This window comes from Nelumbo nucifera, chromosome 4 (assembly GCF_055504915.1).
Source record: "Nelumbo nucifera cultivar China Antique chromosome 4, China Antique-T2T, whole genome shotgun sequence".
Taxonomy (NCBI): Eukaryota; Viridiplantae; Streptophyta; class Magnoliopsida; order Proteales; family Nelumbonaceae; genus Nelumbo; species Nelumbo nucifera.
In genome coordinates, this window is record NC_142652.1 from 54,992,959 (window position 1) to 55,137,137 (window position 144,179).

The 144,179-nt window shown below is 40.4% G+C and overlaps 2 protein-coding genes across 8 annotated transcripts; one reads left to right on the forward strand and one right to left on the reverse strand.

The window, feature by feature from the left end:
* Positions 1 to 8,167: 8,167 nt before the first annotated feature.
* On the reverse strand, positions 8,168 to 18,600 carry LOC104610122 (putative transporter C405.03c). Of its 3 annotated transcripts, none has more exons than XM_088903877.1 (5): positions 18,204 to 18,600; positions 17,894 to 18,104; positions 16,063 to 16,719; positions 15,447 to 15,867; positions 8,168 to 8,787 (listed from the first exon to the last, which is right to left on the reverse strand). In XM_088903877.1, the coding sequence occupies exons 3-5, from the start codon at positions 16,567 to 16,569 to the stop codon at positions 8,477 to 8,479; spliced, it is 1,239 nt and encodes a 412-aa protein (XP_088760003.1). In that variant the 5' UTR covers positions 16,570 to 16,719; positions 17,894 to 18,104; positions 18,204 to 18,600; the 3' UTR covers positions 8,168 to 8,476. The 3 variants fall into 3 exon arrangements, with proteins under 3 accessions (XP_088760003.1, XP_010274908.1, XP_010274907.1); XM_010276606.3 differs by having other exon boundaries at positions 15,985 to 16,719; positions 18,204 to 18,594; XM_010276605.3 differs by having other exon boundaries at positions 15,985 to 16,719; positions 17,894 to 18,594.
* Positions 18,601 to 28,548: 9,948 nt separating this feature from the next.
* LOC104610123 (uncharacterized) lies at positions 28,549 to 112,720 on the forward strand. Of its 5 annotated transcripts, none has more exons than XM_010276610.3 (14): positions 28,549 to 28,940; positions 29,069 to 29,122; positions 29,265 to 29,362; positions 30,029 to 30,104; positions 30,190 to 30,308; positions 35,959 to 36,060; positions 60,855 to 60,971; positions 61,070 to 61,135; positions 72,097 to 72,163; positions 82,742 to 82,795; positions 98,467 to 98,556; positions 111,989 to 112,030; positions 112,134 to 112,163; positions 112,335 to 112,720. In XM_010276610.3, exons 1-14 carry the CDS (start codon positions 28,842 to 28,844, stop codon positions 112,473 to 112,475), a joined length of 1,155 nt encoding a protein of 384 aa, XP_010274912.1. In that variant the 5' UTR covers positions 28,549 to 28,841; the 3' UTR covers positions 112,476 to 112,720. The 5 variants fall into 5 exon arrangements, with proteins under 5 accessions (XP_010274912.1, XP_088760424.1, XP_010274911.1 ...); XM_010276609.3 differs by having other exon boundaries at positions 28,564 to 28,940; positions 30,026 to 30,104; XM_088904299.1 differs by having other exon boundaries at positions 28,566 to 28,940; positions 29,265 to 29,369.
* Positions 112,721 to 144,179: the final 31,459 nt, after the last annotated feature.

The following is a 144,179-nucleotide window of genomic DNA, read 5'->3' on the forward strand; positions in this document are numbered from 1 at the left end:
CCCGACGATGGCAAGCTACCTACAAAAGGTGCAAGAGCTCGCTCAACGGCTCGTGGACCGACCTCAATGCAATAGTTAAGGTTGACGTCCTGGCTCAACTCAACATCGCTCCTATGGTGCTCCTCATCCTTCTAGTGTAGCAAGGCTCATCTTGGATGGATCCGATAGGGCAGTACCTTCAAGGCGGAAAGTTGCTCGAAGACCACACAGAAGCTAAGAAGCTCGTGCACAAATCGACCCAGTATTGCCTCATCCACGAAAAACTTTATCATCGGCCTCACATTCTCCCCTACCTGAAGTGTCTCCCCTCATCCGAGGCCAATTACGTCATCAAGGAGATACATAAAGGAATCTACGGAGATCACCTTGGCGTCCGAACCCTGGCTCACAAAGCGCTCTGACAGGGTTACTTCTGGCCGACAATGAAGCAGGATGCAATCCAACTCGTTAGGTAATGTGACCATTTCCATAGACATTTGAATCTCCATCACTAACCAGTAGTCCCCCTGAGGTCGATCACCAACCCGTGGCCCTTCGCATAGTGGGGAATGGACATCCTCAGACCTTTCCCTACTACGGTCGGGTAGAAGAAATTTCTCTTAGTTGTTGTGAACTACTTCACCAAGTGGGTGGAGGCTGAAGCCTTGGCACACATCACCGTGCACAATGCTCGGAACTTCTTTTGGCAATGTGTTGTCTGCTGCTTCGGCATTTCACAGATCCTCATCACCGACAATGGCACATAGTTCACTAATCGGAAGTTCGAAGTGCTTTACATTGATCTAAAAATCGACCACCGGACTATAGCTGTACACCGACCCAAAAGTAATGGGCAGACCAAAGTGACTAACCGAATCCTATTGGATGGTCTAAAAACTAAACTTGACCAGGCTAAGGGAAGGTGGGTCGTGGAGGTGCCAAGCATTCTTTGGTCATATAGGACCACACCGCGGACAACCACCGAAGAGACACCCTTCAGCCTAACCTACTAGGCCGAAGCCATGATACATGTAGAAATAGGCTCACCAACTCTCCAGGCTGAGTTCTATGTTGAAGAGCAAAACAATGAAGACCTTCGTGCAGAGCTCGACTTGGTGGAAGAAGCATGTGACCGAGCACATCTCAGGATGGCCACGCAGCAATAAAGAATGGCAAAGTACTACGATTCCAAAGTTCGAAGAAGAGAGTTCAAGATCGGCGATCTAGTCCTTCGAAAATTCATAGTACCCATGCCAGGAGAAGGGAAGCTCGGACCAAACTGGGAAGGACCCTACCGAGTCACTGGTGACTCGGACCTGGCACCTACAGGCTAGAAGACCTCGACATCATGCCTATATAGAGGAGCTGGAATACTAACAACCTTTGAATGTACTATCAGTAATTCTGCATAAATAAAGATACTGTTTTCCCTACAAAGTGGATTGTCCAGTGCATGGCGCACACCACACACACTGCATGGCATACCATGCAACATGCATCATCCAACCGAACCCTTGACGACTGGAACTCCAACGCACTGACTTGGATAATCCATAATGGCACGAGTAGCTAGCTCGGCAGCGTATAGCCGACCAGTAAACTCGACTAATAGATGGCCAGAGCCTAAAATGAAGAAGATCGTTCCCGCCTTCTAAGGCCAGAGGGTGGCCACCGAACTCTGTACACTACTAACGAAGCATCATGTTAGAGATAACTGAGGAACGGCTAGCCCACGAAGAGCCAAAAGCTCCTGAGACCTTCAAGTGAGCATCCCTCCAGGAGATGAGAAATCAGACAACACCTAGGCCAAAAATCGAGGACCAAAAATCTCGGCCACACTTAACCTTGGTTGTAAAAAGATTGAGGCCCACGACATCAAAAAAAAAGGAGAAAAAGGTGAAGGGGAGTAGCATGAGTATGTAATCTCTTCCATTAACTTACAAAAATTTGCAGTTTACACCAGATTCTATGCTCAACATACTGAGTTGTTTACATAAAAAAAAAGGAAATGACATCAATAGAGTAGAACAAAAACTTAGGTAGCAGTAGCATCAGGCAATAGATCAGCCCTCAATAGGGGAGTCCGTTGCCTCTTTGTTCTCTTCGGCCCCTACATTCTCTTTGGGCACGTCCACGATAGCATCATCCTCGATGGATGGAGTAGCAGCATTATAAGGGCCCCAGGTCTACGCAGCCTCGGCAATGCTTGGGTAATAGAGCAGCACCCTTCTTCGGAAAAGGTTTAACCCCATCTCGAAGGAGGTCACGGCGAAGTCATCTATCTCATGCTGGTACTCCTCTGAGCTCTTGAACCAAGAAACCGCCTGAACCTCCCTATCAGCAACCTCCTTCAGCCACTCACGCCCGGCCTTCAGCTCGCTGATGTGCTTCTTCAGATTGTGGATGGTGTCTGATTGCTCCTCAGTCCCATGCTTAAGCTCGGCTACCTCCTCCAGCATAGTTGTTCGTTCACCAGCCACCTTGAGCCAACCGAGCTCTCAAAACCACGAGCTCGGTGTGTTACTCGACATTGAGGCACCGCAATGCCTAGAGATGGTCAACCACCACAACCACCGAACAAGTGCTCTACAAGAGAAACCAAGTCAGTGCGGTCAACTTCAACCAAACGGGAGACCAAGAGTAAGCACCAACTTACTGAAGCAACTTGGCGAAGGAGTGAGCACTCCAGGGTGTCGCTCATTGTTTCTACAGCCTCCTACCGAATGGCTAGCATCATAATTCCACGGAGAAGCTGCTCAGGCACACCCTCCGTCTCGAGCCCATCCTCAGAATGAACGGTCCACTGCAGCATATGAAGAACTGAGTTGCTGCTCCCAGGCACGTCCATTCGTGGAGAAGGGGGAACAGTAGACCGAGAACCCTCCTCCGGGTCAACTACCATGACCTCCTCTTCATTGCCCTGCTGCCTATCCCTCTTCTGCTACTGGGATTCCCTCTCGACGGACCACGACAGAACTGCTTCAAAACAAGGTTGGGCCCTTGCAGCACCTCGGTTGCGCCTCTGTTGCCCAGCCATCATCCTACGAAGAATCTCCTTCTCACTCGTCATATCAACAACTACACCAAAGGTGAGGACTTAGTCGGGACAAGATGTAAGCTCGGAAAAGAGAATCAACAAATGAATTGAAGCGACAAAACAGACCAGCCTCCCCGCGCATTAGCTTGGCACGGATCAACATCGAGAAAGACGTGTACAACATTACGTTAATCTCTTCAATCATGTTCATGGCCGTCCTCTATTCCCAAGCAATCCGGGACCACTTGGGTCACAACACTTTAGTCCTCAGTTCCTAGAGCACGACTGGAAGGGGCGAGCCCCCGGGGCAACGCACGAAGAAGAACCCCTCCTTCAAGTGCTTCATCGAAGACGGGGCTCCAACCAGCACCTTGATGTGCTGCCTGGCTGAAAAGTAGTAGTATCCCTTTTGGTGATGCTTCAGTTGGAGGAAATAACTCACCATCCCCAGGGTAAGCTCGACACCATGAACGAAGCAATACGCCATAAGGTCGATTAGAAACCTAAAGGAGTTCGACATCAACTGCAATGGCAGAACCCGGTACCATTCAAACACTTTGACTACTCCTTCATGCAAAGGGAACCTTAGCCTAGACTCCAGACTCTTTTCGTACACATAGAGCTCGCTTGGCCAGGCATCTGTGGGCCTCTCACCATTCCGCGGGCACCTCAGCTCGTACTCCTCGGGAATGCAATATAGAGCTCGGATCCGAGCCATATTCCTAGGATTCAAACAACAGGGTGTGGTCCTGAATCGGCGACCAGTCTGCGCAGGAAGCTCTACCACCATGCTCGACAACCCAGCCTCAGCCTCCTCGGCCTTGGTGACTCTCCTAGAATATACCCCTTCAAAGTCCTCAGCCTCGGTCCCTTGACCCCCGGCCTCGGTGAAAGACCCTGGCTCAGATTCATAATGGAAAGCACTAAAACTAGAAGAAGAATCTAAGGAAGATGAGAACAGAAGGACAAAGAAGACATCTTACCGATCTTCGGACTGCAGAAATGAAGCAAGCACCGAGCACTGCAAACTACTCCTCACCGAGCTCTCTAAGCGATTTATCTCGCAAATGACGAAGGAGAAATGCTCTTCTCTCCCTATTTATAACTCCCAATAGGCTGGATCAAAGCAAGATCGATGGCGGAGATCAAGTGCCACTCTGACAAGCCCAGGAAGACCAATCGACATCTCCGCCCTTCGCACACGCATAACCTCGAGAAGCGAAATGACGCTTCTGACAACTTGTTTCGAAGACACTATGACCATCGATCCGACCGGGCCAGATCAGACGAATCATTCCAACCTTAGACCATGTGAATCAGACCAGAAGCTTAACAAAATTTCAACTTTGAGTTCCTCAGCCAAGGACTAAAGACCTCTCCCACGCTACACCTTGGCCGAGCACTTTACTCCTCGACTTCAAAACTGGGGGAGTGGTGTTCGAGTTATGGTTGAGCTAGAACCGAATGCCATGTGGCACCTATGTGGTCAGCTCATCTTCTTGGCCATGTCAGCACCACACCACGCCGCAGCCTACCTTATCTCCTCGGCCACGTCAGCACCGCGTCACCCTCAGTGGCCCCACACCGCCTTCCTAGCCACGATGACTCCACGTCATGTGGATAGACACGACCAATACAAGAGAATAGATGAGGACAACTCCGTTGGGGATTAAGTCTTATCCCAAAGACCTCAGCGGGTAGACATCCCGGTAACCCCGGAAGCCTCATCCAACCAAGACACGAACCTTTGGCTATAAGAAGGTACCTCCCACTCAAGGTAAAGGATCCAAATTTTGACTCCCGTACTGTCACTCTGCTTGGACCAGCACTATTCTCTAGTTGCTCGGCCCGATCGCCCATTACCCTCTACTGACTTGAGCGTGAGAGTGCCTACCCGGGGACAACTCCTTGGGCCTTTGACTTGTTTCTTGTTCCGTAGATCTTGATGTGCGGCTTCGTCCTTCCACCTCGGCTCTGCCCAGTTGGCAAGGATTATCTGACTGTGACCTCGGTTCTTGCACTACCTAGGATCGAGCAGCATCAGTATGTTTTACACTTCTATTACTAAATGTTTTTCTTTAATTTTAGACATCAATATTTTGTGTTAAATTATGTTATATGTGCTGAATTGAATTATTAAATATTGATGCAATTATAATTTTAATAAACATTGTTTAGATGTTCACATATGACATATGTTGAGTATGATGCGGTTCCTCATAAATTCTATTAAAATATATTAATTTAATGCATATATCTTATTAAAGCCTTATATTTAGTTATTGATGTATTTTTATGTCATATTGAAGTTTTTATAGTATTCCTATGTTTATACCTATGTGTATCTTAATTTATCTCCAATACGTATGCATATCTAAAGCATGTCTCGATATGTATCTTAAAATTGCCTTCCCGATACGCTAAATGTATCCAATACTTTGAACCTTGATCTCTTTCCCTCTTAAAGAGGTTTAGTGCAAACATATTCCTCCTCAAGTTGGGAGTTTTTATTGGGAAACTTTCTTGGAAAGAATCAACACACGTGATTTACTTCAAAGAAAAATACCTAAGATTGTTTATCCTCTAATAGGTGCACTCTCTACAAAGCTAATGGGGAAACTGGGTACCACCTATTAGTGTCTTGCCTTTTTGCTAAAACTTTATGGGAATGGGCTTTTTCCCTTATTGGGTGTAGTTGACCCCCCCCCCCCCCCCCCATGAATGAACAAAACTTGTTTTTCTCCATTTTTTTCAGTTGGCCAGTGAAAAGAGGGATCATGTGGAGGTGTATTAGGGTTGTTGTATTTTAGACTCTACGGGAAGAAATAAATTCAAGAATCATCTCAGAAAAGGAGAGAAGTATTGAGAACTTAATAAAGCTAAGGGTGACACAATGCTGAAATCCTTGGACCTATTCACAGATTTTACCTTAGATGAGTTACTGAGAAATTGGAAAGAGATAGAAAATTTTGCCTAGATTAAGAGGGTCATAGGTCCTTGGATCTCTCCCCCCTCCTTAGAGAAAGTAACTCTTTATTGGGGGGGGGGGGGGGGTTAGGAATGAGGAAGGGAATGTTTTAGCTTTGTTCTCAAGCCCAATTGGAAAAGGTGACTCTCTCATGGTTGAGATATTTGTGGCCTTGGAAGGAATCCAAAGAGAAAGAGATTTTAACATTAGGAGGTTGGTAATTGAATATGATTTGAAAGTGGTGGTAAGATGGTTAAACGAAGATATGACTGGAACATGGAACTAAGGTTCAAAATATTGATACGCCCGATACGCCGGTAGGGGCGTATCGGGCGTTTCGATACTCATTTGTTTACCTTTTTTTATTTTTTTTCAAAACTGGTTCAGGGGAGCTGGTCTAAGACCCCTCCATCCCCTGAACCGGTCAAACCCCCAATACACCCACTGTAGGGGCATATCGGAAGGGTCCCGGAACGATACATATCAGCTGATACGTAACGATACTTTGAACCTTGCATGGAACTACAACAATGAAAGGAAAAAGTTCAAATGGCTGACTATGGATATTGAGATAAAATGCAGCTTGTGAAGAGAACTGCTAATTCTTTTGTTTTTGGGCTATCCAAGCAAGGGGTGAATAGGGATTCTTTGTTTTGGGCTTATTTCTAATATTGTATTTTTGTTTTGCTTGTGGGGGAGTTGAGACAGTTTACCTCCCTCTATTTGTATGTAATCTCTTTTTAAATTAAGTTCAATGAAGTTACTTGTTATTGATAAAAAATGAGCTTTTAATTTGAATCACAAAACCAATAAAGTACCGATGATCCCCCACATGATTCAAATTAGAAGATGAATTAGGCATTCTTCGAAAAGCAAAATGAATTAGCAGCAATGTTTTGTGGATTTGAATCGACACATAGTGCCTATAAGGCATGTACTTCTGAAAAATGGTGAAACAGTCTTGAATCAAATCCTTTGAAAGACCCAAATGCATTTACAGCACACATTTCACAAAGAACCAAACTGGCCAAAAACCAAAATCAATCAACTAATTGATCCAGTTCAGTTTTGATTCAAGAAATAAAACTTTAGGCTGCGTTTGGAAATGATGCAAATGGAGTATAAATCCCGGTTCAGGGTAAATTTACACTCTTGTTTACTTTTGCCTGTATTTGGCAATATTACATTTTTGCATTGACAAATGACAGACCAATGCATATTTACATTGATAATAAGATGTAAAAGTACATCAATGAAAAAGAAGTAAATTTGCATTCAAGTGGGCTTTTGATTAAAAAAAACGTATGCTTTATTGGAATTCATGTTTGCATCCATTACAGCTAAAAGTCTGTTTGGTAAGAAGGTAAATTTATCGATGCAAAACTAACCCAACTTTGCAATTTATATGAACCATTTTACACTCTACATATTTGCATTCACACATATTTGCATCATTTCCAAACGCAGCCTTAGGACCAATTCAATTTCAGAATTTTGCCCATGGTTGCACCCCTAGTCCTATGTGGTTCAAAACACAACCACAACCATTCATTACAAAATGCTCATAATGGTTCGGAACTAATAATTTTATTTTCGAAGTGGAATGTTTCTAAAACAAAATCACCCTTTTTTCAAACCACGAACCAACCACCACACTATATATTATATATATATAATTTTTACAATATAAATATTCATATTTGACTATAATACCGAAAAGACATGATAAAAAAACAAACAAACAAACAAAACTTGTAACCAACCTAGCAGCCGAAGAACTTTGATGGTTACCACTTATATTACCAGTTGATTTGTTATTAGTTTTTAGGTATCATGCCGTTCAGATATCGTAGTCATAATCGTTTACCCTTATTGTTTTTTCTCTGGCTAATTTTTTTCGGCTTCAACTGTGAAAGAGGGAAGACAGGAAAAGCTCACAGAAAACCAACTGCTATGTTATATGGTGACCAATCAGGTGGTATCCATTAAAATGGAGTGCTTTGATTGGTGTACCATGTCTTTCCGGTACATAGATTTTCCCATTATTTCCTCTGCACTTCCCGCATACTTTTTTCCTTGAACCCATGGGGAAAAAGATTGGGTAACACACTTGCTCTCAAGATCTTTTGCCATCCTATTGTACATGCTAACAGAATTTATACTTGCATGATTTCACAAAGATATTATGATTGAGAGGGTTATTTCATACCACTGGAATGAAGAAATCATTAAGAAAAACCAGCAGCCGACACACTAAGAGATGGCAACTGGATCTTTACAAATTGGTAAGATATGGTTCTGATATTTGAAAGAGGTTGTCCTCTAAAAAACACATCCTTTATAAGAACTTTTGCTATCCTAACTCATTGTAAAATTGTACATGTGAACAAAATTAATACTTACAAGATTTCTCAAAGATGTTGTGAATGAGAAGGTTAATTAATATGGCGTTTGGAATGCAGAAATTATTAAGAGAAATCAGCAGCCACACACTAAGAGATGGCAACTGCATCTTTACTAATCGATAAGCTTTGGTTGTGATCAGGCATTTTAGCATTGTCCTCCTCTAAAAACACATCCTTTGTGCTGGAACAAGCATCAGAGGGAATGTTGATGCCAGCAAAGCCAACCATGACAGCTGCAGCACCAAGGTAATCCATGGGACGAGGGGCATTCCCTTTTAGAGTATCTATCAAAGCTGCCAAGGGAACTTGAATTGATAGGCCAGCCGTTGCTACTGTCGTTGTTGTCAGAAGAACAGCCTTTGCCCATAGGTAATCACTTATAACATTATCAAGTAGCCCTGAATATAAATCAGAGGAAAAAGGAAGAACATTAGCACAATTAGTGAGATGGTCTGGTCATGTACATAGAAAAACAATGACTGCGCCAATGAGTGAATTGGTGCATGTAGATGGCTCAGCATTATTACCCATGCAGTATTAAGCTTAGAATCTTTTCATTTTCATTAGTAGCTCAACCAAGGACCCTAACATCACTACCCTAAATATGCACTCTGTTTAGCAAACAAAGAAATAAAACCAGCATCAGATTCACACACATGAGCACATATATGTAAATCCTCAATGATGACATTTGACTTTCTAAAAACATAGATCTCCATAATATGCTGAATCAAGGCTGAATGCAGGTACAAAGATATCCACCATATAAACTCACTAGTTGAACTGTTTAGCAAAGACCAGGAGTTTTCCACATGATAAGACAGTTTATGGAAAGCCAATACAAAGTGGGAAATATGGTTGACATGGATTGGTCGATTGAACAAATGGCCAATGCAGAATGCTCCTATCTCAAGGATTGTTCAGGTTGACCATGTTTTTTTCACGTGGCCAAAATAGGGTAGTTTTTGTAGCAAAGTTGGCTTGTTGGGTAGTTCAAAGAATGTAATGTAGCAAAGTTGTATCTATAGTCAATAATCAATACTGTGTCTAAGGATATATCCTTTTTTATCAGAAACAGGAATAAATTTTATTAATTAATGAAAATAAAAGAACAATTACAACTCATGGGTAGCCTCAGCTACCCCCCACCCCCCGGCAGTAACTTAAACCTTACCAAACCCAGAAAACCTTTGGTTTTTTAATCTTACAACTGAGCCCAAAAGCACTATTCCCTATTAACCCCTTGCTTTGCTAACTGATCTGCAAGACCATTGGCCAACCTTGGAATCCACTGAATTAACAGTTGCATGTCCCTTGAGAGTCTTCTAAACAGTTTGATTTCATTTCTGCAGTACCAAGGAGTTTTTTCGTTCTGTTTCAACCAGCTTATGACTACTTTGGAAACTGTTTCAACTACCAACTTTCTCCCCCCCCCATTTCCAAAGCATTCTGCATCCCAAAAACCACTGCATTCAACTCAGCTGTTGTGGAACCTCCTGTGCCAATAGGGCCTGAATACAAGTCCACAATTACCCCATTTTTCATTTCTTATCACCCCTCCAATTCCAGAAGGACTCAGATTACCAAAGCTGCTTCCATCAAAGTTTAATTTAAGGAAGTCATTCTCGGAAGGATCCCAAGCCCTTGAGATTTTTTTCTTGGAAGAGGATGAAGCTGCAACTTTTCCCCAATTCCTGGTTACATCATCAAGAATAAAGTCTCAGAATAAACTCAAAAACTTTACCCAATGTGCCACTTTTACCATAATCCCTTCTATCAAAACTTCCTTATTTTCTTCTCCTCAAAGATTATCAGGTTTCCTTCCTCACAAATTGTATAAATCACTGCTGCCCTCATGCATCTCCAAAGTATTCTCCCCTTTCCTTTTGGCCACCTGAAAGTAGAATATCAAGCAACTTGTCCAAGCTGTCAGGGGTGTTACACCTGCATCCAAAGAGAGAAAAACCAATCCCAAATACAGCAAGCAACATATTTGTCAAGGCAACAAAGTGCCCTTCTACTTTTTCTTCCATATCTTCCATATCTTCCATATCTTCCATATCTTCCATATCTTCTACTTTTCTCTTTCCTTCTTTTCCTATAACAAAAATAATGGCTCAGCCCCTATATTTTTTCAATTTTCTTTTCTTTCTTCTTTTTCTTCTCATGAATATAGTTGATTTTCTATACTTTAACATGAACTTTATACCTTTCTTATGAAAATTATGAATAATATTAAGGAAATAAGGTTATGGTACCAAGGGATTAGACCTGTTCATGGGTCGGGCCAGGCTGGGTTTGGGCCGAGCTTTCTCTGTATTAACAGAATATACCCAGGATCGAGCCTGACTAGTGGGCCTAGGTCTTGAGCCCAAGCCCGGCCCTTATATAAAGCCTGAAGCCTGGGCCCGAGCTCAAAAAAAAAATGGAAAAGATTTTTTTCTTTTTTTATTCAATAAAAACTGTTTGATTTATATTAAAAGACCTAAAAACCTAAAAAATAATAAAAGATCTCACTATTACATGAAAAAAGGTAAGAATAATAAAGAAAAAATACATTATTATAAAATATATTTTTATTATATAAATACATTATCAAGTCAGGCTCGGGCTTAGGCCAGGCTTTTTTGAGAAAGCCCGAGCCCGTGGACCTGACATCTTGTCCAAGCCCGACTTAGATCGGGTTGGCCCATCAGGCTACCCGGCCCATGAACAGGTCTACTAGGGAACTACCCTAGGATCTATGTTTTTTACCTAAAAAATCCATTGCCCGACTAGGAGACAAGACACCCCCCTATTGCCTAGACTCGCCTTGGCACCTTGAAAACTATGGCAAGCAAAAGGGCAGGAAATGAGAATATGATAAGCAGTTTCACCATTAAACTTGTAAGAGATCTGAAACAAGGCCTAGTCATAAAAACCTCACATTTCTGCAAAAAGCCCAAATTCCACCCAAAACTAGAAAGAGAGAGGGAGAGGGGATTAAGAACTCAAAGATTGGTTTGCCTTTGAAGGAAGAAAGGGCAAACAGTGATGGAAACAAAGCCTTCGGAGAAGCTTCACCCGCCGATAAATCATCCCAAAAATTAATTTTGTTACCTGATATGATTGGAATATAGTGGAGAAACTTATGAATCGCTTTCCAAGGTGAAGCACTAGAAACCGCTCTGACGAGAAGGACAATGAGGATAAAAGATGGGTGAGCTGTGAACAGGCAGAAGATGAGGAGTCTGATTTAGAGTTGGACTATTTGGAAGACAGTGTAGGGAAGATGCAAGTCTCATGCAAGAAATCGAAGATCATCTGAATGCTTCCTTTCTTTTCACAGATGAAGAGAGAGGGCTACCAGAGGCCTCAACTCTGGATCTAACTGTGAAGTCTAGAGGATCAAACAAGGTGGAGTATCAGGAGGTAGTAGGGAAGGGAAGCCGAAGCTCTAATAAACAGATGCCAAAACCAAATTCTCCTCATAGGCAGGGTGTCTGTAAGGGATTTGATAGGATCAACCTGTGGACAAGTGGGGAACTTCCAGTTACGGATATGGAAGAGGGCCGCGAGAATGGTCACAAGTTGAATTTAAGTACAGAAGATTTCCAAGCAAAATCTCCAAATTTGGTGGCTAGTAAACTCCAGGTTTCTAGACAGGAAAAAATAACAAACCAGACCATTGTTGCTGAGATTCCTCCCTCGCCAAATCCAGGTACAAATGTCATTTCAGTTTTGGTTACTAATGTTTGCTCTGTGCCTGAAGTCTTTTCTCCAGTTTCCCAAGAAGCTCTAAGACCGCAATACTGTGATAGAATGGACAGTGAAAAGACTGTTGGGAGTGTTAGACAGTTTTGTATGCCCTTAGCTTCAATCATTTTGATGTACTTTTGTTATTTAGTGGAAATAAATAAAGTGCATGTTTGATTCATGTTGTTTGGTTTAATTCTGTGTAAAACCCTAAAACTGGACATTTGTAGAGACTCATGTTAGTTTTGAATGTTCACAGCCGTTGGATAAGTCTGGGGAGATTTATCCTGCCAAGGCTGATACTGGTGTGCCACCAAGTGTTGGGATGGCCTGTCTCAGCCATCAGGGTAAGACCCGAGGCACATACAGCATGGGATTACTTGAATCCTTGAACCGGACCAGATTTCCAGTCTTGCCCTGGACCTTGGAGATAGATGGGCAAAACTGGAAAGTTACACCTGACCCCTAGACTCGATTATGACACTTCACTAGGTGCTGGATCAGGCTGCCTTTGATATGCCAATCAGTGAGATCCTTAGTGGGGATCAAAACCTGGGTATGTTGGGGCAGTTTGAGAATTCATCTGAGTGGGTGGTCATAGTGACAGAATCGGCCACTTTGTCGGACAAAGGGTAATGATCGGGAATGCACTCTCTCTGATGGAAACCAAACTGCCGGCAGTTGATTTCAATCGTTGGAATTTTGTTTTTGCAAAATTAATATATTTACATATATATGTACGGTTTCAAAATGTTTGCAAATGGTTTTAATTCCCGGGATCCATGTGAGAGGAGAGTGCGGCACTGTTCCTTGCAGCCGAGGGAGAGGTCCTCTCTTGTCGGGCAGTGCTTGATCATTAAGGGCTGAGAGGTTAAGTGTAAGACCATTTAGGATAATACCTGATGGGCTAATCTTGCACCTGCCCACAGTCCCTGGGTTTTTATAAGATGGCTTGGCCCAGGGACCACTTAATGTAAGTGTTGGGCCCATAGGGTTCATACGATGGACTCAAGGGGTTCATTGAGATTTTCAGTGAATTTGGCTGGGCCTTGTATTAAAGGCTGGGCCGAACCCATGTGGCTGGTGTGTAGATCAATGCTTGGGTCCCACGCCATACAAAGAAGCCCAACTGGGCAGCAGACTGGAAACTAATTAAACACTGAATACTTAATGGGCCAAAAGCCCATTTCGAAGTGGGCTGATATGATCACCCATCAATGGGGCGAATTTGAGATTGAAGTTAGCAAAAAGGATTGGGCTCTTAGCCTTATCCACTCTTAGAGACCAAATTCAAATCAGATTTGAATCTGGTAACCTCCTGATAAGATCAGGAGTAAGCTAACTCTATCTGGGAAAGGGATTAAGATTATCCCCTATCCAAATACTGATTTGGATTGGGATAACTCCTAATTAGGAGATTTCTTAATCAAGAAGAAAAGAGAGGAGAATTTCGAATGAACCAAGAGAGGGAAATCAGATTTCGATCCAAGAGGTTCTGGTAAGCAAGAAAGGTTCCTGCGAATTGAGATTAGATCTCATTCTCTCCAGAAAAGAAAACAATTCAGCTTTTTCGTTTCTGGAAATCTCCTCCTGCCGCCGCCATCTGCATTGTTGCAAGATTTGATCTTTGCAGAAAAGAAAGTCAAGAAACCAGTTCTTGACATCAGTCTTGCAAGAAAGACTGAAAGAATTCAGTGTTCAGTACATCCAGGGGATTCTTGTGAAGGATCCAGTGTGTAGGACGCACCCTGCTGGTTCTGTTCCATCCACAGCTGTGTCATCTTCAGCAGGGACAGATCTTGGAGCATTCTTTGGGCGTGAACACCAACTTTGGGAGATACTGCTTCTCCGGATCAGGTATAATCCTCCCATTTATCTTTTGGTACAGATCTGGTTTGATTAAGGTTCAAGTAGATCCTTGAATATTGTATTCTAAATTCAGGGAATATGATTCCCAGTTGGGAGAAGGTAGGAAATTTTTGAAATTCGCCCCACCCATTCCGCAACCTTTATGGCGTCCATTAGATGGATCCTACCATTCTTTCAGGGAGTGTAAAGGAAGCTTGATTCAGAGGATGATAAAAGGGGAAGGAAAATCTAGGAGTTGATTGAGAATTAATTGGAGGACTTTAAGAAGCTTGAAGTTGAGAAGCAGACGTCTGAGAGTAGGGAGAGCAAAACTACACTAGGCAGGACTAACCCAAGTTCTGAGGAAGGTTGTAGTAGCTTTAACAAGAGAGAGAGGATGTATCTGGAGAATGATTTGGTGGCTGCATTTGTGGAAAAATTGGGGTGTAGAATTCAGAATCCAAATGATTTAAAGGATTTTTTTTAAAGGAAAATTTGGGAGACAAAGTGAGAAAGAGAAAGATGAGTGAAGTGGAAAAATTGAGGAGAGATGTGGAGGGGGATAAGGAATTCAGTGGGAGAAAGGGAAGTCCTAGGGGAAACAAGTAGGATTCTTAGTAAAATGAGGCTGAATTGACTTTGGTAAGAATGAAGATTGTGAGCTGGAACTAGAACTAGAACTGTTACAATCAGTTTGGTTGGTCTGGGTCTGTCAGGTAGACCCAATCATTGACAGCCCTATAGAAACCCCATTTGTTAGATCCAAAAACCAGCTTGCAAATCCATTTACCAAGGTGTTGCACCAGCCCCGGATTGACTTTAATAATTAACAAGTTGAGTCTATATAACATATATAGACTCCAACTTGAGGGAGAGTGTTAGAGAGTACTTGCTAGATTATATTACTCTTTTGTTTAGTTGTTGTAGCTGCTGTTTTATTTTATCTAGACTGGGGTACAAAACTTTTTATCTTTGTAACTTAAATAGGGTAGTTTAGTAAGTTCAGCTTATTTCTTAAACAAGGGCAGAAGTGTAATCTTGTTCTTAATGAGCCTTGGATTATAAATAGTAACCTGGCTGACTGAGAGAGTAGATTTTCTCCCCAGTCAACAAGTTTCTTCCTCTCTAAACTTGCCGCCTCCCTTCTCTCTTCTCCTTCTCTATTGTTTCTGAGTGCCAAGTACAGAACTTGCTCACAAGCTCAAAAAAAGATCAAGGGAAAAATCTTTGGTCTATGGATAAGATGATATTTTTATGCTTTTACTCATGCATGCTAAAAGAAAATTGGAACACTTGAATTTGCTTTTTAAGATGATTAAGAACTGGAACAAAGAGATTAAAAATCATTTTAGTCTGTGAAGTTTCTATAGCCACAGTATATGGTTAAAGAGTAGCTATAAACTTAGGCCACCTACAGGCAGTTAACATACATAAAATCAAAATAAATGGAACATTACAGGATCAGAAGACAGACCTTTACCAACAATAAGGCCAAACTGGTTCCAGGTGAGAGCATGGAAAGGCTCCAACTTTGTGAAGTTCAATACAAGAGCAACAGGTAGGAAAATAATGAGATTGAACAACCCAACAAATCCAAGGAACTCAGCCATACTCACATGATCACCATTATCATCATCATCAGGCATCATTTTACGAATAAGAGTGATATAAATCGCATAGAATCCTGCTGAAACAAGAGCAAGGGTGTCCCCAAGAAGTGGATTTGTAGCAACTGCACTTAACCCCATCTTTGAGTCACCCAAGCTGACTATTATTGTTCCCCCCATGCACAGAAGAACACTGATTAATTTCACCCATGTGAATTTCTCACCCAAGAATAACAGAGAAACTACAAAGGTGAAAAGACTGGAGGAACTGCTTAAGATGGTGTTTGACTGCAAGAAACAGAAGAGATTCTTACTACACCAAAATCCAAATGAGATTGAATGCAATCAAAACTAAAAGTAGTGCACAATAAATGGAAGGAAAGCATGAGATTCAAAAATTATTACCGTCACAGTAGTAAATTTGAGTGAGAGATTGAAACAGAGTTGCGCGAGGAACCAAAAAGGACAAATCAACAGGCTCACCTTTGCAACTCTTGTGCGTGTCCAACGTCCTCTCACATCTAATTGTTTATTAGCATCTTGAGCAACCTTAACTGTTCCTGATGAATCTGGCCCACTAGCTTGAAAAGGCATCCTTTCAGACTCGTACAGTTCCAGTCCTGGTTCAGACATAGTACTCTTCTCCAGCAGAGTAGTTTCTCTTAGTTCCATGGGCTCAGATGGGTTCAAATAATCCTGTTTCGTACTTAAATCATTCCCTCCAAGAAGAACAACTTCTTCAGAATCCTCCAGTCTTTGAAGATGCTTATTACTCTTATTACCATGCCACAACCATGAATTCTCCAAGAAGCGTGAAATCTCAACAATAGGGATGTATATCACAAACAAGGAATTGCAAATGTAAGTGATGAGAAATGGGGAAACACCAGAATCTACAACAGATTGAACAACAAAACTGGCAGCAATCCAGATTGTGGCAACAGCAAATATATATATCAGACCCAATATCCATCTCCGAACTGAACTCATATCTTTGGAGTTTAATGTTTGATAAAATTCGCCACCAATTTTCAATGAAACCCAGCAATATATAATATATTCTCCAATTCCCAAATGCCCATATAGACAAATCACTTCCAACACCCTACTTGCAGGTTATAACCAAAGACCATAGGTCACCTAGAACAATCAAACCATCAAAGAAAATCTTAGATTTCAGTAACTAAGCTAGGATTGCACCCACAACCATCAACTTGTGCAGAATGATCCATGGCCAAAGTGGGCTAGCGGGTAGACCACAGGATTACTAGAATCTACCAGAGTAAATTATAACATGCCTCCAACACATAATAATCAATAAGATATAAGACCCACAGATTCTCTGGTCAAATGCATGAATTATAACATCAAAAAGAAGATGGTAAATCAAAAACCAATCCTCCTAAACATGTTACTTAAATAGAGAGAGGATGAAATAGTAATAGAGAATTGACTTGGACAATCTAAAGAGTAGTTGAAATCTACAAAAGAGTTGGTTAATTTTTTTCATATCTTTTCAGATTTATCAGAATGAATACAAATTTGTGATTCTAAACTATAAAAGCTAACGAAATAACAAATGAAATAGAAGTGTTCAGAATGAGTTAAAATCTTCTATAGTTGATTTGAAAGACAATTTAATCCTAAGATGACAACATGACAGAAGTGTTCAGAATGAGAAAATGTTTAGGAAGGGAGTAAAAGAATTCAAATCTTTTAGAAGAAAAAACTATATTCGATAAATACTTTCATAATAAGAAAAGTAAAACATAAAAAAGGCAAACCTTTTAAAGCTCAATATCCCCAAACTCAACAAGGTATTATAGGCTTTGTTCTTGGGGCCAATTGGGAAGGGGACTCACTAAAAGCAGAAATCTTGGTAGTGATACAACGAGTACAGAAAGCAAAATACATGAACACTAAGAAGCTTGTGATTAAGGGTAACTCCAAAGTGGTGGTGGGTTGGCTGCAGAACATGGAGGAGGCTTTTCGGTCTATAGGAATGAACTTAAGAAGTTTAAATGGATAGTCACATGAAGTTCAATGGATTCCAAGACCAGCCAGTGCTATGGCAGATGTTTTGGGAAAAAAACAGGGGGTGGATAGAGATCATTTATTTTCGGCTGAATTGTAATGATATGGTTATTGAGAAGAGATAAACCATCTATCCGTTGCTGTATACTTCATTGTATATGTCTTAAGCTTGAACAAATTCAAGCTATTTATTAAAAAAAAATCAACTAAGAAAAAATAAAGTTTAACAAAAACTAGCAAACAGGATAAGCATTAAAATGAAAAGGGTAAAAAATTTTACCAATCAAACGCGGTGATGACCAGCCCAGAGCAGAAAAACTTCATGACTGAGAATTTTGATAGCAATCTGTAATCAGAGCCCACTCCAGCAACCATAAACCACAAGTACCCAGCCCAGGTCGGTTACAGGTTCCTTAAATCAGCTGTGTAACAACTAAATCAGAAGAAGCTCCATGACAGTGGCTGATGTCAAAAACTGTCAGAGCATGTGCCTGCAACCGCACCAAACAAAAGATTCCCTTGAGCCTTGAGGTGATGGAGAAAAAGCAATACTCATCAAGGACCTAGGACCCATAAAAATTGATTTCTACCACGAGAAGGGCAAAATTCCAGAGTAGTAGTTCTTGATTGTTATTATTGCCGATTGCCGACGATGGCGACTTTTATCGCTGAAAGCTCCAACAGGCTAACACTGATTCTTCCTTTGGCATGTCGTTTGGAAAGCTAGAGCGTTTCACACGAGTTCACATCCTCTGCATCGGGTTGCAGAAAAATCTCTGCAACCACCAATGCAAATTTAACACGTTATCGGTTAGTAATCGAGGTGTGGACGGCTGAAACTAACTGCCGTTCTTTTATTTTAGGAAGAAATACGGACAGTCCAACGCAGAATTCTAATCTCCGCCCTTCTCCTAATCTTTTTTTTAATTATTTTTACTATGTTTTGAAAAACCCTTCTCCACCCTTATTTTTACTATCTGTTGCCCCTTTCCTTCTCTCGCACTTCCTCCTCCTTAAAGAATTCACATGATATGCTCAGCACTCCTTTCTCTTGTTTCCTATTCAACATAGACCATCGGCGACGGCTATTCCTTCTCTCTCTCCTTATCTTTCTTGTTTCCTCTTCTTCCCTCTTCCTCCAGGTCGTCGTTGGACAAAGCATGAACAACATGTTAAAATGTTAACCTCTAATAATTTTGAACCCTAAAACCCTAACTACTATATATTGTTTATGGTGTAGTTATTTGTTGCAATAATTAAGGGATCGAGATTTTTGCTTTTTTTCTAATAGTTTTTGCTTCTCCATATTGAACCATTATACCTAAGCAATATCTATTGTTTTGCTTCACTATATGCATACCTGATTTTAGTTGTTCAGTGTTCATCTCAATCGTCTTCCCACTAATGTGTTACAACATCAAACCCTTATTCTTTCTCATCCCACTCTGTTATAGATACCAATAATATTTCTCTGTGATTTTTAAAAGAATTCCAATAAAAAAAGTTGGTTGAATGTTGGGATTTTGAAGGGTTGCTTTATGTTGGGGTTTGGGTTGAATGATGGTTGAATGCACCGCACCCATCATTGAATTTTGGTCTAGTCTAATACTAGTCTGATCATATTTCCTATTTAACCAGATTGTTTATGATATTGATACACATTCAGGGTAGTATTACTATTACTTGTCAAATGAAATACCTAATCTACAAAATTCCTTAATTATTCACCATTTCAGAAATGACCAAAATCTATTTACTTCTCAGCTTACCAACTTCCTAGATGACTATGTGTTGACTTGTTGCAAAGATATTTAAACTTGGCCAACCACCTAAATATTTCTTATTCTTTCTTTAGTTCCATACTTATAACATGTTATATTACTCCTCTAATCTCAATTTTAAATTCATTTTTGTTCAATTCTTTATAGAGGTAGTTGAATTCAACGAAAACAATAATCTTTAATTTGTTTTTTACTTAAGTTTTCCTTATCTTTTAATTTGTACCTGATTTTGGTGTACAGAATACAAAACAATGTATTAATATCTATGGAGAGGGATCTCAATATATATTGAAGCATCATGTTTGGTCTATGCATCCATGGGATTCTGGTCAATACACGTGGGAATGAAAGATTATTGAATATCTTCTTTGGGTTGTGTTTGGTCAATACACAACCTTGATGATTGTGGCAAGACGTTGAAGAACCTGTAATATACAAACCAATTCTAAAAGAAGAGCAGATTTTGAATTTTTTGGTACTTTGACCTATAAATATGAAAACATGATTACAATAGTATATATAGGAACTTCAAAATGTGTGTATATCCGGATATAGCATCTAAATTCCAAGCTGAAGCTCTAAAACCCACTTTTCTTTAACAAATGTTTATTCTTGTTGACTAGATTAGTTAGTTTTGTTGTTGTTGAATCATGTTTGTGTATGTGGGTTTGTGACTATATGGATCATTAATCATTATAAGTGAAAGATGAAAAGCATTCGAAAATAAGAGCATTTCGGTAATGCTTCTAAACAAATCGCTAACTGCTATCATCGAGTGTTGTCAATTACGTAATTAATTACTTATTTTATTAATCCACGTAATTATTTTTCTTAAGTAATAGTTTGTAATTGCTTGTTAATGTAAAAATAGCCATTTCTCAAAGGTTGCAGCATTCAGGTACTCGAACAATAACTTTACATTCAGAGATCCAAAAAAACAGAAAATCAAATTTCATGAATAAAGGAACAAAGTAGAGCTACAATTTGGGCTAGCTAGGGTTGAACATTTGTTAATGGGTGGAACTTAACAAAGGAAGGTAAAATAAGGGAATCGCTCATTTTTCTCATATCCATAGGTTATCACTTTTCAGGTTTTCAGCCTTGAGATTGGCATCTAATTCAAATGCCCCCTTCACTAGTAAATTGTTGCCCATCATGATCATCCGATTGCAACCCTTCATCATCTAATGAGGCCAATTAAATTAATTGGTGGAACTGAATACTCAGTAATCAAATAGAGTCCCACCCAGTATGTATAGACTTCACCAAAGTCGTTATCCAAATGCAGCCAGAAAAAAAAAAAAAGAAGTACAATACATTTTAACATGTTGTTCATGCTTTGTCTGATGCCTAGTGGTTGCAGCAACGGTGACCCGGATAGAGTGTTGGGTTGTTGATTTGAAAGGAGAGGGAAGAAGAGGAAACAAGAAAACTAGGGGGAGAGAGAGAGAGAGAAGGAATAACCGTCGTCGGCGGTCGATGTTCGGTAGCACAACCGTCACCGGTGGTAGGTGTGGAACAAGGAGGGCGAGAGAATGGAGTGCTGAGCAGACAATGTGAACTCTTGAGCAGGAGGGAGGGCAAGAGAGAGAAAGAGGAGGCAAGAGAAAGAAAGGAATACTGAACTACTGGTGGGTTTTTCAAAACATAGTAAAAATAATAAAATAAAAAACGGCCATTAGTTTCAACCTTCCACACCTCTATTTAAGAACCAATGACGTGTTAAATTTGCATTGGTGGTTGCATCTGCAACCTACAACCACGATGCAGAGGATGTGACCATGTTTCTCAAGTCTCCTTTGGTACGGTAGCAAACAATAAATTAGATCATCTCTCTAGTTCCAAATACTCATTTTCTCATTAGCCAGGATATCCATACTATTAGATGATAAGAAGTAGTTCACATCATCCCACTGCTCCCTATAACACATCCCTACCGTGTATTGAGAACATCTCCCATGAATGCACACTTATATGATCATACATGTGCCCTGTGGGGCGCTGATATAATCTTGTTTTTCCTATTACAAGAATCCTACTCACACATCACTATACCATATTCACAATCACTTTTGCATTTATTAATCAGATGTTTTTCGGATATCATATTTTTTCTATATCATATTCGAATCCTTCATCAAATAATTCAGTTGGACATCTTTTTCAGATTTTTTTTTACTCGAACCCCTCCCAAACAGGCACTAGATATATTGCTTCTGAAGCGGAGTCACCTACCAGCCCTTATCAAACATATTGTGATTTAGCGTATGATTGGCACCAATGTCGTTGCTCCAGAAAATGGTGACACATCAGTGCCACGTTGGTAAAAATGGTGCTCCAGGAAACACCTATTTGTTTGAAACCATTTTTCCATAAAAAATGGTGCTCCAATCCATGCCTTGGAAATTGAGAAGGCATGGTTTGGAGTAATGCTGAATTTGGCGTTTTCTCATATTGCAGCTTGCTGCTGCCAACGAGGACATGATGTGGCAGTGACATGGACTTCCTATAATGGGTACCAACGCTGAAAACAGACATGGAGCACTGGTACCAAATAGAAAGTGTTGTTGTTGCTCCAGGAAACGTCGTACCTAGCAGCAACATTTCCAAACAAAAAAAAAAGACACTGTTTTCTGAGAAAACAGTGCTTCCAACCCACACATCAGCAACACCGTGTATCTGCATCATTGATGCCAAACATATACTTAGTTTTCTATCATTCTTAATTATGCTTTACATAGGAATGCTAAAAGTTGTGTTTGGTAAAATTTTGAAAAGTCAATACGAGTTTTAGGACACCAAAACCATTGCTAATTTTTCCAAAATACTGGTGTTTAGACCTATTCATAGGCTGGGCTTTGGGCCAGGCCCATTAGAATTTTGACAAAAGTCAAGCCCGAGCCCGGCCCATGAACAAGTCTACTGGTGTTCAACCAATGTAATATAAAGTGTTGTTGCCTAGGATGGGTTGGGGGCAACAAGGTAATTTCTCTTCCGAGCAAAGGGCTGGTAGGTCAGACCTACGAAGAGAAAGAAGACATCAGAGGCCCCGGGTGCTAACCCGAGACGGGTACTCCGGCAGTCAAGTTAGTACGGGGGTAGTAGGAGGTGGATGAGACCTGAGTAATGAGTGCTCAGACAAGGTCACACAAGAAGTTGTAGATATCTAAGTAGTCCAAAGTCTAGATGTTTACCTTGAGAGGGTTTCCCCTTATTTATACTTGAGGTCGCCTAGAGGTAGGTGGACTTGGATGGTTAGGATGCAGTTTGGCCTTGAGGAGCACAACCATCCAAGGCCTTCACGTGTGGCCGCGCCATTGGCTCTGCGTTGCGCGCCGACCTCTGTTTTACGCATGCCCTTGATGAATCGATTTTTTGGGTGATGTATCAATTTTTTGTGCTAAGTACCTCGTCATTTGGTCTGCTTCCAAGTGGCTGATGACTCGGAGGCCGAAGTGAACTTTTGTTGGATGAGGACCTGGATGCCGAGTTGGGTGGTGGCGAGCTGGATTGATTGTTGAGCTTTGTAGTTCTTTAGAGACATGCAAGGAATCAATGTCAGAGGACCCGAGGTGGCTAACCCGGCGAGGTCGCTTCGATGCTTAAATCAGTACTCTCATAGTAGACTGCGAGCTAAAAATCACAAAGTATGAGAGCTAGAATATGCTTACTTGCCCCCCCCCCCTATGAGATTTCTGAGAAGTCACCTAAGAGGCCCGAGATTCCCTGAGGTAACCGCCATGCACGTTAGCCACCTTCCGGATCGTTCGGCACATGGGCCAACTTCCATGGATCATGGGAGTGTTTGGATATGCATGCCGAATTTTTCACCGAGCACGTCTCGCAGGTCGCTAGGTCGCGCCAGGGCCAGGCCGCCAGGTCGCACTAGTGCCAGGCTGCCGGGTTGCGTCTGTGCCAGGCTACCAGTTCACACCAGGGCCAGGCCGCTAGGTGGGACACCATCAACTTGGCTAAGGCAAGTTGTTGCCTAAGTGGTTCCAGGTGTCACCTAATTGTTCCGAGGTGCCATGTGTCACAATATCATTGGAGGGCCAAATCCGCCCTCATTGGTCCGCCCTGAGCACAGCCATCCGCCGCGTGTATGTGTGCTATTGGTCTTGGCCATGTGCGCCTACATTACAAATTATATAATGCACCCCAAATGCAAAAGCCCTCCCAAACGGGCTCTGGTTGGACTGATTTACTACTTGCACAGCTTTGTGCAACCAATAAGCTGTTAACTTGGAGTGAGGTAAAAATGCATTGAAAGCTGAAAGCTGCCGCCACACTTTGGAAAATCTTCTCAAAACCTAGTTCGGTAAATTTCTTGAGATTGTATTTGAAAAAAAAAAGAAAAACTTTTTAGACATCCAACCTCTAGGTCAAGGGGCGTTTGGGATCGTGTCTACTTCTGAAGTATAACACTAAAATAGGAAGACCTAATCACATGTTTTACCAAAATCAAACATTTCAAAGTTGATGAAATTGTGTTAATGCCTTCATTATTGTCGTTAGCCATCTATCGAATAATAGATAAGAATACTATATTCAAATAATATTGTTAAATATTATTTAATAATATAAAAAATATTATTATTGAACATTTATTATTAATTAAATAATATATAATAGTATTTTTATTAAAATAAATAATAATATTAATTAAATAGTAAATAATTATTTATTCCAACAAATTATAATATTTGTTTATTAATATAATAATATTTTTATTTAATATTCTTTTTATTACTTATAATATTATCAGACATTCTACTTAAAATAGTAAATTTCATAGTTTTAGGTGGAGAATTGCTACAAATCAAACAATCTAATTTTTCAGATCCTCTAAAAAGCAAAAAAAAAAAAAAAATCATTTCTACTTTTTCTTAGATTTCAAAACCGAACAATAACTTTTTGACTTTTTAGACATCAAACTTCAGATTTATTAAACTGACCACAACAAGAATACATAGTGCAAACTATGTTTGGTGGTGATGCGCAATGCAGAGCTAGCGTAGTATATTTTATTTTATTTTAGTGATAATGCTTTGGTTACAAGAAAGAGACTCAACAAAAAACACTAAACGACTCAAAAGGCACATCACTTAGATACAACTAGTAGACTTAACAACAACAATAAAGTAAAAGGAAAATAGTTAAGAACCCACTCGATGCAACAATTGATACTAAGTAAGCCGAGCACTAGAAGTGTCATCAAGCAAAACCTCTGCAAACCCAAACAACTTGACCAAAATTTTCCAAAAGAGGGTGGAAAGTCATATGCGAAGCGAAAGAAGATAGATAAAAGAGTCACTTCAGCAGTCCATAAAGATTCAACGATATTCGAAAATCTGATTTCGAATTCAAAATTTGACATAATCGAATCGAATTTAGATAATTTGAATATTTAATTGGTCGAATTCATATATGATTTGATTTGATTCGATAAATATCCAAATTCGACCGATTATTTAATTCTTATATATAATATATAAAATATTGAAATGTCTTATATAATTTATATATATATATAATAATTAAATTATATATTTATATACTTTATATAAATAGAATATTTATTAATTATGTAAAATAATTAATTAGTCAAATTTGAATCGAATTGAATATTCGAATATTTAATCGGATTTGAATTTGAATATTAATTTTTAATATCCGTCAAATATCGAATTCGGATATTGAATTTCTCTAATCGGATTTGAATTTGGATATTACTTGATCCTATTCAAATTTGATCCCTTTACACCCCTAATGACAGGATTTGTGATGACTACCATAAATTTGGGCATATTAAATGAAAAGTGTTGGGCTTTGCATCTAGAGAAGGCCAAAGAATTGGAATGGGAAAAAACTACTGTGGTATGGCAGGGACAAGAGGAAATAGTTGAATGTTCCATGGAATCGGATGAGAAACTTGCCTGCATGGTATCTAAAAATTTTGGGATTGGTGATTCGAGTGAGATACCAGTCAGCAAGGATGACGATGTTCCCACAAGTATTAAGGAGGAAATATGTTGGGTTTATATTCAAATTCACATGACTAAAGCTATTGCTTTGTATGACTCTGCATCACAAAAGGAACTTTATTTCTAACAAGCTAGTGAAGCAACTTAGGTTAAAGCCAAAGCCTCATCCTTAGCCATATACACTTGGGTGGTTAAACAAGAAAGCAGAATTACAGGTACAAAAACAAGGTACATTTAAATTTTCTATTAATGAATAATTTAAGGATGAGGTTACTTGCAGTGTTGTGTCATTAGATATTTGCCCGGTGGTTTTTGAAAGCCATTATTTGTGGGCTAGAGATGTTACTTTTCACAGAAGGGAGAATGTTTGGAGATTGGTTAAAGATGGAGTAGGTTTTCGTATTCATGTCTTGCAAATGACTTGAGAAATTTTCATTTGTGACTATTAGACCTGTTCATGGACCGGGTAGCCCGATGGGCTGGCCCGGCCTGACCTGTTATTAAGTCGGGTTTGGTCATAATTTTAGGCTCGCAGGTTCAGGCTCGGGCCTGGGCTTTTTCAAAAAAGCTTGAGCCCGATTTGATACTATATATTAAATAATAAAAATATATTTTATTTAATAATATATATATATATACAATATTTTTTCTTTGTTCTTTTTCTCTTTTTTCCAAGTAATAGTGAAATGTTTATTATTTTTGAGTTTTAAAGGTTTTTAATATAAATAAAACACTTTTTTATTGAATAGAAAAGAAAAAAAAATCTGTTTTAAAACTTCTGGCTGAGTTTGGGCTCGAGCCCCAGCTTCGAGCTTTATATGAGGGCCAAGCTCGGGCTCAAGACTTAGGCCTGATGGTCGGGTCTGAATGTATTATGTTGATACATATACAAAGCCCAGCCCAAACCCGGCCCAACCCGGCCCATGAACATGCCTAGTAACTGCACAAAAAGTGAAGCACATGGTTAACGTTGGAAAGTGTTTCTGTTTACTCATTGTGAGAGGGGTTGATGAAAAATTGCAAGGGATTGAAGTTGGTATTAATGCTTGTGATTGTACCATAACTCAGAAACAGGAGCTGAGAAAACTATTAGTTAATTTGTATGATGTGTTGGAAGAATCGAAAGCATTGCCGCCTAATAGAGATATGCAACATGAAATAGTTTTCTTGCCTGATGCTTCTATTCCAAATATTGGGATGTACCGGCAATTAGTTTTTGAGTCAGATGAGATTAAACACAAGTTCAAGACTTGTTCGATAGAGGCTTGGTATGTCCAAGTACATCATCCACTGCTTGGGAGATGGAACATGGTGTATGTGCATCAATTATCATTCCTTGAACAAGATTACTATAAAGAACAAGTATCCTCTTCCTCCAATTGATGACCTACTCCATCAATTAAAATATGCAATTTATTTAGTAAATTGAATTTAAAGTCAGGCTATCACCAAGTTCGAATGAAAGATGAAGACACTTGGAACCCGTTTGGCACATCTTTTCACACAGTTTTTTGGCTGTTTACAAGTTAGGTAGACCAATTTTGGGCTGGAGCGCTGAAAAGACGCGAGAAACCTATTTTGGGCTGATTTTGGGAAGCTTTAAATGAAACTTTTCGTATGAAAGCATTTTATTCTTGCCCGGAAAGACATGGAAAGACACATGGAAAGATGTGTATCTGCCAAACTAGCTTTGGGCTGCTCAGATCTTCATGCAAAAGTTCAATGTGTCTTTTGACTGTTAGAACTGGCAGAAGATCTTCCCAAAAAGACTTGTCAAACGGGCCTTTGAAAATTTTCTTTCAAGACAAAACATGGGTTGTACGAATGGTTAATAATGCCTTTTGGCTTAACTAATGCCCCCGCCACTTTTATAAGATTAATGAATGATATTTTGAGGCTTGTTTTGGATAAATTTGTGTTAGTTTTCTTGGATGACATTTTAGTTTACAATGCCACCTCGAGAAACATCTTGATCATTTGAAGGTTGTGTTAGAAATTTTGTAATATGCAAAACTAAAACTAAATGGAAAGAAATGTGAATTTGCAATAGTAAAAAAAAATATTGGTGTATTTAGGACATGTGATTAGTGGTGGAATCGTTCGGATTGCTATGCAGTTTCATTTGTGCTACACAATATCTTCGAAAATTTATCTAGGATTACTCTCAGATTGCTATGTAGCTACTGAGACAACTACAAAAAGGATAAAAACATCATTTGGGGGTGTTATTAGAAAATGAAGGCTTTGAATTATTGAAGCATATACATCTTTAGTGGCAGGGCACTTTGGTGTACATAAGACACTGGCAAATTTGCAAAGGTATGTCTACTAGCCAAATATGTTAAATGATATAAATCATTATATTCATGGGTGTATCATTTGCAGAATTAGTAAATCAAGTAATTGGAAATTTGGGATTTTTTTAGTTATATTCATGGGCGTATCACCCTGTGTCAGTGATTTTTTTATATAAGGCCCGATTATCCTCTGAACCAGTAGCTGACCTGATACAACTCCTGTAGGGGTGTATCGGGAAGTCAATGGCACGATACGTATCGACCAATACATGGTAATGATTACATTTTTGTGGTGGTGAATAGGTTTAGCAAGATGCCAATTATGATTTATTGTAGGAAGACTTTAGATGCCACTAGAACTGCTCATTTGTTCTTCTTGTATGTTTTTGTGCATTTTGGATTGCCTAGAAGTATTATTAGTGACTGGGATAAAAGGTTTTTGTAGAATTTGGAATGCTTGGTGGGGTAGCCTAACCCAAAAGGGGGTGAACAAGCTACAATTGATCTCATTCTAGATAGGAAGATAAGAATAACTAGAAATGGGGAGTAGAAATTTTTGTAGATATGTCCTAAGGGGCAATTTCCCAATTGAGAAAAGTGGTATTCTATTGAATTTCCTCATTTAACGGAGGGACCAAAAGCCTTGAATAGAGGGAAAATCTATAATGTGGAAAAGATATGGTATGGTAAGAGTTTTGACCTATCAAAATTCACCCATGTTTCAAATTTTTAAAGGAAAAACTAAAAAATCGTGGAGGAAGACACCTGTCTGAAGGAGAAATGCATTGCCACGTGTCAAATGGATATAGAGAAGAAAATTCACCTTGAAACCCGGTCGTACAACTATTCCTTTCGGTGGTTCATTGCTGAGAACCACCGGCACACTGTCCTACTATTCATATACGCGCAAACGCATGCACATGTTCCTTTTCCCTTCCATTCTGGGGAAAACCAAACAGAGCAAAGCGAGAGAAAGCCGGAGTAGCAGCAGCAGCAACGATCTCGGCTTTTGTCCAAGTTTCTTCTGTAACCAACCCACCTGCCCCAGTTGAAGGAAAAGCCTCATTCAGAAAGAAACTAAAAAAAGTTCTAAATACAATGCATACAGAGATGAAGTTCAGTTGAACTTGAATCCAGAAGTTACAGAAAGAGAAGAAGAAACAAAAATGACGAAGGTGAAATCAAGAACATCGTTGGGTCTCTTGACCACATTAATGTTTGTAGTCATCTTCGTCACGACAAAGCTCCAATACGAGCACGTGAAGGTAAACCCTCTCTCTCTCTCTCTCTCTCTCTCTGACTCTCTCCTCACATCTGCACAGTATTCTCCAATTCCAGGTATTCCTCCTGCCTGCATTGTTAATTTACCTATTTTCTTCTTTTTGAATTTTAGGTGGAGAATCGGTGGCACCCTTTTGTCTCAACCAGGGGGAGCTCAGGACTAGCAGTAATGATTAATTGATATTTGTGATTCTTTTGACGTCTCTATAAATTTGTTCTACTCGATTCTTTCATCTGTTAACTGCGCTTTGGATCTTCATCGAGGCATTGCATTTATTGGGCTGTTACTAATTTTTTATTTTAAGCAGTCAGGGGAGGATCGGTTCGAGTCATTAGACTCTCTACGTCAGGGCGTAGTTGAATGGGCATCGAACTTGGAACTGAAGCCTCTCTGGCAAAGCTCAAGGTTAAAAGTAACTGTTCCAGTTCCTTTCACCACATTGCCCCTTTCATTTTATTGTTCTTTTATTTATTTATCTATTATCTACTTTTCGGTGGTTGTCTTACAATTTGTGTTGCAAAGAGATGTTTCTACTCAAATGCTTATATGTTTAATTTTGTTCTTTCATTCCTTTCGCTTGCCATTGTTTCAGCTGCTCTTCTCAACTACTAGTACATGGGCAGCTCTGTGAACTTTTCGATTCAATTAGAAACTTATTTCATGAAAAGTAAACAACTTGCAGCTCCACATTTCTAAGCTTGTGCCATCAAAAGAAAAAAAAAAGCAATTTCACATTTTGGCTGCGTTTGGTGGATGTAAACTGAAGGAATATTGAATTGGCTTCCTTAGAAAATGATATTCAATAGGAAAATAAATGACATTCCTAATTTTCATGTGTCTTTCTTTACTTATTCCATGCATAAGTTTCTTCCCAGTGCATGCAAGTTATTTCATTCTGAGTCATTTTGGTTGTTATTGGCAATGCGACCACTGAATTAGGAATTAGTTTGCGGTGAGAGAATTTTCAGTATGATTTGTTCAAATGGTTGTTATGTATGTTTTGTGCAAACTGCCACTTTTGCATGGTTGTAAAAATTGTCATGTTGTACAATCTTTCTTGTCGGGCAGCAGTTTGAACTGCAATGCTCTCTTGGCAATTCCCGTTGGAATCAAGCAGAAGCAAAATGTTGACATTATGGTTCAGAAGGTACTTTCGTAATATTGCATTCCCAGTTCTTGTTTCCTTGAAATTAAGGGTTGATAAGTATTTAACCATTCCTTTTCTATTTCAGTTTCTCTCAGAGAATTGCTCCATATTACTGTTTCATTATGATGGGAGTGTTGATGGATGGAACGATCTTGAGTGGAGTAACAAGGCAGTTCACATACTTGCTCATAACCAAACAAAATGGTAATATTGAATTGATTGTAAATTTTGTTTCTGTATTATTTAGTTGCAAACTTACTTATTAGTACCATGAAATAATTCAAAATCTTTCTTAAGATTGTAATACAACATGGCTGAAATCATTATTAACATCAGTTTATGCAAAACATATTTGACATAGCTTGCTCCTTTATAACTAATGGATCTTGACATGGCTTTTGCACCCTAACATGTCCACCTAATCAAGGTTCAAAGTATCAATACACCCCGATATGATGGAAGGGGTAAAAAGGCAAAGGAAATAGTAGAGGATATCAGTTGTCAAATTTTCTGTTCATCCATAGATGTAGAAGGTTCACCCTTAGCAGAGGAATCACCCTTGGTAGAAGAGATTTCAGTGGTTTGTCCCTCAGCCACTTGATATGCACGTGGCTGGGTCTTTTTCTAAATACCCTTAGATGATAACCATGCATTCTAGAATGATGTGACTATGTTGTTTACAATAAGTGCAAATATTCCTCTTCTTGTAGTGAGAAGCAATGTGTCCAAATCCTTGCACTCGTAACACTGTGTTTTGGAGAAGTCCTTAGAACCAGATTTCTTACTTCCTTGAACAATAAAAGCAGTGTCAGCCCCTGAATCAATTGATTTCCCATTAATACTTGCAGTATCAGGAGTCTAGTCTCCTCCCTCAGAAGTTCACTCATCACTGAATCCAAAACCGGAAGATTTCCTCTACTCAGAATTTAGACTTGATTATCTCATATTGGGGTCTAAGTTTCATAAGAAATTGATTCACCTTCCTCTTCTCAAAGTGCTGCTGGAGATATTTGACACATTTTGCAGTGTCCAAAGGGTCTATATGAACAAGCTCATATTCTGCCCACACGTCAAGGAAGCGAACATAATATTCCTGAATCTTCCTATCTCCCTGGCAATAAGCAAAAATCTTAGACTCAATCTGATAATGTCTTGACATGTTGGATTGGTGGAATACTTTCTTCAAGTATGCATACATCTCATAGGCAGTATGCATTCTTCTCATAGGTACTGCAATATGAGATACCATCGAACCGAGTATCCAGGAAACTATTTTCTCATTATCCAGCTTCCGTTGTGAATAAGCCTTGGTATTAATTTAATCTGGTTTAGTAACCTTTCCATTCAAATATCCTTCCAGACCTTTTCCTTCGACAAAGAAGTCAAGGTGGAACTTCCTTCTCAGCCATTCTGGATAATAACCACAGTTCAAAACAGGTTAACAATGCTGAAATCGATGCTAAAAGGAAGAAGAACCAGTGATTCACCACCCAACTTAAATAAAAAACAGTTCAATTACAATGCTGAAGTAATACTTCACTAAGTAGAATGAGATTACACTGCATAAATCTCACTACAGTAGATTTAGATCGATGACAGTCCAAAAAAGGAATGTTCCAGGACTGTTGATCACAAGGTGGGATCAAAACCCTACCAAAATCGAACCAATCTTCAAATCAGATAAAACAAACAGTGAAAAGAGGCCAGGAAGAGACCAACTCTAGAGTCATAAGATGATTGGATCACCTGATTTGGAGAAATCAGGAAAATACTAACCTGCTGGGTGTCATTTTCAGAAAAAAAATCTATCACCTTCGGCTGATCAAAACAGGCCTCAAACAGCCTTCAAACAGAGCTCGATGGTAGTCAAAAAACTTCTTAAACAATCCTCTAACATCCAAGAAATAAACTGAATCAACAGCTGGTAGACATGACCTGCTCTGATACCATGTCAATCTACCAGTTTGAAAGAGAGAATACCAAAGTATTAGGGTGTCAAATGTAATAATCCCCACCCCTTGTATGTATATGTGTATATATACATATACATATGTATATGTGTATATCTATATATATATATATATTAATATGTATAATTACAAAGGCACCCTTAAAGGGCTGAAAGAGAAAAATAAAGAAATAGAAAGAATAAGACTATAGTACAACAGGGAATAGTACTACAGTACATCAAGTGTCTCCACACTAGCAACTCAGCTCTTAGGGAATCTCCAAGCCTGCTCTCCCTTGTCCTTATGATGGTCTTTTTGAGCTTGCTTTCTCTCCTATACCAACTATCATGTCCTTTCATATTTATTTCCCCTTCTTTTGACCCAAATTTTGCATTTTGTTGAGCTTTCCTTGCTTCAAAGTTTTGCAAATGTAGACTTCCAACAACTACTCTTGATGAAGATCAAAAGTGCTTGCGGGAGCTCAGAGGCAGCTTGGAGGTTGGCAGGATACCTGGAAGAAGGATGAGGTCAGAGGGGATGGATTGAGATCCCGGGCTAAGAGCTTCGACAAGCAAGTTAGTATTGGCCAAGCTGTCCAAGGTGCTAAAGCCAACAATTAATGAAGCCAAAAGTATGCAATGAATGCTAGTAGTGTAGGACACCTGGATCTTTGGGCAGGACACGTGCAGCTCGGGGCAGGACATGTGCAGTCTCTTTGGTGCCACATTACTCTCACATGGAGGAGGCTTGGGGCCTACTGATTGACAGGATGGGCATGCGCGATGATGACACTGCCAAATGTGACGGACAGTGATGATGGTCCTACCAGGTGGGGCTGCTAGATGGCCATCCGGTATACACGTGGTGGAGCTTGGGTGTGCTTTTCCTGGTGTAGTTTGTTCTGGCGGAGTGTGTTTCCTTATGCACACAGCTCGGCTTGCCTGCCGAGTTGCCCCTTATACTTCTGTAGTGACTCGTAGTGACCTGTCTGCCTGAGACGAGGGCAGGTCGCCCGAGGTGAGATCTCCCAAAGCCGAGGTTGGCCCGGGTATCCGAGGAGGATCTGTTGGTCCAAGGTGATATATTCATCCAAGGTGCAGCTCGTAAGTAGAGCTGTGGACATTCTTGAAGCTGCCATGTGGCTGCCCCTAATTGGAGGTCACTTCCACCCTCATCAACTCTCAATTTGAACTGCTCATACCCTACTTTGGGTCTCCATTTCTGATGGTATTAATCTGGCAAATGACTCGTGTCTAGTATCCAGATGAAATCGATTTTATTTCAGATCAAGTTTCTTTCATTTGTCCTTATGTGCTTTGCATATGAACTACTGATGCTTTTGACGACATCCACACCAAAATGAAGACTTACATAAAGCCACCTCTGTGATGTACCACCAGATATTCTTTCATCTCCATGTGGAAGTCATCAATCTAGATATTGTTCTGGACCCTTACACAATTGAAACCTACTTAAGGAGTCTCCCCAGCTACTGGATTTTGCTTCTGTTTGAACAGCCAGCGGCCACCATTCATGGGTCAAATACTAGCCAGTCTCCCCCATGCAGCATTTAATGTGCATACCTGACAACTTTTCTTAGAACTTCGTCAAAAACATTGCTCTGACTGACTTGTAACTTGCCTTTTATCTTGAGTTGCAAGACTTTCCTTGATCATTACTAGCTTACCACCAACCATCTTCCAAAAATGAAAAGAAACTTAAGTTCTTCTATCTCTTGGAATTTGCCTCCTTCACCAACATGGTTTTTTCATAGAATCAGAGCCTGATTCTCTGGACTGCACTTTGCATATTGCCAGATTCTAATATTTCTTGCATCCTTTGCTCAAAGGTGTGTCTGGTTGGCAGCCGACACTAAAACTTTTGCCAAACTCTCATGATATGAATCTTTTGCTTAGAGGTAAATGAGATAGTGGCATGTGGATACAACATCATGAAGGGATGGGAGATCCACCAGATGGATGGCCGAACCCTGTAGGAAGGTTGGGTGAAATTTCAAAAAATTTCTTTACTCCCATCCGGGAATCCTATTCCCAATTTAGAAAACTGCATTTTCAAGGTTCGTTCTTGTAACCAAACCGGACCAAATCTAAAACCAAATCAAGGGAGGGATATACTTGATATGAAATCCACGCAAGAATGCTCCTCCCAACATAGGTGTTCACGCCCAAATAGTGTACCAAATCCTCCCTCCACTGAAGATGACACAACTTAGGATGAGGTAGGATCAGTGGGTAGCTCTTCACCAAGAACTAGTGATTCTTCAGCAAGAATCGAATGGGACAGTGAGCACAACTTCTAAATTGTTTCTTCTGGCAAGAAACAATATCAAGATCGAATCTTGATCCAATCCAAGAACTGGAGATCGAACTGAGTGGGGCGGCAAGAGCAGGAAGAAAAAGAGCAGAGGGCAAGAGCAGTCTAACTGTGTTGTCTTCTCTCTGTATTTGGCGAATGTGTCTTTGGAAGTTCGCCCTGCTCTCTAATTTATAGCCTTAAAGAGACAATTTCCTAATCTCATTAGGAGTTTCCTGATCCAAATCTTTTATTTGGATCTGGACTCTTTAAGTGATAAGGATAATCCCTTATCTTATCTGCAGATAAAGATCAGCCTTCCTAATCAAATTAGGAGTTCCTTTGATCCAAATATTTATTTGGATCTGGACTTTTTAAGTGGATAAGGATAATCCCTTATCTTATTTGCTGATCCAAATCCCAGATCCGCCCCTATTTAATTAATCCAATTAACCCAGTTCGAAATGGGCTTTTAGGCCCATTAAGCTTTTAGGCTCACTTCCACTTTGATGTTGGCTAGCTTGGCTCTCTTTGTATGGCGTGGGACCCTATCATTGATCTACACATCAGCCACATGGGTTCAGCCTAGCCTCTGTTACAAGGCCTGACCGAATTCACTGCTGAATACAATGAACCCCTGAGTCCATCACTATGGGCTCTTAATGGGCCCAACATTTACACTAAATGGTCCTTGGGTCCAGCCATCTTATGAAGACCTAAGGACTGTGGGCAGATGCTAGATTAGCCCATCAGGTATAATCCTCAATGGTCTTACACTTAACCTCTCAGGCCATAATGATCAAACACTGCCCAACAAGAGAGGACCTCTCCCTCGGCTGCAAGGTGCAGTGCTGCACTCTCTACTCACATGGATCCCGGGAATTAAAACCTTTTGCAAACATTTTGAAATCATAATATATATATGTATATCTCTATATAAATATATTTTGCAAAACAAATTTCAACGATTGAAATCAACTGCCGGCAGTTTAGGTTTCCATCAGAGAGAGTGCATCCCCGAACATTCACTTTGTCTGACAAAGGGGCTGATCTTGTCACTATGATCACTCACTCAGATGAATTCTCGGACTGTCCCAACATCCCAGGTTTTGACCCCCTCTAAGGATCTCACTGATTGGCATATCAAAGACAACCCAATCCGACACCTAGTGAAATATCATAATCGAGTCTAGGGGTCAGGTGTAACATTCCAGTTTCGCCCATCTATCTCCAAGGTCCAGGGCAATATTGGAATTTTGGTCCAGTTCAGGGTTTCAAGAAAACCCACACTACATGTACCTCAGGTCTCACCCTGGCAGCTGAGACAAGCCACCCCAACCAACTTGGCGGTACATCAGTGTCAGCCTTGGCAGGATATTGGAGCTAAGGGCATACACTGTCTAACACATCATCTCTTGTTTTAGAATCTATATTTGTCATTTTAGATAGCTGATGCCTACACAGAAGAAGCCAATAGTTATCAGTGTGCCAATATAGATGCTAAAATAACATACAAGCACTATACTAACAAACATTTTGGTATTTGTCCATGTATTAGAAATAATCATAAAGCTTTATATTTGTGGATACAGGTGGTTTGCAAAACGCTTTCTACATCCAGATGTTGTATCTCCATATGATTTTATATTCCTTTGGGATGAAGACCTAGGGGTGGAAAATTTTCACCCTGGAAGGTATGCTTTGGTCCCTTGCTTATGATCTGGTTGCACATTTTTGGTAGACAAAATTATTATTTGCATAGATACTCAAATATTTTGGACAAATTATTTTTTAATTTTTCTCCTTTCCAACCTCAGCAGATCTGTTTGTATTGTTTCTATATTATGCATGCACCAATGTTTTTTTTTTTTTTTTTTTTTTTTTTTTTTTTTTTTCTTTTTGAGAAAAGTTGACAATTTTATTGAAACAAGAAACAGGAGTACATGAGAGGATGTACAGCCATTGAAGAGACTTCACCAAGGAGATTACAAGGGTAACATGAAATCACTAAACAAAAAGTCCCTGCGAATCCCTGATTTTACTAGATTGTCAGCCACAGTATTTAGGGCCCTAGGGATCCATCTAAGGCTTACATTTTTTTTTTGATCAATAACACTTTCATTAATTCATCAGTAGAAAATTTACAAGTGGAAGACAAACACACTTATCTTCCAAAAGCCACAAAGAACTTCAAGAAAGGAAAAAAATACAAGGATACAAAGATACAAAGACACTTATCTAAGGCTTACATTTAACTGAGCCATAATATCTCTTGCTTCGACCAGGTGGTGCATTAAGCGCCAAGGGCCACTATCCTTCTCCCCTAACCATTTAATGGTATTTGTAGAGTCTCTTTCAATGGTTAGGGATGAAACCTCTTAGCAATTTGCAGGCCTATTAAGGCAGCCAAAACCTCAGCTTTTGTAGAGTCTGCAATCTCTAAGGGTCCACTGAAAGCCCATTGTATATTCCCGTCTTCCAATCCCAACTTCCCCTGAATTGCTTACTGCACTACTGTCAAAGTTCATTCTTAGGTCCATCTCCTCCCTTGCCATGGAAATTCTAGAAGCTGAAGTAGTCAAGGGAGAGGAGAATAGTACTTCCACCAAACTCCTTTAAAGGTATGCCAGGGTGACACTATGAAAATCACTGAACCTGTCATCCTACTATTGCATAAAAAAGTTATGTAGGAAATGAGATCTTCTGTTCTTCTTTCTTCCCACACTCCTCACATTACTGCATGAATTAAAGTGCTCCAATACGCTTACCCTTTCTGACCCAATCCCCTTCAATGCCACTGTCTAATGAAATCCAGAACATGCTCAGGGGAAGCCCAACTATACCCTATCATATTCAGAAAGTGATTCCAAGTTTTCTTTGTCTCGGTGCAATGAATCAGGATGTGCTCTATAGACTCACCATCATTGAGGCACGAGATACAAACATGCAGGGAGATACATAGTCTTCTCTTGTACTTGGGTAAGTCTGAACACTCAGGGAAAGGTTTCAGGTAGGGATTGGTTTCCTCACCAGAGATCGGTCCAGAACTTAATCTTGTTTTCATCTCCCATCTCATATCTAATAATAGAGATAAAATTAGTGTAACAAGAAGAAATACCTTTCCAAGGGTTTCTCTCGGGTCAGGTAGACTTTGCTATCCCAACCATTGGCAATTAATCCATTTTTGCTTTTGATAAAATCTGTCCAAAGAGAGCTTGATTCTAGAGGGAACCTCCACAGCCATTTACCAAGAAGAGCTTGGTTTCTCCTTAAGATGCCCAAGGCCCAAACCCCCTTCCTCCCTTCGTTTGCAAGCTTGCTTCCAGCTTACGAGATGACACCTTATTTCTTTGCCACCATCCTACAGAAAATCTCGTTGGATCTTCTCAATTTGATCTGCTACCTTGAAGGGATAAGGAACACAGAAAGGTAGTAAATAGGCATATTTTCTAGGGATGCCTTAATTAGGGTGAGTCTCCCCCCTTTCAAGAGGTAGATCTTCTTCCAAGTGGCTAATCTCTTTCACAGTTCTCAATCACCGGGTCCCAAAATTGAATGTTCCTTGGGCTCCCTCCTAGAGGCGTCCCTAAATAATTTATGGGCAAATTCTCCACTTTACAACCCAACACTTCCTGGATTCTAGTCAATGAGTCTATCAGCAATGTTTATCTGGTTATCCCGACCTGCTTTTGGAGAAGTTCATGGAGACCGGACACCATTTCAAAACAACACCCTTTTCAAATGTGTAATATTCTGTAAATCAGCTTCTAGGAAGACAATTACATTGTCAGCAAAAAGAAGATGAGAGACTTGTGTGGCTTGTCTTCCTACTTCGAATCCTCTTATCAATCTTAAAGATTTGGTCTTCTCAAGGAATTGACTAAGAATATCTGCCACTAAGTTAAACAGAAAAGGGGAAAGAGGGCAGCCCTGTCTTAGACCTTGACTAGCTTTGAAATAACATTCGTGTTCTCTGTTTATTAACACCAAAAACCAAGCTGAACTAATACAGCCTTTTATCCAACACAGCCATTTGTCACCAAAACCTTTCAGCTTCAAGATACTCAGCAAGCAATCCCAATCAACATTGTCACAAGCTTTTTCGAGGTCAAATTTGATTACAACTCCCGGCTGACCTTTTTTTTCCTGTCCTCAACACTTTCATTCACCGCTAGAATGTTATCAACTATTTGGCTCCCTTTTATGAGAGCATATTGATTAGAGGTAACGATGTCCCCCACCACTTCCTTTAGTTTTCTTGCGTAGACTTTCGCCAAAATCTTATAGAAGCTTCCAATCAAACTGATGGGTCTGAAGTCCTTTGTTTCTAAAGTGCCATTTTTCTTGGTGATTAGGCAAAGGAAAGGTGAGTTATTACCTTTATTTTCAATGGCCAAGTGGTGAAAGTCCTTAAAAACCTCCAACAAATCCTCTTTAATTATTTCCCAACAGGTTTGATAGAAAAAAGGGGGAAACCATCTGGTTCTGGGGCCCGGTCTCTGTCCAAACCAAACACCACTTGTTTAATTTACTCCTCCTTAAAGTCTCTTTCCAACCAATCTCTCTTTTTTTTCGATAAATAAATTCATCTTCCATTAAATTAATGATTGGTTACAAGAAAATCCCTTTAGAGGCGCGAGGTGCCGCCTTCCTAACAGCAAATACAAGAACTTTTATAGAAATTACATGAATGTTGATGTTAAAACAAGAGTTACAGTTGTGCCCAGAACAATGTTTCCCTCTTTATCCCTTGTTTAGCCAAGACATCTGCAAATGCATTAGCTGATCTCCCAACCCACTGTACTGTTATAGACATATTTCTTGTCAGCCATTTGAATTTCTTTAACTCATTTTTGTAGCCCCAAGTGACATCCTCCGGATTATTTAACCAGTCCACCACTGTCTTAGAATTCCCTTTAATCAGAAGCTGCTCCACGCCCACTTCTTTTGCAAGAAGTATTCCTTGTATTGCAGTAAACAGTTCTGCCTGGATAGAGTTCCCAACACCTAAAGGGCCAGAGTGGAGTAAGACAACCTCTCCAGCCTCATTCCTTAGTACACCTCCCATCCCAGAGGGACCTGGGTTACCCTGGCTACTCCCATCAAAATTCAGCTTCAAAGAACCAAGAGGAGGGGGGACCCAGCTAGTCAATACCCTTACCTTGTAGGAGGAACAGCTTGCTACCAATTTTCAATCCTTCCAACAATCAGTAAAAGAGAGATGGTTAAATAATTCTAGAGTCTTTAACCAATGTATTGACCTGGACATAATGCAGTCCAATCTCTCTTCTCAATTGATAGAATGTAATTGCATCTATTTCACCCCTCCCTAGGCCCTGGATAGCTGGAGTGGACCAACATTGGGTAATGGCCTTTATATCCCTCTGTATATTTATTTATTTATAGACTTCTCTTGGGATCTTTAGGCCAAGGTAGAACTTTTTGATTGACTTTACTATCATGAATAAGTTATATGACTAACAGATTGCTTCAAGTTTATTAAGATTTAATTACAAATTTAAATACATTAAGTATAACATTTTTTGTTAATGATTTTTTTTTTGTATTAGTTGGTTCAGTAATAACTTAAAAGATAAGATATAAAAACATGCATATATACATATGCATGTATGTAGTGTTAATTCAAAGAGAAAATTTTAGTACATCTCATTAAGATATTACAACCACCCAAATACAAAAGATTTGCATTAGTGCCCAAAATAGCTGATGTCCATTTACCCCTTGTTTTGATAATGAATCCACCATTCTATTCACAGATCTTCTGACCCTTAAGTAAGAAGTGTTTAACTCCCTTGATAAGCAATCAATCTCGTTGAAGACATGCCTATAAATCCAATGTGCTTGTGGCATATGCCTTTTGCCCAAGTATGATTAACTTTGAGTCCCCCTCTACTTCCAGATTTCAAAAGTCTAATTACTTTGCTAGGCCTTGCAGTAAGGTCATCAACTTAGCTTTCAGGGAATCTCCACTTGCTGACCCTGGGTTATCCATAGAACTCCCATCAAAGTTCAACTTTGGTTTATTGTTTGGAGGAGATTGCCATTCTATAACCAACTTGTCTTTTTCCTTTGAGGATTGTGCTACTTCTGCCCATTTTCTTATTATATCATTCGTTGAAAAATCTTAGAAAATTTCCATAGTTTTTACCCAGTGTGCCACTTTGATTTTTATGGAATCTACTAATTCCTTGGGCCTACTTATTTCATTGAACATTCTCCCATTTCTTTCTTCCCAAATAGTCCACACTACTGCTGCTGCTCTAACTGCCTTAAACATTACTCTTCCTCTTTTCTTTGGCTGCCTTAGGAAAGTTGTGTGAAAGAGACAACATTTTGAGGAGGGAGTCACTTGCACCCAAAGAGAGAGCATACGTATACATAAAATACAAGCGGGAAGGAAAGTAGTAAGAAGGATCAAATTTCACCGCTTGCTTTTCATTGAGTCCCCCTCTTTGATGTTACATCATACAACGTGCAACTAACCACCCAAGGGACTAGGATTGATAGTCCAAAATGTGGAAAAAAAGGATTGGCAGTAAATATGGGAGAATAAAATTTTTAACAAATTAAAAACTCTTCTAGATCAGACAAGATAAAGTTTTTCTAATTAAGAAATATGCCATGGGTCAAATTCAACATGTCTTGGACAACTGAGCCACCTTGGGAAAAATCTAGGGCCAAATAACATTAAAGTTGATCTATTTTCACAGAAAGATCTCAAATTTGTTACTTATCTTCATCTTATAGGTATAAAATCTATATCAAAGACTCCTTGAATGAAGGGCTACCGACTGATAAATTTTTTGTGTTCCTAAGTGGGTGCCTTCGATTGTTGAGGTCACTTGTATGACAGGATGATGTCAGTAGGTCATTGATGTTCCAGGACCTCAGTTTGTAGATGTGATACTTTGAAACCAAGTTGAAGATTAGATGATGATTCTTGGTTGTATTTGAGTATTATTCAAGTGAGAAAGAAGAGAGACAAAGAAGACTGAAAAAAAAAAGAATGGAGAGAGATTGGGCTAATCAGCTAAATCCTAGTAGCCCCACTAAACATAGTACATAGTTTTCAAGGTGCCAAGGTGAGGCTAGATGACAAGGGGCATCTTGTTGCTTACACACCTAGGCCTTTTTTTTAAAGAAAAAACATGAATCCTATAGTAATTCCTCAGGTTCCATAGCAACCAACAACCATCTTTCACTAGTAATTCTATAATCTTCACAAAAAAGGTATAGACTATTGACCCTATGTGTTTTGATGATAGCAAACTCATTGAGAGTGCTAATGGTGTGTTAAGTATGCGGCTAACTTAAGTAAGCTTCTCAGAGCCTCAATTGTTTTAAAGAAAAATTGCTACAAAAGATGAAGAAGTCGAAGCTTTGCTTGATTCAACTGCCTTAGCTTCATTTTCTCAACATCATCTCCAAGTTTCTCCATTGAGGATGCTCCAAGCAAATTCAAGCATGATAAAGCTACTATAAGAACTCAAGGCTTTGGAGCTACTCAAGGGGTTGAATGCTACAACAACTCATCAAGGAGGAAGACTACGTCGAGCGATGTTTGAAATGTCATATCTTTAGGATCTTGATGTAATAAGTTGCATGAGATGCACTTGATGCTCAACAAGACTATTACTTTAGAGACCAACGGTTAGAATAGGCTTAGCTGATAAAAAAAAAAAAAGGTAGAATAGGCTTGATTCCTAGGCTCTCTTGGGCTTAAACAATTTTTCACAATCTTATAAATCTATTTTAAAAGCCCAAAAGAAGAGTTCCCAAACCTTTGGATGAATATTTCCAAGGTTTTTAAGTGTTGGAGATAAGGCAAGATTGCTCAAGCTTTATAGTAGAGTCGATTACCCAGAAATGTATAGTCGACTAACTGTGACAGTCGAGGCATGATATGCCTGATTGTGAGACATAGTTGACTACCCCAAAAGGCATAGTCGACTAACTTTGACAGCTATGGCATGAAGTGCCTGATTACGAGACATAATCGATTACCCTAAAAGGTGTGGTTGACTACTTGTGACGGCCAGGGCATAAAAAATGCACTATATGAGAAGAATAGTCAACTACCCAAAAATGCATTGTCAACTAACCCAGACAAACCAAGTTTAAACTAGTATCAATCAACTGATAGGAGGAACTAGTGGATTAGAAGAGGAAAAAAGATTCCTCCATCTAGTAGGCAACTACCAAATTTGGTAGTCAACTACTTTGAATTTAATTTTGACCGTTTGAAGGCTTAAACGACTATTGCTATCTTTGGTAAGCCTGCCATGTTGGAGCAAATTTGAATCATTACTAAGATTTGCAAGATCCCTTCAACAGCCAAAAAAAAAAACATTTGCTCTCCAGACCTCAATAAATAGAAGTCACCAGCTTGAATCAAACATGAAGAAGCATGCCAAGGGAAACAACCTGTGCTTTTAGTGTATGTAGTCTTTAGTTGTTTTAGTAGAGAGCACGGTAGCAAGAGCCTTTTATTTTTTGAAGAGATTTCTGAGCTTTAATTGTTTCAAGAGGTGAGAAAAGTTGAGAAACCTTATCTCAGTCTCACCCATCTATTGAGAGTATGCTCTTAGATCTAAGCATCTTGAGGCACTCTTGTAACTGAATAGTTTTAGTGTTGTATATTGTTTATATCTGCCTATTTTAGAGGCTTGTTGTATCCTAAGGGGGAGGGCGTGACATGGCTTTTGAAGAATGAATTTAGGAGATTTAAATGGCTACCAAAGGACATGTTAGTTCGAGTGAGACGGGTGAGGAGAACTGCCGACAGCTTTACAGATAGCTTATCTAAGCAAGGGGTACAAAGAACACATTTGTTTTGGGATCGAATGTAAATTTGGATTGGGTCAGCTTTCTAAAGCTAGTTTTTTCTTTTCACAACTTCTTGTTGTAACCTGTTTTCTTTTTTTTTTTTTATTTAATGAAATCTTTTCTGTGTTGCTGATAAAAAAAGGCTTGTTGTATCCTACTACTATGCTTCATTTGTAATATCTTGAGTGCAAGAGGTGTTTTTGGTTGAACACCATCAAGGTTCGATTGGCACCCGAAAGCCCAATTAAAGGTTTGGTAGGCACTTGCAATCTCTACCAGTTGGGTTTTGTTGGCACCCATAAGTCCAACTGTTAAGGTCGCGTTGGCACCCATGAGTCCAACTGGAAAGGTATTGTAGGCACCTGCAAGTCTTGGTTGTTGTAAGGCTTTTGTTGGCACCTGGAAGTTCAGTTGGTTAGTGGAAATCCTTAGAGCTGGTTTGAGGTAGAGGACGTAGGCAAGGGTTTCTACCAAACCTCTATAAAATTTTGTGTGGCTTGTCTCTGTGCTTTTATTGCTTTATCTTTTGTTTACTTTTCAAGTTTCTGCGATTATCCTGCTTCTAACATCAATTTATCTTTTAACTAATTGCTTAAATTTGCATATGTGAAGATCTTGCACTTTTTGCACAATATCTTGTCTATTTTCATTTGAATTGCAAGATACAGATATCTTGGTGCAGTTACTGTGAAACTAACTTCACTAACCCTACTAACTGCACTAACATCTTGGTTCAGCAGTTTGAGTGCTTCATTGCTTACTAGCCTTTACCATTACTAACCATTTACTTTTAACTGCTTTGCATTTACTTTATTACAATTGTTTACATTCAATGCTTTATCTATTATTTACTTTCAGCAGTTAACTTGTCCTTGAGATTCCGATAGCAGTCCTCCAACTGTTTGAATCTTAAGTTGATTATTCCAATATCTGGTCCTTCTCATAGTTATTGCTTTGTGGCTGGTCCTACATCTCCAGCTACACAAATTGGCACACACTTCATGTGTAGCTGCTAGTTACATTTTTGTCTATTTACTTTTATTCTTTACACTTAAATTTACTGTCTGTTTATTCTTTATATTAACTGCAACTCCACTAACACTTTATAGCAGCTCATTTACTTCATTGTTACATTTACTTTCAGCTGCTATTTACATTCAAACAGTTACTTGAGCTTATTGTTTTATATCTATTTAACTGCTAACCCTGTAGTCTCCGTGTTTATATTGCTTATTTGTTTGAAGTTGTAGTTCTTTGTTTAGCAGTAAAGTTAATCACATTGAGAGATCTTCTGATTAACTATTGAACACACTGACTAAGCCTTTATTCTCCTGCTACTTGAATATTGAATTGAATCTTCAAGAAGGCTTAGGTTCAGTTTTGAGGGAAGGTATTTGAGGTTAATCTACTCAGTTTTAATCTATACCTAATTCACCCCCCTCTTGGTTAAGGCCATCATTCCCAACATAGACATATGTTAAAATATAGAAAAATCAACATATTCATGAGAAGAAAAGGAAGAAAGAAAAGAAAATACAGAAAATATAGGGGCTGAAATGAGACGTCCCTCTATGGGTGCCTTTTTCCATTTGTGCCTGCTTGGGCATTGCCTTAAGAACTATGCCACTAAATATATTTTATTAGGTCTAACATAATTGGGTAGAAAGGCAAAAATACCCATCTGTGAAGAATATAATGACAAATCTGGATTTACATCATAAAATTGTCAATTCAGTTCAAATCAGAGAAGAAGAACTAGGAAATGAAAGGGTGTGTTCTCTTGAGTCACATGCCCAGGAATGATTATCTTATATATGAAAGTGTACAAGGTTATGGAAAGGACAGTTGTGTCCTTCTCTCACAAGAAAGAATAAAACAAAAGAATAGTATACACAAGTTACAACATAAAAGAGTGGTCCCAAGTGTTAGAATGTTAGAGTTATGTTCGGCTGATAAGAGTTCTTATTAGCCCATTCTTATGTTTAACTTATCTTGTAACTGGGCTTGTGTTAATGGGCCTAATCCTGTTTAATGATTTAAGTCATCTGGGTGTCCCATCACTAATCAGGGGCATCCCAGTAATTTCTTGTACCTTGTACTATATTCATCTATAAATAAAGAACTGGTCGACTGGCTAGTACAGCTCGACATTCTATTCTTTTCTGTCATTCTCTTTTCTTTCTTGCTACTTCGAGTATAGCACTTCAGATTACATGGTATCAGAGCATTAGCTCCTTCCTGGTTTCAGCAGGCGCACTCTCTTCTCTTGCTGTCTTTTCATCTTCTCTCTTCCTTTTCTGGGTTGTTGCAGTGAAGACCTAGGAGTGTAAGAGAGTAAAGAAAGTTCGAACCTAGGGTTTCTCTTGGTTGTAGGACTCAAGAGAAGTAAGACCCAGAAGTAGATGTCCTACTAGATTATCTCCAGCAAAGAGTAGCTATTGGGCTACTAAGAGAGGTCTGTATAGGACAGACCTAGTTGAGGACTGATTTCAGCAGTCCTAGCACTAGCCGAAAGAGGGAGAGCTTCCTCTACAGTTGCAGCTTCGTGCTCCAGCAAGACTTGCGCAGAACAAGTGGTAAAGACTTAGCCTTCTCTACAGTTGCAGCTTCGTGCCCCAGCAAGACTTGGGCAGAACTGTGGTAACTTCAGTTACAGATTCTCTTCAGGTTGGTTATCAGTCCTACTTTGTGAACTTCAGTTACTGCACTGCACAGTTACTTCAAGTTGCACAACAAGCCCTAACTGAAGTAACTTCAGTTACTAGCACTGTGAACTGGTTCAGTTACAGCCCTGTACTTGCTACTTTGGCCAGTCCTAAACAGCACTGTGAACTGGTTCAGTTAGCAGCCCTGTACTTGCTACTTCGGTTATCAGTACTGAACTGGTTCAGTACCCGAACTGTGAACACTTCTACCAGCACGGTGAACATTGTAACCACTTCGGCCAGTCCTAAACAGAATCAACTACAGCACTGTGAACAACTCCTGGACTGAAGTCAAGATGTCCTCACTATCCGATGAAGTTTCCTCTAGAGATAACAGACCTGTTACAAGGTCCTCAAACCTGGAAAACCCTAATCTGCACAGCTTGCAGATTACAAGTGTGCTGCTAGATGAGTATAACTTCAGAGAGTGGTCTGTCTCAGCAATGCTGTTCATTACCTCTCGTGACCTCACAGGCTATTTGGATGGAGACAAGAAACAACCAGAAATTGGCAGTCCTGAATACACCGTGTGGCGTAAGGAAAATGCCACAGTCATGTCTTGGTTGCTGGCCTCTATGACTCCTAGGGTGGCCAGAACTGTTCATCACTTCCCCACAGCTGCTAAAATTTGGGAGAAAGTATCTAAGACATATGGCCAGAAAAAGAACAATGCTAGAATTTACAGGCTGAACCAAGACATTGCAGCCCTAAGGCAAGGAGACATGTCCGTGGCAACCTACTTTGCAACACTGGAAGGCCTCTAGGAAGAGCTTGATCACCATTTGATTTTGGATTGGGAAAATGCTAATGATAAGGAGAGGCATGATAAGCAGATTGAGGAGGGCAGAGCCTTCAAGTTTCTGGCAGGTCTTGACCCTGTATATGAAGGTATAAGGTCACAGATTCTAGGGAGAGATGAATTACCTGAGCTTCACCATGTCTACTACCTGGTGATGAATGAAGAAGTAAGGAGAAAGGAGATGCAAGTTGACTCCCAGACACAGTCAACAGAACAACCTGGAGAACATTCAGCCTTAGTCTCCACTAAGGGGAATAGATTTTCAGACAAGAAGTCCCTCAAGTGTACACATTGTGGTGGTGAGAAACACACAAAGGAGAAATGTTGGGTCTTGTACCCTCATCTGAAGCCAGCTGCTCTGAGAAAGGACAAAAGGCAACAGAAGGGCCACACAGCAAGTGGGAATCTTGCCACCAACAACAGTAGTGACAACTCACAGAGTATTCAGACAGTGTCATCTTCCACCGCAAGGCAGGCTGCCGACTCCTCTGGACCAAGTACTTTGGGCTTCACAGCTAGTGAGGTAGAGGTTCTCAGTCGGGCATTAGCCCGTCTGAAGAACAATTCTTTAGCTTCCACCTCTCTTGCCAAATCAGGTACAGCCTCTGCATTTAGTGCATCTAGTTCCATTAATTCTACCTCTTGGGTGATTGATTCCGGAGCCACTGACCATATGACACATATGTCCTCCTTATTCTCCACATATCATTTGTTGTCTGGCCAGGATAAGATGAGAGTAGCTGATGGGTCCCTCTCCACCATCTCTGGAAAGGGGGTGGTTGACCTAAGCAAGGATCTCTCTCTTAAATCAGTCCTACATGTTCCTAGTCTTACCTCAAATCTGTTGTCTGTTTCAAAGCTTACAAAAAACTTGAACTGCAGTATAACTTTCTTTCCTTCTCATTGTGTCTTCCAGGACAGATTGACGAGGAAAACGATTGGGAGTGGTCATGAGTATGGGGGCCTCTACTACTTTGATGAAGATGTCAGCTCAGCCATGCAAGCTTCTACTACTAGTCCGGAGAGTGTGGAGTCAATAGCTAGGCTGCACTTGTGGCATGCTAGGCTAGGTCATTTGTCCTTTTCTTCCTTAGCAATGTTGTTTCCCGAATTATGTAAGGGCATTTCGAGTCAGAGTTTAATTTGTGATGTGTGTCAAATGTCAAAACAATGTAGATCAATGTATCCAATTTCTAGTAATGAAATTCAAGCCCCTTTTGACTTGGTTCATTCTGATGTTTGGGGTCCTTCACCCATTGTTTCCATTGATGGCTTCCGTTACTTCATCAGTTTTATTGACCATTATTCTCGGTGCACTTGGATTTATCTGTTGAAAGGACGTGAAGAAGTTCCCCGGATAACTATGATGTTTTGCAAGATGGTTGAAACACAATTTGATAAAAAGATCAAGCAATTCCGTTCAGACAATGCAGCTGAATACTTTGAAAGATCCCTAAACTCATTCATGGAAGATGCAGGCATGTTACATCAATCATCGTGTGCTTACACCCCTCAGCAAAATGGGGTCGCTGAGCGCAAGAACAGACATCTACTGGAGACAGCTCGAGCCCTTCTTTTCCAGCACAATGTCCCAAGCAATATTGGTCTCAAGCTGTTCTCACTGCATCATACCTGATAAATCGGATGCCATCTAAGGTACTGGGTATGAAGACCCCTTTCTCTGTTTTGTGTCCCACTCTTCCAGAATTTCCTCTTCCCCCGCGGGTTTTTGGTTGTACATGCTTCATACATGTGAAAGATCCAAAGAAGACCAAGCTGGATCCTAAGGCTACAAAGGGAATATTTTTGGGGTACTCTCCTACGCAGAAGGGGTATAAGTGTTATGATCCTGTTTCCAAGAAAAAATATGTCACTAGGGATGTAGCCTTTTTTGAGTCTCAATCCTATTTCAGGTCTTCTCAGAATCCTCTTTAGGGGGAGAGTAGTGGGTTGGAAGAGGATTCTCATTCTCCCTTCCTTTTTGTTCCCATTTCAGCACCTTCCACTACTACTAGCTATAACATTCCGGGTCAACCTAGTGAGACTTCCACTGTGCCAGTTGCTTCTCCAGATTCGGCTGATACTTCTGAAGGTTCCAGTAAACAAGAGAAAGAGATACTTACATACAGTAGAAGGATGAAGGCCCCTCAACCTCATGATTGCAACCGGTTGAACTCAGATCAATCTGTCTCTGCAATCCAAGGTAATTTTGATTCACTCAATTCAGATTTGGATCTTCCTATTGCTCTCCGTAAGCCTGTTCGTTCTTGTACCACTCGGCATCCCATAGCCGATTATGTTTTTTACTCACACTTATCCCCTGCCTATCATTCCTTTGTGTCTGCTCTTTCCTCTGTATGTGTCCCTTCCAGGTATTCAGAGGCGGCATCTGATCCAAGGTGGAAAGAAGCCATGAATGAGGAGATGAAAGCCCTAATGAAAGCAAGGACATGGGAATTGGTGGACCTGCCAGAAGGGAAAGGCACTGTTGGGTGCAAGTGGGTATTCACAGTAAAGCACAGGGAAGATGGGTCAGTTGAGAGGTACAAGGCCAGACTCGTGGCAAAGGGGTTTACACAAAAGGAAGGAATTGACTACAAGGAAACCTTTGCCCCAGTAGCAAAGCTCAACACAATCAGGGTTCTACTGTCACTAGCAGCAAAATTCTCTTGGGAACTTCATCAGCTGGATGTGAAGAATGCCTTCCTAAATGGTGATCTTCATGAAGAGGTGTTCATGGAACCCCCACCTGGATATGATGTTGGAAAGAAGGTATGTAAACTAAGGAAAGCATTATATGGTTTGAAGCAATCTCCCCGGGCATGGTTTGAGAGACTTTGTTTGGCCATGAAGAAAGTAGGGTACACTCAGAGCAGTGCAGATCATACATTGTTTACAAGGAGACAGGATGACAAACTTACAGCACTCATTGTGTATGTGGATGATATGGTGATTACTGGAAATGATGTGAGAGAGATGAAGAGGCTGAAGGAGTTCTTAGCTTCAGAATTTGAGATCAAAGACCTGGGAAATCTGAGATACTTTCTTGGAATTGAAGTTGCTAGATCAAGAGAAGGAATCTACATATGTCAAAGAAAGTATGTGCTACATCTCCTAGAGGAAACAGGCATGATGGGGTGCAGGCCAGCAGACACTCCAATAGAACCAAGCCATGGATTACAAGAATCAATGGGTGAGGAATACTGTGATAAGGAAAGGTACCAAAAGTTGGTAGGAAAACTGATATACTTATCCCTTACTCGGCCAGACATTGCCTATGCAGTACATGTTGTCAGTCAATTCATGCACTCACCAAAGACCCCTCATATGAGAGCAGTGGAAAGAATCCTCAGATACTTGAAGACTTGCCCAGGGAAAGGAATTTTATTCAGAAAAAACAGCAGACTTGAAATTGAAGCCTACACTGATGCTGATTGGGCTGGGTCTGTTGGAGACAGAAAATCAACCTCAGGTTACTGTACATTCTTGGGAGGAAACCTAGTCACATGGCGCAGTAAGAAGCAGAATGTTGTGGCTAGATCAAGTGCAGAAGCAGAATACCGAGCTATGGCACACGGGGTTGCTGAACTCTTATGGCTCAGGACTCTCCTTAATGAGCTTGGTATCAAGACAGATAGTCCTCTCAAGCTGTACTGTGATAATAAAGCTGCTATCAACATTGCCAACAATCCTGTGCAGCGTGACAGGACAAAACATATTGAAATTGATCGACACTTTGTCAGAGAGAGAATTATTTCAGGAGAACTCTGTGTGCCTTATACTCCATCAGAGATGCAGATTGCAGATGTATTAACTAAAGGGCTGGCATCAACGAAGTTCAGGGACATACTTGGCAAGCTAAACATGATTGATATCTATGCTTAGCTTGAGGGGGAGTGTTAGAATGTTAGAGTTATGTTCGGCTGATAAGAGTTCTTATTAGCCCATTCTTATGTTTAACTTATCTTGTAACTGGGCTTGTGTTAATGGGCCTAATCCTGTTTAATGATTTAAGTCATCTGGGTGTCCCATCACTAATCAGGGGCATCCCAGTAATTTCTTGTACCTTGTACTATATTCATCTATAAATAAAGAACTGGTCGACTGGCTAGTACAGCTCGACATTCTATTCTTTTCTGTCATTCTCTTTTCTTTCTTGCTACTTCGAGTATAGCACTTCAGATTACATGGTATCAGAGCATTAGCTCCTTCCTGGTTTCAGCAGGCGCACTCTCTTCTCTTGCTGTCTTTTCATCTTCTCTCTTCCTTTTCTGGGTTGTTGCAGTGAAGACCTAGGAGTGTAAGAGAGTAAAGAAAGTTCGAACCTAGGGTTTCTCTTGGTTGTAGGACTCAAGAGAAGTAAGACCCAGAAGTAGATGTCCTACTAGATTATCTCCAGCAAAGAGTAGCTATTGGGCTACTAAGAGAGGTCTGTATAGGACAGACCTAGTTGAGGACTGATTTCAGCAGTCCTAGCACTAGCCGAAAGAGGGAGAGCTTCCTCTACAGTTGCAGCTTCGTGCTCCAGCAAGACTTGCGCAGAACAAGTGGTAAAGACTTAGCCTTCTCTACAGTTGCAGCTTCGTGCCCCAGCAAGACTTGGGCAGAACTGTGGTAACTTCAGTTACAGATTCTCTTCAGGTTGGTTATCAGTCCTACTTTGTGAACTTCGGTTACTGCACTGCACAGTTACTTCAAACCTTTTCTTCTGTTCCATTGCTCCAAACCTTTTATTCTTCCTTCCTTTCTTCTTCTCTTCTCTCTTCTTCCCTTCTCTTCTCTACTTCCTCATATTTCAATCGGATTTATTGCCAAGATGGTATCAGAGCAAGGCTGTTGAATCTGGGCGACCAAGTTTTCTCTTCAAGTTGCTAAATCTGGGCGAAACAGAGGATTGAATCTGGGCTGATCAAATCAGATCTGCAATTGGTACAACCCTAAAGTTTTCTTTCTTCTTTTATTTCTTTCCTTGGTCGTGTACCAAGTTGAGAACAAATGAATCCAAACCACTGAATGTCGACAGACTTTTGTGAGGGTTATACCTCTTTTATTTGTTGGATCGTGTGATCCTGTACCTGTGAAAAGGTGACTGTAGGTCACAGGTGACCTGTTTTTCTCTGCTCGTTAGTCTGATTTCATGTGTGTTAGGATCTTTCTTATTGATTAATGCTGTGGTGGAACTTACTGGAAAACCAGTAGGCTGGGACTGTTCTTCATGCAGATCTGAAAATCGGTCTCGTCATAGTTCTTCTTTGGAAATTGGTGCTGTTTTTTGTGCTCAGATTAAGTCCAAAACTGAATTGCTGTGTGTGGAGCTTTTGTCGATATAAGGAGGGATCCTAAGTTGAGAGTTTAGATCAAACAAACTTTGTGTTTACCATGTCGTTTGAGAATTTTGCTACTTCAGAGATTTCAGGAAGATCCATGGCTGTTACCCTTTGATGGTTTGAACTACCTTGAGTGGTCTAGGGGAATAAAACTCTACATCATTGCTAGGGGGAAAATAGGATACATCAATGGGAGAGTGAAGGAACCGAAGAACGGAAGTGCTGAATATGATAGGTGGAACCAAGAGAATAGTATGGTGATGTCATGGCTCTTGGTTTCCATGCTGCCACAGGTAAGGAAGACTTTTATGTGGGCTGAAACTGCTTGTGAGATATGGGAACAAGCAAAGTCCACCTATTCAGAGCAGAGACACTATGCCAAGATATACCAACTGCAAGCTGAATCCTCTACTTGCAAGCAGGGGGAGAGGAGTCTCTCGATGTACTATTCTGATTTGACATCGATATGGAAAGAACTTGATCACTACTAGAATGTGAATTGGAAGTGTGATGAAGATGCAAAGGCGTATAAGTCACTTGTATCTCAGCAACGGGTCTTTGCCTTCCTCCTAGGGCTGAATCCTTCATATGAGTCCATCAGGGTGCAGATCTTGGGTAGTAAAGACTTGCCATCAGTTCAGGACGTGTATGCCTTAGTGCAGTCAGAAGAGAGTAGAAGTGTGATGAATTGTGTAGAGGGGGTGTCAGTTGCCCTAGCTGTCCGGGGAAATTCAGATACAAATGTCGGAGGTGCTTTTAAGAAAGGTGACTCTTAGAAGAGAACAGATGATAAGAGTAAACTTTGGTGCACTCACTGCCAGAAGACAAGACACACCAGAGATACATGTTGGGATCTCCATGGAAAACCTAAATGGGCACAGGATTTGGGTAAGAAGTCAACACCTGATCAGGGCAAGAAACCAAGTCAGCAGAATCAGAAAAAGTATAACTTAGCTAATATGGCATCTCCAGAGACTAGTCCATTGGTAACTCAGGAGGGGCATCCCAGTTCTGACCCTCAGGAAGAACTTATCAACTCCTTTCGTGACCATTTGGAATTGTATGGTAGGAATCTTCGCCATATGGATTCTGGTCCTACTCCCTCTACCTCTTTCGCGTCTACATCAGGTAACGCCGCCACTGCCTTCCATGTGTCATCTCATACCACTGATTCTCCTTGGGTTATTGACTCCAGAGCCTCAAACCACATGACCGGTAAGTCAAATTTATTTCAGACATATAACCTTCTCTCTGGGAGAGATAAGGTGAGACTAGCTGATGGTTCTTTCTCTACCATAGCTGGCCAAGGTACTATACCTCTCCCACTCGGCCTTACCCTTTCTAATGTACTGCATGTTCCGAAATTACCTATAAATTTGCTGTCCATTAGTAGTATAACTTACTCCTTGAACTGTTCAATCACTTTCTTTCCGTCTTCATGTGTGTTTCAGGATTTGGCCCTGGGGAAGACGATTGGTAGAGGAAGCATGGTGGATGGTCTCTACGTGTTGAAGAATAAAGCTGGTCTTGTGGCTACAGAGTCCATGAGTTTGTCTAGTGAGAGTCAAACTTATTTATGGCACAGTCGTCTTGGTCATCTCTCTTTTGAGTCATTAAAAGTTATGTTCCCAAAGTTGTTTGAGTCCTTGTCAGTGAGTCAGTTACAGTGTCAGACATGTCAATTGAGTAACATTGCAGAAGTTCTTTTCCTTTGAGAAATAAAAGATCTGAATTTCCATTTCATATTGTTTATTTTGATGTTTGGGGCCCTGTTACTCTACCTACAGAGGCTGGATATAAGTACTTCATTACCTTGATTGATGATTACTCTAGATACACTTGGGTTTACCCTATGCGATCTAGAGATGAAGTGCCAAAAATTGTGAAAGACTTTCAACATGGTGTTCACTCAGTTCCAAACTGAAATCCATATCTTCCAGTTGGACAATGCGAAGGAATACTTCCATAGTGATCTCAGGGAGTTTTTTGCTTCGAGTGGGTCACTTCAACGAAGCTCTTGTGCTAGGACACCCCAACAAAACGGTATTGTTGAACGAAAGAACCCTCACCTTCTCGAAGTAGCTCGTGGCTTATTAGTTCATATAAATGTGCCAAAACATTTTTGGATGGATGCAGTTTTGTGTGCTACATACATCATCAACCGTATGCTATCTCGGTTACTAGAGTATAAGGCCCCACATAAGCTTTTGTTTCCTACAGCTCCGTTGTCCACCATTCCAATGCATGTTTTTGGGTGTCGTTGCTTTGTCCATAACTTGTCCCCTACTCGAGGTAAGCTTGATCCTCGGGCTATTCCTTGTGTTTTCCTTTGTTACCCTTTATCTCAAAAGGGGTATCGTTGCTATGATCCTACCTCTCGCAAGTACTATGTCTCCATTGATGTATCCTTCTTTGAGAATCAACATTTCTTCTCGGTTTCTCCTCAGGGGGAGAGTAGGGTTGAGGAGAAACAGGCGGCTCAAACTCAACTACCTCCTTTACCCGATCCTCCTCCATTTTGTGTTTTTCATCGTCGCCATAAAATCCAGCAGAGTTCAAGAGCCGTGGAACCTGACACTATGCAACCAACATCATCGGATTCGCCAGAGGCAGATCCTTCTCATCAGCCAGGTACACTTGCTCCTATTGATATGCCTGTTCCTCTCAATGTTGATTCCCCTGTCATCAATGATCTTGATGTTCCTATTGCTAAGAGAAAGGGTGTTAGATCTTGTACCACTAATCATCCTATCTCTAATTTTGTGTCCTATGATCACATTTCACCTTCATTCCGTGCATTCCTCTCTTCTGTGGACAGTGTCCCCGTTCCTAAGAATGTGGCAGAAGAGAGGAAGAAATTGATGCAATGCAGGAAGAAATTGATGCATTACACAAAAATGGCACTTGGGAGTTGATCTTCCTGAAGGGAAGGAACCAGTGGGTTGCAAGTGGGTGTTCACAGTGAAACACAAGGCTGATGGAATTGTTGAAAGGTATAAGGCTAGACTGGTAGCAAGAGGTTTTACACAGGTATATGGAGTGGGCTATGCAGAGACTTTTGCTCCAGTAGCCAAGATGAACTCTATCAGGATTCTTCTCTCATTGGCAACAAATCTTGACTGGGAACTTCACCAATTGGACATAAAAAATGCTTTCTTGAATGGTGACTTGGAAGAGGAAGTGTACATGACCCAACCTCCAGGTTTTTGTGCCAAAGGCAGTGAACAAAAAGTGTGCAGGTTAAAAAATCTTTATATGGGTTAAAACAATCACCTCGGGCTTGGTTTAGTAAGTTCCACTTAGCAGTTCAACAGATGTGGTTCAAACAATGCCAGTCAGATCACACTTTATTTGTGAAAAAAGGTGAAGGGAAAATTGCAACTCTAATTGTTTATGTGGATGACATAGTGATCACAGGAGATTGGGAGGCTGAAATACGGAGACTAAAAAAATTCTTAGCCACTCAATTTGGGGTGAAAGATCTAGGCCCCTTATGTTATTTCCTTGGAATTGAAGTTGCTCGCTCTCACAAGGGAATCTTTATTTCCCAAGGGAAATATGTACTAGATCTACTAGAAGATACAAGCAAGTTGGGGGTAAAACCAATTGACTCACCAATTGAATCTAATCATCAACTGGGAGACAGTCAGGGAGAGTTTTTGAAAGATGTGAAGAAGTTCAGAGACTCGTTGGGAGACTCTTGTATTTGTCTATGACCAGGCCTGATATTGCTTATGCAGTGGGTGTCCTTAGTCAGTTCATGCACAATCCTAGGACAACTCACTTTGAAGCTGCAGAGAGGATCCTTATGTAAAGAGACTAGGCCAAATGGGCCCTAACAGCCTTTTGTGTGATATCCTTTATTTTATCTTTTATTTTATGTTGATAGGCCTCACTTAATGGGCCTGTTATTTGTTCTTATTTTCTTTTCTTTATGTAACTGCCAAGCTGGCCGCCCACTTAAGGGTATACTTGTCATCATCAATTTTTTAGAGATTAATAAAATAGGGTTAGAGGAGAAGGGTGATTAATTCGACTTCTTCTTCTCTTTCCTCTTCTCTTCGCCATCTTCCTCTCTTATACAGTTATTCAGATCTGTTCTATTCTGCTAATCACTAAGTTTAATCTTGATATTAGAGGACTAATTTACATCTTGGTATCAGAGCAGGTTCAGTTCCTCTTCCTTCTTTTTTCTATTCTTGTACACTCTAAAGTCAAGAGAGTGTATGGAGAGATAGGTTCTCTATAGTATAGAGAATCACTTGCCTAGTTGATAGAAGGGTTTGGAGAGTTTAGTTCTGGCTAGATTTTGCCAAGAAGTGATGCTGTCTTGTGACTGCTAAAGGAGGGCGGTTCAGGTTTGGAAGAGTTTGGGTTAGTCTGATAGGTGCGATAGTGTCTTCTCTCTTCCTCCCATCTGCTAGACGGAGCAAAACCCTAGTTTTTCAAGCACCCAAGTTCTGGTTTGACTTAAAGTAAGTTTACATGGTCAAAATTTTCTGTTCTTTGATTTCCGTTTGATTAATGGAGGCATACGAAAGTGAGTTCAAGCAGGTGCCAGTTTCTGGACCTGCTTCAGTAGATTCCGTTTTGACTGGTGTTACCACAATTAAGCTAGATGGGACGAACTATCTTGCTTGGGCACAATCTATAAAAATCTATGTTTGTAGTAGAGGAAAACTCGGGTATCTCACAGGCAGCAAGGTGAAACCCAAAGAGACAGACCCTGAATTTGAAAGATGGATGCAAGAGAACTATACTGTTATAGGATGGTTAGTCAACTCTATGCAACCCCATATAAGCCAGCACTATCTTTGGATGTCTTCGGCTAAGGAGATATGGGACAGTGTAACTGAGGCCTATTCACAGAAATTGAATGTAGCCAGAGCATACAAATTGAAAAGTGATGTGAAGAACCTGAGACAGGGGGAGAAGAGTGTGGCAATCTACTACTCTATACTAAAATCCCTATGACAGGAAATTGATGTTATGGAGACAGTGGTATGGGAGAGTAAAAAGGATGCTGAAATGTATAGAAAGCTAGTGGAGAGAAATAGGGTGTTTGAGTTTCTCACTGGACTCAACCCTGAGTTTGATATTATCAGACAGAACATTTTGGCCAGGGATGAGGTTACTCTTTCACAGGCATATGCTATGATAAGTAGTGAGGAGAGTAGGCGGCAGGTGCAGTTGCTGAGTCCATCTACAGAACATTTTGCACATGCGGGAAGGAAACGGAAGGGCCCTATTGAGAAAAGAGAGCAGATGTGTGAATATTGCAAGAAACCACGGCATACAAAGGACACCTGCTAGAAGCTTCATCCTGAACTTCTTCCTGATAGGTTTAAGAACAATAATAACCCTAAGAAGGGCAGTCAGGTGGGAAAATCCAAGATTGCTAATGCTGCTACAGTGCCTGAAGGGGGAAGTAAGGAAAGTGAAGAAAAATCAACTATTGAGCAGTTGGCTGCAATGAAGCTAGATTTTGAGAAGTATGGGAGGCTCCTAAATCACCTGGAAGCTACGGTTTCTTCAACTCACCCTTCCAACAGTACACCATCTTCATCGGCTTTTGCTCACTCAGGTACTCGTGCTTCTGCGAATCATGCTTTAGCTTCAGGTAATCATAAAATCCATTGGATTATTGATTCCGGTGCATCAGACCATATGACCAGCCTATCTAACCTGTTTTGCTCATATCACCTCCTCTCTGGGAAAGAGAAATATCCCTTGCCGATGGGTCCCTTGCCCTCATCTCTGGTAAAGGTGATATAAAGACCTCTGATACCCTGTTCTTATCTTTTGTTCTTCATGTCCCTAAGCTTAACACAAACCTCTTATCTGTTAGTAGCTTAACAAAGTCAATGAATTGCAGCATAACTTTCTTTCCCACTCATTGTGTTTTTTAGGACCTGTAGTCTCGGGGGATGATTGGGAGTGGCCATGAGGCGAACGAAATATACTTGCTGGACACACCTGATCAAGCTTTGGGACCACCTCATGGAGTTGCCTTAGAGTCAGTCGTGTCAGAGTCTGTTAACAAAATTTTATTATGTCATTTTCGGTTTGGTCACTTGTCCTTTTCTGCTTTGAGTCATCTATTCCCAGATATGTTTAAAGGAGTGTCTTTATCGAGTCTTCATTGTGAATCATGTGAGCTGGCAAAGCATTGTAGACATTCCTATTCAATTAGCAATAAAAGATCATTTTCTCCTTTCCATATTGTTCACTCTGATGTGTGGGGGCCATATCACATGCCAACCATGGGGGGTTACAGGTACTTTATCCTTTTTATTGATGATTATTCACGTTACACTTGGATTTATCTCATGAAATCCAGGGATGAAGTACCAGCTATTGTGAAAAATTTTCATGAACTCATCTTCACCCAGTTTAATACCCGTATCAAAATATTCCGCTCTGACAATGCTAAGGAGTATTTTGAGAGAACCCTCTCCACCTATCTTGAAACTTTTGGGGTTATTCATCAAAGTTCTTGTTCCTACACTCCACAACAAAACGGGGTGGCGGAAAGAAAGAACAGGCATGTGGTTGAGGTTGCCAGATCCCTCTTATTTGCATCCCATGTTCCTATAAAGTTTTGGGGAGATGCTGTTCTTACTGCTACCTTTCTGATCAACCGTATGCCCTCCCGGGTCCTTGGCTTTAAAACCCCTTTTAGTCTTTTCTTCCCGGATGAGGATCTCTTTTCTCTTCCTCTCCGTGTGTTTGGGTGTACTTGCTATGTGCATATTCATAGTCACCAAAGGCACAAGTTTGAACCTAAGACTCATAAGTGCGTGTTTCTGGGATATGCTTCCACACAGAAGGGTTATTGCTGTTTTGATCCAGTTCGTGGCACCTGCTTTGTATCTCGGGATGTCATCTTTGCAGAGTTGACTCCCTTCTTTAGTATTCCTCCTAAGGGGGAGAAATCTGATGATACTTTGCTATATCTCCAGCTGTTCCTCTTCCTATCCCTTGTGAGTCCGATCATGGGGTGTCCACCTCTTCCACTGGACCTACCCTTGATGTCCCTGCTCCCCCTCCTGCTTCTGCTTCTGCTTCTGCTCTCCAAAGGTGGTACCAAAGGCAGAGATTCAGATATGTGCAGGTTGTTTCCACTCCTTCAGAAGAGCATCTTGCCACTCCCATCATTCCTGAGGAAACAGGTCAGCCCTCTACTGACCCATCTCATACTGTTCCAGACCTTGACCTTCCTATTGCTCTTCGCAAGGGCAAGCGGAAGTGTACAGCCCATTGTATCTCCAAACACTTATCTTACAACCTTCTCTCCCCTTCCTACTACTCTTTTCTTGCCTCTGTTTCTTCCCATGTGATACCCAGGTTTGTACCGGAAGCTTTATCTCAAGCTGAATGGAGGGAAGCTATGATGACCGAACTTGATGCATTGCATAAGAATCATACCTGGGATATTGTGGACTTGTCGGAAGGGAAGAAACCAGTGGGTTGTAAATGGGTGTTTACTATTAAATATCACTCTGATGGCTCTGTTGAGAGGTTTAAGGCTCGGTTGGTTGCTAAGGGTTACACCCAAATGTATGGCATTGACTATCTTGAGACATTTGCTCCTGTAGCTAAGATGACTTAAGTCAGGGCTTTACTTTCTCTAGCAGCTACTTTTGACTGGCCCCTACACCAGTTTGATGTTAAAAATGCCTTTTTGAATGGAGAACTGCATGAAGAGGTCTATATGTCTCTACCTCCAGGAGTGTATGGGAAAGAAATGAAAGGTGTTGACAGTTGTTTTGTGTACTCAGGTTTAGTACCGCAAGGGTACTGTTGTAATTTCTCCCATTTTTATATTATATGACTGGGCCAGTATAAATAATATCTCTTACACTCGCCCCCTGTATTCTGGAGGGTTTTCAGTCCACTTGACTCTCCTCTCTTCTCTTGCTCTTGCTCAACATGGTATCAAAGCAAGTCGTCCAGGTCTGAAGGGTGGTGTCAAGCAAACCTACTATTCAATGTCGTGTAGATGGTCTCTCCATCTCCTAGAGCTGCATCCCTCGAAATGCTAAGCTGTTGTATTCAGTTCGATCCAGAAGTTATAGACTTTTCATCTTCCAGAGCTGTCTCCATCGAACTGCTAATCTGGTGTACTCAGTTCAACCCAGAAGTTACAGAGACTTTTCATCTTCCAGCCCAGAAGTTGCACCCCTTGTCTGCTCGACTGTAGAGAGGCTATCATTTGAGGTTCGTAGAGGGAGTTATGGTTTACAGAGAGACTATCATCTGAAGTTAAAAGAGGTTCTGGTCATCTACTGTTCGACTGCCCTACTGATTGGCTGTTTATTGATTAACTGTTCAGCCGATTGATGGACTGTTGATTGACTGTATTACAGGGGAGGTTTTTATATTTTACCCATTGTTTAATAAAAATTTTACTGTGGCAACCCCTCCACCTGGAGTGAAGTATGGGATAAAGAGAAGAAAAGAACTAAGGTGCATTCGGTTCAGTATCTCTACAATAACATTGTAATTCCCACTTATCTAGTGCAACATGTAAAGATGTGAAATTGAGTGAAGATGGATATGTTCTCAATTAGAAATATGATCTCTAATTTTTGTGATCTTGTTTCTACTTGCATTTTCAAAATACAAATATTGGAGGTTTCTGTGTTCCTGACTTCACTGTACAGTTGAAGACTTGAAATTTGTTTTTTCCAGTTATCCTTCCTTCTGATGATAGTATTACCTTGTTCATATTCTTGTAGTGTTTATTTTTTTCACCATAAATTTTTGCATCAATTTCTGCTAGAGTTCTCCATTGGTTAGCTTTTCAGGTTCTTGGAGATAATGATATCTGAAGGTTTGGAGATTTCACAGCCTGCATTGGATCCTGAACTATCTGAGGTGCATCATCGTATTACCCTGCGAAATAAAACAGTGAAGGTCCACCGGTAAAGGGTTATTTTGTGATGCTTTCCTTTTATGTACACCTAAAGCCTATTTTGATAATTCCATTTCAAATATCAATTTCATATCATTTGATTTCCAGGCAAGTTTATGTATCTCGGGGGAGTTTTAATTGTTCAGACAATAGCACTGGACCTCCATGCACTGGGTAAACTCACTAAACTGGGGAAATTATCATTAAGTCCTAGCTTATAGTTTATGTCAAGTTTAGTTGCGAGTCTTCCCTCGAAACAAGTTTTTACATGTTTTTATATGTTTAGATATGTTTCAGTTTTTACTTCACTTGAGGAAGAATCACAAAAACAAAAAAAGAGAATAAAAAAACCAGAGCTTGGGAATACTCATTAGTACTGTCATATTGTTTAAATTTTCATTGCAATTTGAATCCTAACTTTTGAATAACAAAATGGGTAACGTGAATCAAGGTTCATGGTAAGAGGTGGTAGCTCCAATCATGTGAAATGGCTTAGAAGCCCGATTTGTAACCTCAATTGTTTGGAATAAGAGGGTGAAATAAAACTGCTTCATCTAAACTAGGTCTGATTTAGATGAATAAAAAGAGAAAGTGGACTAGTGGAGACCCTGGAGAGAGAAGTACATACTTGGAGAATCTCAAACCTTGTATTTTCTCCTTTTGCCAATGGATAAACACTTTATAAGGGAAAGGGTGACATCCGGAGAAGTTTGCTTGCCATATGTTGAATCTGACTTGTAGCTTACTGATGTTCTTACAAAAGGAGCTGCAAGAAACAAGCTGGAGCATGATGTACGCAAGTTGGGAATGTGTAACATTTATTCCCAACTTGAGGGGGAGTGTTGAGTTTTGGGCTGATATAACATGCTTTTTATTTACATAGCATAGTTAGTGAGTTATTGGGCCTTAGGCCCATTAGTTTATGTTTTTATGTTAAGAGTGTTTTTAAGTTCTCACAAGTAGCCGACTTACTAAGGGCATACTTGTCTTTGTACTCTCTTTTATTTATGAATATATAGCTAGACCTTATTCTGAGCTTCTCCCATTCTCTTTTTTTTTTTTTTTTGATTAGTAAATATGTATTTTATTAAAATTCAGATTGTAAGCAGTTTATACAACTTGATGATGGGACTGCTGATCCCCTTTAATCACTCTATTCACCCCTCATTACAGTGTAGCCCAAAATAATTGCTGTCTCAATGCCTCTTGTTTTGCTAATCCATCAGCTATCCCATTTGCACTTCTTCGGACCTATTTAAATTCAGCCTCAACCTCCTTTTCAATCTTCTCCACTTCCCTAATCACATGTTTAAACGTCCATGGGGTGTGGCTGCTATTTGTTGCCCATGAAATTACTACTTTTGAGTCCCCTTCCACTTCAACATGTCTGCATCCTAGTTGTTTGTCTAGCTTTAACCCTTGTAGTAATGCCAATAGTTCAGCCTTCAGCGAGTTTCCATTGCCAATCGGTCCTGAGAACATACCCAATATCCTCTTGTCAGAGTTTCTTAATACTCCTCCTATTCCTGAGATGCCTGGATTTCCATTTGAGCACCCATCAAAATTCAGCTTTACTTTATTGCCTTCAGGTGGTTTCCACTCCAGCCTTACTTTATCTCTTACTCTTGAAGATTGTGCTACTTCGGACCATGTTCTTAGAATATCTGCGGCTGAAAAGACTTGAAAGCAGTCCAAGGGTTTTACCCAATGGGCTACTTTCACCTTTATACTATCAATCACTTCCTCTATTGTTCTACTTTTCTCCAAGAAGATTCTGTTGGTCCTCTCTTCCCATGTTACCCAGTAAATTGCTGCCTTTGTTGCTTTCCACATTACCATCCCTCTTTTCTTTCTTTGTCTCAAGAAATCATGGTTGAAGAGTCCTGCACATCTTGAGGGGGAACCCGCCTGCAGCCAAAGAGAGTACAAAAGAATTCCCAAATTCGATGCACAAAAGAACAGGATATCATTAAATGAGAAAGAGTCTCACCACTTTCCTTGCACAGTGAACACACATGAGGAGAAAGGCAAATATATAGCCTTCTTTTCTGCAGCATATCACAAGTGTTTACCTTACTAACGAATACTTCCCAGCAGAAAGCTTGGATCTTCGGGGGAATAGGCTTGTACCAAATTTCTTTCATAGGAAAAATGCCACCTAGAGGGTTGGGGGAAACAAGTACTTTGAAGAAAGAGGAGCAAGAAAAGAGGCCATCTAGAGAGCCTACCCAGATTCTAGAGTCTTGCAATGAAGGGTCCAAGTACCCTAAGAGGTCCAACAAACGGATTAAGGATTCACACTCATTCTCCCTTAGCCCCTTCTAAAGTCCAAATTCCAGTTCACACCAGTTGGACACGGTGATCCCAACATGGACATAGCTTCCTCCTTAAGGTTAGATAGCGCAAAGAGATAAGGGAATTGGTCTTTTAGTGGGGTTTCCCCTACCCATAGATCTTCCCAAAACAGAATTCTATTACCTTGTCCCACATCGAACCAGATGGAATTGAGGAAAGTATGGTAGATTTCATGAATTGCTTTCCAAGGAGAAGCTGAAGACTTGTGAGGGAAACTATTGCATCTCAGCCATTTCCAGCCACCCCATGAATGCTCTCAATCACTTTGTGCCACAATTTGTCGCCCTCAAAGGGAAACCTCCAAAGCCACTTACCAAGTAGAGCTGTGTTCCTTAAAAGGATGTTCCCAATTCCCAAACCCCCTTGTTCCTTGGGTTTACTAACTTGCTCTCACTTGATCAAGTGATCCTTCCCTTCCTCTCCTGGGCCCCATAGGAAATCTCTCATATACTTCTCTAAGCACTTTGCTACCTTGGAAGGGATTCTAAAAGTTGAAAGGAAATAGGTGGGGAGGTTTGGCAGAGTGGCTCTAATCAAGGTTATTCTTCCACCCAAAGAAATGTAACTCCTCTTCCAAAGGGCTAACTTCCTATCAAACCTTTCTAACACTGGTTTCCAGAAACCAGCTGATTTGGGATTTCCTCCCAAGGATAAACCTAGGTAACTAATAGGCCAGCTTCTGATCTCACACCCCAAAATGTCCGCAAATCTTATTAGTTCTCCTTCCTCCAAATTGACCCCTACAATTCCACTTTTGGTCCAATTTATCCTCAACCTTGTTACTCCCACAAAATTATTTTGTAGCAACCTCAAATTTTCCACCAAGTCCTCATTGTTTCCTTTACAAAAAAATATGGTGTCATCTGCAAATTGGAGATGGGTAACAATCACTCGGTTTCTACTTACCATCCACCCTCTGGTGAGGCCTTGAGCATCAACTTTTGCCACCTTTCTACTTAACACTTCTGCCACTAGGGTAAAAAAAATGGGGATAGGGGGTCACCTTGAATAATTCCTCTCCTGGCCAGGAAGAAATCATTTATTGTACCATTGATTAGGATTGAGTAGTGATCTGAACTTAAACATCCTTTGATCCAAGCCCTCCATCTATCTCCGAATCCGAGTCTTTCTAAAACTTTTAGGACTTCCCAATTAACCAAGTCATAGGCTTTTTCTATATCTACCTTACAAACCAGCCCATTTTCTCTACCCTTTCTTCTTTCCCCTACGCATTCATTAGCCACCAAGATTTGATCCACAATCTTCTTTCCTTCTACAAAAGCTCATTGAAAAGGAGAGATGATCGAGGGTAACACCTTTTTTAGTCTTTCTGCTAAAACCCTTGACAGAATTTTGTAAACACTCCCAATGAGACTTATTGGTCTAAAGTCTTTAGGAGTTTTGGCCTCCCTCTTCTTTGGAATCAAAGTGATAAATGTGGCATTTGCTCTTGGTGATACCTCCCTTTGGAGAAAAATTCATTAAAGACTTCCAGGATGTTTGATTTCACCATATCCCAACACTCTTGATAGAAGGCAATGGGGATGCCATCCGGCCCAGGGGCTTTAGATCTGTCCATTGAAAAAATAGCTTCCTTGATTTCTTGCAGAGAAAATCTCCTTTCTAAGGCATGAGATTGTTCTTCTGATAGAACAGCCCCTTCCATCTCTAGCAATTCTGGCAACACTCTGTGTGGGCTTGAGAAAATTTCTTTAAAATGATTTACAAAAATCCTTGTAATCCCTTGACTTTCTCTTACCACTTGTCCCTCTTCCTCCACACTCAGGATTAAGTTCTTTTTCCTTCCAATTGCAAGAGAGTGAAAAAACTTAGTGTTCCCATCCCCCTCTGCAAGCCACTAGCACCTTGATTTCTGTCTCCAACAAATCTCCTCCTTTTGTACTATCTCTTCTAGTTTTTACTTTTGATTCCATCTTTCCCCTCTTTCATCTTCTGAAATGATTTTGAGAGCCTCTTTCCTATCTAGCTCCTCAATCCTTTTCACCAAGTTATCTTTTATTTCCTCTACCCTTCCGAAATGGGCGTTATTCCATTCTTTTATTTTTTCTTTTAGCCTCTTCAGTTTTCTGGAGAAACCTACCATTTTTAACCTCCCCAAAGGTCTGAGTGCCTCCCACCACTCCTTTAGCCTGGTCTTCAAACCACATGTTCTCAAATCTAAAAAGAGAAGGGCCTCCCCCTGGGATTTCTTTCTCGATACAAATAGGGCAATGGTCTGAGGTAACTCTAGGTAAGCCTCTTGCTATCAAGGATCCCCACATTTCTTCCCACTCAGGAAATCTGTCTAGTTTGGGGCAGGTTGGGGGGGGGGGATTGAAAGTTTGACCAAGTATAATCCACCTGAAGCAAGGGGGGGGGTCTCTTAATTCCAGAGAATCTACTAGGCTATTGAATTTCCTCATACTAGTAGTAAATCCCTGGTTCGGGTTGTTTGATTCCCCCCGAATATCTGATGACATTAAAATCACCCCCCACACACCACGGGCCATCCCACAATTCCCTGATGGCACATAATTCCTCCCAGAAAGCTTCTCTTTCTTTGTAGGAATTAGGGTCATACACATTTGTTAAAGCCCATTCACTTCCGTCCGACTTTCTTTTAATTTTTAGGGAGATTGAATACTGGCCAATCAATTCTTCCACACATTCCATTTCCTCATTCCTCCATATGGTCAGAATTCCCCCTGAAGCTCCCAACGAGGGTGTATATGACCAGCTCAAATCCCTGGCTCCCCAAATGCTCCTTATCGACCTTCTATTCAGCTCTAATAATTTGGTTTCTTGAATCATGCTCAAGTCTTTTTTTTTTCTTTCCTGAAAACATTCCCGATTAACCTTCTCTTCTTGGCACTTCCTAATCCTCTTACGTTCCAACTTATTATTTTCATCTTAGTGATTTGTGACACCCCTGGGTTGGTCCTTCTCAACACTCCCCTCTTCTTTTCTTCTCATTCTCCTCCTCATAATTTATTCCACTCTTAAGCTTCTCAATCTCATTCATTTTCCTTTTCCTTTGCTTACTCTTTTTTCTCAGGTAAACTTTCTTTCCTTCTCTGCCTTTGTACCACCCATCCTATCTCCTTTTAACCCCTCCTTTCCTTCCTGCCCATCTTCCTTTGGCCCCTCCAGGGTCTTGTTCTGGGTTTGCTTTGTCTGGGTAAGGAGTGGGTTTAGGCTAGCATTAGCACCATCCATACCTAGGGTTGGGTCAGCTAGAACTTCCAGGATTAATGATACAAACCTAGCCCTCTCCTCCTCTACTCTGTCTCCCAGCAGATTCTTTGGCTCCAAAATTGTGGCACTTCGGATTGAGAGTTCCATAGTAGGTGGGGTTATGACAGGACCTGCACAGGTAGCCAAGAACAAATTAGAGACCTCTTTAGAAGGAAGCAAAGGAAAGGAAGATGGAACAGGAGATAAAGGTGTAGGGGTTCCCTGGTTCGACAAGTCCAAATCCTTCCTTCGATCGAAGCTGGCTGATTGAGAGTCCTTGGCAGGTAATGCTGGGATAGCATCTAAGCTCTGTTCCTCTTGTGTATTTGTGCTTCGGATAGTGCTGATTTCCGGTTCTCTATCTTGGATATCCTGAAGTTGTGTCTCCCTAAGTATTTCTCTTGGATCACTGTCGGCTACATCTAGGTCCACCTTAGGGGATGAGGCAAGTCTCACCTCTATTTCTTTTTCTGGAGACAACACAAAGGTTCTAGAGGGTTCTTCAAACAGTATTTGCGTCCCTATTATCTCATCATTCCACAGATTGTAAGTTTTAGTGGGTGAAACACTTCCAATGCTGCTTTCATCGTGCCAAACATCTTCTTGCCTTGGATCTTCCCAATCGTCTTCTTTCTTAGAGTCTTCACACCCGGACTGTTAAATTTCGGGTTCGGCTTGTCTGGGGTTGTGGAGTTTGTTTTCGCAATCGGCATCCATTTCCAGTTGCTCTCTGACCGGTCAGTTCCTACTCCAGCGTCGCCGGATGCTTTCAGAGGGGTTCTGAAAAAGTTTTTCACAACCGCTGCAATAGAGGAGGTTGCAGGATCGATTTGGACGATGATAGACCCCAGCAACCGTCTCCAAACCTTTGGGCCGGCCTGTGCACATGTGATTTTAAGTGGTCATGTGACCTACTTAAAATGTCTGGTTTGACTGGTTTAGACCCTGGGTCCAATTTTGGCGCCCTTTCAAAAAATTTTCCCTTATTTCTGCCCCCTCCAGCTGCCATGTCAGCATAAGACTTTTTCTTAACTCCTTGATCTGAATTCTAATCCTCCTTTAGAATTCTGACCGTCCTCTTTCGAATCTACAGTGCCCGTTTTCCTTCTCCTTGTAAAAACGGTCAGACTTCTCCTCCATGCTTCTCCCATTTTTGACGTTTGCCACGTCATCATCTTCTACCTCATGCAGGCTTCTACAGAGTCTCTCCTCCACCGACGACAGCAACCAGACTATACCACCGCATGTGTGTCGCCTACCTCCAATCTCACTGTTCTCGGTATTGAATCTACTTTAACTCCCCCCAGTTTCATCGAAGCTGCACTCATATTGGATACGTCCACTTCCTCCAGGACTCCGCTGCACAGAGCTGCGATTTTCTTGAAGTTTACAAGGAACCAAAGATGAAATGGGAGCCCTAGCACTTTGATGCGGAAGATTTCTGTCTGATCTACACGATTCGCATTCGGACACCACCGATTACTCCTTCAGAAGTCTGAATGGGAAGCGCATGTATTTCTTCCATCCAATTGTCTGCTCCTAGTTCTAGTAGTGCCTTACAGTCGAAGAGCGAAGCTTCCATCCACTTTCAGTTTTCTTTTAATCTTCTCTGCAACACATCCTCAACTGCCTACTCTTTTGTTTGCAAGTATCACATATTTTTTACGCCAGTTCTGGTATGTTTGATCTTCCTTCCCTTTAACTTCCTTTTCACCGACTAAATGTGATTGATTTTCTGGTGCTTAGTTGGGTTGGATGTTCCTTGGTTTGTTTTCATTTCTCTATAAGAACATCTGCAACTCCTTTACTAACGGCATCCACCCCTTACTCTGTTTTCCCATGGGGATACAAATCATTTGTCTTCTACCTTCGCTGAACCATTCATGAAACTGTTGCAAACCAGCCCTTCCTATTTAGTCGAAGTTCAGCTACAAACTCCTTTCCATTGATTTTGATTGAGTTCTTCCAGGCTTGCGTTTTCCTTGACACTAAAGCTACATCTTGGAAACCTTTCAGCCATGCTGCTACCTCCCTTTGGAGATACACTGTGGCTCTTTTTTCTTCTCTTATCTTCAGAAACACCTGAGACCTCATTTTCACTTCTTCTAGTTTGTATTGTTTTGCTTTGAACGAGACTTCCTTTCTCCACCTTCCCACTACTTCAAACTCTCCCTCCATATAATACCTTGTTATTCAGACAGGCGACGACCGGCCGGCGAATCTCTCTGCTGCTACTCTGTTACATGTTCTTAACCTTTAATCAGATTATAATAATGAAGAAACCTAACTGAGATTAAATAAAGTGGACTGTGACAAGAAAATTGTTGGAATATAAGAATAATCATCAAAGAGATTGGAAAATGATTTTGGTCATGTCATTGATAGACAGTCTTGTGGCATTATTAGTTGGGTTATGCTTATCATATGTTTGGTGAGAAAGGTATTGTATTAATGTAAAAAAAGAATAGACCATATACATCCATATGATACCATGACTATACGGCTTGATAGCAATATATCTCTCCCATTCTCTTCTATCTCTCTTCTCTCTCTTTCTTAGATGAAGCCTTTTCTTCTCTTTATTTCCTTTTTTCTTTTACAGTTTTTATATCAAAACAGGTTGTCCAAACATTTCTACTAAATCAACTATTTCCCCTTCATTTCCTCCTGCATAGATGCCTTCTACTCAAGTTTAGAGAGACTCACTAACATTCCTAGTAGGGGTGCAAATGGATTGGATCATGATCCAATCCAATTTGAAGTCTGATGCTATTTTGTCAGATTTGGATATCCCCATTTCGGATTTTCAGATCAGATCAGATCGGATCGGATCAGATAATAGGATCCAATTAAAAAATCGGATCGAATTTGGATCACCCTATCCGATCCGATAATATATATGTTATTCATTTATTTATAAATATGTTATTTATATTTCATTTTTGTAAATTTTATATTATTTATTTTTTATAAAAAACATGTATATATATGATGAAAATAGTTGAAAATCCTCACCTGAAGTAGGGAAACTAAAGTTTGATCAAACTTGGGTTCCTCCGGGTTCGATAAAAACTGGAGGAGCTAACGATCTCACCAGATGCACCAGAAACACCTCTTGATTGAATCACCCTCTATAAAAAACTCTAGGAAGCTGAAAAAAGACATAACTGCCCCACTCTCAAGGTGAAAAAAAGTTACCTATTGCAGTGGTATTCTTTCTTTCCTTCTCTAATCCTTCCTCTCTTTGGTCTTTTCTTCAAGAAACCTCCTTGGACAGAAGATCTGCCAAAAAATCTAAGTAGCTGGCTCATCTCAAGACTGCATCAAAGGCACTTCAAGAAACCTTAAGTGCCTTTGATACCAAGATGAAAAATCAAAGACCAAGAATTATCAGTGGGGGATAAAAGAAATAACTGTTCTTGTGAAGAGGAAAAAGAAAGAAGGGAATAAAATAGAAGAACGTTGAGGAGTGAGGCAAAAAGTTCTACAGCCGCCCCCCCTCTCTTATTATTGATACTTTATCATAAAGTGTACAAAGACATAAAATCCCTTAATAGGGCGGCTACTTCTAAAACAACTAACAACTATGGCCAAGGCCCAATAACTACTAAAAGAAAGAAAATAACAACTCACAAAGAAAAGAAACATAAAGCCCATAAAACCCAAGGCCCATTAAGGCCTATTTACACTGTTAACACATTGATATGAATTGTGTGGAGCAGTGGTACTAGAATGTTTTATATTGTGGGGTTATTGATGGTTAGAGCAAGTATTAACTGCAATGTTGCACCACTATCATTACCAGATCCTTGGCTAGGTATTTTACAGAATGATCTATGCCTACATGTTTCTAATTGTCAAGGAAAAAAATATTCAGGGACTAAATGCAGGTTTCGCTTCACTTGATTTCATTTTGTTCTAGTAGGTACTAGTACCAACCATGGATCATATTAATTGAATAGTAGGAATGCTCTTTCTTGGCTCTTCTCCTTTTCTGTCTTGATTTGTTTGCTTCATATATTTAGTTATTTTTCTGCTTTGACATATAAATTAGAGGTTATTTTATGTACCCAGTTCAGCCTTAATGTCAATTATTTGTGGTTGGCTACACATATCTTGTCCCTCCAATGTGCTCACTGACGTACCTTGAAACTTTTAGTTTCTGTAGAGAGACTGGGCCGAATGGGTCCTAGCCCATTACTATCTTATTGTTAGTTCTTCCTTGTTGTTTTGTTTGCTAATGGGCCTTTTTTCTATGGGCTTTTAATTCCTTTTTATGCTTCCTGTTATGTTGATGAGCTGGATGCCCACTTAACGGCAGACTTGTAATTTGTTCAATCTTAGTAAGATTAATAAAAGATAAGAGAGGTGGACTTACTCCTGTAGCCAACATTATTAGATCTATTTTCTTCCACCATCTTCTCAAATAAGTCAACCAAAGACCCTTCATATGGTTTAAAAACCCATCATCATTGGTTCTAGACCTGTAAGATTGTTCAGAAGATACCCTAGGCCTATAGAATCGGTCACATTGTGAGAACATAGTGAATAAACCGTTAGTTCTGATACCAACTGATGTAGGACCAGCTCAGTTCTAGTCCTTAGAGAATGTTGAATGGTATTCATGGATCAGAATTTTATGGCTGTTGATGGCTGTAATGGCTTCTTGAAGGAATAAGAGAGAAATAGGGAGAGAAAGAAGAGAGAAAATACCTGGAATCATTCACAGGGTGCCTAGAATCACTCTAGGGCATGGGAATCACTCACCATAGCTAGCATAAGCTGAAGAAAACTCAATATATTTCATTGCCTTTGTGTAAAACGTCCTTACATATTTATAGACTCTAAACTCATAATAATCCTAGGAGTCTAACTGTTAGACTCAATAATCCTAGTAGGACTCAAACTAAGTTGTCATATCCTATTTCAATTCAAAGAAGACTCAATAACTCTAATCCTACTTAACTGTGAAATTTTAAACATAAACAAACTATAACTAGACAAATTAAACCCTATCATTGGACCCCACAAAAAATTGCAAAATGACAAAAACACCCCTACTGTCTAACAAATACAGAAATACATAAAATTTCATAAAATTCCAATTTTGCCTCTTCAGCTCCTGCATCAGGTGGACTCCCTTCTTCATCTTCTTCTTCTTTTTCTTCTACTTGCTGTTTTCTTCTTCTCCTATTCTCTCCTTGTTATAATCTGAAAATATTTTACAGATTTTTATTGGACTGAACCACATCTGTTCCAAAGCATTTCTCCATTTTTCTACCTTTGCATTTAACCCATCTTTAGTTTAATCAATCAATATATTTCATTAGCCAATGACATACAATATTGAGATCTCTTGTAAATGTCTAATTAGTTCATTCATAACTAATGCAAAAAGATACAGATTAAGCACATATATTGGTGTTAACCCATTGCTATTAGGCTATATAAAGTAAATTCTATTAATTTTTGTACCATTTAAGTTATTAACTTATTTGTTATGAAGCGATTGTAAGCTGTACATTTCGCAACTCATTTTCTTACAGATGGGTGGAAGGCATGGCACCTGTATTTTCTCGAGCAGCGTGGCATTGTGTGTGGCATCTCATACAGGTTCACATAGATCATTGGCTTCACTACCTTTTATCTGCCAGTCTAATAACTAAGTATTAGCGTTTTATAGTTTTTACTTTGGAAATTGAGCCTATATTTTGTATATTTCTGTAGCTAATGTTGTATCATATTCTAGAAACTATTCTTTTCATGGATGGGTTTATGATGATGTCTTTTGAGCTACTGAATTGTCTTTTCTCAATTTCTCATTTGCTTGCTTTTCTAGGATTTATATGAAGATTTCTACTTACTAATTGATTAATATGATTATGGTCTTGTGAGATTAGAGTCAACAGTGGGCAATAATACGGTACTATTGCAGATTGATCTGATTAGGGCTTAAGAGATGATGTTCTCATTGTGATGTACTGATGTTAGGACATCTACAAGAAAGGAATTGAGATGGATTTTTTCCTGGCTTTTTTTTGTCTTCTTTAGTAAGAAAGAGAAGTCGTTATTTAAAAAAAATGACCTGGAAACGGAACCATTCCGGCAACCGGTTTCCGGGTCGACGGTTCAACTGCCCAGTTTGAACAGATGGCCTGTTCTGACAAAAAAAGTTAAAAATAAAAAACGGCCAAAAACTGTTGAATGGGTCGACGGGTCGATGGTTTGACCGCCCTGGTCAACGGGTCGTTAACTGATTCAACGGATTTTGGCCAGGGACCGAGTTTGGGGTAAAATGGAACTGGTTGCCTGGACGGTTTCCAGGCCAAACGATCTGATCGTCCGGGTCAACGGCAGTTCGAAAACCATGAGAAAAGTAAAAGATTGATTAAGCATGTATGGTATATCTCACCTTTTACGTACCTCTCAAGATAATTTACTTTGGGCATATTGATTTATCCTGAATAATATCAAACAGTATACCAATCTATCTATCTATTTATTATTAGATAGACAAGGACCATTATCCAGTGATAGTTCTGATTTCACTGAGCAATAGCCCCCATCTTCTATGAATAAATAAGCTGTCATAATAAGAAAATGGAATATAATCTTTTGTCCCTGAAACCTATCCATCTTAAGTTGCAAATACACGATTCTAGTAACTTGCTGTTGAGCCATCTTCACTAGGCTCCTTTTTCTTTCACCCCCGATTGTCCAGATGATAGAAAAATGGATGACATTCAAATTAGTAAAACATGTGGACAATGATTTTCTTTTAAGTTTAATTTTCCTCCATTAGGCCTGTTGATGGATGACATTCACTAGGCCATTTGAAGATTTGTCAATGACTCAATGGAACTAAAAAATCTACAGGAAAAATTTCACCCTTTAACTTGAGAATGACTGCTTATACTGTTTCCATAACATTAAGTCTAAGATAACAAAACCATTGTTAGTGTCGACTGTGTAGGGGTAATTTAGTCTTTTTATTTATGTTTATAGCTGATGTGTAATGTTTATGTTAAGTGATGTGTCCCATACTTAAGTAGGGACATAATATCAATTAAGCTCTCTAGTTCGAACCAGATTTCTCTTCTCTTGTCTTCTTCTATTCTCTCTAGTATCCCTTCTAATACCAGTCTAATACTAATACTAACAGAATTCTAGTGCAGATCAGAATTTTATCATGGTATCAGAGCCATTGTGACAAAATCAGATCTGCTCAGAATTCTGTTTTTCTCGCCATTCAGCCTTGGGTTTTTATTTTTTCTTCATCATCTATTGGAGATAGGGAAAAGGGCTGAAAAGGAGTGGTCGCCCTTTCCTCTTGGAGGTTTTTATGCCTCTGGTTAGTAGGTTGGTGGGTGTTTGCAGTGGTTTGTAGAAAGCCCCCCTAATCAATGGTGAGAAGAGGGCTGTTTCAGGTGGTGCAGTGGACAGTTGAGTGCAGGTCGGTTTTTGTGATTAGATAGGTGGATATTTCAGTGTGGATCGAGTTGTTGGTGAGTTGCAAGTGTTATGGTGTGTATTCAGGTAGTTGTGTGGTAGTGTTGTGGTGTGGAGAGTGAAGAATTCAGTGATGGGTATTGCTGAGTTTGTGACTATAGGTGTTTTCTTTACTAGTGTGCAGTGTGGTGAGAAGTGAATCAAAGAAAAAAATTTCAGATATGGGAGATAACAGCGAAAACAAAACTAGTGTGATGGTTCCCACTGACTACCTGAATGTTCAGATGACTTCTATCAAATTGAATGGGGAGAACTATGTGCCTTGGGCGAAATCCGTAGAGGTCTTTCTTAGAGCTAAGAAGAAAGTGAAGCATGTAAGTGAAGAAAAACCCTCCACTAAGTCTCATGAGTATAGTGATTGGGAACAAGATGATGCACAGATTATGACCTGGTTATGGAATAGTATGGAACCCATGATCAGTGTAAATTTCATGTTCCTAGATACAGCCAAGGAGATTTGGGACCATGCCAAGAAGCTGCATTCGGAACAAAACAACACCACTAGAGTGTATTAGCTTTATCAGGAGTACTTTAATCTGCAACAGGGTAATCGGAGTCTTGAGGAGTACTATGCTAGCATGAGGAATCTTCGTAGTGAGTTGAATGTGTACCATCCCCTCACTTTTGATGTTAAAATTCAGCAACAGTAGAGAAAACAACTAGATGTGACCAGATTTTTAGGACTGAAATCTGAATATGAACCAACGAGAGCACAAATACTAGGAGGGTCAGCTGTTCCGTCTCTAGAAGAGGTATTTTCCCATCTTCGGAGGATCTCTATTGGGCCCACAGAGAATTCTAATATCTTTGATAGGTTTGCCTTTGTAGTGTCAAGAGGGGGAGGTCGTGGTGTTAGAGGTGGAGCTCGGGGAGCTCAATCTGGCCATAGTGGTAGAAGTGGACCGGTGTAGTAATGGTACAAGAAGGTGTACACACTGTGGTATGGAAGGACATACCATCAACTTTTGTTATGATTTGCATGGCCCACCTTCAACTTGGGCAAATCATGCAGTGGCCAGTGATAGTGGTTCTAGACAGGAGGGTCAACAAGCTGATCAGATGCCCTTCTATATCTATAGATGTTTTCGGGAAGGAGATGATGAGTATTTCACATAATGAGTATAGGCGGTTTATTCAGGCTACATCTCAACTGAATACAACCACTCTTGCACATTCAGGTATGGCTTGTCTGGCATCCAAACCCAACCCCTGAATTATTGACTTTGGAGCCTTCGGTCACATGACTAGAACTACAGGTGTGTTTTCCTCCCTTTCTTAGTGCCCCACATCACACTCTGTTACCCTTGCTAATGGTTCCACATCTTCCATTTGTGGTGTTGGTAATGTTGACATAGACCCTTCATCCCTATCCTCAGTTTCGTATGTTCCCAAATTTCCTTTTAATCTTATGTCTATTAGTAAGTTGACCAAGTCCCTTAATTGCTCTATTACTTTTTACCCTTCTTCTTGTGTTTTTCAGGATCTCAAGACGGGGACAAAGATTGGTGGAGGGCATGAAGTTGGTGGATTGTATTATCTTGATGGTGGTGGTAGTTCGTCAACAACCCTTCAGACATCCCTTTCTCCTCTGTAGTAGCATTGTAGACTTGGCCATCCATCTTTTAAAGTATTGAAGTCTCTTGTTCCGCCATTGAGTCATCTTTCTGTTTTGGATTGTGAGTCATGTCAGTTGGGGAAACATCATCGTATTCCCTTTAGTCTTAGGGTTGATAATCGTATGTTGAGTCCTTTTTCTTTAGTTCATTAAGATATTTGGGGTCCAAATAAAATAATGCCATACAATGGTTACAAATACTTTGTTATTTTTGTTGATGATCATTCAAGGATGACGTGGCTTTACCTAATGAAAGAAAGGAGTGAATTGTTTGACATTTTCCAAAAATTTTATGCTGAAATTCGCAACCAATTTGGTGTACACTTTAAGATTCTTCGTTCTGATAATGGTCGAGAATACTTTTATACACCATTTCAGGAATATTTGGAACAACATGGCATTATCCATCAGACTTCATGTACCCACACCCCACAACAAAATGGGGTAGCTGAAGAAAGAACCGTCACCTTTTGGAAACTGCTCGATCCCTTCTGCACTATATGAATGTACCTAAACATTGTTGGAGTGATGCTGTACTTACATCTTGCTTCCTAATTAACCAGATGCCCATGCCCATCCTTGAAGGTCATTCCCCTTTCATTACTTTGTTTCCTACCTTGTCTCCGTTTCCCCTTACTCATCAGATTTTTGGGTGTGTATGTTTTGCTCATAATCTTGGATCGGGAAAGGACAAATTAGATGCACTATCCACTAAGTGTATCTTCCTTGGTTATTCCCTGACCTAGAAAGGGTATAAGTGTTATAATCCTAGTTCCTAACATTCCTTTGTGTGTGCTGATGATACTTTCTTTGAGTCTTTTCCGTTTTTCTCAGGTTCAGGTGATGTCTTCTTCTTCCTAACCTCCTCCTCCTCTTCCAGTTTCCCTTTGAGGACCCCATTCCACTTGTTCCAGTTGTGACTAAGTCTTTGCCTTTGGTGCAATTTCTTATTGAACAACTACCTATTTGTCAAGTGTATATACATCAACAACATGTACTAGCTCCTCTTCTAGCTTCGTCACCGTTGACAGATCCGGTAGCTGTTCCCACACCATCCACAACCCTAGTTTCTGACCTTGATCTTCCTATTGCCTTGCGGAAAGGTAAACGTAGTTGCACACTTCATCCCATTTCTAATTATGTTTCTGTCACTCACCTTTCCGCTTCCCATCGCCAGTTTATTTCTTTATTGTTTCTATTTTTGTTCCTACGGATGTCCAGGAAGCCCTTGCTTCTCTAGGGTGGCGCCATACAATGGAAGAAGAACTCTCTGCCTTAACTCATAATCATACGTGAGATCTCATGACGCTTCCTCCTGGTAAGCAGGTTGTCGGTTGTAAGTGGGTATACACTGTTAAGTATTTCCCTGATGATAGTGTAGAGCGGTAAAAGCGAGACTGGTCGCCAAAGGGTATTCCCAAACATATGGTAATGACTACATGGAGACCTTATCTCCTGTTGCTAAAATTGGTTCAGTCCCTGTTGTGATATCTCTAGCTGCTATGCATGATTGGCCTCTCTTTCAGCTTGACATCAAGAGTGCTTTTTTACATGGTGATCTCCTTGAGGAAATCTATATGGAGCAACCATTGGGGTTTGTTGCTCAGGGGGAGGATGGTAGGGTGTGCAGACTAAAGAAGTCCATTTATGGACATAAATGGTCTCCTCGTGCATGGTTTGGTAGATTTAGTGAAGTGATAAAGAAGTTTGGTATGAAACATTCGCATGCTGGGAAGATCTTATTGGTGGTATATTTAGATGATATTGTAATTACCGACAATGATAGATTGGGAATTGATAGGTTGAAGACCTTCCTGTAGGAGTACCTTCAAACAAAGGACCTTGGTAAATTAAAATACTTCTTGTGGATAGAAGTAGTAAGGTCTAAGCATGGTATTAATTTGTGTCAAAGGAAATATGTTCTTGATTTGTTGGAAGAGATAGGATTGTTAGGTGCCAAACTAGCTGGAACACCTATGGAATCAAATACCAAGTTGAACAATGATTTAGGTGAAGAGTTTGAAGATCCTAGAAGGTATAGGCGGTTGGTGGGTAAGCTAAACTACCTAACCATTACTTGGCCAGATATTTCATTTGCAGTTAGTGTGGTGAGTTAGTTTATGCAGAAACCTCGAGTTCCACATTGGGATGCAGTTCTAAGGATTGTAAGGTATTTGAAGGGAGCTCTTGGTTGTGGCTTGATATATAAGAGTGGAGGAAAAATGTGAAATAGAGGGATCGACCGATGCTGATTGGGCTAGTTCTGTATTTGACAGAAGATCCACTATAGGTTATTGTACTTTCCTTAGGGGTAGTCTGGTGACGTGGAAAAGTAAGAAACAAACAATTGTGGCAAGAAGCAGTGCAGAAGCTGAATATAGAGCCATGACACATACCACTTGTGAATTAGTGTGGCTGAGAAATCTTCTACAAGAGATGGGATATTCGATTGACACTCCAATGAAGCTTTATTTTACAACCAAGCTACAGTTTACATCTCTTCTAATCCAGTGTTTCATGAGAGAACAAAGCATATAGAAGTTGACTGTCACTTTGTGAGAGAGAAGGTGCTTAGTGGAGTGATAGATACTACATATGTTAACATAGGGAGTCAATGGGCAGACTTGTTCACCAAAGGGTTGAGTCGGGGAAGAGTGACTACATATGTAACAAGCTAGGACTATATGATATATACTCACCAGCTTGAGGGGGAGTGTATAGTCGACTGTATTGGGGTAATTTAGTCTTTCTATTTATGTTTAAAGCTGATGTGTAATGTTTATGTTATGTGATGTGTCCTATACTTAAGTAGGGAAATAATAGTCTTTTGTTTATTGAATAGAAACATATAAATATAACCTAGCCGACTAGAGAGATAGATTAAGCTCTCTAGTTCGAACCAGATTTCTCTTATCTTTTTTTCTTCTTCTATTCTCTCTAGTATCCCTAGCCGACTAGAGAGATAGATTAAGCTCTCTATGTCTGGTTTCTCTCTTCTTAGTAAGTCTTTAATTGCCCTTATCTTTCTTTCACTTCCCAATCCTCTCACATTCCAACTGATGATTTTCATTGAACACTTCTTTCAAAAAACTCTTCCCAAAAGACTCCACCTTATAGCAGAATCTTTCTTCTTTCCCCTCTCCCACTAAATTCAATGTCACCCTTAGTCTTCCTAGATAATGCATTAGCTTCAGCCACCTCTCACCCCAAATTGGAACTTCTGTACTAGTCCTTCTCTTGAGAAATTACTGCTCTCTGCATTTGATCTAATTCCTCCTTCTCTTTATACTCCTCCAACAATGCGCAGATCCTCTCCCATATTCTCTCTAATTCCTCCTCTTGTCTCTCTCTAGGTGCCACTTCTCCCTCTCTCAGTTCACTCTCAGAGTTGCCATTCTCTCTTCTCTTCCCTCCAACTGGAACTTCCGCTCGGGATGCTGGAGTATCTGTTTCAAGCATAGAAGGTACATTAGTAACCAAAACCGAATAGATAGTCATACCTGTGTTGTTGGGGATCGATGGGACATCATTCAAGGGAGGGGGACTCGCATAAGGAGGTAGGCCTAAATCTGTTCCCTGTGATTGAGCTTGCCTTAGAGAGTTTACAGTAGGATTAATACCCTGTCGGCTTTAACAGTTAAACTATTCTTCCCGTGCTGCCCTTCTTTTGGTGTTACATTACAGATCAAAGTGTTAGCATTTTTCCCTACCGACCTCATATCCTGTTTTTCCTGAGATATTGGATTGACTTCCCTTGCGAGTGCAGACAGCACCTTCCTCAACTATTTGTGAATCATCTTCTTCCTTGCTTTCCTTATAGAGTACATCCGTGCCCAAACTATCTTCATCAAAAATATTCCTCAAGCTGCTCAGGTTGATGCTCCCTAAGCTTACTGTGTCGTCTGAATCCGTATCACTGGAATCTTCCTCCTCAGAGCGATCATACTGCTTCCGCTCCTCTAATTCACTTTGCTTGAAACTCCTCGGGTTGGGTTTTTCCGGAAACATCCTGTTTAATCTCTCTGACACAACCCAATGTAATGAGTTTCCAGGATGGGCGAAGTTCGATCTTCGTGGTTTTCGGGCCGTTGTGCTCAACGAAGAAGAAGATAGATGGTGCTTACAATCTATCGACGCCACCCCCTGGTCACGTGACTTTTAAAATTGTCTTGGGTCCCTTTGATGGGCTGGTAAGGTTCAGCCCATAATTTGTTTTATCATATTGTTACCCCTGTCCCAGCTTAGATAGGCCCACAACGGTTGGCCCACTATGAGTTTTGTCCCTTCTTCTATTAGTTGGCCCAACTTTTAGAACCTGGGGCCCACTTATTTGAGAAGGTCCACTTCCAATTACCTGGCCTGGATTGGGTAGAGATTTCCTATTTATTTTTAAAGGACCCAACGTTTCAGCTCCCCTACTCTCTTTTGACTTCAGCTCAAAGGATTTTACTGCCCCCTTCTCACCTTTTCTCAGTCGAACAGTTGTGTTTAAGGAAGATGCTTTAATGCCATTTGTTACAGCTAGTGCATATGATCTGTCAGATACCTAGCTAATGCCTTGTTGATCACATTTATGACTTCTCATCTTCGGCAAACCTTTTGAATTTCCAAAAGCTTGCTTGCCCTTTTTTGTGTAACTGTATCTTCCTTGCAGGTTTACCAACCCCTTGCTGCCACGTAAGGTTTCTTCTTCAACCTTACCATCTTCCTCCCTTCGAGCTTCCCTCCACATTTCAGCTTCAATGGAGGAAGTCAACCAGACTGCCATGAAAGCTCCTTCAACTCTCAGGTTCACTTTCCTGGGAATTTCCTCAGGCTTGACTCCATTTAGTAAGATTGCTGCAGACCTGAGATCTCCCCAAAAAACACCAGCCAGTCTTGCTCCACACAGTTCTGCGATAGCTTCTGCTACTTCTTCCTTCCAAAGATGGAAAGGTAGACCAACCACGCGCACTTCTACTCCATCCATTACTGAGAGTTCTTTCGAGTTTGATGAAGGAGACCACCTGAATATGTTCACCAACCCAGTTTATCTTGCAAATACACAGCCTCAACTTCCGGTTTGTTATCCAGAGGATCAAGCAAATCTTTGCACCCATCAAAAGGCATTAATACAAATGTGGTTGTCATCCTCAGCTGTTTTGTCACCAAATCAGCAATCTCCTCCCAACTTCTACCTGGTTTGTCTACTTCAACAATCAGTTTATTGGACCACTCTCCTTTTTTTGCCGACATCAGTAATTCCGCTCTATTCCCATCTTGCACCAAGGTAGGGGCCATTTGGTTGGGGGTTCAAGGTTCACTACTGTCTTCGAGAGATCCTCTCTTACCTTGTTTTCCAAACTTTTTTCCTTTTTCATTTTCATTCTAGACATAAAGTCTCTCATAGCCTTGACTATTTCATTCCACCCTTGGCTCTTTCTTCCTTCTGGGAAACAGACCATTTGCTTCCTAGCATTGTCATAATGCTCTGAAAGTGTTATGAAGAATCCTTTATGATTTTTCCTGCATTCCACCACAAACCTCCTTCCCACCTCTGTTAGGAATTCTTTCCAGCATCTGTCCTTTCCTTTTGCACTCGCTGCGACTACAAAATCTATGAACCACGCTACCACATTCAGTCCTACCAACAGCACCGTAGCCAGCTTAGCTTCCTTGATTTTCAAGCTAATCTGCCCTCTGATTCTTAGTTCTTCCAACAGAAAGTTCTTCGCCTCCACCTTGAGATATTTTGTCCATCAATTGGCCTCCACGAAGTTCTTCTCCTCCTCCATCTTCAATCTACTATGGTAGTTGTGATATTTTCTGCATTTGTACATCTCCTTCCCTTTCCACTTTCTTTTTTTTTTTTTTTTTTTTTTCAGGGATGGATATCAACGTTTCCATACAATAGATGGGTCTTGCAACCTTAAATCTCCTCACCTCGCTGACCACCGCCTTGAGGTTCGGAACTAGCAAAAAATTGGGACCCATTCCCATCTCCATCATCTATAATAAGCCCATCTTTCTTCACACCTTTTCTCTTGTACACCTTCTTGAAGTTTTTTGTAGGCCCTGCCCCCACCAGACCGAGTTTCAGCTGAGAAAACTTTGGTAACATGAATGAGTTGGGAATTTCTGGAACAACGAGGTTTCTTGGCAACCTCGGTATCTGGGCTACCGATTTCCTTGTAGCCATAATCTCTGCCTCATCCATGTTCTTCTCGACTACCTTTCTTCTTCAACCTAGGTCCACCCCTAACCTTCCAATCATCACTTATTCAAGAACAAGAAGGTCAGCATTTGATCTCCCTAATTGGTTACTGTCCTTGCAAAACACATTATCTAACAACCTCCTTCTTTCACCACTCTTCCCTCCTCCCCATCTTTAATCCCCTTTGCAGCTTCCTCCTCCTCCCTCAAAACAACCCCCGAGTTCTCACAAATTTCCCCTATGGCCTTACCAGACTGCTCACTAGACTTGCAGGTGCCTTCTTGTATAGATACGTCTTCAAACCCCTTGACTTCCTCTGCTTTGGAGGCCACCACCAAGTCTTCCACCAAGCGACCACTGCAAACCAAAGCACAACTAGCATTCAAATCATTTTGTGAAGCCTCCTCATCACAAGTCCTCTAAACCTATGAACTTTTTTGTTTTAATCTCCACCATTTTTATTTGAAATTACAGACGTTAATTAATGAGAGCACCTAATGTGGTCAGCCATGGGACAATATGAGTTGTCTACACATAGTAAAACCTCGAATTTGGCCAAGTAATTTCAATGCTTCTCTATCCAATTTACTGAGTTACTATATTTTTATGGATCCAGGGTCTATATTTTGTTGAGGTTGTTTCCTTTATGGATTTAACAAAAGTAGGTGCAAGTGGAGCCCCTTGCACATAATAAAACCTCTGATCTGATATAATCTTTTATTCAGGACTATGCTTTCTCTTGCTTCTCTAATGCTGCATTTGGTTTTTTAATCTGAGGCTCTGTATACATCTTCTTAATGAACAAACTGCACTGAAGAACTCAAAGACTGGTGATCATATTTGTTAGTTGGTGATCTCTTTCTTTTTTGTGCAGAATGATCTGATTCATGGATGGGGTTTGGACATGAAACTTGGATATTGTGCTCAGGTGAGAGTTTTATTTTAGATTGGTTGGACTGCACAAATACACATTAAGACAAATATATAATTTCTATTGATGTAAGTTGTGACTCAACTGGACTTTCTCACCAGTATTCTGCTGGTCTTTGTGGCAACTGAGTAATAGAGTGTTCACATTCTTGTCATTTTTCACTTTGAAAGTTAAATTCATGTTATTCTTCGATAGTCAGTTCTATATACTACCTAAATTTAGATTTACATTGAAGTATGCTTGACGTTGGCTGTTCCTTTTTTGTTTCAATGCTTCTTGGACCTCCAGATGTAAAAGAACTCTTATTATTGTGGTTATTTCATGTTCTTGGTTGCAATGTCACTAAATTTATTTGGTGCCAGTTTGGGACTCAAGGCAAGGTCACAAGGAGGGAGGGAGAAGCTTAATTAAATTCACAATAAAATGGAGAAGCTGAATGAAAGAAATAAAATCATACTTTTGATGTTTCTTGTTCATTAGTCATACAAACAAAAGTTCCTTGTGGCTTTGTTTTGATGTCATCCTTATTGTGTTCTATATTTTAATTGTGTGCCTAATTCAGCTTTTGATAAACATTTCTGCTTCCTGACTTATTTCTTGATTTTCTTTTATTTTCTCTTCCTCCTTGCATCTTGAATGTGCGCTTTCTGCAAAATTTGGAGAAGCTTAATTAAATTCACAATAAAATGGAGGAGGTGAATGAAAGAAAAAAAATCATACTTTAGAATTTCCTCATTCATTTGTCATACAAATGAAAGTTCCTCATGTTTTGTTGTAATGTAATTCTGCCTACTGTCTTATTTCTTTATTTGCTTTTATTTTCTCTTCCTCCTTGCATCTTTGGATGTGTGCTTTCTTTAACATTTGGATTCAGGATATGATATGCCTGATTCACATTATCGTTGAGATGCTGTAGGGTCATCACTGAAAGGAAAACCAGAAACCCGAAAGGAGAAGGCCTCACTGTACTTGCAAAACACATTATCTAACAACCTCCTTTCACCACTCTTCCCTCCTCCCCATATAACGCTGATAGTTTTCACTGGGGAATATGTTGATTACAATAATGTTTCATGTGGGTATCCATGAAAGTGAAATATTAGGAAATATGTCTACATTTAAACTATGGTACATATCATGTCAAATCCAGTGTTCCAGAAAAGAACAAAACATATTTAAGTCACTTTTCACTTGTGAAAGATAAAGTTGTTCATGAATAGGGTTGATTTAATTTAGAACAAACTTGGGTTATATATATACTCGAGCTTGAGGTTGAGTGTTCAAAATGCTGTATTATGCAATATATATCGGTTGGTCTGTAAATCTACAAAACATTAATTCCATGGTCTTTGTAACTGTTTAATAGAGGGACGTGAATGGTAACTAATCAATAATACTTTATTATCTTGTTTCTTTCTCTTAGTCTTTTAACCTTATCTCTTTGTTCTTCGTTCTTTTTCGAATTGGTAACAAAATAACATTGTTTTAATACTTAATATGTAAGATGTGGTGCAAAAGAAAGGAGGAAGAGATATCTGCAAAGAGAGTTATTTTGCAATGATTTAAGAAAAACCAAGAAGAAAAGAAACATTTAATGTGTAACTAGCTCCTTCAACTTGGTATCAGAATCTGCTCTTCTTATCCCCTTGAACTCCTTATGTGCCGATGCCGAATCCATTATAAAAGAGTTGATTTCCATATTTTGTATAAAGAATTTGATGTTCCTCCAAAACTTCTGTGGCTCGTCTCCTTCTAGATATCCTGTGCAGTTGCAAAGCTCCATAAAGCACCTTTTGATTCAAAAGACATTTATAGCCTGATCTCAACCCAAAAAACTGAAAAGATAGAGAGGAGAAGAGAAGAGAGAAGAGAAGAGAAGAGAAGTTCAAAGGGCCCAAAAGTAGCTTGGTGGCCTCATTTTTATTATTTATAGTGGGACAAGTCAAAACAATAAAAATAGGATAGAAAGACATATATACCCCTGCAATGTAACATAAAGAGAAAACAAGAAAAAGAATAACAACAATCTACTAACACCAATCTAACAATACTCCCCCTCAAGTTGGGTTGTTTATGTCAATCATGCCCAATTTGTCATATAACTCATTGTGCCGCAAGTAGTGGAGCCCCTTAGTAAGAACATCTACAAGTTGATCCTTGGTGTTGACATGAGAAGTGCACACTTCACCTTTCTCAATTTTCTCTCTTATAAAATGCTTGTCTACTTCTATATGCTTTGTTCTGTCATGGAGGGCAGGATTAGACCCTTTACCTAAATCACTTTAGCAACCCCATGTGCCATATAGCCTTGTATTCAGCTTCAACACTCGACCTTGCTACTACGCTTTGCTTCTAGTCTACCATGTCACTAAATTTCCACCCACAAAGGTACAATACTCATTGGTGGACTTCTTGTCATCCACTACACTTGCCCAATGAACTTCTGTATACACCACTTTTAGATGACCATGCTTCTTAAACAACAACCCAATTCTCAAGTACTTTTTCAAGTATCTAACAACCCTCTCAACAACTTCCATGTGTGGCACTTTAGGTGGATGCATGAATTGGCTCAAAACTCTGAAAGCATAGGCAATATCAAGAAGAAGAAGAAGAAGAAGAAGAAGAAGAAGAAGAAGAATCAAACATAGTAGGCTAAACCCTACAATTCAACTATAATATGGATTAGGGGTTTAATTTAGTACAAAGACTAAACTGCCCCCACTTAAGTATGGGATAGGAAGTCTAATTAGAACTGCCACATAAGCACATTGTTAGACAATTATGCTCTTAGCTCCAATCAGATTGATGTATCTTTTGACATTTATTGTAAATGAATAAAGTACATAATTGATTCATGTCATTGTGGTGTGTTTCTGTGTAATATCCTTAAATTGGACACTTATGAGACTCGTGTTAGTTTAGAATCTTCACAACCGTTGGATAGATCTGGAGAGATTTATCCTGCCAAGGCTGACACTGATGTGCCGCCAAGTTGGTTGGAGTGGCTTGTCTCAGTTGCCAGGGTGAGACCTAAGGTACATGCAGTGTGGGTTTTCTTGAAACCCTGAATTGGACCAAATTCCAGTATTGCCTTGGACCTTGGAGATAGATGGGCAAAACTGGAATATTACACTTGACCCTTAGACTCGATTATGGTACTGCACTAGGTGTCAGATTAGGCTGTCTTTGATATGCCAATCAGCGAGATCCTTAGAGGGGGTCAAAACCTGGGTATGTTGGGACAGTCGAAGAATTCACCTGAGTGGGTGATCATAGTGACAGGATCAACCCCTTTGTCGGACAAAGTGAATGATCGGGGAATGCATTCTCTCTGATGGAAACCTAAACTGCCGGTAGTGGATTTCAAATATGTTTGAAATTTGGTTTTGCAAAATATATTTATATATTATGGTTTCAAAATGTTTGCAAAAGGTTTTAATTCCTGAGATCTATGTGAGTAGAGAGTGTAGCGCTGTACCTTGCAGCTGAGGGAGAGGTCCTCTCTTGTCGGGAAGTGTTTGATCATTATGGGCTGAGAGGTTAAGTTTAAGACCATTGAGGGTAATACCTAATGGGTTAATCTCTCATCTGCCCACAGTTTTTGAGTTTTCATAAGGTGGCTGGATCCAAGAACCATTTAGTGTAAATGTTAGGCCCATTAAGAGCCCATGGTGATGGACTCAGGGGTTCACTGTCTCCTACAGTGAATTTGGCTAGGCCTTGTAACAAAGGCTGGGCTGAACCCATGTGGCTGATGTGTAGATCAATGTTAGGGTCCCACACTATACAAAGAGAGCCAACTGGGCAGTAGGTTAAAGAGTAAGTGAGCACATAAGCTTTATGAGCCTAAGGCCCAATTCGAACTGGTCTTAAGTTAGTTAATTAAAAGGGGGCGAATTCAGTTTTAAACTGATTAGGATTAGTTGAAGGATAAGATAAGTCTTATCCATTTAAAAGTCTAGATCCAAATATAAGATTTGGATTAGGAAACTCTCTCCTAATTAGATTAGGAGGCTGATCCAGAGAAGGCTATAAATAGGGGGCGAATTCTTTAGATTAAACACACAACAACAAAGTGCAAAATTCTTCCCAGTTATTGCCACCCCTACCTAGTTCGATTTCCACTTGTGGATCTGATCGATAAGTGTTCTTGATATTGTTTGTGGTAGAAGAAACAATTTGAAGTCGTGCTCACCAACCCTTACCCAATTCTTGTTGAAGAATTTAGGTTCTTGCTAGAGAACCATCCTACTGATCCTGCTTCACTACATTTTGTGTCATCTTTAGTGGAGGCGGGTTTTGGTCTTCTCTTTGGGCGTGAACACCTGCGTTGGGAGTTACTGCTATTTCGTATCAGGTATATTCATCACTTTCTATTGGTTTCAGATCTGGTCCGGTTTTGGATTCAAGAATAAACCTTGAAAATGTGGTTTTCTAAATTAGGGAATACGATTCCTGGATGGGAGAGAAATTTTTGAAATTTCGCTCAACCTTCCTACAGGGTTTGGCCATCCATATGATGAATCTCCCATCCTTTCACACATAACATAAACTGATTGGAAAAGACTAATGTACCCCTCATTCGGATAACTCTAACACTCTCCTTCAAGTTGGAGAATATATCCTTCATTTGGCTAACTCTAACACTCCCCCTCAAGTTGGAGAATATATGTCATATAATCCCAACTTGTTACATATATAGTTCACTCTCTCTGAGTTTAAACATTTTGTAAACAAATCTGCCCACTGATCACCTGAGCCCACATGTTCTGTGCTTATCTCTTCAATAAGGACCTTTTCCCTCACAAAGTGGCAATCAATCTCTATGTGCTTTGTTCTCTCATGAAAAATAGGACTAAATGAGATGTGAATTGCAGCTTGATTATCACAGTACAATCTCATAGGTCTGTCCATTGTGAATCCAATTTCTTGTAGGAGGTTTCTTAGCCATACTAATTCACATGTAGTGTGTGCCATGGCTCTGTATTCACCTTCAGCACTACTCCTTGCCACAACAGTCTGCTTCTTACTCTTCCATGTCACTAGATTGCCTCCAAGGAATGTGCAATAACCTATAGTAGATCTTCTATTCGACATAGAGCCTGCATAATATGCATCTGTATACCCAATACCTCAAGTCTTCCTCCTAGTTTGTACAATTACCCACGGCTTGGAGCTCCCTTTAGGTACTTTACATTTCTAAGAATTGCCTCCCAGTGGGGTATCCGGGGATTCTGCATAAATTGGCTCACCACGTTGACTGCAAAGGAGATGTCCGGTCTTGTGATAGTCAGATAGTTCAGCTTTTCCACTAACCGTCTGTATCTTCCAGGATCATCAAATATTTCACCTGTATCACTGCTCAACTTAGCATTTGGTTCCATGGGAGTTTCGACCGGTTTTGCACCTAACAGTCCTGTTTCATCCAGCAGATCAAGAACATATTTTCTTTGGCATAGATTTACACATTGTTTTGATCTGGCAACTTCTATACCGAAAAAGTACTTCAACTTCCCAAGATCTTTTGTTTGAAAATGTTCTTGCAAGAAGACCTTTAGTTTATCAATCCCCAATTTATCACTGCCAGCTATGACAATGTCATCCACATAGACTACTAATAAAATCTTCCCGGCTTCTGAATCATAGCTGAACACTGAGTGGTTAACCTAACATTGTTTCATTCCAAAATTCTTCACCACTTCATTAAACTTCCCAAACCAAGCACGAGGAGATTGTTTCAACCCATAAATTGCCTTTTTCAATCTACACACCTTACCATCCTCCCCCTGAGCAACAAACCTAGGTGGTTGCTCCATATATACCTCCATGAGGTCACCATGAAGGAAGGCGTTTTTAATGTCAAGTTGAAACAAGGGCCAACCATACATAACTGCTAGGGAAATTAAGACACAGACTGAGCTAATCTTTGCCACTAGAGAGGTCTCCATATAGTCTACCCCATATAGCTGAGAATAACCTTTAGCAACAAGTCGGGCCTTCAAACGCTCCAAGCTACCATTCGACAAGCATTTAACAGTATACACCCATTTATTACCCACAACATGCTTACTTGGAGGAAGAGTAGTGAGTTCCCACGTGTGAGTATGCTGAAGAGCTAAGAGCTCCTCCTCCATTGCTTGACGCCACCTGGGTGAAGTAAGGGCCTCTTGGACATCCTTAGGTATAGAGATAGATGACAAGAGAGAAATAAACTGGCGATGTGAAGCGGAAAGGCGAGAGATCGAAACAAAATTGGAAATGGGATGGAGGGTACAACTATGTTTACCTTTTCGTAAAGCAATGGGAAGATCAAGCTCTGAAGGTTCTGGGACAGGGGCAACAATAGGATCCTCAGATGAGGTAGAAGTCAGAGGAGGTGCTGGTGTCTGTCGATGAGTATACACGTGCTGGATCGGTGGTTGTTCAGTAGTAATCTGCACTGGAGAAGGTGACGGTTCAGCCCCAATTGGAACACCCGGAACGGGATCACGGACTAGAAGAGGGAGAGGAAGCAAAGGTGGAGATAACGAAACTTCAGGTCTCGAGAAGAATGGAATAAACTCGAAAAACGTGACATCAGGACAGACATAGAACTTCCGAGTAATGGGATTGTAACACTTATAACCTTTCTGGGTCCCAGAGTAGCCAAAAAAGATACACTTAATAGAGCGTGCTGGATCGGTGGTTGTTCAGTAGTAATCTGCACTGGAGAAGGTGACGGTTCAGCCCCAATTGGAACACCCGGAACGGGATCACGGACTAGAAGAGGGAGAGGAAGCAAAGGTGGAGATAACGAAACTTCAGGTCTCGAGAAGAATGGAATAAACTCGAAAAACGTGACATCAGGACAGACATAGAACTTCCGAGTAATGGGATTGTAACACTTATAACCTTTCTGGGTCCCAGAGTAGCCAAAAAAGATACACTTAATAGAGCGTGCTGGATCGGTGGTTGTTCAGTAGTAATCTGCACTGGAGAAGGTGACGGTTCAGCCCCAATTGGAACACCTGGAACGGGATCACGGACTAGAAGAGGGAGAGGAAGCAAAGGAGGAGATAACGAAACTTCAGGTCTCGAGAAGAATGGAATAAACTCGAAAAACGTGACATCAGGACAGACATAGAACTTCCGAGTAATGGGATTGTAACACTTATAACCTTTCTGGGTCCGAGAGTAGCCAAAAAAGATACACTTAATAGAGCGTGCATCTAGCTTGTCTAACCCAGGACTCATATTGTGAAAAAAGCACACATAGCCAAAGACCTGGGGTGTTAATGGAAAGGAAGACAAGGCGGGGAACAAAATAGAAAAGGGAAACCGGCCATGAAGGATGAAGGACGACATCCGATTAATAAGGAAAAAAGTAGTAAGCACAACTGTTACAAGTGACTCCTTCACCGCGCCATCAAGCACCTATCGTTGTGCCATCAGAGTGCCTACAACGTGTCTTCATGGTGTCATCATGTGTGTCATGGGTGGGCTATGTATGTATCTTGTAACGGGGGACCGCCAATGGCGTTATTGTAATTACTTAGTATGGTTTTCCACTCTTTTGATGTTTTCTTATGTCACTCCCCTAAAAACTTAACGTACTCTTTGAGGGGAGGTAGGTAGTCGAGTGAGTCATAAGCGTATAAAGGTTAAGCACGAGATCCCTTTGACACTGAACTGTGTGCTTGTGCTTACCACTGATTAATGCAATACAAGTTGCCTTTTGTATAGTGTGCCTTCTTGTTGTCTTTTGTGTGTTGTTGCTTGCATTTGTAGGCTTTCTTGACCCCATCGAGCGCTACACGGGGCCTCGTCGATTAGCCCCGTGACACAACGTCACTCCAAAAACGTTTAGGAACACTCATATGATGAAGAATAGATCGAACAGTTTCAAGGAGATGACGGTTCTTTCGTTCAGCCACTTCATTTTGCTGAGGGGTGGATGCACATGAAGTTTGATGAATGATGTCATGTTGTTCTAAATACCGTTGAAAAGAAGTGAGGAAGTATTCACGACCATTATCTGAACTAAGAACTTTGATTGGAACACCAAATTGCGTACGTATTTCAGCATGAAGTTTTTGAAAAATGGAAAATAATTTACTCCTTTCTTTCATTTAATAAATCCATGTCATCCTCGAACAATAATCAATAAAAGTGACAAAATACTTGTAACCATTATAAGACTATTTTAATTGGACCACCCTAAACATCTGAATGAACTAAAGCAAAGGGACTCAACATACAACTATCAACTCTAGGACTGAAGGAAACCCGATGGTATTTCCCATATTGACACAACTCACATTGTAAAGACGACAAATGACTCAAAGATGGAACTAGTATCTTGAGTGCCTTGAGGGATGGATGTCCCAGCCAACAATGCCATTGTAGAAGAGTGAGGGAAGTTTGAAGTGCAACTGATGATCCACCACCATCAAGATAATACAATCTATCGGCTTCATGCCCTCCACCAATTTTCTTCCCAGTTTTGAGATCCTGAAAAACACAAAACGAAGGGAAGAATGTAATAGAGCAATTAAGGGCCTTAGTTAATTTACTAACTGACATAAGATGGAATGGAAATTTAGGTACATATAGAACAAATGATAAAGAAAGAGAAGCCGTGCCAACATTACCAACAACACAGATGGGAGAAGAGGAACCGTTGGCAAGGGTAACAACATAGTTGTCAAGGTGACGCCTAGGCGGGAGCCTAGGCGACAAGGCGCCCTTGGAGGCTTGCCTCGCCCAGTCGCCTAGCAGTTTTGTGCACTGGGTTATAAAATACTTTTGTATTTTTAATTTTTTGACATTATAATTATAAAATAGACATTATTAAACTAGAATATTCATTTTATGTGTTTATATACTAATTTCGTTTTATTATTTTCTTATTTTCTTAGGGTTTAATCAATGCAACATTGCTAATTGCTGTATTGAACCCATGGTTCACAGTATTGATACACCTCTATGTATTGGCAAAGGTGTATCGGTACTTATAACAATACTCCCCCTATTTTTTTTATTTCTTTGGTTTTCAATTTCATTTTTAAATATATATTATTTAAAAAATGGGTCCCCAAAAACACCTCTAAACAGGTATCGGGACCCCAAAGATACAATACAATACACCCGATATGGGGTGTATCGTATCGAAATTTTGATCCTTGATTGAACCCTCAAAAATTTCAAAACCTGAACCTATAAGCAAAGGAAGAACTTAAAATTTTGTCTAATCAACACATTTTCTTCTTATTCTAACACCTTTTCTTTTCTTCTTTTCTATAACAAAAGTAGGGGTTCAGCCCCTATATTTTTTGAATTTTCTTTACTTTGTTCTTTTTCTTCTCATAAAATGTTGATTTTCTAGACTTGAACATGAAACTTATACATTTCTTATGAAAATTATGAATAATTATTAATTAAAGATGGTTATGGAACCTAGGGAACTACCCTAGGATATATGGTTTTACTTAAAAAAAATTCATCGCCTAGGCGACTCGGCGACTTGGCGCCCCCCTATTGCCTAGCCTCGCCTTGGCACCTTGAAAACTATGGGTAACAATTTGAGATGTGAAAGTTTCAGAGAGGGAAGAGAACACACCTGGAGTCCCGGTCATGTGATCAGAGGCTCCAGATTCAATAATCCAGGGAGAGGATTTGGATGCTAGACAAGCAATATCTGAGTGAGAAAGGGCGGCAGTAGTATGTTGTGAAGCAGCCTGAAGGAACCTCTCATACTCATCGCGCGGTACACTCATCATCTCCTTCGTAGAAACAGATGTAGATGTGGAAGGTGTGAGATCTGGTTGTTGGTTATCACTAACATCAACCCCACCAGCAACTGCATGATTTGCCCATGTAAAAGGTGGGCCATGGAGATCATAACAAAAATTCACCGAATGTCCTTCCCTGCCACAATGGGTACACTTCCTAGTAGAGGTACCTTTTCCTTTACCACGGCCTCCCCCTGAGTCACGACCAACACCACGACCAAATATGGAACCACCATGACCTCCTTGAGATCCATGTCCTCCCCCTCTATTACCATGTCCACCTCCTCTGGCTGCCAAAAATCCTGATTTGTCAGATGGTGTGGTACTCTTTGTAGAACCCAAGGAGATCCTGCGGAGCCTTGCAAATACTTCCTTAAGGGTAGGAAGAGTAGAACTTTCCAAAATTTAGGCTCGAACTGGTTCGTACTCTGATTTCAGCCCCACTAAGAACCTAGTGACATCCAGTTGCTCCCTTTGTTGTTGGTGGGGATGATAGACATTTGGTTCATTTATGAGGTTTTTCATGCTGGCATAGTACTCTTCTAGGGTTTTATTCCCTTGTTGTAGATCAAAATACTCCTGATAGAGCTGATATACCCTTGTAGTATTATCCTACCTAGAATAAAGCTTCTTGGCATGTTCCCATATGTCCTTAGCTGTATCTAAGAACATAAAGTTGGCACTTATTTTGGATTCCATACTTTTCCATAACCATGTCATGATTTGGGCATCTTCCTGTTCCCAATCATCAAACCCTAAAGAGTCAGCTGATGGTTTATCTTCCTTCACATGCTTCACTTTCCTCTTTGCCTTGAGAAAAACTTCCATTAACTTGGCCCATGGCACATAGTTCTCACCATTAAGTTTAATTGAAGTCATCTGCACACCCAGATAGTCAGAGGGAATCACCACACTAGGTTTCTGATCACTACAACCATCTCCAGTTGCTGCCATGATGCCCTCCCAATGCTACTTCTAATCTAAATCCCCAGTCACCACCTGAGTACTGTTGTCAGGGGTTTGATGTTCCAGACACTACAACAGTCCCCAAACACAGATGATAGGTTCACAACCAGTCACAATCAATCACCACTGTTCACAACCAGTCACAATCAATCAGTCCCCAAACACAGATGATAGGTACACAAACTTTTGTTCTTGTTCACACCACTACTGATTTCACAGAACCATAAATCACAATGACAATAATTCAGCAACTCACTAACCACATACAAGTCCTCTTGAAGCTGCTCAATAGAGGTTGAGCATCACAAGCACCACCACACAACCATTGCTGTCACACATGGTACAGATCTGTCCGACCTTTTCAGAGGGCACTACAAGTCCAAAAAAACATCAACTACTACCACTGCAGTAACCTGTCATTCGATTCAGGTCACTTGTGACCAACAAAGGCTTCAAAACAAACTACAGACCCATACAAAAGGGTCAAACATACCCTTACACCATTTGGCCACTGTAAACACAGCCTATTCTTGGACTTTTTTTTCATGAACCAAGGCTACAAACAACCTAGTTTTCTAGGTTCTGATCAGTCCGAGCAGATTTTAAAGGCTTTCAACCAAGAAATACCAACAACACAATCAATCACCACTGTTCACAACCAGTCACAATCAATCAGTCACCAAACACAGATGATAGGTACACAAACTTTTGTTCTTGTTCACACCACTACTGATTTCACAGAACCATAAATCACAATGACAATAATTCAGCAACTCACTAACCACATACAAGCCCTCTTGAAGCTGCTCAATAGAGGTTGAGCATCACAAGCACCACCACACAACCATAGCTGTCACACATGGTACAGATCTGTCTGACCTTTTCAGAGGGCACTACAAGTCCAAAAAAACATCAACTACTACCACTGTAGTAACCTGTCATTCGATTCAGGTCACTTGTGACCAACAAAGGCTTCAAAACAAACTACAGACCCATACAAAAGGGTCAAACATACCCTTACACCATTTGGCCACTGTAAACACATCCTATTCTTGGACTTTTTTTTCATGAACCAAGGCTACAAACAACCTAGTTCTCTAGGTTCTGATCAGTCCGAGCAGATTTTGAAGGCTTTCAACCAAGAAATACCAACAACACAAAAAAAAGGTAACCAACCTCTGATGGAGAGCTTCAGTCGACCATCCACTTACTTCTGTAGTTATTTTTCTTGAAAAACAGTCAAGTTCTGAGCAGAGGAAGAAGGACCGAAGTGTTCTCAGACCTAGGTCGAATCTGTGTTCTCCATTTTCAGCCTAGAAAGAAGAAAAAAAATGAAGGCATGATCAGAGAGGAGATTTAGAGAGCAACGTTCTGTTCTGATACCATGTTTGTTCAGTAGCTACAGCAGTTCGGACCAGGAGAAGAGCAGAAGAGGAAGAATTTAGTACATAGTAGGCTAAACCCTACCATTCAACCATAATATGGATTAGGGGTTTAATTTAGTACAAAGACTAAACTGCCCCCACATAAGTATGGGCCAGGAAGTCTAATTAGAACTACCACATAAGTACATAAATTAAACTGATTGGAAAAGACTAATCTACCCCTCATTCGGCTAACTCTAACATCCTGTAAGAATTCTGGGATGTATTTCCTTTTGAGAAACAAAGATACCTTTTTGTGAGTGAGCAACCTCGATTCTAAGGAAATACTGTAGGGATCCTAAATACTTCATTTTAAATTGGGCAGCCAAAAACTCTTTCAACTTTTGTATCTTAGAAATCCAATTTCCTATAACTATGATGTCAGCCACATAAACTATCAACATTGCCACATTCTCTTGACACCTCTTGATCAAGAGAGTGATTCGCACTACTTGAACCCTACCCACTAAATTGCCATATGAAACCTACTAAACTAGGCTCTAGGAGATTGTTTCAACCCATTACAAGGACTTCTTTAACTTACACACCTCATCTTCATTCCCTTTAGCACAAAAACTTGATGATTAGATCATATACACTTCCTCTAGATCCCCATTCAAGAATGCATTTTTGATATCAAGTTGGTGCAACTCTCAATCAAAATTAGTAGCCAATGAAAGGATCCGAATGGAATTCATCTTTACTGCCGGGGCAAATTCTCAACACAATTAATATTGTATACTTGAGTGTACCTTTTGCCACCAACTTTGCCTTATACCTTTCTATTCTTCCATCCGCCTTGTGCATCATTGAAAACACCCATTTACACCCTATTGGATCTTTCCCTTCTAGAAGGTCCAACTCCTAAGTATTATTTTTATGTTGGGCATTTATCTCCTCCTTTCATAGCATCTTTCCATTAAGGAAATGAAAAAGCCTTTGCAACATTTTTGGGTAATGGAGTGTTTAATGGTGCATGATCTAATAGCCTTTTTGTGAGCAATAGGAATGCCAAGGTTATCCACACGGTCAAAAACAAAATTAGGAATGGATGAATCAATTGAGACAAGAGTACTTGGTTGAGATGGACTTTACCTCCTAGTGTTTGGGAGCTCTACATCCTTAGAACATTGCTGATCTCTACAACACTTATGTAAGAAGACACAAAAAGGTGCAAGATCCAGATTAGAAGGTGGACCTAATGAACTTGCTTCTCTTCCACACCACTCTCCCCCTAAGGAGAAGCAGGGAAGAAGGGTTCGGGCTCAAAGAAAGAGACATCCATAGAAGTGAAGTACTTCTAGGTGATTGGATCAAAGCAATGGTAGCCTTTCTGAGTGGAGGGTGTCCCAAGGAAGATTAACGGAATGAACTTAGGGTCTAGCTTGCCATGAGAAGGAGACAAATGATGAACAAAGGACTAGCACCCAAAAACCCTCATAGGTATGGAGAACAAGGGAGACTATGGGAACAAGAGATGATGAGGGTCCTTATAATTCAATGATCTAGAGGGCATACAGTTGATTACATACACAACAGTAAGCACAACATCCATCCAAAAACACTTTGGTACATTCATTTGCAACATCATTCCATGAGTCACTTCAAGAAGATGCCTATTTTTCCTTTCTGCAACACTGTTTTGTTGTGGTAGTGTTTTAGCACATGAACTACGGTGAATAGAACCATGGGATGCAAAGATTTTATTTAGGTCACCATGGAAGTATTCTTTGGCATTATTTGACTGAAATATTTGCACTTATACATGAAATTGAGTGAACCATCTGCTAAAAGTCCTTCACTATTTTAGGAACTCCATCTCTAGTGTGCATAGGAAATATCCGTGTAGCAAGAATAGTCATCACTCAAACTTATAAAATTTTTGTAATCACCCTCAAATGTTACAATGGTAGGTCCCCAAATAATAAAATATACAATATGAAAATTTCACTCTATTTCTTTAGGCTGAGTTTGGAAGGAGTACAAACGCAAATATGTAGAGTGCAAAATCTTATATTTTATATTATTTTGTATGTATTTACGCTGTACATATTTGCATTTGTACTCTTTCCGAACTGAGCCTTAAGGAAAAGATGTTCTACATTGTTTGCTTAGCTGATATGTTTGGCATTGGAAATCAGACATTGAACAAGACTTGAATAGAAACAGAAACAAAAACTCCAGTAACATGGACATATAACCCAGGCGATTATGCCACACAAAACTTGACTCTTATTTGATTGACTAAATTGGCTACTTAACTCCAATGTTGATGCCATAAAACCAGCTTTATTCTACCGTCCACCATGTTTCCTCTACCAATCGTCTTTCTGGAGGTTAAGTCCTGAAAAGCACAATAATGCAGGAAGAAACTTACCACACTTAAATAAAAAAGGATTATCGGACGGCTGGAACTCCAAGAAACAAGGTGAAGGACCACCTACAGCAACTATGCTACCTCAGAAAACTCCGATCACCCTCACCACACATACTACATGTAGTGATAGAGAACCTCCTCTACTTAAGAAGGGATCAGACAACCCCTTGACAGTACATACACAATGGCATAAGCGCCCCCCCTCAAAAAAAAAAAAAAAAAAAAAAAGAAGCAAACTGTCACAGCATCTAACTGTCACCAAAAAACTCTTCTTGGTATTATGACCAAGGGATAAGAATAAAAGAGAGGGGCAATGAGGTTCTAATCAGTCCGATCAAGCTGTTCTTCCCTTCACAGTTTAAAAAACAAGACTTCTGGGTGCTGGAAAAGAAAATGTCTGCAATCCGAGTGCTGCTATCTCCCACAATTATGCTCCGATACCATGATCTCAACCCAGAAAACTGAAAAGATAGAGAAGATGAGAAGAGAAGAGAGAAGATTAGAAAGAGAAGTTCGAAGGGACAAAAAGAATAGCTTGGTGGCCTCCTTTTTATTATTTATAGTGGAACAAATCAAAACAATAAAAAGAGGATAAAAAGACATATCTCTGCAACATAACATAAAGAAAAAAAAACAATAAAAAGACTAACAGGAATCTAACAACATGGCCAATGCCATAATAGAAGCTACACTTGTGCTGTGATCCTCCAATTCTTCTCTAAATAAGACAGAAGTTCCATCTTTTTTACTTTGCATGAAAGGAAGATGTGGTTTATACTTTCCTTTTCCTTTTTGCAAAGGACACACCTGCCAGCATGATCTTCATGGCTTTGAGTTTATCTTGTAAGAGGATCTTCAAGGCTACCAATTGCACAAAACCTTCCATCCTTGGAGGCATAGACTGCTTTATTTTTTATGATGACGATTCTGAAAATGAAAAGAAGAATATATGTATTATGTGAGATTTTGAGAACTATTTATTTTGTTGGATATAAAAGTGATATGGCTTAGCTGTAAATGAATGTCTAACCTAATTTTGGATTCAAAATATTTTATGATTTATATTTGAATTATTTCTAATTAAGTAGGATATTTGTTGCACTAATTGATCTAAGCATGGAGTTTCAGGGGGATCCTACCAAGACAGTTGGAGTGATTGACAGTGAATATATTGTTCACCGTGGAATACCAACATTGGGAGGCGCATCTGCCACTAAGGTTTGAATACTGCCACTAGCATTATCTAACTTCTAAAATCCAGCAAAAAAGTCTAGAAAATATTCAGGATTAAGAAAGAAGAAGAGAAGATGTGGAGAAGAAGAGGAGAAGTAGGGCTGAAAGCAGAAGAGATTGAACAGAGTCACTCACCTCTAACTGCTGCCCTCTTTTATTAATGATATGATAATCTGTAAAGTTACAGTTGTGCCCCTACTAAAGTAAATAAAGAGAAAACTAAAAGAAGAGAAAAATAACCCTTCTGACTCATCTTGTAGAGAACACTGATGTGGGACCCACAGCAGTGGTCCCCACTGTGTTCGTAGGACAGCATGTGTAGTTATTTGTTTCAGTTATAGTAGTGTCAGTTTGTTAATTCAGTTGTTATTTATTTCAGTTTTTATTTACTTTATTTATCATGTAAGTACTAAGGGCAGATCTGTCCTTTCCTTTATGTACTGAACATAACCTATAAATACTAAGAGAGTGGCGGCGGCAGATGTGTTCGAATCTGTCCCTCCTTTCAACCCCTTGTGTTCTCCTGTTTCTCTTCTCTTCCTTCTCCTTTCTCTCACTTTTCTTCTGCTTTTGTAAACCTAAAACCTATTAGGATTCAAGACTGATTACAGTCTTGATTTTCTACTTGGTATCAGAGCCTATCTAGGGCTTCTCTTGTGTGTCTAGTCCAGCTGACCACATGAGGACTAGCTAGGGTTGGAAGCTTATGAAGAAGTATTTGGCGGCTGATTCTTGGAGATTACTAGGAGAGGTTCGCAGCAGTTGAGGACTTGCCGCGGCTTGCAGAGAGTTGGTAATCAGGAAGAAGCAGTGAAGGTTAGGGTTCAGGTAACCCTGGAAGGCAGTAAACCGAAATCCATAAGTAAGTTTTTTATTTAGTTTCAGAGACTGCAATCAGTCGAGATAGGTTGGACCTATCTAGAAGGAGAGGTCGAATTGTTTTAAGTTTGTTTCTAGGGTTTGACTGTTGGGCTGAACCCCCCTTCTCTCAGAGGTGATCAGTTTTAGGGTTTCATATTGACCCTACGACAGGTCCCACTCGTACGGACTGCTTGGAGAGTGCAGCTGAGCACTTATTTCAGACCTACAGTTGAAACCCTAATTCAGCTCTCGCAGCAGTGGGCCCCACAGCAGTGGTTTCAGAAAATAGCATCTCAGATTGCTCTTCTAGAGGATAAAACCTTGACAGACTGCCTGGTACTGTGGTTGCCGATTGATTTCAGATTAGATTTGAGTTGGTTTCTTGCATATACTGTGATAGCCGATTTATTTCAGATCAGTTTTGTGTTGGTCTCAGATCAGATTTCAGACCTTCATTGATTTCACTCTGTTTTCTGGTGTAGTGGCTCTAACAGTTTGTAGCCACTGATTCTTGACCAAAAGATGGAGTTTAAAGGTCAGGGAGAAAGTAATTTTGGGAACAACAGTTATGGTAGTGTATCTGAAACCGGGTTTCAGATTACAACTATGAGATTTGATGGGTCAAATTACTTGGAATGGGCTCAATCAGCCATAATGGCTATTGGAGGAAGGGGAAAACTGGGTTACCTCTTGGGAGATGTGAAAGAACCTTCCAAGGAGGACCCAACATACACAAAGTGGGTTCAAGAGAAGCCTTATCAATTCCGGGATGGAAAGATGCAATGCAAGTTGAAATGGATGCCCTGTTGAAGAATAATACTTGGGCACTGGTTGACCCACCAAAAGGAAAGAAACCGGTGGGATGTAGATGGGTGTTCACTATGAAGCATAATGCTGATGGCTCTATTGAAAGGTACAAAGCCCGGTTGGTCGCAAAGGGGTTCACCTAGACTTATGGTATAGACTACTTGGAGACCTTTGCCCCATTAGCCAAGATGACCACCATCCGAGTTCTGTTATCCCTTGCAGCATATCATTCTTGGCCCTTGTTCTAAATGGATGTTAAAAATGCCATTCTGAATGGAGACTTACAGGAAGAGGTCTACATGCAGTTGCCTCCTGGATTCTATGATACAGAGACAAGTAAGAAGGTTTTCCGACTGAACAAGGCATTGTATGGTTTGAAGTAGTCACTTAGAGTCTGGTTTGATAGGTTCAGATTATCCCTTGGAAAGATCTTGGTGCACTACAGTACTTTTTGGGTATTGAGGTTGTTAGATCCAAGCAGGGGATTTTTATCTCTTAGAGAAAATATGTTCTAGATCTGTTGGCGGAAACTGGAAAGTTGGGTGTTAAGCCTGCTGATACACCCATTGAACAAAATCACAAGATTAGTGTAGAGGGTGGGGAGCCTCTTGAAGACAAAGTTATGTTCCAACGGTTGGTTGGAAGTCTCCTATATCTCTGCCTCACTCGGCCAGATATCAGTTATGCAGTTAGTGTTGCTAGCCAGTACATGCACTCCCCTAGAACTTCTCATCTTCTTGCGGCAGAGATGCCTAGGTAGAGGTATACTGCTCAAGAACAATAACCACATGAAGGTGGAGGTCTATACGGATGCCGATTGGACTGGGAGTGTTGATGACAGAAGGTCTACCTCTGGATATTGTGCCCTTGTGGGAGGTAACCTTGTTTCTTGGAGGAGTAAAAAACAGAGTGTTGTCTCCCGATCTAGTGCTGAAGCTGAATACAGGTCAATGGCTAACGGAGTGGCTGAAATTCTATGGCTGAGATCACTACTTGAGGAGTTGGGTATTGAGTATGAGAAGCCCCTGATGCTGTATTGTGATAATCAAGCGACTATTAATATAGCACACAATCCGGTGCAGCATGACAGAACTAAACATATTGAAGTTGATCGACATTTTATACGAAAGAGGGTCTCATCACAAGAAGTGTCTCCCGTACATCACATCCAACATGTAGCTAGCAGATATCCTCACCAAGGCTGTACCAAGGAAGAAGTTAGAGACAGACCTATCCAAGTTGGGAATGATAGATATCTACTCCCAACTTGAGGGGGAGTGTAGAGAACACTGATGTGGGCCCCACTGTGTTCGTAGGACAGCATGTGTAGTTATTTGTTTCAGTTATAGTAGTGTCAGTTTGGGTCAGTTTGTTAGTTCAGTTGTTATTTATTTCAGTTTTTATTTACTTAATTTATCATGTAAGTACTAAGGGCAGATCTGTCCTTTCCTTTATGTACTGAACATAACCTATAAATACTAAGAGAGTGGCGGCGGCAGATGTGTTAGAATCTGTCCCTCCTTTCAACCCCTTGTGTTCTCTTGCTTCTCTTCTCTTCCTTCTCCTTTCTCTCACTTTTCTTCTGCTTTTGTAAACCTAAAACCTATTAGGATTCAAGACTGAATACAGTCTTGATCTTCTACTCATCTAACTTCAAACACTCCCCTTTAAGTTGGAGACTTGGAGTGTATATGTCATAAAGCTCCAACTTGTCACATATATGATCTATTCAAGCCCTGCTTAAACCTTTGGTGAAGAGATCGGCCAACTGATATTTTGACGTAACATATGGGGTAATAATTTCTCCACTTGTGACCTCCTTATTCAGATGCTCAACACTACACTTTCTTAGTCTTAACTATTGTACTGCATTACTAAACTAATGAAACCAGACTTGTGGTGACTGTTTCAGTTCGTAAATTGCTTTTTTAACTTGCATATCTTTCCTACCTTCCCTTCAGCAACATACCCAGGAGGTATGATTAAACTCGAAGAGCATGAAATTCCTCATTCACCGCCTTCTTCCATTTCAAGGAGAAAAGGGCTTCCTGAAGAGACCTAGGAACAGAAACAGAAGAGACAATAGACACAAAATTGCGATAGGAAAGAGATAAACGGAGACATAACATGAAATAGGATGGTCAGTACAAGAATATTTACATTTTGCAATACATAAATCTAAGTCGGATGGATCTGCCAACGATGAAACTGATGGTTGCTTAGTAGAGGCCGGAGCTTGTAGGAAGCATTAGTCCACATACTCCCTTCATGTACACTCTGTCAATTGGTGGCTATGTAGGTGCCTCAACAGTAGGAGTTGGTAGGGGTAGTAGGAATAGGAATATGAAGTAAAGGAGATAGAGACTCAACGACACAGAAGAAAGGAACATTTTCAAAGAAGGAAATGTCTAGAACAACAAAGAATTGATAGAGAGTGGAACAATGACATTTATAACCTTTCTGTGTTTGAGAATATCCCAAAAAGACACACTTTAGAGCACAAAAATCAAGCTTATTCAATCCAGGGCCAAGTCTATGAACAAAGAAAATACAGCCAGAAACACGAGGAGGAAGAAGAAATAAAGACATGGAAGGAAAGAGGAGACAAAAAGGAGATTCGCCATTAAGGATAGAAGAATGCATACAATTAATAAGAAAACAATACATAAGTACATCATTACAATAAATTTTAGGGATGAGCATCTGACTAAGGAGGGCCCGAGTTGTATGAATCAAGTGTCTATTCTTCCTTTCGCCCATTCCATTTTGTTGTGCGGTATGGGAATAGGAAAATTGATGAATAATATTGTGAGATTTAGAAAATGATTGGAAGGGTTTGCATTGTTCAGAACAAAACATTTTTATAGAAACACCAAATTAATTTTGAATTTTATCATAGAAAGAAAAATATTAAACAATTTTGAAGAGGCTTTTATTAAATATTATATATTTTTTGGGAGTGCTTAAAAATAAGTGCTTATTCAAATAAGCACTTATTTTGGGCTAGGACCACACCAATAAGAACTTATTTGTGTTTGGGAAATAAGCCCAAATAAGTGCATATTCCTCAGAATAAGTTTTTATTTGAGAAGCTTAAATTATGGGCTTATTTTTTAGTGCTTATTTCCTTTCTGGCCTGTCTTGGCCTGCCATGTCATTTTGAAAATACTTATACTACCCCTGTTTGAAATAAGTGCTTTTTCACCAAATGCTCATGAACACTTATTAGAATAATCACTTATTTTTCAAATAAGCACTACCAAACTCTGCCGTAAACCCATTATATGATTTGGATCCCAAACATTGGAATGAACAAGAACAAAAGGACCTGGCACTCTTTTATTTTCTTTTGGAACGAAAGACACTCAACCATGCTTACTAAGTTGACACAAATGGCCCAATTGACAGTGCCACCACCATCTAGATAGTGCAATCCTCTAGCCTCATTCTTGCCACCAATCATCTTCCCCGTCTTGAGATCCTAAAACACAATGAAAAGAGAAGAATGGAATAGAGAAATTAAGAGTTTTAGTAAGTTTACTAAAAGACAAGAGGGTAACAGGAAATTTAGGCAAAAAGTTAATTCAGAATTAGGAGACATCTCCTTTACTAGACATAGGAGAGTTAGTACCATCAGATAAGCTGCTAAAGTAAAGTTTAAGAAGAGGAGGGAGGGGATAAAGAAACAAAATAATTTGGAGACCTAGTCATATGGTCTAAGGCTCCAGAATCTATAACCCAAGACCTAGAATTAGATGCAAGACAAGTTATACCTGATTTTACAAGGGTAGCAGTATTACTGGAAGAGGAAGAAGATAGACGAAGTTTTTCATACTCCTAATGTGTGATAGAAGTCATCTCCTCCTTCCTAGAAACTAAGGTGATAGAACTCATCACCAACTATACAATAAAGAAGTCATCTCCTCCTTCCTAGAAACTAAGGTGATAGAACTCATCACCAACTATACCATAGTCTCCTCCAACTGAAACATGATTGGCTCATGTACATGGTGGGCCATGCAAGTTGTAATAAAAGCTCACGGTATATCCTTCATGCCCATGATGAGTACATTCACATACTGTACGATGTATTCCAATGCCTTGTCCTCTAATAACACCTGCATCCCTACCACCTCCACATCCACCGCCATGACCTCCTTTACCATGCATACAACTTCTACCTCCCCTGGTTGCAACTATAGCAGAGTTCTCAGAAATTGGAGACCTATCAGTCTTTGGATTAGAAATTCTTCTCACTATAGAAAAGACTTCTGACAATGTAGGGATCTCACTACTACCCAGGATTTGTGCATGGACTGATTTATACTCTGTTCTTAGTTATGAAAGAAACTGGACAATATCTAACTGATCCCTCTATTGTTGCTGTACCTTAGATCATTAGACAGCGGTTCGTAGGAATTCAACTCATCATCAGACTCTTGAGACTGCATAATACTTTTCCATAGTTTTATCACCTTGTTGGAGCTGAAAATATTCCTGATGAAGTTGATAAATCCTTGTAACATTATCTTGTCACTCCAAAGTATGGCTGTTTAGCATGGCCCCATATTTCCTTTGCATTTATAGGAACATCAGATTTACACTAATATAAGGTTCCATGCTATTCCAAAGACATCATAATTTGTGCATTTTCTTGCACCAGACTCAGGTTCTCATTACTCTTCATAAAAAAGATCACTATATCCAACAGAACCTGAATCTTGTTTTTCATCCTAATGCATTTCAATTTTCCTCTAGCAGTTGGATTCACCTCTACATATTTTGCCCAGGGAATGTTGTTTGCACCATTGAGTTTTGCATACGTCAACTGGACAACCTTGACGTCACCACACTAGACTTGGTCTCCCAACCCATAGATGTCAAAACTCACATACGGAATGTAGATACACTATTTCAGCAACCTTCACCAAAAAACTCTCCCCAAGATAATAAAAACCACCAAACAACAATTTTCACTAGTCTGAAAGCAACAAAAACTATAGCCAGAACTTGGGAAAAACACCAAACAACTTTCCTAACTGCTAGCCAACTTCAAGAACATAGATTGGGCATAGAAACACTTGTATCACCACACTGTTTTCACACATCACACAATAGAAAACCCATGGAGAAGCAACTAGCCTGTACCATCCAAAACCAGCCCCTCTTTGAATCGCCAATAAGAGGGAATCTAGAAAACCACCAACAACTCGACAAAACTGCAACCTGAGGCATGGAAGTGTCTTTTTCTAGTGGTCGATCACTAGAAAAAGACACTTCCATGCCTAGAAAAAGACACTAGAAAAAGACAGAGGGCTGTATGGCATCTGGAACAGACTGGCTCGATCCTTTTGACTCTGAAATCATGTGATCAGTCGTGAAACAAACAAGTCCAGCAAAAAACTCTAGAAGATATTCAGGATTAAGAGAGAGAAGAGAAGATGTGGAGAAGAAGAGAAGGAGAACTAGGGCTGAAAGCAAAATGGATCGAACAGAACCATCGACCTCTAAATGCTGCCCACTTTTATTAATGATATAATACTGTAAAATTACAGTTGTGCCACTACTCAAGTAATAAAGAAAAACTAAAAGAAGAAAGACAAAATTAACCCTGCTGACACTAACATAAAACAGAATATATATCTTCTAACTGAGGGAAAGTATAATCTCCATTCATATAAGATATTGGCTTGATTTATTCTAGCATGTTGCTATTTATAATGTAATCTGTATATGTGAATTACCAGGGCCAATTTATGTAACTGTTATTGTTGTATTACTTGGTACAAGGACTCTTGCATTCTCTAAGTGTGATGCCTAGATGGTGCTATCTTCCTCCATTACACTTCTCCCATTAGATTCACTCTATTCTTTTTTCTGCATTTACCTTGGATTACCTTATGGAAAAGAAAGGTTATAATACCTGAAAATAGATTACATTGTTTTATATTGTATCCTGTAAGTTGTAACCAAGGAATTCACTATTATTTAAGGGAAAGTTAATAGGAACTTTATTGAGTTATCTCAATCATACTATTTCTCCCTCAGCCATTCTAGTTCCTGTTTATGGTCAGGTAATTTGGATGTCATGCTAAATACTCCACTTCCACTTTTTTTTCTCCTTCATTTCATGTTTGGTCTTTCATGAAAATATTCTAAGACGAGGCATTTGTGGCATGTCAAAAAACTATGGGTGTTTGTCACATATCCATTTGTGGGCCCGCCTATCTAGGTATTAGGGAGAGAATAAATAGTTGTTAGTTGACATCTTTACACACAAGTATTTACTTGAGTTAGTTAGAGTCCATCTAAGTCCACGTAATGCATTCACATCGAGTCTTGTGGGGTCCATGTTGGTAGTTACGTAGAGATTGGTTGCATTGAGTGGTATACGTGGGTGGGTTATGGTGGAGATCAAGTCTCTTTGAGTTGGTTATAGTTCAAGAATCTATTCAAGTTGTAATTCTCCTCTTAATTAAATTATTATGAGAATTATCCCTTGTTAATTGAGAGTTATCTCATGGAGGTCTTCGTCTCCCCAAAGTAGGCGGAATTTACATTACATCCCATTTTAGAATGTAATAGATGGTATCAGAGCCAGTCATGAATCCCGGTTTTGAATGTCGACTTTCACAATTGAAAGGAAATATTCGATCGTTGGCCATCGGCCAAGAGTGGATGATGGAAAAGACTTCCGCAGATGTTCGATTCCCTCGTGGCTCATTTTGCTAAACTCAAAGTGTCTTACTCTTCTCACAGGTCCAATGAAGATAGAGTAAGTGCACCACTAACAAGAGGACCCCAATAGCAGGTAGAGACAAGGTTCAAAGTATCGGCACGATATGCCCAATACGGGGCGTATTGTATCGTATCTTTGAACCCCGATACACCTGTTTACATGTGTTTTTTCAAAACCCTTTTTATATTAAATAATCTATATATAAATATACTTAAATCTGAAATTTAAATCTAGGATGTATTTTCTTTAAGAAATGAAGATCCCCCTTTTCAAACGGGCCCCTTCAATTCCAAGAAAATACTTCAAGGGACCTAGATCCTTCACCTCAAACTGAGTGGCTAGGAACTCCTTTAGTCTCTGAATTTCCACTTTCCATTCGCCTGTGATAACTATGTCATCAACATACACTATCAAGGCTGCAATTTTCCCCTCCTTTTTTCACAAATAATGTATGATCAATCTGACATTGTTTATAACCAATCTGCTGTATAGCTAGATGAAACTTGTTGAATCAAGCTCTCGATGATTGTTTTAGTCCGTACAAGGACTTCTTTAACCTACACCTTTTTTTTGGTCTTGAGCATAGAAAGCGCGAGGTCGCACCATGTTCATCTCTTCTTCAAGATCACCATTCAGGAAGACATTTTTAATATCTAACTGGTGGAGATCCCAATCAAGGTTAGCAGCAAGAGAAAAAAGAACTCTGATGGAGTTCATCTTAGCAACAGGAGCAAATGTCTCTGCATAGTTTACTCCATACACTTGAGTAAACCCTTTCGCCACCAACCGAACTTTGTACCTTTCTACTGTACCATCAGCCCTGTGCTTTATTGCAAAAACCCACTTGCACCCTATTGGTTCCTTTCCCACAAGAAGATCCACTAATTCCCATGTACTATTTTTATGTAATGCATCAATCTCTTCTTTCATTGCATCTGTCCATTCAGGTACTGAAAGAGCTTCTACCACATTTTTGGGGATAGGGACACTATCAATGGAAGAGAGAAAAGCACGAAACGAGGATGAGATGTTATCATATAAGATAAAGTGGGAGATAGGATGTTTGGTGGTACATGACCTAACTCCCTTCCTTTGTGCAATAAGGATGTCAAGGTCATTGGCAGAAGAAGAATCAATAGCAATAGGATCAGGAATGTCAACAAGAATAATAGTACCTAGTGGGACGGAATCCGTCCCCAATGAATCTGATGATGTTGGCGTACAGTTTCAAGTTGCTCACAGCTTTTGAACCTAGCTGGCCCTTGTGGCGACGGAGAAGACATGGAACGGAGGAGGGTTAAGTAGAGGAGATAGCACTTGAAATTGTTTCTCCTCCACCCTATTCTCTCCCTAAGGAGAAACTGGAAAGAAAGGATCACTCTCAAAGAAAGACATCCATAGAAACATAGTATTTCTGAGAAACAGGATCGGGACAACGGTAACCCTTTTGAGAAGAAGGATAGCCCAAGAAGACACAAGTAGGAGCTGATGAGGGGCCTTGTGCTCTAACACCCGAGATGGCATACGGTTGATGAGATAGGTAGCACATAACACAACATCCAATCATGGTTCAAAGTATCAATACGATATGCCCGATACAGGGCGTATCGTATCGTATCTTTTGAAAAAATACGGTCTGAAACGCCTGTTTCCAGGTGTTTCGGACCCCCAATTTTTTTGATAATAAAAAGCATGCTAAAAGCTTCCCAAAAAACCAAAATGTGAAAAAAAACTAAAAAAAAAAATAAAGTTTCGGCCGTTTCTAAGTACCGATACGATACGACTGAAACTCGTATCGTATCGATACTTTGAACCTTACATCCAACCAAAAACATTTTGGAACACTCATATGGATGAGTAACCCACGAGCCACTTCAAGTAGATGGCGGTTTTTTCTTTCTGCAACACCATTTTGTTGAGGAGTTTCGGCACACCATTTTGAGCTCATACACTGACACTAATTTAAATAAATCTGGAAGTAAGACCTTTAGCGCCTCAAAAGATAAATGACCCAAACGACTATGCCATAAGTAAACTTGACTCATACTAGACTAACTCATAGATTCAATGACTGCAAGACTAGCTTTGTTCTCCAACATGTAGAGATCATCCACCATACGACCTCTATCAATCATCTTCCCTGAGTCCAAATCCTGTAGAGCACAAGAAGAAGGGAAAAAGGTCACTGAACAATTTAATGAATTTGTAATGCTATTGATAGAAAACAAGTTTATAGGTAATTTCAAAACATGTAATACATTAGAAAGGGTAAGTCCAAAGGAAGGGTTATGGTTCCTTCACCAGCTATGGTGGAAAAAGAACCATCAGCTAATCTCACTTTGTCCCTACCAGATAAAAGTTGATAGGGCTGAAAACAATTTGGCTTACCCGTCATATGGTTTGAGGATTCAGAGTCAATTATCTAAGGGGAATCAGGTGAATGGGAGGACACATGGAAGGTTGTGGCAAGATTACCATTACCTGAAGTAGATGTAAAAGAAGTCAAGGCAGGAGGAGCAGAATACATTTGACGGGTTGCTCTTGCATACAGATCCAAGTGGTCACGGAAAGAATTAATGATATCTTCTCAGGGATCGGCAGCGGATGGGCGGTCCTGGTGAATAGCAGTAGATGATTGAGGCTCTTGGGAGTCCAAGTTTGCTGTATTGAGACTTTTTTGACTCTGCTGTCCGGTTTCATATTCTGATCTGATTTCTTACTCAACTCTTGGGCCCACTTTGGCTTTCCATGGTGGTCACAACAAGTATCTTGGGTATGTTTGGCCTTCTGGCAATGAGTACACCATAACTTATCCTTTTCATCCACTCTCTTTTGGAAGTCACCCTTCTTAAAGGAATTATTGCTTCCTACACCTATACTCCCTTTAGCCACTAAGGCAATCTTCTCCCCCTCGGAGCTATTCATCACACTTCGCCTACTCTCTTCAGATTGTACTAGAGCATACACTTCTTGCACTGAAGGAAGATCTTTACTTCCTAATATCTGAATTCTGAGGGTCATATACAGGGTTCAGCCCCAAGAGGAAGGCAAAGACCCGTTGTTGGGAAAACAGAGACTTGTAGGCCTTAACCTTTTAGGTTAATCTTCTTGTCTGTTAGGATACTGCCGAAAACACTAAATTTGCATTTCTCCTCTGCCATATCCGCTTACTGAACACCTCCACTTTGGCATCCTCATTCAGAATATTACCGTTCTCATCCTCTTATTCTTTTTTGGCCATTATGTTTCAGAGACTTCTGCTCTTGTCTCACCATTCCTGCATAAACACTCATAAAAAACACCCTTCTTCACACAGACTTCACGCTCTCCCTACAGAGCAGTCCTCAGCTGTGGTTTACTTGAGTCAGTTAGAGTCCGTGTAAGTCCATGTAATGCACTCACGTTGAGTCTTATGGGGTCCATGTTGGTAGTTATGTAGAGAATGGTTGCATTTAGCAGGATATGCGGATTATGGTAGAGATCAAAGTCTTTAGGAGTCGATTATTGTTCAAGAGTCTATTTAAATTGTAATTCTCCTCTTAATTAAATTATTATGAGAATTATCCCTTGTTATTTGAGATTTATCTCTCAGAGGTCTCTGTCTCCCTTGAGGTAGACAGAATTTACATTACGTCCCATTTTAAAACGTAACAGTTTTTCTGATGTGGCTAGTCTTTAATAAAAGAATTTGAAATATTAGAACCATGAAAGAGAAAGAAGAAAGAGAATGAGAAAAATATTTTATAAAAGATTTTGATGTAGTAAGTTGATTGTATGACTTCCCCAGATACTTTAACACCACCAATATATTTTAGAGAAGAGCAAATGATTACATCAATAGATCTTTCATGAAACATCTACTGATGGAGGGGCATGCCAACATCTTAACAAAGTTGGAAATCACGTACTTAAAGTTGTAGTCTTTAGGTAAAATAATTAGGGGGTAGTAATTTTTAAGGCTAGTGTCCTTAACTTCTACAAATTGCGGTTCAGTTTAATATGAAATTTGATTCAAGAATAATTCTGCATCAGATTGCGTGAATCATGATTCAAATGTGAAACAATCCCTTTGGGGCAGTTATGGGAACTAATTCATGTTATTTAGAAGGATGAATAAAAGGAGAGATGATTTTAACTGGGAATTATTTCCAAAAATATAAGCAACAAAAGAATTTCTTGAAATTCCAATGATTCTAATAAGTCAATTGTAAGGGGGGATAAATACATACAACATATAAGAATGCTTTCATGGCGGTGGGTAGTTTCCTTGGGTAAGAGGTGGAAGGTGAAAGCTTTTCTTGTGAACTGATTTGGAGATCCCCATCCCACCAAGATTCATTTCATGTTGCATGTAGCATCCATTTTGGATTCTCACAAGAGACAATTTGGTGAGAGACTTGACCTATTGCGCCCTTTGCTTGAATGATGATATTGATGAAACAAACATTCACCAATTGTAAATTCACTGCAGATCTTTAAACCAATTTTTTTGGCATATTTGTTGTGAGCCACAGGCCTAAGTAAAAGGGCAAGGCCCTGGGGAATAAAATACCCCAGCCATTATGTGGTCAGTTTGGAGAGTTTTCAAAAACAAAAATTGCCTCTGTGAAGTTGCATAGAAAAATGGTTAGGACAGTGCATGCATGTCTCCTTAAGGAGTTCAGGAAGTTGACCTTATAAGACTCCATGACAATAGTTGGATGATGTTTACCCATGAGGTGTTGCACTCTTCCTGACATAAAAATGTTTACATTGAGTACCTAGAAAGCTAAGTTGATTGTGTTTATACAATTGGATCTATTTTCAGATACATCCTTGGTAAGGACCAAATGAATGCTAGATTTCAATGTGTTGCATCTAGTTGTATGTGATGATGTCTTCATGTTCTTGTGTTCCTATCTGACTATCCCTCTTTTATTATTTTCCATTTCTTTCTTTCCTTTCTCTCCTTACTCTTCTCATACAATGAGGATTAACTTATCCTTGATCTTATTTTTGATATTTATACAGCCACCTCCAGATCGTAAGTCACCAGAACATTCACCTGTGAAGGTAGTTTCTTTGATACTGCTTTTACTGTTTCAATGTACTACCAATTACCAAATTCTCAGTCAGGAGAATATTATGATTCTTTGTTTTTTATCTGTGTGTGCAGAGTGACAGATCAATTGATTTAAGAACCCATGTAAGAAACCAACAGTTGCTTTTTATTTTATCATTTTCTGAATAGATTTTATACATATCTTTGATTTTTTCACTCTTTAGCCTGCTTTGCCACAACTTTCTTTTGGGTAATGATAAGACTGCTTTTATATGACTTAAATATCATGTATTTTGTATTACATCTGAGTCACAGATCCGTAGGCAGTCAACAGCCGAGCTTGAAATATTCAAGCAGCGATGGGACCAAGCTGTGAGGGAAGATGATCGCTGGATCGATCCATTTTATCACTTAAGACAGAATGGAGAGCTACATGAGAAACATGCTACTGAGTGAAAAAATAAGATCTGCCTAATATTATTTCTCATTATTTTTATTATTCTTTTTGCTATGCAATACATAACAGGATATTCGGTTGTCTCTAATGTCAGTTGATTAGCCAACAAATCCCTTGAAACAAAGTGAGGTATTTGCTGGGAAACGGCCATACTTTTGTGCAGTGATACACACGTACACGATTGCCTACTATAATCAATTGTTAGAATTATATTCCATTCTGCCAGTCATTAGTTTTATGGTTCATTTCGTGTGCTATAGTGCGGTTGTGCAGTTGAATGAAGTGAGTGCAATCCAGAATGTTAACAAGATTTTGGGTCTTGTCCATTACTGGTAGGCTGAGGTATTTGTCTTTCTAAATATTGTAGTCTTTCATTGAACTGGAAGAAGTAGAAAAGGCTAAATTCCTGAACAATCATATGATGCATTTCTGTAATCAAAAGATACAAAACCTCTGAATCCTCTTAATCCATCATACTCAGCCCCTGTTATCAGTTTGTTATGTATACTAAATAATTAAGATCTTGATCCTGTGAGCTAAAATTTCTCTGAGCCCTCTTAATTAGTAAGGTTGAGTTTGGTAAGAGTGCAAATGCAAATACGTTTTCTAACTTGGTTTGGTTTTGTATTGATAAATTCTGTATTGTGTTTGGTTGTGATGGATACAAGAATGGATTTCAAGACCAGAAACTATTTTTTTGACATTGACCAAATTTTTATCTTGATGGATTTACATTGACCAACTGAGTGCAAAAGAAAAATGCCAGAAAAAACAAATCTGTTTTTATTTCTAATAAAAAAATGTAATCCTACCAAATGCCTGCAAAGCTTAACTGGAGTGCAAATTCACTTTGATTAACCATTTTCACTCCAAAGTCTTACAAAACGCAGCTAAATAGACATCTAAACAGATTAGGTACAAATAGGTATGTGCTTGTTCAATGTCAATAGAATAGCGTAGGAAACTTTGCAAGATTAATTAAGTCTTGATTAGGGTTAATAGAATAGATTTAATCAAGTCTTGATTAGGATTAGCTTTCCTAGTAGGATTAGTTTTAATCTTATCTTATCTTGCCATGTAAACATTAAGTCCTATTACAATTATGAAAGCATGTATATAAATTCAAAGGGTGGGGTGATTGTTTAAGATAATCAACCACACTTTTTGCCTAAAACCCTTCCACGAGTTCTTCTTCTCTTCTCTTATCTTTCAATTTTCTTTTATTTTTTGTTCAAATATGTAGTCTTGTACGACTACTTGGTAATAGAGCTTGGATTAGGGATTTTCATGTGAGTTTGGTCTAGCCAACCACATGAGAGTTGCCTAGGGCTGGAAGAATAGATAAAGCTCTCTTCGACTGATTCTTGGAGGTTATCTATAGTAGTAGTCCAAAGATTGGATCATATCTTTGATAACCAGGAAGAATCAGAAGAAGAGAAAAGGATCAAGATCAATCCTTGATCAGTACTAGAGGTGGCGATCAGAATTTCAAAGGATTTCTATTCGATCGGTACTAGAGGTTGTGATCAGAATTTTAGAGGATTTATGTTCAAGATCAGAATTTCCCCTTCAAGATTAGAAGATCAAGATCAGTTCTTGATTAAGACTAGAGGTGGCAATCAGAATTTCAGAAGATTTCTGGTTCAATATCAGTTTTTTCTCTTCAAGACCAAGAGAGACAATCAAAATCCTAGAAGTTTTTCATCAAGATCAAAGCTTTTCAGATTTTTTTGGTAAGTTTTCAATCTTTCTTAAGATTGGCAGCAAGAATACCTTGATATAAGAGGTGCGGAAAAAGACTCTAGAAAATTCTTGTAGTCCTTTTTAGGGTTTAAGAGAAAACCCTCAAGTTTCAAGGTTGTTATTGCTTCAGGACTTGTCTCCCTCTATTTCTTTGCTCTCTGGAAGATCCAGTAGTTGTTTCAGCAGGACTATTATAACAAAACTGTTACTTTTTTTTTTTACTACTACAAGTCTCAATAGGCTGACTGTCACAGAAATTAGGGCTTCTTTTACTGCTATTACCTACTACAGACCTAGTAAGCCGACTGGTACAGTAATTAGGAAGTTTTTTTTTTTACTGATCATTAATGGAGTTTAAAAGCCAAGGGGAGGGTGTTTTAGGGATAGGTTCAGGTAGCATGTCTGAAAACACCTTCCAAATTACAATTGAAAAGTTTGATGGTTCAAACTACTCAGAGTGGGCCGAATCAGCCATGATGGCCATATGGGGAAGAGGAAAGTTGAATTACTTGTTGGGGGATGTGAAGGAACCAACTAAGGAGGATCCCACTTATTCTAGGTAGATTCAGGAAAATTATTTGGTGATGACATGGTTGTGCAACTCCATGCAGCCACACATAAGCCAAAATTACTTATGAGCAAAAACAGATAAAGAAATATGGGATGTTGTGAAAGAAACCTACTCTTATCCCCTTAATGTTGTTAGGGTTTATGAGTTGAAATGGAAAGTTAGAAATCTCAAACAAGGAGAGAAACATGTCTGTTTATTTTTCAACCCTAAAATCTCTGTGGCATGAAATTGACCATCTTGAGACAATAGAATGGGAAAGTCAGAGAGATGCACAAACTTACAAAAGACAAGTTGAAACTAACAGAGTATTTGAGTTCCTGGTTGGTTTAAATTTTGAGTATGATATTATAAGACAACAGTTGTTGACAAGAGAGGGTGTGGCTCTATCTCAAGCCTATTCCCTAGTGCAAGAAACCTAAATACACTAAAGACACTTGTTGGAAGTTACATCCACATTTGGTTCCAGCAAAACTCAGAAACAAAAAGGGGAATGTCAATATAATTGTTAACACTGATAGTACAACCTCAACAGCCTCAAGAGGCTATTATGGACACACCACCCGGCAGCACGCTGCGGCGCAATCATAGGCAGCAGCACACACAGCGGGCCGCCCAGCAGCACGCATCGCCCGGCAGCGCGCGGCACATACAGCTTGATAGAGCGCTGCACGCACACGCCTGGCACCGCACGGCAACGGCACCATGGCGCGCAGCATGCACCACCAGGCAGCAGCGCGCACTACGCGGCAACACGCACTGTGCACACGCCGGCACCGCACGGCAGTGGCACCATGAGCCGCACACACGCATTGCACGGCAGCAGCACTGCGCGCACGCACCGCGCGACAGCGACACCATGAGCCGCGCGCACGCACCCAGCAGCAGTAGCAAAGCAGGGCCCACACGACAGCTCATAGGGGTGGGCCCACCCTTATCTGGACACGTCAACTCGCCGCCAGCTTAATCTTATCCCTTATCCCTTATCCCTTATCCCTTATCATTTATCCTTTATCTTATCCTTATCTTATTTTATCTTCTTAAGTAAGAGTTATGAGTCTTAGTTTAAGTAGGAAATTAGGAGTTTTAGTTGAGTTGGATTACCCTAGCCTAGCCGAATCCAACAAGGAACTCTCTTTTGTAATCTCCTATTTAAGGAGCTACGAATTGAAATAAAGCATTCAGTTTTCCAGTCAAGAAACGAGTGAGGAGAGTTTGGGTGGTCTCTTGGACAAATCACCCCAAGGGAGAGTTCGGGTGGTCTCTTGGACAAATCACCCACTAGATAGGCAAAATAGGGTCTGTGCGCAAGGCCAAAGGCAAGGGAAGATCAGGGGTTCCTGCCGTGGAATGACCCGTGACGCGATCCTACGCTCGGGCCCATAACAGAGGCACTCCTCTATACACCCTAGCTGTTGTCCGAGCTGTTCTGACATAGTTGGAAAGTGAAGTTAGTAACTCAATACCATCTCCTCAGCTACTAGCAGTTCCGTCAACCTCATCTTTTGCTCGATCAGGTAATCGGGCCTTAGCTTATCATGCTTCAGCTCTAGGTAATACAGAACATTCTTGGATAATAGATTCAGGAGCATCCGACCATATGACTGGCTTGCCATCACTTTTTTGTACCTATCATTTATCTTTTGGTAAAGACAAAGTGTCCATTGCTAATGGATCCCTTGTCCCTATTTCTGGCAAAGGAGACATCAAGTTTTCTTATGCCATTTCCCTATTCTCCGCCTTGCATGTTCCTAAGCTTAATACTAACTTGTTTTTAGTTAGTAGCATTACAAAAAAAACAAAATTGCTTAGTAACCTTTTTTCCTAATCGGTGTATTTTTCAAGATATGGAGACAATGAAGGTGATTGGGACTGGTCATTAGACAAATGAAATCTACCTAAGAAATCCTTTGTTTCTTAGTCTGTTGATCAGGTGATGCTTTGGCATAATAGGATGGGTCATTTATCCTTTCAGGCCTTGAAAAATTTGTTTCCTAGTTTATTTGAATTTGTCCAGATGTCTAGTTTGAAATGTTAGAGTTGTAAGTTGGCAAAACATTGTAGGACAACCTATTCATTAAGTAATAACAAGAACAATATTCCTTTTGAAATTGTGCATATTGATGTTTGGGGACCCTATCATACCACTACCATGGGGGGGGGTATAGATATTTCCTGTTATTTGTTGATGATTATACTCAGTTTTCCCGAGTTTACCTTATGCGTTCTCGAGATGAGGACCCAACATTAACCCTATCTTTCATCAAATGATTTTAACCCAATTTGGGGTCAAAATTAAAATTTTTAGATCCGATAATGCAAAAGAATATTTTGCAAACCCATTAGCCTCCTACATGCTTGACCATGGGATTATCCATCAGAGTACCTGCCGATATACACCACAACAGAATGGGGGTTGCTGAAATAAAGAATAAACACATATTGGAGGTAGCCAAAGGCATTATGTTTACCTCAAATGTGCCTATACGTTTCTGGGGGGATGCTATTCTTATAGCAGTATATCTCATCAATCGGATTCCCTCACGGGTTCTTGACATGAAATCTCCATTTACCCTTCTATACCCTGATAGAGAATTGTTCACCATTCCACTTAAAACCTTTGGTTGCACTTGCTTCATTCAAATCCTTGGTCCTCATCGTTCAAAATTTGATCTTAAGGCTTCCAAATGTATTTTCCTTGGTTATGCACAAACTCAAAAAGGATATTGCTATTATGAACCCACTTATGGAAAAAGATTTGTCTCAATGGTTGTCACATTTTTTGAGGATAAATCCTATTATCCACGGGTTTCTCCTTAGGGGGAGAATAGTGAGGTTGGGATTAGTACATCAGAAGTTCCTTTACCAATCCCATTAAGTGAAGAAGGGTGCAGTGGGGAAGTTTGTCAAAGGTGCAGGGATGTGAGAGTTTATCACAGACGATGGAGACATGTTGATTTCAGACATCAGTAGTGTTGGCTAGTCCCAGCCCCCTCTACAGATCCAGATCCCGGTACCATAGTAGCCCTAGTTCCTTCTACAGATCTAGATTCAGGTACCACATATACTACAGATGAGAGACATCCCGCCATGGAGCCTTCACCTTCATTAGATGATCTTGACCTTCCCATAGTAGTCCGTAAGGGCAAGCGCTGTTGCACTACATCCATAGCTCACTGCATTTCTCAATTCTTATCCTATGATCATTTGTCTTCCTCCTACAAGTCTTTTCTTGCATCCATTGCGGATATTCCCATTCCTAGAACAATACAGGAAGCATTGGCAGTACTAGAATGGAAATATGCAATAAAAGTAGAAATGGATGACCTCATCAGAAACAATACCTAAGAAATAGTTTATTAACCCAAAGGAAAGAAACCGATTGGATGTAGATGGGTATTCACTGTGAAACATAATATTGATGGTTCTGTTAAAAGGTATAAGGCCTGATTAGTTGCAAAATGATTTACTTAGACATATGGTATTGACTATTTAGAAACTTTTACACCAGTAGAAAAGATGACCACTATCAGAGTCCTATTATCTCTTGCAGCTAGTTACTCTTGGCCATTGTATCAGATGGATGTTAAAAATGTCTTTCTCAACGGAGACTTGCAGGAAGATGTTTACATGTAGTTGCTTCCTGGATTTTATGGTACAGAGATAGGAAAAAAGGTTTGTCGATTAAACAAAGCCTTATATGGACTAAAACAGTCTCCTAGAGTTTAGTTTGACAGATTCAGGCGAGCCCTTGAAAGGTTCGGATATGTGCAGGCCCAGTCAGACCACACATTGTTTATTAAGAGAGTGGCTTCTTCTGTAACTTTGCTTGTTGTGTATGTGGACGATATTGTAGTAACAGGAAATGATGCTAGTGAAATTGAGTCTCTTAAGCAATTCCTTCATCAAGAGTTTGAGGTAAAAGATCTAAGGGAACTACGATACTTTTTGGGCATTGAGGTAGCTAGCTCCAAGCATAGGATTTTTGTCTCTCAGTGAAAGTATGTTCTTGATCTGCTAGAAGAAATAGGAAAGTTGGGAGTTAAGCCTGCAGACACACCTATTGAACAGAACCACATGATTAATGCAAAAGGGGGAAAGCCTCTTGAAGATAAAGCTAGGTTCCAACGGTTAGTTGGAAAACTTCTCTACCTTTTCTTGACATGACCCGACATCAGTTATGTAGTTAGTGTAGTTAGTCAGTATATGCACTCTCCTAGAACTATTCATCTCCTTGCAGTTGAGAGGATATTAGCATATCTGAAGAGGTCCTCAGGCAGAGAGGCATTTTGTTTAAGAATAATGACCACATGAAGATAAAAGTCTGCATAGATGCTGATTGGGCTGAGTGTGTTGATGATCGAAGATCTACCTCTGGATATTGTGCCTTTGTAGGAGGTAATCTGGTATCTTGGAAGAGTAAGAAACAAAGTGTTGTTTCTTGCTCCAGTGCTGAAGCAGAATATATGTCCATGGCAAATGGTGTGGCTGAGATTCTATGGTTAAGATCATTACTTGAGGAATTGTGTATTGTTTATGAAAAACCTCTAATGTTGTACTGTAATAATCAGGCTGCCATTAATATAGCTCATAATCCAGTACAACACGACATAACTAAGCATATTGAAGTGGACCGACACTATCAGATAATGGGTTACATCTCAAGAAGTATGCCTTCCCTACATCACCTCCGACATGCAGCTTGCAGATCTTCTCACCAAGGCTGTTTCAAGAAAGAAGTTAGAGGAAGATCTATGCAAGTTGGGAATGACAAACATCTACTCCCAACTTGAGGGGGAGTGTAGGAAACTGTGGACCCCACATTAATGTACTCGTGTGACAGCATAGATTTAATTAAGTCTTGATTAGGATTAGCTTTCCTACTAGGATTAGTTTTAATCTTATCTTATCTTATCATATCTTATCTTGCCATGTAAACATTAAGTCCTATTACAATTATGAAAGCATGTATATAAATTCAAAGGGAGGGGTGGTTGTTTAAGATAACCAACCACTCTCTTCTCTTAAAACCCTTCCACGAGTTCTTCTTCTCCATCTCTCTTCTTCTCTTCTCCTCTTCTCTTCTAATGTTCTTTTATTTTTTGTTCAAATCTGTAGTCTTGTACGACTACTAATAGAAATGCTTGGCATGAGGAGTTCGGCTTCAATCAGGGCAAAGCCCATTCGAGTAGCTTTTACTGCCTTGCATTGAGAATATCTCCATACTCGTGTGCTTTATTTCATATGAAGGTATTCCCAATGTAAGGTTGCAAAAGGCTGTTAGAATGGTGTGGGCACAGGTTTTCCCTGATAGAAGCCAATATCTGGCATGAGCCTCCATTGATAAAATATATCGGAAACCAAGGTTTAAATTATCAATACATGTTATACCATTGGAATAGCATAATTGTGGTGTCATTCCACCCATATACATAGTATCAGTCCATATATTTATTCGGTCAATTCCATTTAGCTCGTTAAATATCTTGAATTTGTCTATGATACCCTTGTAGCAGAAAAAATTATAACCAATCAACTGGTATCATAAAAGTGGTACCAATCAATGGATTTTGATTGGTCAATGCTGCTTATCATACCTTTCTAGCACCATAGATTTTCTCCATTTTAAAACAAAAGCTTTATGCTTGAAGGTTTTGAACTTGGGGTAGCTATAATAACTCTTACCACTAGACCATTTAAAGGCAACTTCCTGAATAAGTAATTAAGTATAGCTAAAATCCATTTCCATTTAATGGGCCTGACTTATCATATGCACAGTAAACCTGTAAGTCTTTTTCAGAGTAACCCAGGGGCTGTTCATTGGGATTGGGCAACTATTAAGAATATTAAGATATTTGCAATTAACAAAGAATTATAAAAATTAATAGGCGATTGTGATGCTGATTTGCAATGATGTATATAATAGAAAATCCACATCTGGTTCCATTTTACTTCTACATAGCATAGCTAAGTATACAATGGAAACAGAATACATTATCTACAGCTTAGCAGCCACTGAAGCCATTAGAATTTAAGAATTGAGTTGACGATGCACCCCAAGGAGCTGCCATGATTTTTGAAAAAACAAGTACGGGGGACATTGGACTCTAAGAAATATACATTGATCTTCGGTACAAATACTTGTTAGATGTCTACCGCAAAATACGTGCCAACAAAAGATATGGTAGCCATAGAGACGCTTGTCTCAACCAGGAGGTTTAGGAATAGTTAAAATGCAGCCTAGAAAAAGGGAGAATGACTAGAATTCTTAGCCCCACAGTACAATTAGAGTAGATGTCAGCTCGAAATTGATGTCAATACACGAGTGGGTATTGATGTTTTAGGGTCGGATATTGTTCAGAATTCTACATTGTAGTGCAGTATACTTTTCTGAAAAAAAGAATCACTCTTTTAAACTTTGAAAAATTTTGGAATATAAATAAAGAAGACCTGATTCGGTTTTCTAGCGCAAGTAAAAAGTTGAGACTGAATTCTGGTTCTATCCCAGTGGCAAACCTGTCAACAGGGTAGAAGTCCATGTCTTTCTTGCGGGTTCAACGGTCCATATCAGAGAGGATCTTCAATTTGTCAATGCAATTTCTATGTATTCTTTAAATTTGATAATTTGATAAATTTTGATCTGGGTTTCAGATTCTCATGCTCTGCCCGCCCCTGCGAACCTTAGGGTTAATAGATGGAACTTAAAGACAATGTTTTAAAAACTGATCCGAAGGCCCACCTACTTTTGCATCCAGCTTGTGGATCATCAGTTCAACTGTTTAAGTTGAACGGTCAGGTAGTTTTCATGTCATATATATATATATATGTATGTGTGTGAATATAAATACAAAATACATATTAAAAATTGAAATTTGATGCATAAATCTCGAACAATTATCTAAAAAAATTACTTCAATCTATTATTGAAATACAAAATTATAGCTTCTAAAAGTTCGCACATACAACAAATGTGCAATCCATGGCACGGTAACCAGATTAAGCAGATCAACATCAAAATTTTTTGACTGAAGAACCAATTTCAATAAAAAATCAGACCCAGAATAAGACCGAATGACGGTGAAATATGAGTCGGTTAATGCCGGGGAATTAGAAGAAATAATCATTTGGTTATAACTTGAAGAACAAAATTAGCAAAACAAAGCAGAAAATATTTGATGATGAGTGTGAAGAACACATGTGGCCAATTAATTGGGTCCAGTGTGAACAGTATGTACGTTAGTGTTAGTCATCAGCTTTTCAATCAATTGAAATTATGATCTTTTGACCCGGATCACTCACTATACCGGACCTGGCCCTTTCATCAAAGAGGTCCACCATTGAACACTTCAATGCATCTTGTTTGTGGTCAGATGCTGTCATCATCTGACCAAACATTCATTGATTGATCCTTGGTTAAACTGTATTTATTTATTCATTAATTTATTGTTGTTTTGTTCTTATTGGGCTAGCCCTTATTTGCAACAGATATGATATCATCATATCATTGTTAAACAATAGAAACCTCAAATTCATATTTAAACAATGGATATCATCATTCTCATCCAAGCCCTATCCCAATTTACAACATGAGTCTTATGTCATATACATTGTTAAATTACTTGGACCCATGTGTTTTTTTAGTCTATCCCTAGCCTTTTTCGCCTTTTCAACTTGCAATAAATCAATTTAACTTGCAGGTGTTATAGTTGGTCTTCTATGTATATGATCAAATTGATGCAGGGATATTTGACAGGCCTTAGATCGCACTACACGGTATCGGTTAGATTAAATTCTGGCCGCGTATCACCAACTGCTTCCAACTATTCCTAAGGCGAGGTCAGCTATAAAAGGGGGTATTCATCTCAAGGTAAACATATTCAAAATCCCAAGAGAATCATTCTTGGCTATCAAGGATTAAACTTTGAGCTCTCATCTTTTACTTAGTCCAACCCCTCTTAAAAACTTGACTAACTTGAACGTCGGAGTTTCCATCACTGGAATAACACCCAGGGCCTCTGATGTGTGCTCTTCTCTTATTTACAAATCGAACCTATCAGCCTCGAACACCAGTGAAATCTCCTTATTGCCTTTGGCCTCATATCTAACAACAACATAAGCCATTTTAATCTACTTTTCATTTTATCACCTATTGGACCTGCCCTAAGTTCTTTCGAATGACTTAATTTCTCAATCTATCCTTTTGAATGACTTAATTGCACTTACATATTTGCATTTATACTCCTCCCAAACTGAGCCTTTATAATCGTTGGCATGTACTGGTCTGGTTTTGAGAACTTTAATCGTTGCATGCATGTAGCCACTAACCATAACTAGTAAAGTGACTGAAGTAGTACAATATGAAGTATTAGCGATACGGCAAAGTTTAATTCATCAAGACCTATACGAGCAACAACTCAATTAATTCTCTGAACACCATGAATGTAAGAACAGTCTGCAGTCTCTCTTCTTCAGTCAATAAAATCTTAAGATCTCTCAGTTGATCATTATAGTATTCTGTGTTTAATCAAAGACATGGCCCATATATTGATTAAGCCTCAGCTTCTTTCCCTGTGCAAATCTTTATTGTATCTTGTTGCTTTTGCCAGATTTTTGTATATGTAGTCAGAATATGTACAGTCTCTCTGCAGTCTTTTCTTCAATTAAAACTTTTATGATCTCTCACTTGATCATTATGATGTTCTGTGTTTAATCAAAGACATATTGGACCATATATTGATTAGCTCCATCAGTCCAGCTTCTTCATCTTTTATTGTATCCTGTTGTTTTTGCCAGAATTTTGTATCTACAGCCAGAACATGTTCAGACTCTCTCTCCCTCTCTCTTCAAAATTAAATCAAATCAGTTGGGGTCCTTCAGCTAATAGGGCTCTTCCATGTGGCAAATGTATTCATTTCTCACACCCTTGTTTATTTAAATATACTCCATAAATGCATTATTATCTTGCAAAATCCTGAAGGTTCAGTGTCAGATGGAGTGATGATTTGATGTACAGTCCCAATCTATTATCAACATAGGATGTTGCAGAAAACCCTGTTAACTGCAGGGATTCAAAGCATAGATTACATGCCTACAATGACATTGCCTTCTCTTCCCATCAAAAGGAGTTTTTTTTTTTTTTTTAATTTGTTGTTGTTGACAAGAGGATGGTGCCAAGATTCAAACCATCGGTATCAAGTATCATATCGGTGAGCTTGGATATGGATATAAATGCAAACATGTTTAAAACATATAAATACAATGGAAAGATATAGGTACACGTGGATATATGAGGGAAGTTGTTATAAATCCTACCAATACATTAATAATAATAAATTTAAGTTGGAATAATCATAAATAAGGTATAAATATATATAAAATATATATATTTCAATGGTACATATGAATAAATATATTATTGATGAAGGAAGATTTGGCCCGATCTCGTAATCACTCAACATGTGGCAAAGGCAATAGCTCGGCACAACAGCACGCCTAAGGCGCGAGCTTCGAAGAAGAACCAGCGGTCTGAACTCCCTATAAGGAGCCCGAGCTCCCCACAAGGAGCCCGAGCTCTCCCTTTGGCCCCGAGCCTTACAAACGCAAAGGGCAACAACCCGAACTGGCCTGCCCCATGGCAGTTCGGGACACACCTCTATCCGAACTCAAGACCACCTCGCTCACCACTCCAGCACTTCGCCTCCAGGACGCCAAACTGAACAACCGTACCACGCCTGACACCGAGGAAGTCCGTACCCAGGGGCGGCGCACCTGGCAGACTTGGGATCTGATGCTTGACAGCCGCACTTCAACGACCACCTGCCACCGCCATCTCTAGTTGCAGAGATGGCTCCGACAAAGAGAGCAGTGGCGGTTCTGCCCCCAGCAGAGGTGATGACGCTCGAACTGGCAGGAGCGCAGAGATAATCATACCCAACCTGACAGAAGCTTAGGAGTGAGTGCGCGAAGTGGTTATAAAAGACTCCCTACCCCTCAAGAGTAAGGTATGTTAACTTTGCGCCACCTGGTTTTATCTTGCCTTTGAAGAAACACTGACTTGAGTTTCGGAGCAATCTCACTGGGTTCCTCCCCGGAGATTCTTCACCTTCTTCTCCATTTTAGGCCCCTGTTGCTCCAGTCAGAGGCAAGGTCATTGACAGCTAGGACCGACCGGATTGCGCACCATCAATTGGCGTCGTCTGTGGGAACGCTTCTAAAAGCCTCCCTCTAAAACTCTCATAACCTCTTTTTCCTCCAAAAAACCCCAACACTCATGGCTTCTTCCAGCAACGCCGGACGTGGCACGAAGATGAACACCACCGGGGAACAACTTTAAGTCCCCGTGGTGTGCATCGGACAGTTCACCATCCCCCTTTCGGTGGATGGGATCCCCAGCCTGAATGCACCACGAACAGTGGCGCCCGTAAGCCTTCCCACCATGAATGTCCCATTTCCACTCCCTATCGAAACAACCTTTACTGAACCAACTGTTGTCCCCCTGGCGACCAGCCAGAACTAGTTTGACGACCTAATGCAATGCATGCGGGCAATGCAAGCCCAAATGCAACAATTCCAGCAGCAGCAAGTACTGCACCACATCTCCCAGTACCACTATCAGCAGCAGTTCCCCCAACTGCCCCTAAACCAACCACTGCTTCCACCTCGGCACCCTGCTCCAAAGCCGGTTAAACCCTCCCCTCAGGGTGGACGCCATCACCGAGGAGAGGGCTCCCAGCTTCAGAAACCCCACAAGAGCCAGGCCTCATCCCCGGGCCGAGAGGAAAGAAAAATAACCCCCGTCTCGCAGCTCGCCGGCGGGTCAGGAACCTCGCCCGCCAAGTCATTGTCTCGACACTCCAAGTCCGAACTCCTGCTGACAGAGAATCGGTTCAGCGCCCTAGCGGCAGACTACCAACAGTCCGGGCCTATCGAGCTCGGCAACACAGAGGCCAGTAGCGCCAATACCAAGTCCACTTAGCAACGAAGGCGCCGGCGAAGTCGCCGAACTGCTACCCGTGTCCTGCCCGAGCTCAGAGGTAAAGAAGAGACAAGCTCGGACGAGGTAAAAGCTGCCCCTATTCTCTCAGTTCCTTCCCCCCTCTCATCAGAACTCTTTGCAGTCCCCATGCGCAGAGACTTCAAGCTCTCCCCTTTGGACAAGTATGATGGGTCCTTCGACCCCAACGACCACGTCGACGCCTTCTAGTCCCAAATGCACCTAGCCAGGGCCAGTGAATCGTGCATGTGCGTGGCCTTCACCACCACCTTCAAGGGGGTGGCTCGCACTTGGTACAGAAACCTAGCCCCCAGGTCAATAAGAAGCTGGACCCAGTTCGTACAGGTCTTCACCGCACATTTCGTTACCAGCAAGCGGTGCCCCAGAACCGAGGAAAGCATCTTCGGAGTGGTTCAGAGGGAAGGAGAGTCCATCCGGGGCTACATCAAGCGGTTCAATGACGTGTGCTTGCAGATACCGTGACTGGACCTCGCGGTGCAGCTCACGGCGGCCAAGAGAGGGGTAACGCACAAGGAGTTCAAATGGCACATGGTAGCCAACCAGCCCACGACCGTGGCCGAATTCCTTAAGCTCGCGGATAAGTTCATGAGAACAGAGGAAGAGATCAACCAAAGGACCGAAAGTGGGATCGAGAAAAGGAAGAGGGAAGACGAGCCCTCCAACCCAGTCGGTAGAAGAAAAAACCCGGCCTAGGAGGCGAAGCCGAGCCAGCCGTTCCGAACTCCCTTAGCAGCCCAGACGGACTACACACCCTTAAACACGAGGCGGATTGAGATCTTGATGACGATCAAAGATGCCCCATACGTCAAATGGCCACCTCGCCTAAAAGGGAACCCAAACAAGAGAAATAAAAACTTGTACTGTAGTTTCCATAGAGATCACGGTCATAGTACCGAACAATGTAGTAATCTCAGGGACGAGATAGAGGGACTCATCCGTCGTGGGTACTTAAGAAATTTTGTACAGCATAATAATAATAATAATAATAATAATAATAATAATAATAATAATAATAATAATAATAATAATAAGGCAGGTCGGCAAGGGGAGCACGGAAGAGACGCCCCCGAATCCAGCAGTAGGCCAGCCGAACCATTGCAAAAACAGCCTCCGGAAGAGAGGCCAGTTCGGGGAACCATCCACATGATAGTGGGAGGTTCGATGGTAGCAGGTTGTACTTCGGCAGTGGCCCGGACGTCAGTTCGCGAAGCAGCCCGAGAAGAACAGAACCCTCCAAAGAGGCCGAAGATGGAAGAATCAATCTTCTTCACGGAAGACGATGTGCGAGGTGTCCACTACCCCCACGATGACGCGCTTGTCATAAAACTAAGGATCAACGACTTCGAAGTCAGGCGCGTACTTGTGGATTCAGGAAGCTCGGTGGACATCCTCTTCAAGTCGGCATTTGACTAGCTTCAGTTGTGGAGAAGCGAGTTGAAGCCCGCGAACACTCCTCTGGTGGGCTTCAGTGGAGAGGAAGTTAGGCCCATTGGGAAAATAACGGTACCTGTGGAAGTCGGCACACGGCCTTGTGCGGTGAGACTCGACCATGATTTCCTGGTGGTCGCGACCCCCTCCCCATACAATGCCATAATAGGGTGGCCAATTACGCATGTCCAACGAGCAGTGGTCTCCACCTACTATTTGTCAATGAAGTTCCCTACAGACTTCGGTGTGGGGATAGCGCGGGGCGACCAACTTGAGTCCCGCAAGTGTTATGTTGCCGCCCTGAAGGGAAAAACCAAGGCGACCGACGACCTCGAGCTGGAGCGGCCTACGGAGCAGGGCGAGGAACGAGCTTCACCCACGGAGGAAACGGTCGCAATCCCGATTTCGACTACAGACTCGGCTCGAACGCTACAGATCGATGCTTCCGTTAAGGAGCCTCTACGAACCGAACTGGTGAGTTTCTTACTTCAAAATTTAGATATTTTTGCATGGTCCGCGGCCGATATGCCCGGTATTGACCCTAGCCTTATAACTCACAAACTTAATACTGACCCTGTAGTCAGACCCATTAGACAGAAGAAACGCAACCTAGCCTCGGAGCGCTGGAGGGCGATCGACGAGGAGGTCGAAAAGCTCCTTGCAGCAGACTTCATAAGGGAAGTTCATTACCCGAGCTAGGTAGCCAACCCAGTGCTGGTGAAAAAAGCAAACGGCAAGTGGCGCATGTGCGTCGACTACACCGACCTAAACCGAGCTTGTCCAAAAGACTACTTCCCCCTCCCCAGAATTGACCGCCTAGTGGACGCGACCTCGGGACATGAGTTGCTAAGCTTCTTGGACGCCTACTCAGGCTACAACCAAATCAGGATGGACCAGTTCGATGAAGAAAAAACCAGCTTCATAACCGAGTTCGGCCTGTACTGCTACAAGGTTGCCCTTCGGACTGAAGAATGCTGGGGCGACCTTCCAAAGACTTGTGAATAAGCTGTTTCGGCCCTTAATTGGCACGAAAGTAGAATGTTATGTAGACGACATGGTCGTCAAGACGCAGTTTTCACAGGAATTAATAAAAGACTTAGATTATGTCTTCCAAATTCTGCGTCAATTTAGCATGAAACTGAACCCAAACAAATGTGTCTTCGGTGTCACCTCGGGTAAGTTCCTAGGGTACATTGTCAACCGGCACAGTATTGAGGCCAACCCGGACAAGATAAAGGCCATCCTAGATATGAGACCACCCTGAAAAGTAAAAGAGGTTCAGAGGCTAAACGGTCGCATAGCCGCTCTAAGCCGTTTCATGTCCAAGTCAGTAGACCGCTGTCTGCCTTTTTTTAAAGCAATCAAAGGCAAAGGGTTCGAATGGACCCGAGACTGCTAGCTCACGTTCGACGAGCTAAAAAGCTACCTGGCTAGTGTGCCAATCTTAGCCAGGCCCGAGGAGGGCAAGGTCTTAGAACTGTACCTCTCAGCAAGCGACGAGGTGGTCAGTTCGGTACTAATAAAAGAAGTAGATCGGGTCTAGTGGCCCGTCTATTATGTTAGTAAAATTCTGCAGGGAGTAGAGACGAGATACCCGCAGATAGAAAAGCTAGCATACGCTCTGGTAATTGCAGCTCGGAAACTCCGCCCATATTTCCAGGCTCACACTGTCATCGTCTTGACTGACAAAACTCTGAGGCAAGTCTTACTCAAGCCCGAGGTTTCCGGTCGGCTAACAAAGTGGGCCATCGAACTCAGCGAGTACGACCTCCAGTATAAGCCATGAACTGCTATTAAGGCCCAAGGCTTAGCAGATTTTATCGCCGAGTGCACGTTTAACCTCGAAGTCCCTAGGCCGGTTGAGCCCGAGGTCCCCAGTTCAGGTGAGCCTGGAGCTCCCAAGCCAGTAGAGTCCGAACCCCGTGAAGTAGCAGCCAGTGTGGCATCTCTCCTGGTTAGGCCAAACGCAAACTGGGATGAAGAGCCCTGGATCCTTCACGTAGATGGCTCCTCTAACCAGCAGGGCAGCGGGGCTGGAATAGTGTTGCGCGGCCTAGGTGGCATGAAATTGGAATATGCACTACGCTTTGAGTTTGCGGCATCCAACAACGAGGCGGAGTATGAGGCACTGATAGCCGGGCTGAACTTAGCGCAAAAGGTAAGAGCAAAACACATAGTTATCTGCAGCGATTCCCAGCTTGTGGTCAACCAGGTTACGGGCGATAACGAAGCACGCGAGCTCACTATGATCGCATACTTGGCAAAAGTAAAGGAGGCTCTGCTCAACTTCCAGTCACACTTCATCAGGCAAATCCTGAGGTCAGAGAACACCGAGGCCGACGCCCTGTCCCGGTTAGCCAGCACGAGTCACAACACCATGAGAACCGTGTACATAGAGGACTTACCTCGGCCTAGCATTCTCGGTGGGGCAGAAGAGGTGGCTCCCGTCCTTGAAGTAGAGCCGAGCTGGATCGACCCACTCGCGAGCTTCTTGCTAGATGGGACCCTCCCTGTGGACCGCAATGCAGCCAGGAGGGTGCAGCGCCAGGCAGCCAAATACGTCATAATAGACGAACGGCTGTACCGACGGTCTTACACGCTCCCCTACCTGCGTTGCTTGCGACCTGCTGAAGTCAAGCTCATACTCCGTGACACTCATGAAGGTCTGTGCGGAAGACACTTGGGGGGCAGAGCCCTCGCCCAAAAGGCACTTCGACAAGGGTACTACTGGCCAACGATAAAGGCAGAGGCCGTCGAGCTCGTCAGAAAATGTGACAAATGCTAGAAGCATGCCAATATCCACCATCAGCCTGCCGCCGACCTCAAGTACCTCACCAGTCCATGGCCCTTTGCGCAATGGGGCATCGACCTCCTGGGGCCATTCCCGCCAGCAACAGGTGGGAGGAAGTTCCTAGTGGTAGCGGTAGATTATTTCACAAAGTGGATAGAAGCTGAACCCCTGGCAACAGTTATAGCCCGAAACATACAGAACTTCTTTTGGAAGAACATAGTATGTCGCTTTGGGTTACCTCGGGTACTGATCTCCGACAAGGGCAAGCAGTTCGAGGATATCAAGTTTCAAGAATGGTGCCAAGATATGGGAATTCGACAGAACTTCACATCGGTCGCACACCCGCAGGAAAACGGTCAGACAGAAGTAATGAACAGAGCTATCCTCTACGGACTGAAAGCACAACTAGACCAAGCTAAAGGGTTGTGGGCGGACGAGCTACCAAGTGTTCTATGGGCTCACCGAACCACGAAAAAAACCGCCACTGGAGAAACCCCCTTTAATCTCACCTATGGCATTGAAGCGGTAATCCCGGCGGAGATCGAAATACCTACACTGCGACTAGAAGCATACGACGATCAAACTAACGGAGATGAGTTACGTACCAACCTCGACCTACTGGACGAGGTAAGAGACCTCGCGTACATCTGGACCACAGCTTACCAGCAGAAGGTAGCTCGGTACTACAATGCCAGATTTAAAAAGATGAACTTCCGCATCGACGACCTGGTTCTCCGTAAGATCATGGCACCCGAGCCCGGCGTGGGCAAACTTGGACCGAATTGGGAAGGACCCTACCGAGTAAAGAGAGCGCTCGGGGGGGGGGCATACGAGCTCGAAACTTTAGAGGGCAAACAAGTACCCCGAGCCTGGAACGTCGTTAACTTGAGACGATACTACCCATAGATCACCAAGCGAAGTGGACTAAGTCACTACCAGGGCCAAAGGGCTAGGATGCCAAACTAACAAGGACCTCGGCATGGACAAGCAAAAGCAAAAGATGCAAACTAAAAGCTCAGGCAAAGTGCCAACAGCGAAACTAATAGGGGCATCGGCATATGGTCAGTTCGGCAATACGTCCAGTTCGGAGGAAAGAGCGATCAACACTTGATCAAAAGAAAATCATTCCATTGCAAAATACTGTGTACATCTCAAAAAAAATAATAATAATAAATAAATAACAATACATTTTACAGGCCCGGAGCTACTTCTTCACCATTAGAAGGCACTTCAACGATACCCGAGGGTCCTGCCTCACCCTCGGAATCCGGCTCACCATCAGTGGCGTTGGCCATCTCCTGAGTAATGTGCGAAGTGGATATGGCACTAATATCGAGCTCGGGGTACGTATTCCAGATCATCCACCGGCTTAGTTTAAAACCCCTTCTGTACGAGTCCACCATCAGGTCATCAAAGCGCGGCGAGGCGATGTACTCATCGATGGCCTTCTTCTTGGCATCTTCAGTGCCTTGAGAAAAGATCTGCGTCCTCTCCCTAATATCCTCTTGAAGATATTCGACCTGATGTTGCAAATCCAGCCTCAGGTCCGCCATGTGCTTCACTATGACTCCCATGGCCTCGGTGTCTCTCTGAGACCTCGCTTGCCTGGCCTGTGCAGCGCGAGCAGCCGCCTTAGCAGCGCGAGTGGCCGCCTCAGCAACTCGAGAAGTTGCCTCGGCAGCACAGGAAGCCTCTTCGGTAGCTCGCACCTGCGTCGAGCTCCTTTCCACCTGGGCCGCCAAGGCATGGATAGAAGAATTCACCTACCAAAAGGAAAGAACAAGTGATCAAAAGAACAACAGCAAGAGAGATAAAAGCAAAGAGCCCAAAGAGAAATCTGACTTACCACCATGGCATGAGTGACAGCACGACAAGCCACCTGGTTCAAAGGAAGATCGGTCCACACCGCGACCTTCTCGGGGTAAATGGCCTCCCTACTCTTCTGAAAAGCGTGGTTCGACGACAACGCGCTCCTGAACTCCCCTTGGGCTCCCGAGCCTGAGGGCCTTACTCGTGTATAAGCAGACCCAGAGTAAGCGGGAGCCCCCGTGTAAGTAGCCTCGGCATAAGGGGCCCCTGCCGCTTCTTGCATTGGAGGAGCCATCTCGGGCTCCCTGGGCAGATCCTCTGACGGGTAGTCTGGTACCTCGGGCTCCGCATCTCGGGGTAGCTCGGCACGAGTTCGTTTGGTGACTCACTTCCTCCTCTTCATGCCGTGAAACAGGTGCCCACCATGAGTCCTTTCCGAGTCCATCACACCTGCGAAAAGAGCTCGGCATCAGAAAAAACGAAAGAATGGAGCAATACAAAAAACCTTTGAGTAAGGAACCTACCCGAACTCAGACCGGCCGCAATGAGCTTGTTCTCCGTCAGATAATGATGGCATTTTAGCCCAAGCCGTGCCCATTGTTGGAGGCCCTTCGCTGTCTCCTTATCAAGCGTAACACCGGCGTCAGGGGCAGCCATCCCCCACCCGGTTTGGAACGGCCACCCCAATTCACTTTGCACCCCGAAGTAGTCCCGTTTCCACGCTAGGACCTTGTTGGGAAGTTCATGTAGAAGCTTAAAACCCGGGTGAGGAGACAAGTAATACGCCCGTCTACGACTGGGAAGGGGACCCGCTTGCTTCTTAAGTCTTAAAATAGAGGAGAAGATCTCCAAGTCTAAAGGCAAGACCTGTTCGCAAAATAGGGAGATTGTCCCCACCAAATTACGAATAGAGTTCGAGTGAAGTTGGCCGACTGTGACACCGAAGTGGTTCATTACCTCGACAATGAGGGGGTGGAAAGGAAGGCGCAACCCAGCAGCGAGCTGCTCCCAGAATATCACGGATCTCATTAGGACCGTGTTCCTAAGGGAAACTGCCCGAAGGTATGAAGTAGGTGTACTCCCTAGGCAAGTTGAACTGTGTGATAAGGGAATGAAGCCCCTCGAGCGTCATGGTCGAAGGCCCAAACTTGTCCAAAGTCCGGCCTCGACGAGTGGAGGACGCCAAACTACCCGAGGCGACTCGGCCTACGGGTTCGAACTCTTCCTCGAGTTCTACCTCAGGTTCACTAGGACTGTCGAGGGATGTAGCTCGGTTCGTAGAACCTGCATCCGACCCCCTTGAAGAACTGTCTGAGCTATCCGAGCTAGACATTGAAAGAAGAATAAAGATTACAGGAAAGTACTCACCCGGGAAAAAGCAAACGGACTACGGGAACGTGAACGCGAGCTAGAAGCTGGGACGCGAACTGAAACTGAGACGCGAGCTCAAGAAGCAAAACGCAGGATAATGACAGCGACTGGGGTCCCCTACTATTTATACCCACAATAACCGAGAATCAACGGTTCAGATCAAAGCCAATCCAATGGCCCGCAGTCGCGCTAACCGCACGTCTCAGAGACCGAGACGTGACTAGATGCATGTCTCCTAAGACCAAGACGTGATTGACCGCACGTCTTTCTGAAACTGAAAGAACGCTGGCACATGTCTCCTCGCATTAAAGGCGGCAGCAGCGCGTTTTTTCAAATTTGAGAAGGCACCCGCTGTCACGTCTCCCAGTGGCACGGTTTTTGAATTTTGAAAGAAACGCGCGTCGTCACGTCTGTCAGCATTTGTAGATAGATTGGCGCGTTTCCCGTCTTTTTGGCGCTCGAGAAACCCAAAAAAAATCCTAACACGCAATTCGCGCTATCAGTGAAAACCAGTTCGATGTACGGGACAAATCCACCCGCCACCTTGGGAACTCCTTGCGGCAGGGCAAGTCCCTTAGCACGAGGAGTGGGGGGCAATTGATGAAGGAAGATTTGGCCCGACCTCGTAATCACTCAACACGTGGCAAAGGCAACAGCTTGGCACAACAGCACGCCCAAGGCGTGAGCTCTGAAGAAGAACCAGCGGTCTAAACTCCCTACAAGGAGCCCAGACTCCTCACAAGGAGCTCGAGCTCTCCCTTTGGCCCCGAGCCTTACAAACTCAAAGGGCAACAACCCGAACTGGCCTGCCCCATGGTAGTTTAGGACACACCTCTATCCGAACTCAAGACCACCTCGCTCACCACTCCAGCACTTTGCCTCTAGGACGCCAAATTGAACAACTGTACCACGCCTGACACCGAGGAAGTCCGTACCCAGGGGCGGCGCACCTGACTGACTTGGGATCTGACGCTTGACAGCCGCACTTCAACGACCACCGGCCACCGCCACCTGCCACTGCCATCTCCAGTTGCAGAGACGGCTCCGACAAAGAGAGCTGTGGTGGTTCTGCCCCCAGCAGAGCTGATGACGCCCGAACTGGCAGGAGCGCAGAGATAATCATACCCGACCTGACAGAAGCTTAGGAGTGAGTGCGCGAAGTGGTTATAAAAGACTCCCTACCCCTCAAGAGAAAGGTATATGAACTTTGCGCCATCTGGTTTTATCTTGCCTTTGAAGAAACACTGACTTGAGCTTTGGAGCAATCTCACCGGGTTTCTCCCCGGAGATTCTTCACCTTCTTCTCTGTTTTAGGCCCCTGTTGCTCCAGTCAGAGGCAAGGTCGTTCACAGGTAGGACCGGCCGGATTGCGCACCATCAATTATAATTAATATAGCGGGATTCATGAATATCCTACAATTTTATTGTAATGCATCAAGTAAAAGTTCAAAATACTTTATATAGATTTTTACAAATTATTACGTGCATGGAGCCATTATTATGTCATTATCTATTTAAGTCCATGACAAAAATTATAAGCAACTATTATATTGTCATTACCAAACCATTTATTTTCTGTTTTATTAGTTTCACTTTTAATATTAACAAAAAAAGTCAACTTAATAATAAATTTTCAAATATTTTTTAAATATTATTTTCATTTTTGTAAATAATAAATATGTTGTTATTTAGTGTAAATTAAAATATTAATTAATCAATTATAAAAATATAAAATTTCAACTTAAAAACATTTCAGACCTACTAAAATTTCTAAGTAAATATCATATACAAATTCAAAAATTTTAATTACTAAATGCGGAATAGTTGATTTGATAGGTTCAACTTAATATTAAATTCTCAAATATTTTATAAACAATACTTTTGTCTTTATAAATTAAACATAAATATATATATATATATATATATATATATATATTATTTAATTGGATTACACGTAGGTACTAAATTAAATGAAGCCTATTGTGTTTCATTTTGAAGCACAAAATAGGAAGTTGGTTAGTGGTCTAAGATCTCCTTTAGATTTTTGGCAACTTGGTTTTGAGTCTCGCCATATTAGACATATCATATCGATATTAGCATGGGTTTGAAAACCGGACCAGACTGGATATGGTTGGACCGGTTGACCCAGGAACCACTCAAATAACCGGTTGACCGATTCATCCTACATTGATTTGATCAGCGACCTTTTGACCTGAGTGATCGACCCAAACAACAATTTTAACCATTTTTTATTTTCTTTATTTTTTTAAGTCAAAATAAACCATTCATTTGAACCGGATGATGGTATCATTCAACCCGGGAACCAGTTCCCAAAACGGTTCCATGTCCGGACCAGTTTATAAAACCTTGATATTTAGAACCTTGCATGATCTTATACACCACACCAGACCTGTAGTTCCCAATATCAAGGTTCATCCCATGGGAGCTAAGTTCTGCTACAAACAAGACGTGTACAATGGGGCACGTAATTCAAACAAGAGTGAACACCAATCACCCGTAAATAAGGTATCAATAGTTGTATGGTACACTGACGTGTTCATTTTTTATTGGATTAGATAGCCCGTTGTACATGACTTGTTTGCAGCAAATTGGATGTGTCATTGATCCCACCTTTCCATGCACCTTTGGGAGTGATACTAAGTGACCATCACAGAAGTCTTTAATACATGTTGGGCTTTGATCTTAACCTCAACAAAACTCTGAGCTTAAGTAACCGAAATTGAATCTAGCTGTAAGCCAGCTCGAACACCTTTAGGAGTGATGAGGGATTTCGGGCCTGTTTTAGTTTGGGACGTCTGAGCTGAAGATTCAGCTACTACTACTACTATTAGAGATAACCCTTCAACTAACTGACTGACAGAGTGACAGCCCATTTGGGCTCTCCTGATTTTTTCACCAAACAAGTTTTAGAGACTGTTCTGTAGAGTCCACCTCAAAAAATCAGAACCATTGTGAAGTGCTCTAAATAAGGAAACCGGATTCCATCAGTGCAGAACTCGTTCCAACAACCTTTATAGCCTTGCATTGGGAATATCTCCCCATGAAATTAAACATAAAAGTACGGAGTTGTTCCTGATGCAAGGCTGTAAAAGCTGTTCAAACAATGGTGTTCAAACGGGCCTTGCATCTGTTCTGTAGAGTCCACCTCAAAAAATCAGAACCATTGTGAAGTGCTCTAAATAAGGAAACCGGATTCCATCAGTGCAGAACTCGTTCCAACAACCTTTATAGCCTTGCATTGGGAATATCTCCCCATGAAATTAAACATAAAAGTACGGAGTTGTTCCTGATGCAAGGCTGTAAAAGCTGTTCAAACAATGGTGTTCAAACGGGCCTTGCATCTGTTCTGTAGAGTCCACCTCAAAAAATCAGAACCATTGTGAAGTGCTCTAAATAAGGAAACCGGATTCCATCAGTGCAGAACTCGTTCCAACAACCTTTATAGCCTTGCATTGGGAATATCTCCCCATGAAATTAAACATAAAAGTACGGAGTTGTTCCTGATGCAAGGCTGTAAAAGCTGTTCAAACAATGGTGTTCAAACGGGCCTTGCATTGACTGAAGCTGATCTCCTAAATAAGTTATTATATACTTTTTAGCCTCAAATAACTGACTGACACAGCCAATATGATCTCTCTGATTTTTCAACAAGCATATATATAGTTTATAGCAATGTTTTCGAACTGTCGTTGACCCAGACAGTCAGACCATTCAGCCTAGGAACCATTCAGGCAACCAGTTCTATTTTACCCCGAACTTGGTCTCTGGCCAAAAACTGTTGAATTGGTCAATGACCCATTGACCCGGATGTTGAACTGTCGACCCGGTTGATCTGTTCAATGGTTTTTGACCATTTTTATTTTAAATATTTTTTTAATTTTTTTGTCAGAACAGTTTGTTCCATTCAAACCTGACAGTCAAACTGTTGACCTGAAAACCGATGAACAGAACAGTTTCAGTTCCGGTTCATTTTTTAAAACATTGGTTTATAAGATATTCATGTAGAGTTCACCTTGGAAAGCCAAAAGTGCTTCAGCCCTTCCAAACAGGCACCCTAACTGTAGGAGTTTCTTAGGCCTCTTGGGTCAGGTTTTGGAGATACAACTACACTTAAAATTTGTACCTACCTTTCTATTTACAGTAATTCAGAATTCTACTCATCATAAAGAGACTTTATATACCTCAAATTGCATGCATGCCTAATGCCTTTAACAATTAACATTACTTAGATTTCAAAATTGAAGAGTCCATACAATTCAGGCAATCAGAATTTGATCCGTTTATAATTGGATCAAATATGGACTGCATCAGTCTGATCTAATAGGCTAATATTGTTTCATATGCATATCGAAGAACCATAATTCTTTTTCTTGGTAAACGAAGAATCATAATTAAAAGTCTGATTCGAATCTGATCTATTTGCTGCGCACCCTCTATGTTGAGCTAGATCAAACAAGACCTCTATCCAATCCATTGGATTGGACCTTTTTTAGACCAAATCCAATTGAATTTCTTAATTACCAAACCCAATCCAAGTTGTTACCTTGCTAGCTCCTAAAACTAGGGGTGCAACTTGAGCGGGTTTGGGTCGGGTGCAAGCCCAACTCTTAAGGTGCAAATCTCGGTTTGGGCTCGAATTGGGCTTGGTTTCAAGATGGGTCAGGTTAGGTTAGTCAAACTTGGGTGGGTTGATTGGATTTGAAAGAATTTATGCATATATTTTTTTGTAATCATCTTTTATTTGGCTTAATGTTCGATTTAAAAGTAGAATTAATTTAATTGAAAATATGTAACGTATGCATAAAAAAAAGATATTTTTATATAAATAAAATACACATATGTATGTATTTCTCTTTTTTTTTTTTTCGGTGGGGGGGGGCTCTCCGGTTGAGTCAGGCAAGGGTGGGGTTGGGCTGGGCTTGGGTTAGTTCAGTCTACCTAAGGCCTTAGCCCAAGCCCAACCCAAGATTAGGTCGGTTTTGAGTTGTTCTCTGGCCTAAGCCAAGCCAGTAGCATAAAAACTTAAGCCCAATCCATGCAAAAACTTGTCACCTTAGCTCCAATTAGAATGATGTACCTTATGACATTTAATGTAAATGACTAAACTACATATTTGATTCATGTTACTATGGTGTGTTTCTGTGTAATACCCTTAAACTGGACACATATGAGACTCGTGTTAGTTTAGAATCTTCACAGCCATTGGATAGATTTGGAGAGATTTATCCTGCCAAGGCTGATACTAATGTGCCGCCAAGTTGGTTGGGGTGGCTTGTCTCAGTTGCCAGGGTGAGACCTAAGGTACATGCAGTGTGGGTTTTTTTGAAACCTTGAACCGGACCAGAATTCTATTATTGCCCTAGACCTTGGAGATAGATGGGCAAAACTTGAATGTTACACTTGACCCTAGACTTGATTATGATACTGCACTAGGTGTCGGATTGGGCTGTCTTTGATATGCCAATCAGTAAGATCCTTAGAGGGGGTCAAAACCTGGGTATGTTGGGACATTCTGAGAATTCATCTGAGTGGGTGATCATAGTGACAGGATCAACCCCTTTGTTGGACAAAGTGAATGATCAAGGATGCACTCTCTCTGATGGAAACCAAAAACTGCCGGCAGTCGATTTCAACCATTGAAATTTGTTTTGCAAAATATATATATATATATATATATATATATATATATATTTGCATTTTAATTCTTGGAATCCATGTGAGTAGAGAGTGCAGCACTGTACTTTGCAGCCGAGGGAGAGGTCCTCTCTTGTCGGGCAATACTTGATCATTATAGGCCGAGAGGTTAAGTGTAAGACCATTGAGGGTAATACCTGATGGGCTAATCTTGTATCTATCTACAGTCCTTGGGTTTTTATAAGGTGGCTTGACCCATGGACCATTTAGTATAAATGTTGGGCCCAATAAGAGCCCATGGTGATGGACTTAGGGGTTCACTGTCTCCTACAGTGAATTCGACCAAGGCTTGTAACAAAGGTTAGGCTGAACCCATATGACTGATGTGTAGATCAATGTTTGGGTCCTACGTAATACAAGGATATCCAACTGGGCAGCAGTTTGGAGGTTAAGTGAGCACATAGACTTAATGGGCCTAAAGCCCAATTCGAACTGGCTTAATGAGATTAATTAAAGAGGGGCGGTTTTAAGATTTAGATCAGTAGATAGGATAAGGGATTGTCCCTATCCACTCAGAGAGTCCAGATCCAAATAAAGATTTGGATCAGGAAACTCCTAATTAGATTAGGAGGGTTGATCTTTATCTACAGATAAGATAAGGGATTATCCTTATCTCTTAAAGAGTGTCCAGATCCAAATACAAGATTTGGATTAGGAAACTCTTAATGGGATTAGAAGAACCTCTCTTTAAGACTATAAATAGAGGAGCAGGGCGAACCTCCAGTTCATCCATCAGTCTACTGATTTAAGAGAGAAGACAACATACAGTTTGACTGCTTCTATCTTCTGCTCTTGCTCTCTCCTGCTATTGCCGCCATACCTGTTCGATCTCCACTGTGGGAGCAATCAAGAAAGGTTTTTTATATTATATTTTGGCAAAAAAGGTAATCATAAGTCGTGCTCACTAGCCCTCCATCATATTCTTGCTGAAGAATCAGGTTCTTGCTGAAGACCCATCCTACTGATTCTGCTTCATCCTGCACCGTGTCATCTTCGGTGGAAGCAGTGTTTGGATCTATCCTTCGGCGTGAACACCTTCATTGGAGGTTAGTTACTTTGTATCAGGTATAATCCTCCACTCCCTTTTAGTTTCAGATCTGGTTTGGTTTAGGTTCAAGATTGATCCTTGAAAATGCAATTTTCTAAAATAGGGAATGTGATTCCCACATGGGAGAGAGAGAAATTTTTTGAAATTTCGCCCAACCTATCTGCAGGGTTCGGCCATGCATATGATGGATCTCTCATCTCTTCAAAATTAGGGTCGGATCAGGTTAGAATCGTTAGACCCCGTACAAGTTGCACCCCTAGAGCTAGAAGTGTCAATGGGTCAGGTTTGGTTCAAGTAGGGTGTATTAATCCCGAGCCAATAACTAATTGGTTCTATAATACCCAGAACCAAACAAACTATTAATTAGGATAATCAGGTTGTGACCTGATTAGATCCGATTATATTTGACTTCTATAATTAATTAACTACGATAATAATAAATTAGAACTTCATTTCTTATAACATATTTTTATTAAAAATAGAAGTAAAATAGTAAATTGTTTATATGTTGATAAAATAAGTGTTTCTAACCAATATTATCTTATATATTGTGCATGAAATGTATCCTTTAAAACATAAAATATAGCAAAAATTACAAGAAAACAAAGATAGTAAAAATCTGATTGGATCTTAATCGATTTAGAACAACAAGAACCAGTCTCCACCCAATTATTAATCAGGACACAAAACACAAATTTAAGAATAAAGTCCAATTTTAAGATCCACCGGAAAGGGTGGAAGTTGCCTTGCTTGAGGTGCTTTGGAGAAGTCACTAAAAGAAGTTTGTTTGTTTGCTGAAAGATGGCTATTAATCTTGGCTTTCCAGGTTTTTTTACCAAGAATTAATCTTAATGGGGTCCACTTCACAAAACCAAAAGATTCCACATAAAAGCCCTCTCAAATGGGCACCCTAAGCTCTGTGCTTTGGGTTTAGTGTTCAAAAAGTGTTTTGGCTTTAGACTATTATACTTTTAAAGGCAATCCTTACCAAATGATCAAAATACTTTATTAAAATCCAATTCTAGAGTTAGACCTTTGTATTCGCTTTCCCTTTTTTCTCTAAGTCCACTACTCATGTTCCAGTGGCAGATCGTGTTCTATCTGTGAGTGATTTACCTAGTGAGCTTAATTCCATCTGTTTTTGTGATGCCTAGGGATATGCTACCCCCACCCCCACCGTCTTGTATAGCACCTTTGGTTCTACCAAAAAAAAGTTTAATAATCTTTTACTATATATATATATATAAAGGAATGAACTCACATTAATTTGTTGTGATCATGTCATTTTTATGACACTTCTTTTATATAAGCTAACCACACTCTTTGTATAGATTTCCCTATCATTGTCTACATCTTCTTTCAAATGAAACACAGCCTAAATTAAATTTTCTTCCCTAATCAATGAACCATGTAGATGACTAGATGTAGAGTTGGCTAGCTAAAATAAGAGAAACTACCCAATGTCGGTTACCGTATGAAGATGTGCAATTTTTCATGTAAAATGACTCTAGCTTCCTAATCAATACTCAAGAGAGGTGTACTTCATTCAGAAATCTATGAATGAGAAGCTACTCCATCTAACCATCATATATTTTTTGCCTTGAATAAAATACATGTATAAGGTATGGATGAAAGGAGAGCGAATATATATATATATATAGTAAGTATGAACGTGTTTAATTTGCACATAGCAATTCTAGATGATGATAATGATAGTAATAATGTATCCATAAATTTTTATAAATATGTATTTTTCATTTTTTTATTATTAATTGGAAGCAAATGGCAAAATTGAAATCTAATTACATAAACACCTCATCCAAATATGTGATAATTGGATCGAGTTATAAAGTTTCAAGTATCATTAATAGGCGTGCTTGCTTCAGTAGATTCTTCTTTTTGTAATGTTTTATCTTTTTTGTCTATCTTTTTTTGTTCATTTATAAAAAAAAAATGTAAGATTTAAATAAAAGAGAATGATGTGAACAATAGTAGTTCAATTTACAATTTAAATATCACAATTAAATAGGGACTAAATCAAAAAATATGTATTTTAGCCAAAAGAAAGTTCTACAATCTTATTCATCTTTTTAATGGTAGTGTAAATATAGAATTATAAATGTGTTCAATTTTTTCTATATATATTTTTTTTGTATTTCTATGTGTAGAAATAATTTTGATGTGTCATACTTACTTTTTGTTTAATATGATAATCATATGATATTATACATGTGCCTGGATATTTTTTCTTTTTGCAAAATTTATGTATTTTTTCATTTATGTATTTTTATATTTATTAATTTTCATTATTTATTTATGAAATTAGATGTTAACACATTTGACCCAAAAGTTGAATTATTGATTTTTTCCAAATCGTAAAATAATTTCATTTTTGGTCAGTTCTAAATTATGTATTTCATTTTCATTACCAATAAAAATAATTATTATTTATTACACTTATTCTTTTAATTTGATTAAAAAAATATCATAAATGTGTCTACTTTTTTCTATATTTTTGTAATTTTTTATATTTATTCCCATTTTAAAAATTTTACTACCTAACCATGACTTCATAGGTTGACCAATTTGATTCGGATGGTTGAATTTCTTAGCCACCACTTAGATAAAGAATGGTTTTGTTTTTTAATCGGTTTTAAAATATATGGGTTTATGTTGTTAATATTGACATAGATCTAATTAGTAGCATTTATTAGTAAAAAATAATTTAAATATAGGATTTAATAAAAGAAATGTGAGTTAATAATTTAAGTATAAGACTTAATGAGAGGGGATTAAATGAGGTGGGAAGTAATAATTGAAATTATATTTTCAACCCTTACCATTAAAAGACTAAATCCACAATTATGGGCATTTAGTAACCACAAAAGTTGACATTAAAATTATAATAAAATGACTTTTATACCCTTTCTCAAACAAAGAAATAAAGGAGAATTTAAGTCCAAAAAAGTTTCACATTGCATTATATATATATATATATATATATATATATATATAAACGAGGCTAAAATCCCTAGCAAAGCATTTTCTTGGAGACCAACCCAAGACCCATTTATGGTTCGATCCTTGGCAGCCTGGTCATATATTGGACTGTAAACAAAGACGAACCCAAAACCTTATATAGGTTTCCATGTCTTTCCCTTCCTTTCCCTACCTTTTTCCTTTGAACCAAACATAGCCTAATTTTAATGGGTTAGTCTTAGACTTGTTCATGGGACAGGTAGACTGACGGACCAGCCCAGCCTTGCCTAAGCCCAATAATTGGGCCAGGTTCGGGTTCAGGCTTAAATGTTTTCTGTTAATTTAGGACAAAGCTCAGCCCATGAACATGTCTACTTAATCTCAACTCTCCTTCACTTTGCACCATTTCACTTAAATTTATCCTGACTTTTCAAAGAGGGAATCCAGATTTACTCCTCTTGGAGCATGCCTCACACCAACTTTAAAGAAGCGTACCTCACACCAACTTTAAAGTGCTTCCAGCTGTGTAATAGGAACATCTCCCATACTTGTATGTCATCATTCATAGGAAGATGTTCCCAATGCATGGTTGTGATGTGCTGTGAGGTTGGTGTTAGCCTGTCAAGCTCACTCTATGAGAAGCAAATTCCATTCCTCCAAGAGGCACCCTTATCAAAAATCTAAAGTTAAGAGATGAACTGATGAAGGGTCTTGTAAATTTACTATACCATGCATCCCTTCTTTGGGTATGTTATGAACAAAAAATTGTGCAATGATGAAATCTATTATACTACCCCTCCATATGAGATTTGGGGTTTTATCTCTTCATCCAAATGGGCTTGGGACATTTGGGTTGGAGAAAAAAGAATATTTTACCTATTTTCTTCTTTTAACAATTATTTATGCTAGTAAGTAAACCCATGCAAATGTGTGGGCTTGAATAAAAATTTAGTTAGGTTTGGATTGGCAAATTTGAGTTGGCCTCGTGTTGGTTTTGGTCCATTTGGAGACACTAATTTTCCTTCCTATGGAGCATCTATGTTTGTAAACCTCAATCGCGATATCCTACTTGTGTGGGTAGGTGTGGATAGGAGATCCAATTATAACACCAATCCTGATCTCCTACAATCTTCCTACCAATGGTAACATGTATACAAATATGGGAAATGTTCTCAATGTGCAGATGTAATGATGTGGATCGGAGATAATTACAACACATCAATCCTACCCATAGGAC

What these genes read in the sequence shown, in the direction of transcription:
- LOC104610122 (XM_010276606.3), bottom strand. Translation starts at nt 16,569, where the DNA reads ATGAGTTCAGTTCGGAGATGGATATTGGGTCTGATATATATATTTGCT. An exon ending in TCAAATTTACTACTGTGACG is followed by an intron (nt 15,868 to 15,984) that starts GTAATAATTTTT and finishes TGTTTCTTGCAG; the next exon opens with TCAAACACCATCTTAAGCAG. An exon ending in TGGCCTTATTGTTGGTAAAG is followed by an intron (nt 8,788 to 15,446) that starts GTCTGTCTTCTG and finishes ATTTATATTCAG; the next exon opens with GGCTACTTGATAATGTTATA.
- LOC104610123 (XM_010276609.3), top strand. Translation starts at nt 28,842, where the DNA reads ATGACGAAGGTGAAATCAAGAACATCGTTGGGTCTCTTGACCACATTA. An exon ending in CCTCTCTGGCAAAGCTCAAG is followed by an intron (nt 29,363 to 30,025) that starts GTTAAAAGTAAC and finishes CTTGTCGGGCAG; the next exon opens with CAGTTTGAACTGCAATGCTC. An exon ending in ACTGGACCTCCATGCACTGG is followed by an intron (nt 61,136 to 72,096) that starts GTAAACTCACTA and finishes ATTTTCTTACAG; the next exon opens with ATGGGTGGAAGGCATGGCAC.